Source organism: Lithobates pipiens, unplaced genomic scaffold (genome assembly GCF_037356315.1).
Source record: "Lithobates pipiens isolate NorthernLeopardFrog02 unplaced genomic scaffold, aLitPip1_a1.2 Scaffold_51, whole genome shotgun sequence".
Classification (NCBI taxonomy): domain Eukaryota; kingdom Metazoa; phylum Chordata; class Amphibia; order Anura; family Ranidae; genus Lithobates; species Lithobates pipiens.
Window position 1 is genome coordinate 1,558,234 of NW_027507874.1, and position 119,569 is coordinate 1,677,802.

The following is a 119,569-nucleotide window of genomic DNA, read 5'->3' on the forward strand; positions in this document are numbered from 1 at the left end:
TGTCCTAAGAGATGCTGCTAGCAGTGCTGCGGTGGAACTTTCAGGGTCGCTGCAGTCGACTAGGCCCTGCCACTCTGCCGCTGTGGGGGGGAGGGGGCAAGACACAGCATACCCCCCGCACCTCTGGCTTTCAGTTTGGGATGCAGTGGTGGGAGGTGGCGATCGGCAGCTCTATGGTGCTCACACCATCTCCCTGGGGCTTGTATTTCTCCATCAGAGTGTATAGAGTGGAGAGAGGAGGGGCCTCTGACCCGGGCAGCTGCAAGTTTCACTCTTCAGTGTACAAGTGAGTCGCTCTGCTTGTACGTTGTTGCCAACTGCTGCCCGGGTCAGAGGCCCCTCCCCTCTCCACTGTACAGAATCAGGAAGAGAACTACAAGCCCCAGGGAGATCCCGCGGTCCACAGGCACCATAGAGCTGCTGATCGCCATCTCCCACCTCCCCCTGTGCTGGGGGTTGGAGGTACACAGACAGCCAGGCACAGAGGAACCTCTGGGGGGGTTAAGTTTGGGAACCCTGATGTATGGGGGGGGCTCTCTGGGGGCCCTGATGTAAGGGGGGGCTCTCTGGGGTCCCTGATGTAAGGGGGGGCTCTCTGGGGACCCTGATGTAAGGGGGGCTCTCTGGGGACCCTGATGTATGGGGGGCTCTCTGGGGACCCTGATGTAGGGGGGCTCTCTGGGGACCCTGATGTATGGGGGGGCTCTCTGGGGACCCTGATGTATGGGGGGGTCTCTGGGGGCCCTGATGTATGGGTGGTTCTCTGTGGACCCTGATGTAAGGGGGGGCTCTCTGGGGACCCTGATGTAAGGGGGGCTCTCTGGGGACCCTGATGTAAGGGGGGCTCTCTGGGGACCCTGATGTATGGGGGGCTCTCTGGGGACCCTGATGTAGGGGGGCTCTCTGGGGACCCTGATGTAAGGGGGGCTCTCTGGGGACCCTGATGTATGGGGGGGCTCTCCGGGGACCCTGATGTAAGGGGGGCTCTCTGGGGACCCTGATGTATGGGGGGGCTCTCTGGGGACCCTGATGTATGGGGGGGCTCTCTGGGGACCCTGATGTATGGGGGGGCTCTCTGGGGGCCCTGATGTATGGGTGGTTCTCTGTGGACCCTGATGTAAGGGGGGGCTCTCTGGGGACCCTGATGTAAGGGGGGCTCTCTGGGGACCCTGATGTATGGGGGGGCTCTCTGGGGACCCTGATGTATGGGGGGGGGGGCTCTCTGGGGACCCTGATGTATGGGGGGGCTCTCTGGGGACCCTGATGTATGGGGGGCTCTCTGGGGACCCTGATGTATGGGGGGGGCTCTCTGGGGGCCCTGATGTATGGGGGGGGCTCTCTGGGGGCCCTGATGTATGGGTGGTTCTCTGTGGACCCTGATGTAAGGGGGGGCTCTCTGGGGACCCTGATGTAAGGGGGGCTCTCTGGGGACCCTGATGTAAGGGGGGCTCTCTGGGGACCCTGATGTAAGGGGGGCTCTCCGGGGACCCTGATGTAAGGGGGGGCTTTCTGGGGGCTTGTTTACATCACCATACCACCGTTCGGCCTCTGTTGGAAACGATCATCAGGGGCCCGGCGGACATCGGGGTCTGCTGGAGCAGCTGATTAGCTCTCGGTGTCTCTAATCACAGCAGCAGCGAGTCAAAACAGCGCTCAGATCCACAAGTGCAGAATCAAGTACCTGTACATCATTCTGCTCACAGGAGACGCAGCCCCACAGTTAATATACGTGGTTAATGTGAGTTTATTTTTCTTACCTCTTTAAACATTTATTTTGAACATACAGTTCCCACCTCTTTCTAGCCAAAGCCCCACCCCCTTCAATCCCATGTGTTTGTTAGTTTAGCAGGATGTGATCGCTCAGTCCCGCCCATTCTCCTGAACACACCAATCTGGTTTCAATATGTATCGGGTAGGCGGAGCAGGTACGCCTCTAGTTAAACCGGCCCTGCCCCTGTAGTCCTATCTCCTACCTTTTGCTGTATTGTGGGATGTCCTTTGCCTCATTAAAGATGTCCGCTCCTACCTCCTAATGCTTCCTGCCACCTATTCTGTACTTGTACATAGTAATCTGGGATCACGCTGTTACATTGGACGGAGCGCAGACACACTGAACCGCTCCTGTGGGCGGCTTGCTGCATACTAGTGATGTCCAGTTCATGAACGAATCGTTCTTTTGAACCGGTTCTTTTTAGTGAACTGGATGAATCGATTCTTTTCAGTGAACTGATTCGTTTGAAACAGTTCACTCTGCACTCAGTACATAGCAGAGCAGCAGAGCTGGCAGTGGTAATATGATCCTAGAGTGAGAGAGCTCGGCCCCTCCCTGCAACCAATCAGCTGACTCAAAGCACAGCGACACTCAGGAACTGGATACAAACTTAAAACAAGAGCCAGGAGTACACAGTACACCGAGTTAAAGAATCGTACAAGTTACCGAGTTAAAGAATCGTACAAGTTACCGAGTTAAAGAATCAGATCAGTTTTTAGAACCCAGTACACTGAAAGCACCACGAGTCACCACCAGTAAAACAATACACTAAACCAATGAAGTAGCAGCAGTGATCAGGTGGTACGGACAGCCTAAGGACCTTTCACACTCATGCGACTTGTCCTGCGACTTGAGACTGCAAAGTCACATGACAAGTCACACCCCATGATTTCCAACGAGTTCAGTTCATATCTGTGCGACTTCAAAGTAGTTTTTGTACTACTTTTGTCCGACTTTGATGCGACTTGTGGCAGAGACCTCCAGATTACACAAACATTGCTTCAAGTCGTGGCAAAAATCATGGCAAAAGCACTTGACTTTCAAGTCGCACAAGTGTGAAAATAGCCTTAACGATTGGATTTTACTACCAGGGGTACTTCGCCCATGGTAGTGGTAGTAAAATCTGATCATCATTCCTGCGCATGCGCTGTAAAGACTATGGGAAAATCTGATGGCTAGCAATGTGAAGTTGGCCCATCAGAATGCAGTTCACATGCACAAAAACCCGCTTTTAATTTAGGCTCCATTTCCACTTGTGCAACTTGTCCTGCGACTTTGTACTCTATGATTTCCAATGAGTATTATTCGTATCTGTGCGACTTCAAAGTAGTCCCTGCACTACTTTGGTCCCACTTTGATGCAACTTGAGATCCATAGACCTCCGGAATACACAGGCATTGCTTTAAAGTCGCATCAAAATTGAGGCAGAATTGTGCAACTTTCAGGCTGCGTTAGCCTGAAAAGCCAGAAAGTTGCACGATTATGCCGCGACTTGAAGCCATGCCTGTGTATTCTGGAGGTTTATGGACCTCAAGTCACATTACAATGGGACCAAAGTAGTGCAGGGACTACTTTGAAGTCGCTGTGACTTGAAGTCGCACAGATATGAATGGTACTCATTGGAAATCGGGTACTTCTTGTCATGCAACTTTGCAGTCCCAAGTCGCAGGACAAGTTGCACAAGTGGAAACAGAGCCTAAATGAAAAGCGGGGTTTGTGTGCATGTGAACTGCATTCTGGGGCAACTTCACAGGTAACATTGCTATCCATCAAATTTGCGGAAACCTAGGCTCAGGGCCGGTTCACACTGCAGCATAGTGCAAAATCGCATGCGATTTGCACTGCAGTGCAAATCACAGGCGATGTCCGTGCAATGCGATTTCAGCAATACAGATAGTATGGTTGAAATCGTATCGCATTCGGACTAAACTCGCACAGGACCCTTTTTTTGGTCCGCACCAGAATCAGATCGCATAGCACTCATGCGATCCGATTCATGTCCAAACTGACACTTCGCAGTGCGACATGCGAACTGAAATGGGGGTGCCATTAACATTGCATGACACTCCCCAGCAGTTCGCATATGTCGTTGTGAACTGTCGTGCGAGTTGGGTGCGATGCAGGAACCCGTCGTGGAATCGCAGGGTTCCCGCATTGCACAAGTGTGAACCCACCCTAACACAGCTGTTTGTGTATCACCAAAATGCATGACACTGCGCTAATCTGACAACAATGGAATAATTGTCAATTGACAACAATTGTGCTCTGCGCCGATGAACTAAATCAAAGTAAACATTACCAGGACCTGCCAACCTTCTGTGTGAATCAGTCTTCTGATTCTACTCATTTAAGAAGGTTGAATCAGAGCTTCAGTTCACTTGCTTGTCAGTAGACTCAGCAAGTGAACCGAAGAATCGATTCATTGAATCGGTTCATTTCAGTGAGCAGTTCGAAATGAACCGATTCATTTTAAAGATCCGAACTTCCCATCACTACTGCATACTAATCCCTCTCTGAGCTCAGCGCGTTTATAACGGCTCTGCCCCTCTGTGACGTCACTCGCTTACTACAGTCTCGCTCGAGGCCCCGCCCCTCTCCGGAGCTGGCTCCGCCCCCAATCCTATCCTCCGCCGTTGTGTGTAGAATATTTAACAGTTTCATGACTACGCCTATTTTTGACATTTGGTGTTTACAAGTTAAAACCCATATTTTTTGCTAGAAAATTACTTGGAACCCCCAAACATTATATATATAATTTTTTTAGCAGAGACTCTAGAGAATAAAACGGTGATTGTTGCAATATTTTATGTCACACAGTATTTGTGCAGCAGTGTTTTAAACACCACTTTTTGGGAAAAGGGACACTTTCATGAATTAAAAAAAAAAATGAAACAGTAAAATTAGCCCAAATGTTTTGCATAATGTGAAAGATAATGTTACGCCGAGTAAATAGATACCAAATATGTCACACTTTATAATTGCACGCACTCGTGGAATGACGACATAGGTGACGCTTTAATTTTTTTTTCCGATTACCAGGTTAGAGTTAGAGTTAGAGTTACAGAGGAGGTCTAGTGCTAGAATTTATTGCTCTCACTCTGACGAACGTGGCGATACTTCACATGTGTGATTTGAACACCGTTTACACATGCGGTTAATTTTTTTATTTTCTCTTATTCATTTTAATATTAATAAATTGTTTAAAAAAAAATAAAAAATGACGTCGCTTCCGTGTTTACAATTACGGCTTCATTCCAGTCCCTCCCTAGATGCCGGAGGCATCGGATGTGCGATCGGTGCTCCCGATTGATCGAGGGAGCCCCGGTAAGAACGGCGGGAGGCGGGACGTCCCCTCCCACTCCTCCGGCATAACAGCCGAGCGGCTTTTAGCCGTATTGGTTGTTATGGCTGGAAAGCCAATCGCCGGCTCTGAAAAACAGTACCGGGATGATGCCTGCAGGTGCGGGCATCATCCCGGTATAACCCCCGGAAGCCGACTACGCACATCTGCGTACGCTCGTTGGCAAAGGGTTAAACATAATTAACCTAAAGTGAAAGCACAGTGCTGTGCTCTTTGTCTCCCCCTACAGTGCAGTACCGGGCAGAAAGAGCCAAGGTAAAGGTCTGCCATTTTTTATCACTATCTATCTACTGTATGTGTGCATGTATGTATGCATGTACAGTATGTATGTGAGTGTGCATGTGTTTATCAGTGGCGGTGTGTTCATAAGAGCGCACAGGTGCCGCCCCCTCTCTCCAGCCACCCAATCTATGAACAATAGATAGATTCATGAATAGCATGGCCACCACTGCCACCCCCATATTTAGGCGTCTAAACCCTTTTCCGGCACCTGAATTACAGTGGCGGGGGGTGTTTTTTGAAGCACCTGATTAGGGCCATAGGCTCTAATAGGCTTCAAAATTGGTGAACTGTGAGTGCCGTGCTTGACGCACACAGCCCACCCAGGTGTGTTAGAAAATAAATGAATATTCACTTTCCTAGCACTAAAACCGCCTTCCCGCCAATTATGTGTGCGGGTCTTTTACCCGTCGCCTGATAGGCGACAAATAGCTGCGCCTATCGTTTCAGCCAATCAGGAGGAGAGAATGAGAGATGAGTTCGGCAGGAGACACATGGAGGACCCCGCTCATGGCCGTTACTCGCTGCCCCGCAGAGACAGGGTAAGTGCCGGGCAGTGCAAGGGGGACAAACGGAGGGGGATTTACAGTGGTGGCGTGGCGGCATTTGATGGGCACAGCGGTTGCAATGGATGGGTTTCTTTCAGTTTGTTTACGCTCCGCCTAAAAATTTTGAGCAGCAGCCGCCACTGGTTTAAATGTGCATGCATATGTGTGTGTACCATTTTATGTACCGTATTTATCGGTGTATAACACGCGCTGGCGTATAACACACACCCCAAGTTTAGGAGGGAATTTTAAGGAAAAAAACTTTTAGGAGGGAAATTTAAGGAAAAAAAAAACAACTTACATTTAAATGCCCATCAATGCAGCCTTATCAGTGTCCATCTGAAGCCTTGTCAGTGTCATTTGCAGCCTTGTCATGCAGCCTGTCCATCATTGCAGCCTTGTCATGCAGCCTGTCCGTCATTGCAGCCTTGTCATGCAGCCTGTCCGTCATTGCAGCCTTGTCATGCAGCCTGTCCGTCATTGCAGCCTTGTCATGCAGCCTGTCCATCATTGCAGCCTTGTCATGCAGCCTGTCCGTCATTGCAGCCTTGTCATGCAGCCTGTCCGTCATTGCAGCCTTGTCATGCAGCCTTGTCATGCAGCCTGTCCGTCATTGCAGCCTTGTCATGCAGCCTGTCCGTCATTGCAGCCTTGTCATGCAGCCTGTGTGTCATGCAGCCTTGTGCATCTTTGTCCCCTCAGTGATAATGTCAGCTTTTATTTTTAAAAATGGCGCCGCCAAGATGTCCTGTGTATCTTGGCGGCGCCCGGTAGTTCTCGGCCGCCTTTGGCCATACTCGGCCGTACTCGGCGGCTTTTGCCCACCTTCGGCCGTACTTGCCCGCTCTTGGCCCTCCTCGGCGGTTTTCGGCCGCCGAGAACGGCCGAAGGTGGCTGAAAGCCGGGAGAAGGGCCGAAAGCAGTTGAGAGCCCAAAAATCACGGAGAAATCACGGAGGATCTGCGTATAACACGCACCCACAATTTTTCCCTGATTTTAAGGGGAAAAAGGTGTGTGTTATACGCCTATAAATACGGTATGCGCTTTTAATCCTGAACCCCTATATGTGTGCAATCAGAACCTATATTTGTCGTTTTTTTTTTTATTTCTTGTTTGTTTTTTGCTTGTTCATAGTACCAGCAACTAAATGCTGTTCCTCCGAAAAGTGATCCATGCTTAGATTGCTTTTCAGAGGCATTTGACAGCCGGTAAAGAGGCAATATGTTGCCTACTGACCACCTGTTTTAACCCCTTAAATGCAGCATCACTATCAGGGTGGTTTCAGTGTAGCCCCCTTCACCTAGGGGTGTACTTCAGGGGTGCCCTGACTGAAAAAGGTTGAGAAACACAGACATAGAGGAACCCATCTCTCCATTTTCCTCCTGCAGCTGCCGAATGCCTGTGGGAGGGAGAGGAGAAGCAGTGGGGAAATGGAGTAATCGATTCCTTTATATGCAGCCACCCACTTGTGACCAGCACCGGGTTCGGAGAAAAGAGCCCTGTCCGGGGGTCAGGGGGGCCTTTCATGGTTTCTTGCATCGGGGTCCTGAAGGTTCTAGTTACGCCTCTGACATAAGGAATAATGTAATCACCGCCTGGTATAGTATAACACAATGATCTGGTTGTGGGATTAATTTGTAAGGCACTTTGGTTTCCCTTCATCCCTTATAATATATGGCCGACATGGCTTCAGAAGTGTAGCCTTTTCTCTGGGAATCCTTTAGTAGCCCGTCTCCGCCCGTCTCCTCCCTCGTCTCCACCCTCCTGGTGGTTACAGAGCACGTTGCTTTATAAGCATTAGTTTGGTGGGCGTGCTTTGCTTCCCAGGCTCCTCCCCCTACACTCTCCTCATGGCTGCGGCTGACGGGGACGGTTCTCTGTATCCCATCGCCGTCCTCATCGATGAGCTGCGGAATGAGGAGGTGCAGCTGAGGAGCCATGATACTACTACCACCCCCAGCTGAGGGGCCCTTACCCCGAGGGGGGGGTCCTTCACCTTCTATTCCTGAAGAGGAAGTGTAACATTGGAGGGGGGCCCTGAGGTAGAGGGGCCCCTCCTGGTATCAGTATGAAGGAGGAGGGGCCCTTACCATGTATTATGACAGTGTATTGGCCCCTGACCATAAAGGGGGCCCTCAGTCTGCAGGCATGAAGTGGAGGGGCCCTACAGTGGTTAATAAAAGGGGTCCCTCATGGAGTCAGTATGGGGGGTTCTTACCTTTTTAAGAATAAAAATATGATTGCCTCATCTGTATAGGGGGAGCCTGAGGTCATGGCCCCTCAATGTCAGTATGGAGGAGGGGGGCCCCTGTACCCTGAAAAGTGTATTGGCCCCTGACCATCAACGGGACCCTCAGTCTGCAGGCTTGAAGTGGAGGGACCCTACAGTGGTTAATTTGAGTGGACCTTACCCTGTTAGACAAAAGAGGGTGACTTTGACAATAAAAGGGGTCCTGAGGTGGAGGGGCCTCTCACAGTGTCGGTATGGGGGGGCCCTTACTTTGTAGGGTTTAAAAGCATGTTCCCCTAAACAGTATTGGGGTAGACCTGAAGTCACAAACTCACAGGTTCCTGACAGTGTCAGCATGGAGGTGGAGGGGCCCTCACAGTGGTTATTTTGAAGGGGCCTGTAGGACAAATTAGGAGGAGGGGTCCCTCGCAATTCTTAGGCCTTGTTCTGGAGCTTTAAGCAGTAAGGGCCCCTGACAGTGCACAGTAAAGGGAGCCTTTACCATGTATGCCTGAGGAGGGGCCCCTGAAAGAATGCTCTGAGCCCACCCCCTATGATGAATACCATCTGTATGGTATCTGAGATGATGTTGCCCTTTAAGCCTGAGAACGAGGGGCCCCTGAATGTATGCACTGAGCTCCCCCCAACATGATTAGAACTATCAGGGGCCTCTTTTTATTAGACATAAAACGTACGGGACTCAATGCTGAGTGCAATGTGGGAGGACGTTACCCTTTAAGCCTGAGAAGGAGGGGCCCCGATAGTAAGCAGGGTGGGGGGCCATTTTTTTTAGAATTGGGTAATGTTTTAGAAATGTCACTTCCTGTCCCAGATACACAACAGGAAGTGAGAGGAATCTCTCCTCCCATTAGTTGTCACCAGAACGTGTGTCCCCCATTGGAAGATTTCCTTTTGCCTCCTGCTGTAGTGACAACGCTACGATTTTGGATTTCTCCCCTTGTTGTCTTTCAGTGATCACCGGTACAAATAAAGGGGGGGGGGGGGGTTCCACAACGGAGGCCCATAGCAATAAAAGCCTGACAGAGGGTCTAATCCTTCGCCAGTCTATACAAAAATAAAAGATTTTGCCTTAGAGTTTTTTTCCTGGACTTTTTGTTTTTCATATCAGCCCTCTAGATACAGTCTGGGAGCACAGCAACTTAACCACTTAAGGGCCGGGCCTTTTCCTGAGATTTGTTGTTTACAAGTTAAAAACCCATTTATTTATTTTTGCTAGAAAATGGCGGTTGTTGCAATACTTTCTGTCACACCCTATTTGCGCAGCAGTCTTACGAGCGCACTTTATTTGGAAAAAAATACAGAATACAAAACAAGAAAACAAAAGTTAGCCCAATTTTTTTAATATTGTGAAAGATGATGTTACGCCGAGTAAATTGATACCCAACATGTCACGCTTCAAAATTCCGCTCGTGGAATAGCGACAAACTTTTACCCTTAAAAATCTCCATGTTAACATCCCTTGTAATAGGAAAAAAAAAAAAACATGGCAGTTCCTCTTAAATATGAGATCTGGGGCCAAGAAGACCTCGGATCTCACATTTACACTAAAATGCAATAAAAAAAAAAAAAATGTAATTTAAAATACATAAATAAATAAATGGCCATTTTAAGAGCTATGGGCGGAAGTGACGTTTTGACGTGGACTAGTCGGCCTCTATAGGCCTCACTTGGGGTTGGTTGTCCACATTGATGCTCATTTTCTTTTTAGGCTAGCACTCTATCAATGTACACTCTATTTGCCTTCAATCCAATACCAAGAAATACAAGATTGTGTGTGTGTGTGTGTATATATATATATATATATATATATATATATATATATAAAAACAACGACATCAATTAGCGGACCTCCAGCTGTTATGCAAAACTACAAGTCTTATCATGCCTCTGCCTCTGGGTGTCATGCTTGTGGCTGTCAAAGTCTTGCTAAGTCTTGCTATGCCTCATGGGACTTGTAGTTCTGCAACAGCTGGAGACTAATTGAATATCATATATGATAATAAATATAATTTTTTAAATTTTTTTTATATTTTTTTCTTAGAAATTACTTTAGATGTGCTTAGCCACACTACTCATCAAAGTTTTTTTACAAGCCACTGGTGTATGGACAGCCTTCCTCAGTATGTGGGGCCATTGGGGGTACCTGCCTGTATCGCGCACTGCCACAGCTCCCGGACAAGATATCCTTAGGGGAGCTTCCAGCTCTCAAGGCTGTACCTCCTTTTGCGGTTGTGAGTACTTTTTAGAGGAAATTTGATATTACAACTAGTTTGTCCCTTCATCCTTCAAAAAGGTAATTGATTTAGATACTTGTGTGTCTCTTTTCAGATAATAAGACATTGCTGCTTCTGAAGAGTGGATATAAATCCTCCATGAAACGCGTAGAGCCTTAGCATACGCAATGCTTTACCAATCATGTGACTCATTTTTATTCATATGGACATTTGCAACGCTATCAGTGATTTCAAACTTTTAGGAAGCTTCTCAGTCAATATAGTCTTATGCCTCTACACACTGTCATGTAACTCTTGTTCCTAATTATATATATATATATATATATATATATATATATATATATATATATATATGAATTTTACTGTTTTATTATGCATTTTCTGTATGAGTTTTCCATGATTTACATTAAATATGCTGTGTTTTTGCCATCTAGTAGTGACTGCGTGTCTCATTCAAAGTCCCACCTTGCTGGGTAGGGGGTGGAACTGCAGAGCAGTCCTTGGAGTTGGGTAGGGGGTGTAACCGCGGAGCGATCCTTGGAGGTGGGTAGGGGGTGGAACCGCGGAGTGGTCTTAGGGGGTGGAAACGCGGATCGGTCTTTGGAGGTGGGTAGGGGGTGGAAACGCGGAGTGGTCTTTGGAGGTGGGTAGAAATGTGGAGCGGTCTTTGGAGGTGGGTAGAGGGTGACAACGCGGAGTGGTCTTTGGAGGTGGGTAGAAATGTGGAGCGGTCTTTGGAGGTGGGTAGAGGGTGACAACGCGGAGCGGTCTTTGGAGGTGGGTAGGGGGTGGAAACGCGGAGCGGTCTTTGGAGGTGGGTAGGGGGTGGAACCGCAAAGCAGTCCTTGGAGGTGGGTAAGGGGTGGAACCGCGGAGCAGTCCTTGGAGGTGGGTAGGGGGTGGAACCGCGGATCGGTCCTTAGAGGTGGGTAGGGGGTGGAACCACAGAGCGGTCCTTGGAGGTGGGTAGGGGGTGGAAACAAGTGGTGAATTGAAATAGGGGCGTACCTGCACCTTTTCTCTGAGAAAAACAGCCCTGGTGCCCAGAAGTCACATTGGGGGTTCTGACGTTATTTCTTATTTGTCTGCAGCTCCGTCTGAACAATATTGAGAAGCTCTCCACGATTGCGTTGGCTTTTGGTGTAGAAAGGAACCGCAGGGAGCTTCTGCCATTCCTGACAGGTAAGTGTGTCTTATGGGAGAAAAGAACCGACTTTCTTTTGCTTATAACTGAAAATGGCGTTTACAGTTTACACCAATTCTGAAAGAGATGCCATCTCTTGCCCATGCAGGAAAATGGGTCATATGATTCTCCATACTCAAAAGTACCGGTTATTCTCTAAGGCTCCGTACAACTCCAAAGGAAAGAAAGAGAAAGAAAGGAAAAACAAGAAAACAGCCACCATGTCTAAAGACCAATAAGCTGCAAAATATTTTATTTCTGTATTTCAGCCTGCATATGCTTTAAAATGTATCCACTCCATGTGTGGCTGTATCTGTGTATTCAGGCAACTCTCAGCCATCCAATTTTGTTTACACTAGAAATACACAATATTACCAAAAGTATTGGCATCCCAGTGTTAGTCTATAGGGTTTAATACTGAGTTGGCCCACCCTTTGCAGCTATAACAGCTTCAACTCTTCTGGGAAGGCCGTCCACAAGGTTTAGGAATGTGTCTATGAGAAGCACAAGGTTTGGCTCTCAGTCTCCGCTGGACAAAAAAGGTCTTGCTCTCAGTCTCCACTTTAATTAATCTCAAAGGTGGTCTATCGGGTTGAGGTCAGGACTCTGTTCAAGCCAGTCAAGTTCCTACACCCCAAGCTCGCTCATCCCTGTCTTTATGGATCTTGCTTTGTGCACTGTTCCAATCATTTGGTGGAAGGGGGATTATGGCGTGGGGTTGTTTATCAGGGGTTGGGCTTGGCCTCTTAGTTCCAGTAAAGGGAACGCTTAAGGCATCAGCATACCAAGACATTTTGGATAATTTCATACTCCCATCTTTGTGGGAGCAGTTTGGGGATGGCCTCTTCCTGTTCCAACATGACTGCGCACCAGTGCACAAAGCAAGGCCCATAAAGACATGGATGAGTGAGTTTGGGGTTAAGGAACTTAACTGGCCTGCACAGAGCCCTGACCTCAACCCGATAGAACACCTTTGGAATGAATTTAAGTGGAGACTGCGAGACAGGCCTTCCAACTTCAGTGCCTGACCTCACAAATGCGAAAAGATAAAACATTCCCATAGAAACACTCCTAAACCAATTTCCACTGCCTGGCTTTTTTTCTGTTTTTTAGATATACAAAAACTGTAGAACACAATCTGGTGCAGCTGTGCATGGCAACCAATCAACTTCTAATTTCAGCTTGTTCAATTACACTTTGACAAAAGATAAACAATAAAAACTGGAATCTGATTGGTTTCTATGCAGAGCTGCACCAGATTTTGCACTCTCCGGTTCTAGTGAATGAACCCCTATTTGTTTGCCGTCTTCATCCTGCTGGGGAGATGTCCCTTCACTACCCGTCCCCCCAAGTGTGAGCAATTCCCACCTTTCCCTGCAGTGATTCTCCCTAGCTGGGACATCGATGGCACAAAAAATAATGATAATCTAGTATGCAACGCATGCTAGGATGTTATGACAGATTTCCCTGTACACAGGGCCCTCCAGTGCAGTGCTGTCACAGCTCCCCGGCGCTGCCATCTTCACCCGTTCTTCCTCTCGGCTGTATGAGTGGCCAGGGCTGCAATGACGTCACTCCCACGCACTTCCCACTCCAGCACGGAGCTCTGAAGGTCCGTCACCAGTATACGTTGTGTGAATATCTTCTAAACAGAGCAAGGTTAAGAGATATTCACTGTAAAAGTTCAAAAGTGGAGTTTAATTCCACTTGAATTTATCACCCCTCCTCCTGACTCTCACCTGACCCATGTTGTGGGATCCATATAAATAAATAAATGTTTTTTTTTTTTCTCCTTAATTGGAAGTATAGCCAAAGCTTGTATGGCTGTACTTCTCCTGAGGATCCCAGGAGTGCGATTCGTTTTGCACTCCTGTGAATGTTTTCAGCAGAGAGTTGGCTGAAGTGCGCTCTCTGCTGACATCAGTGCTGTCAGTCCAGGGGCCGCGTCATCATGGCTACAGGGTGAGGATCCACCTGCTGCCTGGACTGACTCCCGGCTCAGCCTCTCAGCGAGCTGCTGAGAGCCTGAGCCAGTCACCCCCGCCCCTCCACAGCCCAGAGCAGAGTAAGTAGTGTAAATGGTTCAGCACAGGGATTGCTGCTGTTAAAGAGGAAGTAAAGCCTGGGGGGGAAAAAAAATACACCCTGAAAGACAAAGTCATAATGAGCTAGTATACATAGCATACTAGCTCATTATGAATAACTTACCTGAAATCGAAGCCCCTGAAGCGACCCTCGTCCACGTCCTCCATCAATGCCATATTACCCGGAGTGACTTCTGGGTATCGCAGCTCCAGTGATCGTCACTCTGGTGCATGCGCACAGGAGCCGTCAGCGACGGCACATTCGCCTTCACTTGCGCGCTCAGTTCGCCTGCGCCATTATCTATGGCATGCATGCGCCGTAGACAGCAGTGCCCAGTTTTTGTAGAATATCTCCTTAACCGTGTAGGGTAAGGCCCCATTCACACATGCGGACAGTATTTCCGTATTTCATCCATCCGTTTGCGGATGAAATACGGACATACATGCATCCCTATGGGATAGCGGGTGTCTGCGGATGAACATCCGCAGACACCCGCTATTGTCCGCCTCCGCTATTGTCCAATTCTGCAGACGGAGGAAAATCCTATTTTTCTATCAGTCTGCAGAGCGGATCTGATAAACACAGACAGACGGTCCATGCTCATCCGATCCCCATAGAGGAGAGGGGAGAGCTGACAGGGCGGTCCCTGCACAGTGTGCGGAGACCGCCCTGTCCGCCGCCGGCTCAGCGGGGACAACGGAGCGATGACCTCAACACACCAGCATTTGCTGAATCTGTTAATGTGTAACAGATTCAGCAAATGCTGGTGTGTTGACGGTCACCACGTCCTGCCTACAAACGGCTGACGTCCGATAGAACCTGATCATTACTGATCCGCCCCGTGTGAAAGGGGCCTAAGGAGATATTTCTTGCACCTACAGGTAAGCCTAATTTTAGGTTTACCTGTAGGTTAAAGTGGTCCTAGAGGGTTTACAACCACTTTAAAGGTCTATTCAGATGCGTAATTTGGAGATATTTAAATTCCATTTCTGTATTTGTTCTGTAGGTTCAGGGGGGAAACCCTCTTCTCCCTCCTTCCTGAGTATAAGGGTCACCCCAACTTTCACACCATGATCAGCAAACTGCAGAGTCAGATCATGTCTATAGCACGCCCGCAGCTCTCACATACCATTCTCACAGAAAAGAACTGCTAAGTGAACCCTCGGATCTATTCACATGTCATGAGCTCAGATATGTTTGTGTATTGATTTGCATTTTATCAGAGGTGACCACTATAGAACAATGGAGCTCACTTCTACAAATGATACTATTTTTATTGTTTCTGTGTTTTTGATCATTTCACTTTTTTTATGCCTTTCCTTTTTTGTAGGTTTCAGTATGATGCTCGGATTTGGGACGGGGTGAAGAAGTCTTCGGCATTATCAGAATACAGCAGATTGTTGGGGTAGTGAGGATCACCTCTTGGCCCCCAGTGTTATGTTTTATAGGTGGTGGGCAGAGTCACATTTTAGTACTGTTTTGGATTTTTGTGGTTGGAACCCCCTGCCATAGTGCTTGGAGTTTTGGGTGCTCCTGTCTTCAGGTTTTCCCATCTCCAAATAAAAAAAGGTGAAAGCGGGAAACCTTCACAAGTGTCACATCGGGTATGACAATCTGGAAAGTGAAGCATCAGACAATCCGGACATGGTGTAAATAACTGTAAGTGGGATCGAAAGATGCAAAATGTGACACCGGAGGGGGGAGGAACTGGAAAAGCGGAAGTTACATTTTTGGGTAGCTTTAAGTACTCGCCAATAGCGAAACTGATACCTTTTGTGGTGCGATTTGAGCCCATACAAAATGAATGGGTTCAAATTGCACTGCAAAGAATCGCATGTTATTTTAACAATTGTCAATTGCAATTGTCAGAATTGCATGCAATTCCCCCCCTACCACTCCTGTGTGTGTGTGAACCAGGTATAGAAAGGGAAGCGCCACCTAGTGCAGCAATGGGCATTTTATTAAAAATGTTAGAACAATTCATTTTAAAAAGTACATATATCATGAAATCAAAATCTGCATAGTGTCTCCGTGCAGCCGATGATAGATAACTACAGCTGCTGGAAGTGTTCACAGGGCTGGAGGAGAAGTTTCAGGACCCTTGTGAGTATAGGGGGCGAAAGTGATGTTAGCTTGGGGTTGGACCCGTCTATACATCTTCTCCAGCCTTGTGAGCACCTCCAGCGGCCATGGTTTTCATTCTTAAGCGGGACGGAGACGCCATGCAGATTTGGATTTGATGAGATATGTACTTTTTAACAGGAGTAGTTATAACATTTTAAAATACTGCCCATTGCTGCACTAGATGGCTTTACCTGACATGCCCTTTGACCTAGGATGGAACGTCTTAAAAAATAAAATAAAAATAGGAATGTAAGGGAGTTGCAGCCCTGGACCAATCACTGTTAACTCTTGCACCCTTTGGTGGTTCTGTATCAGGTTTAGGAGTGAGCATAATTGGCTTTAAATATTTATTAATCAAAAGACCTGTTCCATTTATTTTTGTAGTTTCTTGACCTGCAACCTGAGGTTCAACCCACATTTGAAACCTAAGGCTGGGTTCACACCGCTGCGGGGGGGAGACCCGGATGTGATTCGCACCGCACTGCAGTGCAAATCACATCCGATCTCTGTGCGATGCGAGTTCAGCCATACAGATAGTATGGCTGAATTCGCATCGCACCCGGCCCAAATTCGCACAGGACCCTTTTTTTGGTCCGCAGCAGAATCGGATCGCATGGGTGTTCACACCATGCGATCCGATTCCTGTCCGAGTTTGAAGATCGCACTGCGATATGCGGACTGATCTGGGGGTGTCATTAAGATTTCATTGACACTTCCAGCAGTCCGCATAGGGCAGTGTGAACTGCCGGCGGGAGGCATGCGATGCAGGAAAACACAGCGGATTCGCGGCATTCCCGCATCGCTCCGGTGTGAACCTGGCCTTAACCTAAATCTAGTATAAAAACGACTATGAAAGCTAAGACCAAAAAAAAAAAGGCAAGCATAGTGCAGAGGGCTTGCCACCAGTATCACTTCAGGCTCCCTGCAGCTGATCTTTCCCCCATTACAGACGTACTCTGTCTTGTTATGTGTTGTGTCTCTGTGGTGGATGGCTGGTTTCTGTGGTAGTGAACTCTTGCAGAACACCAACCCGGGTTTCACCAGGGCACCTAATGGTTGGGACGGACTTGCAGCAAGCTAGAATTAGGTTGCTGCCCACAGGTATGCACAGCATACAATACAGAGACCACGCAGGTATGCAGACTACAGATACCAGAAGACAGAAGAGGATCCGGGAAACAAGCCAAGGTCGAGGCAGGCAGCAGACAGATACAAACAGAAGACAATACAGGGGAAGTCAGACACTGAATACACAAAACACTAGGCAAACAGGAGCTCAGAGAACTAGGAAGTTCCTCAGGCAACACGGCCTGCACTGAGCATGTGTTACATAGGGAAACAGGCCAAGAAGTGATAGAAGGTAAAGGAAACCTGCCCTGTATTGACATATAAGCAGGTAGGAGGTATTCTGTTTTTACAGTGTGTTGCAGTGTCAATCATTTTTAATGGCACCCTAAAGAACTGTAATGCCACGTACACACAATCGGACTATGGTCCGCCGGACAATTCGATCATGTGTGGGCTCCGGCAGACCTAGAAATAAGACTTGCTTCAAAATTGTCCGCCAGACTCAGCTTTTAGTGGACAATCCATTCGTCTCTGTGCTAGTCCGACGGACTAAAACTTACGCTAGGGCAGCTATTGGCTACTGGCTATGAACTTCCTTATTCTACATCATCACGTTCGAATCCGCCGGACTTTTGGAGTGATCGTGTGTAGCCAAGTCCATTCGCTTGAAAGTCCGGTGGACATCAGCTGCAAAGTCCGCCGGATAGTCCGATCGCGTGTACGCGGCATAAGGCTACCTTCACGCTGGCGATTAGGCCGGTGCAAATAGTAGCGGTAGAATTTGGATTCCTGCTGCAGCTCATAGCAGCTTGGCGCGTCAGCCTGCCCCATTCACCTGTCCCAATGACAGGTTGCCAGCGGTCAAAGCTATGCACTGCTGTCTGCACAGTCAGCGAATTTACCTGCGATGATCACTGCTAGAGCCAATTTGTGTGCATCCAGCAGAGATCACCGCTGGTAAGCCGAGGTCGGGGCAGGCAGCAGACAAACACAAATGGAAGACAGTACATGGGAAGTCAGACACTGAATACACAAAACACTAGGCAAACAGGAGCTCGATGAACTAGGAAGTCGCTCAGACAACACGGGCTGCACTGAGCATGTGTTACATAGGGTAGCACACTGGGAAGCAGGCCAGGAAGTTATGGAAAGTAGGGATGAGCTTCGAGAACTCATGTTCGACTCGAACATTGCCTGTTCGGCGAACAGTGAACAAATTTGGCTGTTCGCGGCAAATTCGAAAAGCCGGGAACACCCTGTAAAAGTCTATGGGAGAAATCTAAAGTGCTAATTTTAAAGGCTAATATAAAAGTTACTGTCCTAAAAAGTGTTTGGGGACCTGGCTCCTGCCCCAGGGGACATGGATCAATGCAAAAAAAAGTTTTAAAAACTGCCGTTTTTTCAGGAGCAGTGATTTTAATAATGATTAAAGTGAAACAATAAAAGTGTAATATTCTTTTAAATTTCGTACCTGGCAGTGTCTATAGTATGCCTGTGAAGGGGCGCATGTTTCCCGTGCTTAGAACAATGCATTCTATACATTGAAGTGAAGAACCTACTGTAATGCTGCAGCCCATTTGACTTTTTTGCACCCTGTCTATCTTGTGCTGGGGACGAGCACGCTAGCAAAAGCCGGTGTTTTGGGTCCTGATTTCAATGGATTGATAGCGGAGCAGCCATAGGCTCCCGCTGCTGTCAATCAAATTCAATGACGTGGAGGGCGGGGCCGAGTCCTGCTTTCTGTGTGAATAGAAGCAGAGGCAGGACTCGGGAGCTCACCCACACAGGTGTCCCGAAGGAGAGCTCTTCTCTGACGGGGCACTCAAAAAGAGAAAGAGCCACCAGCTCTGCTGAGGGACCCCAGAAGAGGAGGATCGGGGCACTCTGTGCAAAACCAACTACACAAAGAAAGTAAGTATGACATGTTTGTTATTTAAAAAAATATATAAACTGAAGCTTTATAACCCCTTTAATCAGCAAGTGGATCTTCACAGACAGGGCAATGCCTGCAGGCATGTCAAGGCTCTGGACAAGGAAAGCAACTAACTTTTACCAGTACACACATGGACAATGGAAAGCACCATAAGGCAGAGTTCAGTCTCTGAAAGTCACATTCTAGGCTATCCCTGCAGGTCCAGTCCAGCGGGGTCTGGATACAGTACTCCAAAGTCAGGGTTAGGAAAGAGTGATCTTGATAGGTGCTATGTAGACCAGTGAAAGCAGAAATGTAGTGATGAATCTTGACTGAAGTGAAGAAAAAAAAAAGGTTAGCAACACAAAATAAGAATATTGGACAATTGATCATCCATTTTTTTGGATGCTAGTCTCATATCGAAAACCAATAGGTTACTAAAGTTACAAAAACCCTGATACGTAATGTATTCTTTTACTTCCGAACATGCATGGTGGTCATGGTCGTCTGCTTTTTCATGGACAAATTCTGTACTGATTATACGAAAATCATACGTTCTGTTATGATACAAGAAAAACATTTTTGTGTTTGTCCCTTCAGATATTTCCGCATGAACTGTCATGATCGGCTTTCAAAAGCTGTGTACTAATGAGCAGATTATCGGACGATCACTCCGAAAGCAGTATATTTCATATAATTTTCTCATTGTGTGTACTAGGCATTAGACTTATCTCAATAGAGCTAAAAAAAAATAATTGTCCATCCTCCTAGAACTAGCAAAAAACTGAGGCAGGCTAAGAAGACGAGGAGTGTAGGCTGACCTAGTTTTATACTTCGCCAGTATCCAAATTCTCCTGTAGGTGGCAGTATAACTTGACAGTAACTGAATATCTGTGCCCCTCAACAGACAAGATAGAAAAAACTGTTTTAGGCTGGATTCACACCTGTGCAGTTTTAGTGCTTTTTGCATTTTGCAGATTTGCACTACAGTACATTTAACATGGTTTCATATGGAACATGTTCTGTAGTGCAAATCTGAAAAATGCAAAAAGCACTAAAAATGCATAAGGTGTGAATCTAGCCTAATTATTGTCTGTACCCTTGTTTAAGACCCCTTTCACACTGGGGCGTTTTTCAGGCGCTTTAGTTTTAAAAAAAAGCACCTGTAAAGTGCCTGAAAGAAGCCGCAACTGCAATCCCAATGTGAAAGCCAGAGTGCTTTCACACTTGAGGCGCTGCGCTGGCAGAGCGTCAAAAAAAGTCCTGCAAGCAGCTTCTTTGCAGCGCTTTTGAAGCAGTGAATACACCGCCCCTTCCCATTGAAAAGCGCTTTTGGCAGCAGTGCTTTGTGGGCACTTTTAACCCTTTATTTGGCCACTAGTAGGGGTTAAAAGCACCCCAATAACGCTCAAAAAACGCTGGTAAAGCTCTGCTAGTTTAAGCGGTGCTTTACGAGCGTTTTTCGGGCGCTGACATTGTGAGCACTTGGGCTTTCACATTGGGATTGCAGATGAGGCTTCTTTCAAGTGCTTTACAGGCGCTTTTTTTTAACTCTAAAGCGCCTGAAAAACGCCCCAGTGTGAAAGGGGTCTAAGAGTTTTGCTCACTTTCCATCTCAGTAACCACACAGGATGTAAGGGAAATCACCAAAGGCTACCCAAATAGCACCAGGCAAAGGTTCTAATACTTCCACATGCTACACAAAACATATAAAAAAAAAAAGAAAGTTTGGGGACTTAAATGAAAAAACCACAGACAACTCTATTTTTAATAATCAAATTTAAAAATGTCACAATGAGCTTTATAAAGAAAAATATTTACTGTAATAGAGTAAAATGTAAAAAAAATAATTCTAGGTCATCTTCCAAGACACATTAGAGATATAGGTTTCTCCCAATAGGAACAGGAAATGCATCACCTAAAACGCTTTAAAATGAAGTCCCTCTACAAAGCTGGTCAGGTAATTTGTTTCTGGTGGAAACAGGCTTAGCTCAGTATTCTCATCTGTAGTCCTCCTACCACCAACCTCATCCATCTTTGCACCCCGGTTCTTTCCTGTTTATGTGCAGAAAGAGGTCTCAGTCCATTCTCTATCAAAGTCTGGAAAAACCCTAGATGTTTTTTTTATATGATACATGCACAGAACAAGGCTTATGTGAGATCCATGTATAGTGATGTCATTTGTGAGCTGTCACTGTGTCTCTGTTTCTGTGGCAGAGCCTTATATATGTTTTGCTTTTGTGGGTCACAAAGGTGCAATTAGTTCTGCACTCCTGCGACCCATATTCACCGGACAAAGCTAAAGTGTGCTAAAGTCAGCGGTCAGCTGATATCACTTAGCTGGTCCAGACTATGGAGGGATCCCCACTTTAATGTCAGGATCCACCCAGATGCTTGACCAGCAGCTGGCTCTGCCTCTCAGTATGCTGCTGAGAGCCCACTTCGTCCACCGCCGACCATTGTTATGGCAACAACAAAATAATCCTTTCCCTGTGTAAATGGCGCACAAGTAAGAATGGGAGGTGCATGCTGGGTATCCAGCACAATCATATACAGGAAGAGAATGCTAGTGGGCTTCACATGCCCACACTAGAGATGGAAGCACTCTGCAGAGAAGAAATAAAAAGTAAGTACTATAAAAAATGGGAATTGAGTGGCGATTTCATTAATAGCATGGCTTAATAGTGTTTTAAATTGTTTAATAGAACGTATTACCTTTGAAAAAAAAATTCTGTGTGGAACTCCGCTTTGAGTCAGTGCTCCATCCCTCTGATCTTAAGATGGATAGGGCTCCTGCAACTCAGTGCTGCATCTCTCTAATAGACAGTTTTCCTTCGAGAGATGTGTTGGACTCTGGTTAGTGCTACATCCCTCCGATAGAAAGTGCTCCTTCAAGAGATGGGTTGGGCTCTGGTTAGTGTTATATCCCTCTGATAGAAAGTACTCCTTCAAGAGATGGGTTGGACTCTGGTTAGTGTTATATCCCTCTGATAGAAAGTACTCCTTCAAGAGTTGGGTTGGACTCTGGTTAGTGTTATATCCCTCTGATAGAAAGTACTCCTTCAAGAGTTGGGTTGGACTCTGGTCAGTGCTACATCCCTATGGTAGAAAGTGCTCCTTCAAGAGATGGGTTGGGCTCTGGTCAGTGCTACATCCCCATGATAGAAAGTGCTCCTTCAAGAGATGGGTTGGGCTCTGGTCAGTGCTATATCCCTCTGGTAGAAAGTACTCCTTCAAGAGATGGGTTGGGCTCTGGTCAGTGCTATATCCCTCTGGTAGAAAGTACTCCTTCAAGAGATGGGTTGGGCTCTGGTCAGTGCTACATCCCTATGGTAGAAAGTGCTCCTTCAAGAGATGGGTTGGGCTCTGGTCAGTGCTACATCCCTATGGTAGAAAGTGCTCCTTCAAGAGATGGGTTGGGCTCTGGTCAGTGCTACATCCCTATGGTAGAAAGTGTTCCTTCAAGAGATGGGTTGGGCTCTGGTCAGTGCTACATCCCTATGGTAGAAAGTGCTCCTTCAAGAGATGGGTTGGGCTCTGGTCAGTGCTATATCCCTCTGGTAGAAAGTACTCCTTCAAGAGATGGGTTGGGCTCTGGTCAGTGCTATATCCCTCTGGTAGAAAGTGCTCCTTCAAGAGATGTGCTAAGCTCTGGTCAGTGCTACATCCCTCGTGTACAAAGTGCTCTTTAAAGAGATGGGTTGTCCTTGATAAGTCAGAACTGCATCTCTCTAGCAGACAGAGATCCTACAGGAGAAGGATTGGACTAAGGTAAGTTTGTGGACATTTGTGTTGGCAGCGATGGTGATGTGGACTCCTTGACAGGGGAAGGAGCAGGAGTTTCCAATGTCGAGCTGGACGTAGACGGAACCTGTCCTCGCATGAGATCAATTTTTTCCTGCATAAGTTGCAGTTTTATCTTTTTCAGAGCATTGCTTTCCTCGAGCAGTTTTACCATCTTTTCCGATTGCGCTGTCTGTTGCTCTCTGTGCACTTTAAGTTCTTCTTTCAAGAGCAAAAGATCTGTATGGATGTTATTTAAAAGTCTGTGACTCCTGTTTATTTCTTTTCTGCTCTGCGCATTCAGGCGTTCAACTTTGGAAACCACATTAGTTAAAGTAGAAACGATGCTGTCCTCATAAGTACCAGGAGTTGTCATCTGATTGGTAGATGGAAGCTGTGGAGAAGCAGCTGTGTTCTGAGTTTCTCTGTGGTTAGTGGATGTTAGCTGGGTAGCGGTGCCCAGTGCGCTGTCCACGGGAAGCAAACTGATTGTCCTCATATCTTCTTTAGATCCATCTGTATTGAGGAAATACAAATACAAATATATATCTTTTTTTTATTAACTACTGCTATTCAGTGTTATATTTTTCAGATAAAGTGTTAGAAAAGCAATGAGAAGTAAAGGGAAAGCTGACTCAATTAGTCACCTTTTTTTCCCTTCTGTATATCTTTGCGGAACAATTAGCTATTTCCTTTGAAGAAAATGACTCGGACTAAAAAAAGTTTTTTTGAAAAAGCATTATGCTGTACGATGAGGAGATCTTTAGTTCAGGGGTCTCCTAACTTTATTAATACAGGGCCAGTTTACTGTCCTTCAGAGTTTAGAGAGGCCAGTGGAAATAGAAAATGCCCCAGCTTCAGTGGAAGTAATAGTGGGAATAATGGTGTCCCATTGTTGGTATCACTGGAAGGAATAGTGCCCCATTGCTGGTATCAGTGGCAATAATAGAATGCCATTGTTGATATCAGTGAGAGAAATAGCACCCTATCAATGGTATATTTGGTATTGATAGTGCCCCACCACTGGTGTCAATGGGAGGCAATGGTGCCTCATCATTAGTGTCAATTGTGGATTGAATAGGGCCCCTGGATAGAGACATGCAAAGAGCCACATCCTGCCCCAGGGCTGCACTTTGGAGACTACTGGATTAGCTCATGCTTCCCTCTGATTGTTCTTATTAATCAAAGCGGCTTTCACTACTTCGTTAATTAGGAGCAGCATCTGCTCCATTTTTATGTTCAGAAGAGCAAGCATGCTGCTTGCACCATTCTTTGTTATTATCCCCATAATATACAGGAACACACTTTCCGAGTCCCCGTTCTGCCGGGGTGAAGACCCACACTTTTCACGGTACCACTGAGTCCCCTGGCACGGAGGCTTTTAAAATGCATCTATACTAACAGACAAGTGCACAACCTCCCTTTCTTGAAAGTGGTTCCCAGGGGTAATAGGTTCTTTTTCCTGTATTTAGAGCCTGGCTTTCATGGCTATACCACACCTTGCTGCCCTCTCAAGACTGGGGACATCTGAACACACTGCAATCATACAATATTGAAATTGTGTATAGCAGCCTCCCCGCACCCCCTAATACTTATCTGAGCCCCCTCTGTCCAGCGATGCCCATGAGAATCTAAGCCATCCGGGACACTCCGGCTGATTGGCTGAGACACAGCAGCGCGGACATTGGTTCCCATGGCTGGCAATCAAAGCCAATCAGGGGAGAAAAGGGGTGGGGCCAGGCTGGGGCTCCATGTCTGAATAGATACACAAAGCTCTGACTTATCTCGGGTACCCCCATAGGGAGCTGCTGGCTGAGGGGGCACTCTATAGGAGGGAGGGGTCAGGAGCAGCAAAGAGGGACCTGAGAAGAGGAGGATCTTGGCTGCTCTGTGCTAAACCAATTGCATTAAGCATAACATGTAACATTAAAAAAAAAAAATAACCTTTACAATCACTTTAACCGGTTCCCGACTGGCTCCTGTAAATATACATCGGCAGAATGGCACGGCTGGGCAAAGTAACGTACCCATACATTACTTTGAATTGCCTGCCGTGCGCATGCCTGCCGAGAGCTCCGTGACCGTGGTTGCGGGTCCCGCGGACTCGATTGCCGCGGGGATACCCACAATCGTGTCACAGAGCTCAGGAACGGGGATGCCGATGTAAACAGCATCTCCCCGTTCTGCCTAGTGACAGGAAACTGATCGTCTGCTCCATGTCATCCGGAGCAGCGATCAGTATGGTGTCACACACAGCCACGCCCCCATACAGTTAGAAACACGCCCCTAGGAACACTTAACCCCTACACTGCCACCTAGTGGCTAACCCCTTCACTGCCAGTGACATTGTTACAGTAATCAATGCAATTTTATAGCATTGATCGCTGTATTAATGCCAATGGTCCCAAAAATGTGTCAAAAGTGTCCACCAAAATATCACAGTCACGATAAAAATCGCTGATCACCGCCATTACTAGTAAAAAAATAAAAATTATTAATAAAAATGCCATGAAACTATCCCCTATTTTGTAGATGCTATCATTTTTGTGCAAACCAATCAATACACGCTTATTGCGATTTTTTTTTTTTTTACCAAAAATATGTAGAAGAATACAAATCGGCCTAAACTGAGGGAAAAAAATGTTTTTTTTATATTTTTGGGGGGATATTTATTATAGCAAAAAGTAAAAATTAGTAGTAGTCCATTATATGTCACTTACCTGACACAGAAGCCAGCGATGTCGCCGCTGTCCCCTGTAGTCCGGAGCGTCCAACTTCTTCCGGGTATCGCTGCTCCGGCCACTCACAGCGCCGGAACAGTGATGACGTCACTCCCGCGCATGCGCACGGGAGACGCCACTAACGGCATATCGCTGTTAGCAGCTGCATGCTGCTAACGGCGATAGTGCGCCTGCACGTAGCTGTCTACGGTGCATGCGCCGTAGACAGCTGTGACTGTCTTTTAGTAAATATCTCCTAAACCTACACGGTTTAGGAGATATTTCTTGGACCTACAGGTAAGCCTTAATCTAGGCTTACCTGTAGGTTAAAGTGGTTTGTAAGGGTTTACAACCACTTTAATGCTTGTCTATAGGCTTCTAAGCACTCTTCTGTAACTTCTCCTCAGCAGCACAAACTCATCTTGCCTTTGTTCTCCCATTGCTATATTTAGCAGCTAGGAGTGAAAAAAAGTACCTGGTACTTCTGGGTACCATGGAGCACATGCCCTTCCTTTCATGGGACATTGCTGGTGCTCAGTGAGTGGCAGAGTGCTGTCCCATCAGGACTGGGAGTGAGTCTCCAGCCTTGTATAAGCTCCAACTAGAGCAAAGCGAAGCTTGCACATGGCTTCTTTTTTTCAATCCCAATCACTGTGCGGTGCAGCATAGAAACAAAGGGAAGATACAAATGTGTTGCTGGGAAGGGCAGCATTAAAGAGTACCCGTTGCTTAGATGTGCATGGGCAAAGCAAAAGTACACTTTAGGCTTACTGGTTAATTGGAAAAGACCAAACAAAACTGAAGAAGATGAGGAGGACCCCGAAATGAATAGGTAAAGACTATTGAAATGTTTGTAGAAACATGATTCCCAGTGAAGGGAACTCTTAAGGCGTCAACATACTAAAACATTTTGGACAATTTCATGCTCCCAACTTTGTAGGAACCGTTTGGGGATGGCCCCTTCCTGTTCCAACATGACTATGCACCAGTGCACAAAACAAGGTCAATAGAGACATGGATGTTCTATCGGGTTGAGGTCAGGACTCTGTGCAGGCCAGTCAAGTTCTTCCACCTCAAAACTTACTCATCCATGTCTTTATGGACCTTGCTTTGTGCACTGGTGGGCAGTCATGTTGGAACAGGAAGGGGCCATCTCCAAACTGTTCCCACAAAGTTGGGAACATGAAACTATCCAAAAAGTCTTGGTATGCTGACGCCTTAAGAGTTCCCTTAAACAAAGCTGAGATGAAGAATGGGGAGGAGGAAGCTAGGAAGACTGTGTTAGTGGCAGAACAGCAATATATTACCAATCCAATCCCATTCACACAGAAGGTATGGTTAGAAAAGCAGCAAGAGAATAAGACGACCATTAGGAGAAAGATAGATAATAGACGCATATTCCTGAGACAAGAGAACTTTGGGGAAGGAGAAAAAGTGGGCCGTTTACTGTCTTTACTGGTTAAAGTAAACACTGCCCCTTCAATGGTACTAGTGGTCAGGACTCTACAGGGAGAGATTACTTCTGAACCTACCATTATTAATAATATATTCCATCACTACTATAGTTCTCTATATAAATCTCATAAGGGGGGAGAGGGGGGGAACGACTGCCGTCTTTATGGAGAATATAAGCATACCAACTTTATCAGTAGAAGACTCTATGACTATGGAGGCTCCAATAACTATTGATGAACTTCGTAAAGCTGTGGCCGAGATGCCTAACCTAAAATCACCAGGACCTGACGGGATACCCATTGAGGTTTATAAAAGATATGGCGAGGTTCTGTTGCCAGAACTGCTGGAGACACTGAGTCAGGCTCTGGTGCTTGGGACGTTGCCTTCATCAATGTTGGAAGCCACCATAGTGGTTGTCCCCAAGGAGGGAAAAGACCCTATGGATCCTGCTTCGTATCGCCCGATTTCGCTTTTATGTACTGATGTAAAGATTTTAGCAAAAATACTGGCAACACGCTTAAAAAGGTGTATTCATAAGCTTATCCACTCTGACCAGTCGGGATTTATCCCGAACAGGTCTACCAGTACTAATATACGTAGAGCCCATCTGAATATCCAGATTCCGGTAGACAATGGAGGCTCCAGGGGAATATTCATAAGGGGTGAATATCACTCCCATTGTTGCCACAGATTTAGACAGCCTTAAAGTTCTCTCAAGGTTCCAGGAACAAGTAAGTAGACCAAAAGGTAAAGTAAAGGGGCAAACATGACTCCCATTGCTGCCACAGATTTAGAGATCCTTAGAGAAGGACCCAGGAACAGGTAAGTGGATCAGGTCATCTGATCATTCGTAAGGGATGAACATCACTCCCATTGTTGCCACAGATTTAGAGATCCTTAAAGAAGGTTCTGGAGACAGGTAAGTGGACCAGATTATCTGAACAGTCATAAGGGGTGAACATCACTTCTATTGCTGCCACAGATTTAGAGAGACTTAGAGAAGGTTCCAGGAACAGCTAAGTTGACAAGGTCATCCGATCAATGTTAAGGGCTTAGCGTCACCCCCATTGCTGCCACCAGATGTCAGGTATACCATTTCCTACAGCTGTACACAGAGATCTATGACAATGTGTGACCAATACCATCAGGAAGAGGGAATAATAGACTGAATTTCATTGGAAGGGACCAGTGGCCTTTCAGACACCAGATCATATCCTAACAAAAAAATAATAAAAAGCATTGCCACCAATTCATGGGTGCAAAATGTTAGAAGAAGCTGGTTTCTATTGTTGCCAGCGGTGGGGGTTAAGGGGGATTAGCAAACCAAAAAGCTAAACTGCCAACTTTAAAAAGGTCATACAATGAAGGGAAAAAAATTATCTGTTTTTACAGCAGCATAATAATTCTTACAGAATGTTGTGTATGCTCCAAATGCCAAAGTTAGATCCCATAGAATGGGATGCAGTTGTCTCTTGCTCATATATTTAATAAAAATTTGTTTCAGTGACTTGTATTGGCATGATCCAAATTTACTAAAGGCTGTAACAAAATGCATTAAACAAAGTACATTACATGAGGAATAACTGGGAGAAACGACCCATTATCTCTCCAGAGGGTGAATTGGAAGATGACGGCACATTTGATTCTTCAGAAGAGAACCCCATCACCCCGAATGTCCATCCAGTTTTCCAGAATGCTGAACTGTCGTCTGATCCCTCCACATCCGGGAGAAGTTTTCCAGATCACTCCCCTCCCGCTACCCACCATACCCCTCATAGGAGCCTGTTTAAAAGGAGAGCAGCGCTAATGGGGAAAAGCAGCACTCGTGCAGGAACAGGTGGCCGGAAGCGAGCTCTAGCTTCTGCCACTCTTAGCAGTGAGGATGATGAAGATGAGGCTGGTCCACCGAAAAAGTTAGGTGGTGGCTTGAGGAACATCAGATTCTCCCATGAGGAGAATTGTGTCCTTGTCCACACAGTGATGGATAACTGGACGAGTCTGTACGGGGCTCAGTCTCAGAAAATATCATTTGCGCAAAAAAAGTACCTGTGGCAGACCGTGGTTTCGGCAGTTAATGCAGTCAGCCATTACGGCAGGACGGTGCACCACTGCAAGAAACGCCTGTCAGATATCAAAAGGTAGGTTCTAATTTCAACCAATTTGTTCTTCGTTTTATAGCTGACTGTGCCCCCATTGGTTTACTGGGATTTGTTGGTTCCCATTGGTTTACAAGGTTTACCGTCACTTCCTGTCTTGTTACCAGGGTAGGAGTTGTGGAAAAATCTCCCCGATGGGCATATCGCTTTCGCATCTGTGTGCCCACTGGGGAGATTTAGAAGAGGTAGAACTCTTCTAAATTCTTTCCAAAGGTAAACAAAAACAGTTTGGTCCGCTTTTCACTTTAATATTGTGTTTTGTAATTCCAGGTATCTCAGGACTAAACTAGCCGCTCATAAAAAATACCCCCGTGGCACTGGGGGCAGTACCCCCATGGATCTTAAACTAACAGAATACGAGGAAGAGTTGCTTTTGGTCGTTGGCGAGGAGGTCATGACGGGGTTGGAGGGCGCCCACTTGAGCACTGACAGAATTGGTAAGCTCCAAAAAGAGCGCCATAGTCTTTTCTACACCAGGACTGCTATATGGAGGATCTGCACTGCCTCCGGCTGCCTGAGGACTATAAGCTAATGTTTGCCAGCATGGTGTTTACCATTGACAGCATTTTGTTATACCCATTCGTTAAATGTAGATAAATACCTGTTGATTCTGCTAGAAATCATTTAATTTCCTGTGCTCTCTGCCTGTGTTGCGCTCTTATCAGTTAGCAGCATTCCCAGTTCTCTCTGTGGACTACAGAACCCCAATGCCCTAATAGAAAGGAAGAGCAGAGGTGGTGTAATGTAGTCCTAACACACTTCCTGTCCTAGAGTAACAATGGTTCCCTTCCATACATACAGTGCTGACAATGTTGTCATCCTAGGACAGGAAGTGTGTTACTGGCAGGATCACCAGGTGAATATAAAAGGTAAAAAAAAGACTAAAATAAAACCAGTGCAGCCACCACATTCAAGGTTTGGCAAGCTGCAAAATATTACATTTTTGTTCTTGGCTTTATTTACACTTTGATAGATATACATCATTTTGTAGCTGATATCTGATGTAGTGTTAGTTGTAGACATGTGCGATTCGTTTCAAAATTTGTGTTATTCGCAGATTTGGAGGTATCCGAATCTTCGAATCACAATAGTAATGAATGTCAAAGAATCCAAAATAAATTATAATGAAAACAATCAATTGTATTTATTTGTTTTGTTTGGATGACACGATAGTTTGGGCCTTTTGAACATGTTTGAAACATCCAAAATAACGTAACCACATAACAAATGATCCCATTTGATTCAGATCCATCCATTTTTATTTCCAGTGGGCATAGCATAAATATTCTAATAAGATTCTTTTTGTTTTGTGGTTTAACTTGAGAGACCATTCGTTTAATTTGTATGTGCCCGTCCCAACCAACAAAATCAGTTGGGAATAAGAAAATGAATTCAATTTAGGCCCCGTTCACACTGGTCCAACATGTGCTCCGACTGTGAGAGTCGCATGACATCTCAAAAATAATGATTCCCTATGAGAGCCGTCCTAACTGGTCCGACTTGTGTCAGTCCGACTTTGAAAAAGGTTCATTCACTACAGGCGGTCCCTGAGTTACGAATAATTTAGGGACTGTAGGTTTGTTCTTATGTCAAATTTGTTTGTAAGTCAGAACAGTACATTTCTATGTGTAACTATTTATCAGAACGGAATATGGAAGCCCCCTTCAAGAAAGGGAGCCCCGGATCCTGCACCAGCCCCCCCCCCCCCCCCATGTGAATGAGTAGGGCTACATTATTTTCATTTTCCCGCTCTTTTCTGCAGAAGAGTCAGAATACTTTGGGTCACCTGAACAGCTATCTCCGGCCCCCAGCCTTCCAGAGGAAGAGGAATCCAGGAAGGATGACCTGTCTGAGACCCCAGCTGTGTATCCAGATGGTATATATTGGTCAATGTTTTAAAACGTTGGTCTTTTTTTTTTTTTTTTACCGTTTTCCTACCGGGCCAATTCTGACACTTCTCTCATGTATGTAAAAATCTGTATTTTTTGCTAGAAAATTGCTATGAACCCCCAAACATTATATAATATATTTTTAGCAGAGATCCTACAGAATAAAATGGTAATTGTCCACTCTTTGTATGTCACACGGTATATGTGCAGTTGATTTTCTGGTAAATATACACTTTAATTTTTTATTTAATTTTTTTAATCTAAAGCTTACCAGCTTAGTGTTACAGAGGGGATCCAGTGCTAGAATAATTGCTCCTGCTCTGCTGTTCGCGGCGATACCTCACATGTTTGGTTTGAACACAGCTTACATATGTGGGTGTCAGGGGCGGGTGTTTACTGCTCCCCCAAAATAAACAAAAAACACCAGCCGCCACTGGTGGTCGTGATACGTATACAGGCTTGGGGTGACCGGAGAGATTAAATTTTTTTTTTCCTTTTTACTATATCCTCTATTACATTTTATTTATTTTCACTCTGTCCCTTTAAATTTTAGCTATGACCACTTTTATTCCCATCACAGGAAATGTAAACATCCCTTGTGATAGAAATAAGCAGTGACAGGTCTTCTTTGTGGAGAGACGTGATGTCAATAAGACCCCACATCTATTCTGTATAATGTAAAGCATTTAATAAAAAAACAAACAAAAAAAAAAACATTGATCTAATGCTTTAAAAAAAAAAAAATGGCCTTGTTTACATTGGACCGGTACAGGAAGTGACGTCATGACATTGCACCAGACCTCCTAGGCCATCTTTCCTCTGATCGTCTTTATTACCAGTCGCCGCAACTGCTTGATCGATTCTCGGGGCAAGAACCACCGGTAAGGGAGGGGGGGGGGCTACACCACCGCTTCTAAAAGTGATCCAGGGGCAAATACACTTCTCAAACCACTTTTATCAGTTAGAGAATTGCCGGCTCAAACAAACAATACCAGGGTTATGACATATTGCTGCAGCCATAACCCCGGTATTCCACTTCCTCCCGAGGGAAGAAGAAGAAGAATTCTGTCAAAGAAGAATTCCGGACAATTTTTTCTTTTTTTTACCCTGCAGTGTATGGGTTAATGACTCATTTTTGTCTAAGGATTTGGAGAGCTGAGATATTATCACCTAATCCTCCCAGTGCAAGACCAGTCTCTTTGGCCCCTGCCCAACCCCCAATCCCCCCCGCAGTCAATCGGTTTTGTGCAGTGGACTGTTCCTGATGTCATTATGCCCATAGACCTGCTCTGGACGTGATGACGTCAGGAACAGTCCACCGCTGGACATGGGGGAGTGGCATTTTCTGGTGGATCAGGTGAGTAAACAAAAACAAACAGAAAACAAACAGCCCATAAAGTGCTTTAAACTCCAGTTTTGCCAATTAAAGACTATTCTCCCCCATACACTACTCTATATATACGACATGCGGATATTAGTATTATCTTTAACATGATCAGTCTTATTGCTACATTGGTAAGATGATGTGAATTACATCATAGCTTATAAAATTTAGTTTTTAGCAAAACTACCTTGGAAAATATTTTTTCTAACTCTTTAATCACTTTTATTTGTATGTCTGGGCTATTGGGCACTTTAAATCTTTGTCTAAGCTCCACCCTGGCTATATACACAAGTAGTAAAAATTAGAATCAAAATAATTTTTGAATAAGGAGCCAAGTTATCAACATGTGAATTTTAATTACAGAGGAAAATACAAGGGAGAGCCACCAGGTGAAAGGAGGTCAGATGCCATCGTCGCAGAGACAAAACGGTAGGCTCCTGTCCATGGAAAAAAATATATATTTATAGGCTTAGTTTGTCATTATTTAATATATTAAAAAAATAAATGAGAAATAGGAACACTATATTACCAAAAGTATTGGGACACCTGCCTTTACACGCACATGAACTTTAATGACATCCCCAGTCTTGGTCTGTAGGGTTCAATATTAAGTTGGCCCACCCTTTGCAGCTATAACAGCTTCAACTCTTCTGGGAAGGCTGTCTACAAGGTTTAGGAGTGTGTCTATGGGAATGTCTGACCATTCTTCCAGAAATGCATTTGTGAGGTCAAGCGCTGATTTTGGACGAGAAGGCCTGGCTTGCAGTCTCTGCTCTAAATCATCCCAAAGGTGTTCTATCAGGCTGAAGCCAGGACTCTGTGCAGACCAGTCAAGTTCCTCCACCCCAAACTAGCTCATCTATGTCTTTATGGACCTTGCTTTGTGCACTGGACCAAATAATTTGGTGGAGGGGAATTATGGTGTGGGGTTGTTTTTTAGGGGTTGAGCTTGAACCCCCCCTTTCCAGTGAAGGAAACTCTTCTTTTTTTTTTTTTTCCATATCAGTGATCTTATGCAGGAGACTTGATTCACCTTGCAGCTCATTTGTGTCTCATTCACGGTTCCACATCATCGTGGCGTATTTAATTACGTAGCTTTTTTTTTTTCCTTTCAAAGATTCCTTGTGATCACATAAAAAATTCATAACATTTAAAAATAAGTGACAATAAGATAAGCGGAAACCTCAACACCATTGGTGTTCTCGGGGTAGACACAATGACTATACATAGTACCCTAACGTCTAATACCTATATTTTATTTTCCTCCCCCCTCTCCCTACCCAATCCCCCCCCCCGACGTCTCCATAGGATCACATCATATACCTGATTTAAATCTAACTTTCCTCTCCCCCCTCCCCAGCTCTATGGCAATCTCACTCACTGATTACCGAAAGAATCGTGAAGAGGCCAACAGGAGAGCCATAGAAGGGGGGAGAACCAACGCAGCACAAAAGAGAAAAGCAATAATAAGAAGAAAAAGAAAAAAAAAGGAAAGGAAAGAAAAAGCCAGGCACCCATAGGAAGAATCTGTTTTTTGTGGCAGAAACTATTACAGCCTGTCTACTTAAGGTGGGATCCCCAACTTCCGCAAGCAAGGCCCCCATAGACTCATAAACTTCTTATTATTACCTTGTTTAATAAAAAAGACCCTCTCATTACCAATTGTCGTTTTTATGGTTGCTAGCCAAGTTTCAACTGACGGGCCCGAGTGTGAGTGCCATTGTTGAGCAATTAGCTTCCTTGCTTGAAAGAGACATCTAATGACTGGTATAATAAACTTGAGGGGTTCACAACTTTAGGCCTCTGATATTGATGGTTCAGCCGACACGTTCAGCTGGCTGATGCTGTTCACATTTATAATGTGCTGCTTTCCATTCTCAGCAGAATGGGGTTCCTCAGCAATTAAATAGTCCCTTTTCATTATGCTCGAGCATGCACCATCAAACGTGACCACTAGTTCCCAGATTTAAGCCTCTGACATTGATGGCTCAGCCGACACGTTCAGCTGGCTGATGCTGTTCACATTTATAATGATGTGCTGCTTTCCATTCTCCGCAGAATGGGGTTCCTCAGCATTTAAATAGGCCATCATCTTAATTCATGCTCGACCGTGCACCATCAAACGTGACCACTAGTTCTCCGCTTTGAGCCTCTGACATTGATGGCTCAGCCGACACGTTCAGCTGGCTGATGCTGTTCACATTTATAATGTGCTGCTTTCCATTCTCCGCAGAATGGGGTTCCTCAGCAATTAAATAGTCCCTTTTCATTATGCTCGAGCATGCACCAAACGTGACCACTAGTTCCCAGATTTAAGCCTCTGATATGGATGGCTCAGCCGACACGTTCAGCTGGCTGATGCTGTTCACATTTATAATGTGCTGCTTTCCATTCTCCGCAGAATGGGGTTCCTCAGCATTTAAATAGGCCGTCATCTTATTTCATGCTCAACCGTGCACCATCAAACGGGACCACTATTTCTCTGCTTTAAGCCTCTGACATTGATGGCTCAGCCGACACATTCAGCTGGCTGATGCCGTTCACATTTATAATGATGCGCTGCTTTCCATTCTCCGCAGAATGGGGTTCCTCGGCATTTAAATAGGCCGTCATCTTATTTCATGCTCGACCGTGCACCACCAAACGGGACCACTAGTTTACAACTTTAAGCCTCTGACATTGATAGCTCAGCCGACACGTTCAGCTGGCTGATGCTGTTCACATTTATAATGATATGCTGCTTTCCATTCTCCGCAGAATGGGTTTCCTCAGCATTTAAATAGGCCGTCATCTTATTTCATGCTCGACCGTGCACCATCAAACAGGACCACTATTTATACGCTTTAAGCCTCTGACATTGATGGCTCAGCCGACACGTTCAGCTGGCTGATGCTGTTCACATTTATAATGTGCTGCTTTCCATTCTCCGCAGAATGGGGTTCCTCAGCATTTAAATAGGCCGTCATCTTATTTCATGCTCAACCGTGCACCATCAAACGGGACCACTAGTTCACAACTTTAAGCCTCTGACATTGATGGTTCAGCCGACACGTTCAGCTGGCTAATGCCGTTCACATTTATAATGATGTGCTGCTTTCCATTCTCCGCAGAATGGGGTTCCTCAGCATTTAAATAAGCCGTCATCTTATTTCATGCTCGACCGTGCACCATCAAACGGGACCACTATTTCTCTGCTTTAAGCCTCTGACATTGATGGTTCAGCTGACACGTTCAGCTGGCTGATGCTGTTCACATTTATAATGTGCTGCTTTCCATTCTCCGCAGAATGGGGTTCCTCAGCATTTAAATAGGCCGTCATATTATTTCATGCTCAACCGTGCACCATCAAACGGGACCACTAATTCTCTGCTTTAAGCCTCTGACATTGATGGCTCAGCCGACACGTTCAGCTGGCTGATGCCGTTCACATTTATAATGATGCGCTGCTTTCCATTCTCCGCAGAATAGGGTTCCTCAGCATTTAAATAGGCCGTCATCTTATTTCATGCTCGACCGTGCACCACCAAACGGGACCACTAGTTTACAACTTTAAGCCTCTGACATTGATAGCTCAGCCGACACGTTCAGCTGGCTGATACCGTTCACATTTATAATGATGTGCTGCTTTCCATTCTCCGCAGAATGGGGTTCCTCAGCATTTAAATAGGCCGTCATCTTAATTCATGCTCGACCGTGCACCATCAAACGTGACCACTAGTTCTCCGCTTTGAGCCTCTGACATTGATGGCTCAGCCGACACGTTCAGCTGGCTGATACCGTTCACATTTCTAATGATGCGCTGCTTTCCATTCTCCGCAGAATGGGGTTCCTCAGCATTTAAATAGGCCGTCATCTTATTTCATGCTCGACCGTGCACCATCAAAAGGGACCACTAGTTCACAACTTTAAGCCTCTGACATTGATGGTTCAGCCGACACGTTCAGCTGGCTGATGCTGTTCACATTTATAATGTGCTGCTTTCCATTCTCCGCAGAATGGGGTTCCTCAGCATTTAAATAGGCCGTCATCTTATTTCATGCTCAACCGTGCACCATCAAACAGGACCACTATTTATACGCTTTAAGCCTCTGACATTGATGGCTCAGCCGACACGTTCAGCTGGCTGATGCTGTTCACATTTATAATGTGCTGCTTTCCATTCTCCGCAGAATGGGGTTCCTCAGCATTTAAATAGGCCGTCATCTTATTTCATGCTCAACCGTGCACCATCAAACGGGACCACTAGTTCACAACTTTAAGCCTCTGACATTGATGGTTCAGCCGACACGTTCAGCTGGCTAATGCCGTTCACATTTATAATGATGTGCTGCTTTCCATTCTCCGCAGAATGGGGTTCCTCAGCATTTAAATAAGCCGTCATCTTATTTCATGCTCGACCGTGCACCATCAAACGGGACCACTATTTCTCTGCTTTAAGCCTCTGACATTGATGGTTCAGCTGACACGTTCAGCTGGCTGATGCTGTTCACATTTATAATGTGCTGCTTTCCATTCTCCGCAGAATGGGGTTCCTCAGCATTTAAATAGGCCGTCATATTATTTCATGCTCAACCGTGCACCATCAAACGGGACCACTAATTCTCTGCTTTAAGCCTCTGACATTGATGGCTCAGCCGACACGTTCAGCTGGCTGATGCCGTTCACATTTATAATGATGCGCTGCTTTCCATTCTCCGCAGAATAGGGTTCCTCAGCATTTAAATAGGCCGTCATCTTATTTCATGCTCGACCGTGCACCACCAAACGGGACCACTAGTTTACAACTTTAAGCCTCTGACATTGATAGCTCAGCCGACACGTTCAGCTGGCTGATACCGTTCACATTTATAATGATGTGCTGCTTTCCATTCTCCGCAGAATGGGGTTCCTCAGCATTTAAATAGGCCGTCATCTTAATTCATGCTCGACCGTGCACCATCAAACGTGACCACTAGTTCTCCGCTTTGAGCCTCTGACATTGATGGCTCAGCCGACACGTTCAGCTGGCTGATACCGTTCACATTTCTAATGATGCGCTGCTTTCCATTCTCCGCAGAATGGGGTTCCTCAGCATTTAAATAGGCCGTCATCTTATTTCATGCTCGACCGTGCACCATCAAAAGGGACCACTAGTTCACAACTTTAAGCCTCTGACATTGATGGTTCAGCCGACACGTTCAGCTGGCTGATGCTGTTCACATTTATAATGTGCTGCTTTCCATTCTCCGCAGAATGGGGTTCCTCAGCATTTAAATAGGCCGTCATCTTATTTCATGCTCAACCGTGCACCATCAAACAGGACCACTATTTATACGCTTTAAGCCTCTGACATTGATGGCTCAGCCGACACGTTCAGCTGGCTGATGCTGTTCACATTTATAATGTGCTGCTTTCCATTCTCCGCAGAATGGGGTTCCTCAGCATTTAAATAGGCCGTCATCTTATTTCATGCTCAACCGTGCACCATCAAACGGGACCACTAGTTCACAACTTTAAGCCTCTGACATTGATGGTTCAGCTGACACGTTCAGCTGGCTGATGCTGTTCACATTTATAATGTGCTGCTTTCCATTCTCCGCAGAATGGGGTTCCTCAGCAATTAAATAGTCCCTTTTCATTATGCTCGAGCATGCACCATCAAACGTGACCACTAGTTCCCAGATTTAAGCCTCTGATATGGATGGCTCAGCCGACACGTTCAGCTGGCTGATGCCGTTCACATTTATAATGATGCTCTGCTTTCCATTCTCCGCAGAATGGGGTTCCTCAGCATTTAAATAGGCCGTCATCTTATTTCATGCTCGACCGTGCACCATCAAACGGGACCACTAGTTCCCAGATTTAAGCCTCTGACATTGATGGCTCAGCCGACACGTTCAGCTGGCTGATGCTGTTCACATTTATAATGATGTGCTGCTTTCCATTCTCCGCAGAATGGGGTTCCTCAGCATTTAAATAGGCCATCATCTTAATTCATGCTCGACCGTGCACCATCAAACGTGACCACTAGTTCTCCGCTTTGAGCCTCTGACATTGATGGCTCAGCCGACACGTTCAGCTGGCTGATGCCGTTCACATTTATAATGATGCGCTGCTTTCCATTCTCCGCAGAATGGGGTTCCTCGGCATTTAAATAGGCCGTCATCTTATTTCATGCTCGACCGTGCACCACCAAACGGGACCACTAGTTTACAACTTTAAGCCTCTGACATTGATAGCTCAGCCGACACGTTCAGCTGGCTGATGCTGTTCACATTTATAATGATGTGTTGCTTTCCATTCTCCGCAGAATGGGTTTCCTCAGCATTTAAATAGGCCGTCATCTTATTTCATGCTCGACCGTGCACCATCAAACAGGACCACTATTTATACGCTTTAAGCCTCTGACATTGATGGCTCAGCCGACACGTTCAGCTGGCTGATGCTGTTCACATTTATAATGTGCTGCTTTCCATTCTCCGCAGAATGGGGTTCCTCAGCATTTAAATAGGCCGTCATCTTATTTCATGCTCAACCGTGCACCATCAAACGGGACCACTAGTTCACAACTTTAAGCCTCTGACATTGATGGTTCAGCCGACACGTTCAGCTGGCTAATGCCGTTCACATTTATAATGATGTGCTGCTTTCCATTCTCCGCAGAATGGGGTTCCTCAGCAATTAAATAGTCCCTTTTCATTATGCTCGAGCATGCACCATCAAACGTGACCACTAGTTCCCAGATTTAAGCCTCTGATATGGATGGCTCAGCCGACACGTTCAGCTGGCTGATGCTGTTCACATTTATAATGTGCTGCTTTCCATTCTCCGCAGAATGGGGTTCCTCAGCATTTAAATAGGCCGTCATCTTATTTCATGCTCAACCGTGCACCATCAAACGGGACCACTATTTCTCTGCTTTAAGCCTCTGACATTGATGGCTCAGCCGACACGTTCAGCTGGCTGATGCCGTTCACATTTATAATGATGCGCTGCTTTCCATTCTCCGCAGAATGGGGTTCCTCAGCATTTAAATAGGCCGTCATCTTATTTCATGCTCGAACGTGCACCACCAAACGGGACCACTAGTTTACAACTTTAAGCCTCTGACATTGATAGCTCAGCCGACACGTTCAGCTGGCTGATACCGTTCACATTTATAATGATGTGCTGCTTTCCATTCTCCGCAGAATGGGGTTCCTCAGCATTTAAATAGGCCGTCATCTTAATTCATGCTCGACCGTGCACCATCAAACGTGACCATTAGTTCTCCGCTTTGAGCCTCTGACATTGATGGCTCAGCCGACACGTTCAGCTGGCTGATACCGTTCACATTTATAATGTGCTGCTTTCCATTCTCCGCAGAATGGGGTTCTTCAGCATTTAAATAGGCCGTCATCTTATTTCATGCTCAACCGTGCACCATCAAACAGGACCACTATTTATACGCTTTAAGCCTCTGACATTGATGGCTCAGCCGACACGTTCAGCTGGCTGATGCTGTTCACATTTATAATGTGCTGCTTTCCATTCTCCGCAGAATGGGGTTCCTCAGCATTTAAATAGGCCATCATCTTGTTTCATGCTCAACCGTGCACCATCAAACGGGACCACTAGTTCACAACTTTAAGCCTCTGACATTGATGGTTCAGCCGACACGTTCAGCTGGCTAATGCCGTTCACATTTATAATGATGTGCTGCTTTCCATCCTCCGCAGAATGGGGTTCCTCAGCAATTAAATAGTCCCTTTTCATTATGCTCGAGCATGCACCATCAAACGTGACCACTAGTTCCCAGATTTAAGCCTCTGATATGGATGGCTCAGCCGACACGTTCAGCTGGCTGATGCTTTTCACATTTATAATGATGCGCTGCTTTCCATTCTCCGCAGAATGGGGTTCCTCAGCATTTAAATAGGCCGTCATCTTATTTCATGCTCGACCGTGCACCACCAAACGGGACCACTATTTCTCTGCTTTAAGCCTCTGACATTGATGGCTCAGCCGACACGTTCAGCTGGCTGATACCGTTCACATTTATAATGATGCGCTGCTTTCCATTCTCCGCAGAATGGGGTTCCTCAGCATTTAAATAGGCCGTCATCTTATTTCATGCTCGACCGTGCAGCACCAAACGGGACCACTAGTTTACAACTTTAAGCCTCTGACATTGATGGTTCAGCCGACACGTTCAGCTGGCTGATGCTGTTCACATTTATAATGTGCTGCTTTCCATTCTCCGCAGAATGGGGTTCCTCAGCATTTAAATAGGCCGTCATCTTATTTCATGCTCAACCGTGCACCATCAAACGGGACCACTAGTTCACAACTTTAAGCCTCTGACATTGATGGTTCAGCCGACACGTTCAGCTGGCTAATGCCGTTCACATTTATAATGATGTGCTGCTTTCCATTCTCCGCAGAATGGGGTTCCTCAGCATTTAAATAAGCCGTCATCATATTTCATGCTCGACCGTGCACCATCAAACGGGACCACTATTTCTCTGCTTTAAGCCTCTGACATTGATGGTTCAGCTGACACGTTCAGCTGGCTGATGCTGTTCACATTTATAATGTGCTGCTTTCCATTCTCCGCAGAATGGGGTTCCTCAGCAATTAAATAGTCCCTTTTCATTATGCTCGAGCATGCACCATCAAACGTGACCACTAGTTCCCAGATTTAAGCCTCTGATATGGATGGCTCAGCCGACACGTTCAGCTGGCTGATGCCGTTCACATTTATAATGATGTGCTGCTTTCCATTCTCCGCAGAATGGGGTTCCTCAGCATTTAAATAGGCCGTCATCTTATTTCATGCTCGACCGTGCACCATCAAACGGGACCACTAGTTCACAACTTTAAGCCTCTGATATTGATGGTTCAGCCGACACGTTCAGCTGGCTGATGCTGTTCACATTTATAATGTGCTGCTTTCCATTCTCCGCAGAATGGGGTTCCTCAGCAATTAAATAGTCCCTTTTCATTATGCTCGAGCATGCACCATCAAACGTGACCACTAGTTCCCAGATTTAAGCCTCTGATATGGATGGCTCAGCCGACACGTTCAGCTGGCTGATGCTGTTCACATTTATAATGTGCTGCTTTCCATTCTCCGCAGAATGGAGTTCCTCAGCATTTAAATAGGCCGTCATCTTATTTCATGCTCAACCGTGCACCATCAAACAGGACCACTATTTATACAATTTAAGCCTCTGACATTGATGGCTCAGCCGACACGTTCAGCTGGCTGATGCTTTTCACATTTATAATGATGCGCTGCTTTCCATTCTCCGCAGAATGGGGTTCCTCAGCATTTAAATAGGCCGTCATCTTATTTCATGCTTGACAGTGCACCATCAAACGGGACCACTATTTATACGCTTTAAGCCTCTGGCATTGATGGCTCAGCCGACACGTTCAGCTGGCTGATACCGTTCACATTTATAATGATGTGCTGCTTTCCATTCTCCGCAGAATGGGGTTCCTCAGCATTTAAATAGGCCATCATCTTATATCATGCTCGACCGTGCCCCATCAAACTGGACCACTAGTTCACAACTTTAAGCCTCTGATATTGATGGTTCAGCCGACACGTTCAGCTGGCTGATGCTGTTCACATTTATAATGTGCTGCTTTCCATTCTCCGCAGAATGGGGTTCCTCAGCATTAAAATAGGCCGTCATCTTATTTCATGCTCAACCGTGCACCATCAAACAGGACCACTATTTATACGCTTTAAGCCTCTGACTTTGTTGGCTCAGCCGACACGTTCAGCTGGCTGATGCTGTTCACATTTATAATGTGCTGCTTTCCATTCTTCGCAGAATGGGGTTCCTCAGCATTTAAATAGGCCGTCATCTTATTTCATGCTCAACCGTGCACCATAAAACGGGACCACTATTTCACAACTATAAGCCTCTGACATTGATGGTTCAGCCGACACGTTCAGCTGGCTAATGCTGTTCACATTTATAATGATGTGCTGCTTTCCATTCTCCGCAGAATGGGGTTCCTCAGCATTTAAATAAGCCGTCATCTTATTTCATGCTCGAAGGTGCACCATCAAACGGGACCACTATTTCTCTGCTTTAAGCCTCTGACATTGATGGCTCAGCCGACACGTTCAGCTGGCTGATGCCGTTCACATTTATAATGATGCGCTGCTTTCCATTCTCCGCAGAATGGGGTTCCTCAGCATTTAAATAGGCCGTCATCTTATTTCATGCTCGACCGTGCACCACCAAACGGGACCACTAGTTTACAACTTTAAGCCTCTGACATTGATAGCTCAGCCGACACGTTCAGCTGGCTGATACCGTTCACATTTATAATGATGTGCTGCTTTCCATTCTCCGCAGAATGGGGTTCCTCAGCATTTAAATAGGCCGTCATGTTATATCATGCTCGACCGTGCCCCATCAAACGGGACCACTAGTTCACAACTTTAAGCCTCTGATATTGATGGTTCAGCAGACACGTTCAGCTGGCTGATGCTGTTCACATTTATAATGTGCTGCTTTCCATTCTCCGCAGAATGGGGTTCCTCAGCATTTAAATAGGCCGTCATCTTATTTCATGCTCAACCGTGCAACATCAAACAGGACCACTATTTATACGCTTTAAGCCTCTGACATTGATGGCTCAGCCGACACGTTCAGCTGGCTGATGCTGTTCACATTTATAATGTCCTGCTTTCCATTCTCCGCAGAATGGGGTTCCTCAGCATTTAAATAGGCCGTCATCTTATTTCATGCTCAACAGTGCACCATCAAACGGGACCACTAGTTCACAACTTTAAGCCTCTGACATTGATGGTTCAGCCGACACGTTCAGCTGGCTAATGCCGTTCACATTTATAATGATGTGCTGCTTTCCATTCTCCGCAGAATGGGGTTCCTCAGCAATTAAATAGTCCCTTTTCATTATGCTCGACCGTGCACCATCAAACGGGACCACTAGTTCACAACTTTAAGCCTCTGATATTGATGGTTCAGCCGACACGTTCAGCTGGCTGATGCTATTCACATTTATAATGTGCTGCTTTCCATTCTCCGCAGAATGGGGTTCCTCAGCATTTAAATAGGCCGTCATCTTATTTCATGCTCAACCGTGCACCATCAAACAGGACCACTATTTATACGCTTTAAGCCTCTGACATTGATGGCTCAGCCGACACGTTCAGCTGGCTGATGCTGTTCACATTTATAATGTGCTGCTTTCAATTCTCCGCAGCATGGGGTTCCTCAGCATTTAAATAGGCCGTCATCTTATTTCATGCTCAACCGTGCACCATCAAACAGGACCACTATTTATACGCTTTAAGCCTCTGACATTGATGGCTCAGCCGACACGTTCAGCTGGCTAATGCCGTTCACATTTATAATGATGTGCTGCTTTCCATTCTCCGCAGAATGGGGTTCCTCAGCAATTAAATAGTCCCTTTTCATTATGCTCGAGCATGCACCATCAAACGTGACCACTAGTTCCCAGATTTAAGCCTCTGATATGGATGGCTCAGCCGACACGTTCAGCTGGCTGATGCTTTTCACATTTATAATGATGCGCTGCTTTCCATTCTCCGCAGAATGGGGTTCCTCAGCATTTAAATAGGCCGTCATCTTATTTCATGCTCGACCGTGCACCACCAAACGGGACCACTATTTCTCCGCTTTGAGCCTCTGACATTGATGGCTCAGCCGACACGTTCAGCTGGCTGATGCCGTTCACATTTATAATGATGCGCTGCTTTCCATTCTCCGCAGAATGGGGTTCCTCAGCATTTAAATAGGCCGTCATCTTATTTCATGCTCGACCGTGCACCATCAAAAGGGACCACTAGTTCACAACTTTAAGCCTCTGATATTGATGGTTCAGCCGACACATTCAGCTGGCTGATGCTGTTCACATTTATAATGATGTGCTGCTTTCCATTCTCCGCAGAATGGGGTTCCTCAGCATTTAAATAGGCCGTCATCTTATTTCATGCTCGACCGTGCACCATCAAACGGGACCACTATTTCTCTGCTTTAAGCCTCTGACATTGATGGTTCAGCTGACACGTTCAGCTGGCTGATGCTGTTCACATTTATAATGTGCTGCTTTCCATTCTCCGCAGAATGGGGTTCCTCAGCAATTAAATAGTCCCTTTTCATTATGCTCGAGCATGCACCATCAAACGTGACCACTAGTTCCCAGATTTAAGCCTCTGATATGGATGGCTCAGCCGACACGTTCAGCTGGCTGATGCCGTTCACATTTATAATGATGTGCTGCTTTCCATTCTCCGCAGAATGGGGTTCCTCAGCATTTAAATAGGCCGTCATCTTATTTCATGCTCGACCATGCACCACCAAACGGGACCACTAGTTTACAACTTTAAGCCTCTGACATTGATAGCTCAGCCGACACGTTCAGCTGGCTGATGCTGTTCACATTTATAATGATGTGCTGCTTTCCATTCTCCGCAGAATGGGTTTCCTCAGCATTTAAATAGGCCGTCATCTTATTTCATGCTCGACCGTGCACCATCAAACGGGACCACTAGTTCACAACTTTAAGCCTCTGATATTGATGGTTCAGCCGACACGTTCAGCTGGTTGATGCTGTTCACATTTATAATGTGCTGCTTTCAATTCTCCGCAGAATGGGGTTCCTCAGCATTTAAATAGGCCGTCATCTTATTTCATGCTCAACCGTGCACCATCAAACAGGACCACTATTTATACGCTTTAAGCCTCTGACATTGATGGCTCAGGCGACACGTTCAGCTGGCTGATGCTGTTCACATTTATAATGATGCGCTGCTTTCCATTCTCCGCAGAATGGGGTTCCTCAGCATTTAAATAGGCCGTCATCTTATTTCATGCTCGACCGTGCACCATCAAAAGGGACCACTAGTTCACAACTTTAAGCCTCTGATATTGATGGTTCAGCCGACACATTCAGCTGGCTAATGCCGTTCACATTTATAATGATGTGCTGCTTTCCATTCTCCGCAGAATGGGGTTCCTCAGCATTTAAATAAGCCGTCATCTTATTTCATGCTCGACCGTGCACCATCAAACGGGACCACTATTTCTCTGCTTTAAGCCTCTGACATTGATGGTTCAGCTGACACGTTCAGCTGGCTGATGCTGTTCACATTTATAATGTGCTGCTTTCCATTCTCCGCAGAATGGGGTTCCTCAGCAATTAAATAGTCCCTTTTCATTATGCTCGAGCATGCACCATCAAACGTGACCACTAGTTCCCAGATTTAAGCCTCTGATATGGATGGCTCAGCCGACACGTTCAGCTGGATGATGCCGTTCACATTCATAATGATGCACTGCTTTCCATTCTCCGCAGAATGGGGTTCCTCAGCATTTAAATAGGCCGTCATCTTATTTCATGCTCGACCGTGCACCATCAAACGGGACCACTAGTTCACAACTTTAAGCCTCTGATATTGATGGTTCAGCCGACACGTTCAGCTGGCTGATGCTGTTCACATTTATAATGTGCTGCTTTCCATTCTCCGCAGAATGGGGTTCCTCAGCATTTAAATAGGCCGTCATCTTATTTCATGCTCAACCGTGCACCATCAAACAGGACCACTATTTATACACTTTAAGCCACTGACATTGATGGCTCAGCCGACACGTTCAGCTGGCTGATGCTGTTCACATTTATAATGTGCTGCTTTCCATTCTCCGCAGAATGGGGTTCCTCAGCATTTAAATAGGCCATCATGTTGTTTCATGCTCAACCGTGCACCATCAAACGGGACCACTAGTTCACAACTTTAAGCCTCTGACATTGATGGTTCAGCCGACACGTTCAGCTGGCTAATGCCGTTCACATTTATAATGATGTGCTGCTTTCCATTCTCCGTAGAATGGGGTTCCTCAGCAATTAAATAGTCCCTTTTCATTATGCTCGAGCATGCACCATCAAACGTGACCACTAGTTCCCAGATTTAAGCCTCTGATATGGATGGCTCAGCCGACACGTTCAGCTGGCTGATGCTTTTCACATTTATAATGATGCGCTGCTTTCCATTCTCCGCAGAATGGGGTTCCTCAGCATTTAAATAGGCCGTCATCTTATTTCATGCTCGACCGTGCACCATCAAACGGGACCACTATTTCTCTGCTTTAAGCCTCTGACATTGATGGCTCAGCCGACACGTTCAGCTGGCTGATGCCGTTCACATTTATAATGATGCGCTGCTTTCCATTCTCCGCAGAATGGGGTTCCTCAACATTTAAATAGTCCGTCATCTTATTTCATGCTCGACCGTGCACCACCAAACGGGACCACTAGTTTACAACTTTAAGCCTCTGACATTGATAGCTCAGCCGACACGTTCAGCTGGCTGATACCGTTCACATTTATAATGATGTGCTGCTTTCCATTCTCTGCAGAATGGGGTTCCTCAGCATTTAAATAGGCCGTCATCTTATTTCATGCTCGACCGTGCACCATCAAACGTGACCACTAGTTCTCCGCTTTGAGCCTCTGACATTGATGGCTCAGCCGACACGTTCAGCTGGCTGATGCCGTTCACATTTATAATGATGCGCTGCTTTCCATTCTCCGCAGAATGGGGTTCCTCAGCATTTAAATAGGCCGTCATCTTATTTCATGATCGACCGTGCACCATCAAAAGGGACCACTAGTTCACAACTTTAAGCCTCTGACATTGATGGTTCAGCCGACACGTTCAGCTGGCTGATGCTGTTCACATTTATAATGATGTGCTGCTTTCCATTCTCCGCAGAATGGGTTTCCTCAGCATTTAAATAGGCCGTCATCTTATTTTATGCTCGACCGTGCACCATCAAACGGGACCACTAGTTTACAACTTTAAGCCTCTGACATTGATAGCTCAGCCGACACGTTCAGCTGGCTGATAACGTTCACATTTATAATGATGTGCTGCTTTCCATTCTCCGCAGAATGGGGTTCCTCAGCAATTAAATAGTCCCTTTTCATTATGCTCGAGCATGCACCATCAAACGTGACCACTAGTTCCCAGATTTAAGCCTCTGATATGGATGGCTCAGCCGACACGTTCAGCTGGCTGATAACGTTCACATTTATAATGATGTGCTGCTTTCCATTCTCCACAGAATGGGGTTCCTCAGCATTTAAATAGGCCATCATCTTATTTCATGCTCGACCGTGCACCATCAAACGGGACCACTAGTTCACAACTTTAAGCCTCTGATATTGATGGCTCAGCCGACACGTTCAGCTGGCTGATGCTGTTCACATTTATAATGTGCTGCTTTCCATTCTCCGCAGAATGGGGTTCCTCAGCATTTAAATAGGCAGTCATCTTATTTCATGCTCGACCGTGCCCCATCAAACGGGACCTCTATTTCTCTGCTTTAAGCCTCTGACATTGATAGCTCAGCCGACACGTTCAGCTGGCTGATGCCGTTCACATTTATAATGATGCGCTGCTTTCCATTCTCCGCAGAATGGGGTTCCTCAGCATTTAAATAGGCCATCATCTTATTTCATGCTCGACCTTGCACCATCAAACGTGACCACTAGTTCTCCGCTTTGAGCCTCTGACAATGATGGCTCAGCCGACACGTTCAGCTGGCTGATACCGTTCACATTTATAATGATGTGCTGCTTTCCATTCTCCGCAGAATGGGGTTCCTCAGCATTTAAATAGGCCGTCATCTTATTTCATGCTCGACCGTGCACCATCAAACGGGACCACTAGTTCACAACTTTAAGCCTCTGATATTGATGGCTCAGCAGACACGTTCAGCTGGCTGATGCTGTTCACATTTATAATGATGTGCTGCTTTCCATTCTCCGCAGAATGGGGTTCCTCAGCATTTAAATAGGCCGTCATCTTAATTCATGCTCGACCGTGCACCATCAAACGTGACCACTAGTTCTCCGCTTTGAGCCTCTGACAATGATGGTTCAGCCGACACGTTCAGCTGGCTGATGCTGTTCACATTTATAATGTGCTGCTTTCCATTCTCCGCAGAATGGGGTTCCTCAGCAATTAAATAGTCCCTTTTCATTATGCTCGAGCATGCACCATCAAACGTGACCACTAGTTCCCAGATTTAAGCCTCTGATATGGATGGCTCAGCCGACACGTTCAGCTGGCTGATGCCATTCACATTTATAATGATGCGCTGCTTTCCATTCTCTGCAGAATGGGGTTCCTCAGCATTTAAATAGGCCGTCATCTTATTTCATGCTCAACCGTGCAACATCAAACAAGACCACTATTTCTGCGCTTTAAGCCTCTGACATTGATGGTTCAGCCGACACGTTCAGCTGGCTGATGCTGTTCACATTTATAATGTGCTGCTTTCCATTCTCCGCAGAATGGGGTTCCTCAGCATTTAAATAGGCCGTCATCTTATTTCATGCTCATCCGTGCACCATCAAACAGGACCACTATTTATACGCTTTAAGCCTCTGACATTGATGGCTCAGCCGACACGTTCAGCTGGCTGATGCTGTTCACATTTATAATGTGCTGCTTTCCATTCTCCGCAGAATGGGGTTCCTCAGCATTTAAATAGGCCGTCATCTTATTTCATGCTTGACCGTGCACCATCAAACGGGACCACTAGTTTACAACTTTAAGCCTCTGACATTGATAGCTCAGCCGACACGTTCAGCTGGCTGATAACGTTCACATTTATAATGATGTGCTGCTTTCCATTCTCCGCAGAATGGGGTTCCTCAGCAATTAAATAGTCCCTTTTCATTATGCTCGAGCATGCACCATCAAACGTGACCACTAGTTCCCAGATTTAAGCCTCTGATATGGATGGCTCAGCCGACACGTTCAGCTGGCTGATGCTGTTCACATTTATAATGTGCTGCTTTCCATTCTCCGCAGTATGGAGTTCCTCAGCATTTAAATAGGCCGTCATCTTATTTCATGCTCAACCGTGCACCATCAAACAGGACCACTATTTATACAATTTAAGCCTCTGACATTGATGGCTCAGCCGACACGTTCAGCTGGCTGATGCTTTTCACATTTATAATGATGCGCTGCTTTCCATTCTCCGCAGAATGGGGTTCCTCAGCATTTAAATAGGCCGTCATCTTATTTCATGCTTGACAGTGCACCATCAAACGGGACCACTATTTATACGCTTTAAGCCTCTGGCATTGATGGCTCAGCCGACACGTTCAGCTGGCTGATACCGTTCACATTTATAATGATGTGCTGCTTTCCATTCTCCGCAGAATGGGGTTCCTCAGCATTTAAATAGGCCGTCATCTTTACCAATATGGCTATTCTGACCCAGAAAATTCAGGAGACTGCCACCTCACTCCTCTCAATTAAAGCCTCCTGGGCAGGAAGAATTGCATTGGCTAAAATGTTTTTGTTACCTCACATTCTTTATATGTTTAGAACTTTGCCTTTACCTATTTGGAAACCTGATATAGCTGGACTACAAAGAATTGTTAACAAGTTTATATGGGCGGCCCACAAATCACGTATTAGGTCCTCGTTGTTGTGCATCCCGACTAAATATGCTGGGATGGGAGTTCCGGACCTCAAGGCTTACTACAAAGCCACTGTTTTAGACCAAACCAGGAAACTTTGGGATCCAACCTCCTCTCTGCCATGGACTTCAATTGAAACCGCTGATATGGTGTCGCCTCCATCACACCTACTCGCAGCCATCTGGATGGGTTTACACCCCACCCACTCTCTATTACCAACAGTCAAAGCCCTCACAAACAACTGGAAAGCAATTGTACAATCTGCGGGCGGACTACATATACAAGCTTTATATCGGCTACCACTCGCCTCCATTTCACTTATGTCTCAGGACTTATCGCTTTTTAGCTGGGCCTCAAAAGGCATTAAAACCCTCGGAGACTTATTTCAAAATGGTCATCTTAAGTCCTTCGCTCAACTTTCTAAAACCTTTAACATTCCTAGTAAAGACTTCTACATCTACCTTCGGATCCGTCATGCTCTTTCCTCTGTAAATATGTCGAGCTGCTCTTTGACTAAAGACATAATACAAGCATTTACCTCAACGATTAACAACTTTAGGGGTATTTCATACTTCTATGGTCTTTTGACAAAGCCTAACCCGGAACGAGCCACTCCAGCGATTGTCTCATGGGAGCGAATTCTACACATACAAGTCTCCCCAGCGACCTGGTACCGGGCAATCCGTTTTCCAGCTATAGTATCCAGAAATGTGTCACACTGGGAGACTGTGATGAAAATCCTTTACAAGTGGTATTACACTCCGTCTAAATTAGTAAGGTTTTTTCCGTCCATGTCTGGAAAGTGTTGGCGAGAGTGTAATCAAAACGGACATATTTACCATATTTGGTGGGAATGCCCGCTCATAACTACCTTCTGGGCCGGAATTTCCTCCTTCATCCAGAGCATAACGAATGTCACTTGCAGACTGACACCGCAGACGGCTCTCTTTGGTCTTGATCTTGCATCCTGGCCTTCAAAATTTCATACCATAATCACTCACATCCTAATAGCGGCTAGACTCGCTATTTCCCGTCGTTGGAAACAATCTTGCTCGCCCTCTGTCCCAGATGTAATCATAATATTAAACAACCATCTGTTGATGGAATTCATGTTTGCGAAAGCACATATGAAATTGAGTAAATTCTATGCATCTTGGCAGCACTGGATACAAGATCCCAGAGCTCAATTGCACCATTGATTGTAACAGTCTTTCGTGTGCCCATATGCCACTGTCCTCAGACGGATAGATGGGGGGATAGTCCATCTGACCCCCATAGGTCCTGGACCCGAGCCCCCTGCGGTGTGCCTGCCTACAGTATTTAAGTATTTCTCGTCTTCTACCCTCTTTAACGCCATAATCACCCTTTTCTCAGCTAATCCTCCACCTTTCTCGAACTTTCTTTAGATGCTCTGAGGGGGAGAGATATGAGGCAGTCTCTCCTCGCCAGTTATTCCCTTCTTGCTAAGGTATCATGATCCTACGCCTGTCACCTCTCTGCCCCACGCTTCTCGCTTCTCTCTCCACAATTTGCTGTGTAGCATTACCCTTTTGTCATGTTAAGTGTATTGGCTTTGATATGGCATTATTTACCTTGATTTTTTTTATGTTATCTGTGCTGTACCTGCAGTTTTTGGTTCAATAAAATTTTTGAAACCTTAAAAAAAAAAAAATAAATAAAAAAAAATAAATAAATAGGCCGTCATCTTATTTCATGCTCGACCGTGCCCCATCAAACTGGACCACTAGTTCACAACTTTAAGCCTCTGATATTGATGGTTCAGCCGACACGTTCAGCTGGCTGATGCTGTTCACATTTATAATGTGCTGCTTTCCATTCTCCGCAGAATGGGGTTCCTCAGCATTAAAATAGGCCGTCATCTTATTTCATGCTCAACCGTGCACCATCAAACAGGACCACTATTTATACGCTTTAAGCCTCTGACTTTGTTGGCTCAGCCGACACGTTCAGCTGGCTGATGCTGTTCACATTTATAATGTGCTGCTTTGCATTCTTCGCAGAATGGGGTTCCTCAGCATTTAAATAGGCCGTCATCTTATTTCATGCTCAACCGTGCACCATGAAACGGGACCACTATTTCACAACGATAAGCCTCTGACATTGATGGTTCAGCCGACACGTTCAGCTGGCTAATGCTGTTCACATTTATAATGATGTGCTGCTTTCCATTCTCCGCAGAATGGGGTTCCTCAGCATTTAAATAAGCCGTCATCTTATTTCATGCTCGAAGGTGCACCATCAAACGGGACCACTATTTCTCTGCTTTAAGCCTCTGACATTGATGGCTTAGCCGACACGTTCAGCTGGCTGATGCCGTTCACATTTATAATGATGCGCTGCTTTCCATTCTCCGCAGAATGGGGTTCCTCAGCATTTAAATAGGCCGTCATCTTATTTCATGCTCGACCGTGCACCACCAAACGGGACCACTAGTTTACAACTTTAAGCCTCTGACATTGATAGCTCAGCCGACACGTTCAGCTGGCTGATACCGTTCACATTTATAATGATGTGCTGCTTTCCATTCTCCGCAGAATGGGGTTCCTCAGCATTTAAATAGGCCGTCATCTTATATCATGCTCGACCGTGCCCCATCAAACGGGACCACTAGTTCACAACTTTAAGCCTCTGATATTGATGGTTCAGCCGACACGTTCAGCTGGCTAATGCCGTTCACATTTATAATGATGTGCTGCTTTCCATTCTCCGCAGAATGGGGTTCCTCAGCAATTAAATAGTCCCTTTTCATTATGCTCGACCGTGCACCATCAAACGGGACCACTATTTATACGCTTTAAGCCTCTGACATTGATGGCTCAGCCGACACGTTCAGCTGGCTGATGCTGTTCACATTTATAATGTGCTGCTTTCCATTCTCCGCAGAATGGGGTTCCTCAGCAATTAAATAGTCCCTTTTCATTATGCTCGAGCATGCACCATCAAACGTGACCACTAGTTCCCAGATTTAAGCCTCTGATATGGATGGCTCAGCCGACACGTTCAGCTGGCTGATGCCATTCACATTTATAATGATGCGCTGCTTTCCATTCTCTGCAGAATGGGGTTCCTCAGCATTTAAATAGGCCGTCATCTTATTTCATGCTCAACCGTGCAACATCAAACAAGACCACTATTTCTGCGCTTTAAGCCTCTGACATTGATGGTTCAGCCGACACGTTCAGCTGGCTGATGCTGTTCACATTTATAATGTGCTGCTTTCCATTCTCCGCAGAATGGGGTTCCTCAGCATTTAAATAGGCCGTCATCTTATTTCATGCTCATCCGTGCACCATCAAACAGGACCACTATTTATACGCTTTAAGCCTCTGACATTGATGGCTCAGCCGACACGTTCAGCTGGCTGATGCTGTTCACATTTATAATGTGCTGCTTTCCATTCTCCGCAGAATGGGGTTCCTCAGCATTTAAATAGGCCGTCATCTTATTTCATGCTTGACCGTGCACCATCAAACGGGACCACTAGTTTACAACTTTAAGCCTCTGACATTGATAGCTCAGCCGACACGTTCAGCTGGCTGATAACGTTCACATTTATAATGATGTGCTGCTTTCCATTCTCCGCAGAATGGGGTTCCTCAGCAATTAAATAGTCCCTTTTCATTATGCTCGAGCATGCACCATCAAACGTGACCACTAGTTCCCAGATTTAAGCCTCTGATATGGATGGCTCAGCCGACACGTTCAGCTGGCTGATGCTGTTCACATTTATAATGTGCTGCTTTCCATTCTCCGCAGTATGGAGTTCCTCAGCATTTAAATAGGCCGTCATCTTATTTCATGCTCAACCGTGCACCATCAAACAGGACCACTATTTATACAATTTAAGCCTCTGACATTGATGGCTCAGCCGACACGTTCAGCTGGCTGATGCTTTTCACATTTATAATGATGCGCTGCTTTCCATTCTCCGCAGAATGGGGTTCCTCAGCATTTAAATAGGCCGTCATCTTATTTCATGCTTGACAGTGCACCATCAAACGGGACCACTATTTATACGCTTTAAGCCTCTGGCATTGATGGCTCAGCCGACACGTTCAGCTGGCTGATACCGTTCACATTTATAATGATGTGCTGCTTTCCATTCTCCGCAGAATGGGGTTCCTCAGCATTTAAATAGGCCGTCATCTTTACCAATATGGCTATTCTGACCCAGAAAATTCAGGAGACTGCCACCTCACTCCTCTCAATTAAAGCCTCCTGGGCAGGAAGAATTGCATTGGCTAAAATGTTTTTGTTACCTCACATTCTTTATATGTTTAGAACTTTGCCTTTACCTATTTGGAAACCTGATATAGCTGGACTACAAAGAATTGTTAACAAGTTTATATGGGCGGCCCACAAATCACGTATTAGGTCCTCGTTGTTGTGCATCCCGACTAAATATGCTGGGATGGGAGTTCCGGACCTCAAGGCTTACTACAAAGCCACTGTTTTAGACCAAACCAGGAAACTTTGGGATCCAACCTCCTCTCTGCCATGGACTTCAATTGAAACCGCTGATATGGTGTCGCCTCCATCACACCTACTCGCAGCCATCTGGATGGGTTTACACCCCACCCACTCTCTATTACCAACAGTCAAAGCCCTCACAAACAACTGGAAAGCAATTGTACAATCTGCGGGCGGACTACATATACAAGCTTTATATCGGCTACCACTCGCCTCCATTTCACTTATGTCTCAGGACTTATCGCTTTTTAGCTGGGCCTCAAAAGGCATTAAAACCCTCGGAGACTTATTTCAAAATGGTCATCTTAAGTCCTTCGCTCAACTTTCTAAAACCTTTAACATTCCTAGTAAAGACTTCTACATCTACCTTCGGATCCGTCATGCTCTTTCCTCTGTAAATATGTCGAGCTGCTCTTTGACTAAAGACATAATACAAGCATTTACCTCAACGATTAACAACTTTAGGGGTATTTCATACTTCTATGGTCTTTTGACAAAGCCTAACCCGGAACGAGCCACTCCAGCGATTGTCTCATGGGAGCGAATTCTACACATACAAGTCTCCCCAGCGACCTGGTACCGGGCAATCCGTTTTCCAGCTATAGTATCCAGAAATGTGTCACACTGGGAGACTGTGATGAAAATCCTTTACAAGTGGTATTACACTCCGTCTAAATTAGTAAGGTTTTTTCCGTCCATGTCTGGAAAGTGTTGGCGAGAGTGTAATCAAAACGGACATATTTACCATATTTGGTGGGAATGCCCGCTCATAACTACCTTCTGGGCCGGAATTTCCTCCTTCATCCAGAGCATAACGAATGTCACTTGCAGACTGACACCGCAGACGGCTCTCTTTGGTCTTGATCTTGCATCCTGGCCTTCAAAATTTCATACCATAATCACTCACATCCTAATAGCGGCTAGACTCGCTATTTCCCGTCGTTGGAAACAATCTTGCTCGCCCTCTGTCCCAGATGTAATCATAATATTAAACAACCATCTGTTGATGGAATTCATGTTTGCGAAAGCACATATGAAATTGAGTAAATTCTATGCATCTTGGCAGCACTGGATACAAGATCCCAGAGCTCAATTGCACCATTGATTGTAACAGTCTTTCGTGTGCCCATATGCCACTGTCCTCAGACGGATAGATGGGGGGATAGTCCATCTGACCCCCATAGGTCCTGGACCCGAGCCCCCTGCGGTGTGCCTGCCTACAGTATTTAAGTATTTCTCGTCTTCTACCCTCTTTAACGCCATAATCACCCTTTTCTCAGCTAATCCTCCACCTTTCTCGAACTTTCTTTAGATGCTCTGAGGGGGAGAGATATGAGGCAGTCTCTCCTCGCCAGTTATTCCCTTCTTGCTAAGGTATCATGATCCTACGCCTGTCACCTCTCTGCCCCACGCTTCTCGCTTCTCTCTCCACAATTTGCTGTGTAGCATTACCCTTTTGTCATGTTAAGTGTATTGGCTTTGATATGGCATTATTTACCTTGATTTTTTTTATGTTATCTGTGCTGTACCTGCAGTTTTTGGTTCAATAAAATTTTTGAAACCTTAAAAAAAAAAAAATAAATAAAAAAAAATAAATAAATAGGCCGTCATCTTATTTCATGCTCGACCGTGCCCCATCAAACTGGACCACTAGTTCACAACTTTAAGCCTCTGATATTGATGGTTCAGCCGACACGTTCAGCTGGCTGATGCTGTTCACATTTATAATGTGCTGCTTTCCATTCTCCGCAGAATGGGGTTCCTCAGCATTAAAATAGGCCGTCATCTTATTTCATGCTCAACCGTGCACCATCAAACAGGACCACTATTTATACGCTTTAAGCCTCTGACTTTGTTGGCTCAGCCGACACGTTCAGCTGGCTGATGCTGTTCACATTTATAATGTGCTGCTTTGCATTCTTCGCAGAATGGGGTTCCTCAGCATTTAAATAGGCCGTCATCTTATTTCATGCTCAACCGTGCACCATGAAACGGGACCACTATTTCACAACGATAAGCCTCTGACATTGATGGTTCAGCCGACACGTTCAGCTGGCTAATGCTGTTCACATTTATAATGATGTGCTGCTTTCCATTCTCCGCAGAATGGGGTTCCTCAGCATTTAAATAAGCCGTCATCTTATTTCATGCTCGAAGGTGCACCATCAAACGGGACCACTATTTCTCTGCTTTAAGCCTCTGACATTGATGGCTTAGCCGACACGTTCAGCTGGCTGATGCCGTTCACATTTATAATGATGCGCTGCTTTCCATTCTCCGCAGAATGGGGTTCCTCAGCATTTAAATAGGCCGTCATCTTATTTCATGCTCGACCGTGCACCACCAAACGGGACCACTAGTTTACAACTTTAAGCCTCTGACATTGATAGCTCAGCCGACACGTTCAGCTGGCTGATACCGTTCACATTTATAATGATGTGCTGCTTTCCATTCTCCGCAGAATGGGGTTCCTCAGCATTTAAATAGGCCGTCATCTTATATCATGCTCGACCGTGCCCCATCAAACGGGACCACTAGTTCACAACTTTAAGCCTCTGATATTGATGGTTCAGCCGACACGTTCAGCTGGCTAATGCCGTTCACATTTATAATGATGTGCTGCTTTCCATTCTCCGCAGAATGGGGTTCCTCAGCAATTAAATAGTCCCTTTTCATTATGCTCGACCGTGCACCATCAAACGGGACCACTATTTATACGCTTTAAGCCTCTGACATTGATGGCTCAGCCGACACGTTCAGCTGGCTGATGCTGTTCACATTTATAATGTGCTGCTTTCCATTCTCCGCAGCATGGGGTTCCTCAGCATTTAAATAGGCCGTCATCTTATTTCATGCTCAACCGTGCACCATCAAACAGGACCACTATTTATACGCTTTAAGCCTCTGACATTGATGGCTCAGCCGACACGTTCAGCTGGCTGATGCTGTTCACATTTATAATGTGCTGCTTTCCATTCTCCGCAGAATGGGGTTCCTCAGCATTTAAATAGGCCGTCATCTTATTTCATGCTCAACAGTGCACCATCAAACGGGACCACTAGTTCACAACTTTAAGCCTCTGACATTGATGGTTCAGACGACACGTTCAGCTGGCTAATGCCGTTCACATTTATAATGATGTGCTGCTTTCCATTCTCCGCAGAATGGGGTTCCTCAGCAATTAAATAGTCCCTTTTCATTATGCTCGAGCATGCACCATCAAACATGACCACTAGTTCCCAGATTTAAGCCTCTGATATGGATGGCTCAGCCGACACGTTCAGCTGGCTGATGCCGTTCACATTTATAATGATGCGCTGCTTTCCATTCTCCGCAGAATGGGGTTCCTCAGCATTTAAATAGGCCGTCATCTTATTTCATGCTCGACCGTACACCACCAAACGGGACCACTATTTCTCTGCTTTAAGCCTCTGACATTGATGGCTCAGCCGACACGTTCAGCTGGCTGATGCCGTTCACATTTATAATGATGTGCTGCTTTCCATTCTCCGCAGAATGGGGTTCCTCAGCATTTAAATAGGCCGTCATCTTATTTCATGCTCGACCGTGCACCATCAAACGTGACCACTAGTTCTCCGCTTTGAGCCTCTGACATTGATGGCTCAGCCGACACGTTCAGCTGGCTGATGCCGTTCACATTTATAATGATGCGCTGCTTTCCATTCTCCGCAGAATGGGGTTCCTCAGCATTTAAATAGGCCGTCATCTTATTTCATGCTCGACCGTGCACCATCAAACAGGACCACTATTTCTCTGCTTTAAGCCTCTGACATTGATGGTTCAGCTGACACGTTCAGCTGGCTGATGCCGTTCACATTTATAATGTGCTGCTTTCCATTCTCCGCAGAATGGGGTTCCTCAGCAATTAAATAGTCCCTTTTCATTATGCTCGAGCATGCACCATCAAACGTGACCACTAGTTCCCAGATTTAAGCCTCTGATATGGATGGCTCAGCCGACACGTTCAGCTGGCTGATGCCGTTCACATTTATAATGATGTGCTGCTTTCCATTCTCCGCAGAATGGGGTTCCTCAGCATTTAAATAGGCCGTCATCTTATTTCATGCTCGACCGTGCACCATCAAACGGGACCACTAGTTCACAACTTTAAGCCTCTGATATTGATGGTTCAGCCGACACGTTCAGCTGGCTGATGCTGTTCACATTTATAATGTGCTGCTTTCAATTCTCCGCAGAATGGGGTTCCTCAGCATTTAAATAGGCCGTCATCTTATTTCATGCTCAACCGTGCACCATCAAACAGGACCACTATTTATACGCTTTAAGCCTCTGACATTGATGGCTCAGGCGACACGTTCAGCTGGCTGATGCTGTTCACATTTATAATGTGCTGCTTTCCATTCTCCGCAGAATGGGGTTCCTCAGCATTTAAATAGGCCGTCATCTCATTTCATGCTCAACCATGCACCATCAAACGGGACCACTAGTTCACAACTTTAAGCCTCTGACATTGATGGTTCAGCCGACACGTTCAGCTGGCTAATGCCGTTCACATTTATAATGATGTGCTGCTTTCCATTCTCCGCAGAATGGGGTTCCTCAGCATTTAAATAAGCCGTCATCTTATTTCATGCTCGACCGTGCACCATCAAACGGGACCACTATTTCTCTGCTTTAAGCCTCTGACATTGATGGTTCAGCTGACACGTTCAGCTGGCTGATGCTGTTCACATTTATAATGTGCTGCTTTCCATTCTCCGCAGAATGGGGTTCCTCAGCAATAAAATAGTCCCTTTTCATTATGCTCGAGCATGCACCATCAAACGTGACCACTAGTTCCCAGATTTAAGCCTCTGATATGGATGGCTCAGCCGACACGTTCAGCTGGCTGATGCCGTTCACATTCATAATGATGCGCTGCTTTCCATTCTCCGCAGAATGGGGTTCCTCAGCATTTAAATAGGCCGTCATCTTATTTCATGCTCGACCGTGCACCATCAAACGGGACCACTAGTTCACAACTTAAAGCCTCTGATATTGATGGTTCAGCCGACACGTTCAGCTGGCTGATGCTGTTCACATTTATAATGTGCTGCTTTCCATTCTCCGCAGAATGGGGTTCCTCAGCATTTAAATAGGCCGTCATCTTATTTCATGCTCAACCGTGCACCATCAAACGGGACCACTATTTCTCTGCTTTAAGCCTCTGACATTGATGGCTCAGCCGACACGTTCAGCTGGCTGATGCCGTTCACATTTATAATGATGCGCTGCTTTCCATTCTCCGCAGAATGGGGTTCCTCAGCATTTAAATAGGCCGTAATCTTATTTCATGCTCGACCGTGCACCACCAAAAGGGACCACAAGTTTACAACTTTAAGCCTCTGACATTGATAGCTCAGCCGACACGTTCAGCTGGCTGATACCGTTCACATTTATAATGATGTGCTGGCTGCTTTCCATTCTCCGCAGAATGGGGTTCCTCAGCATTTAAATAGGCCGTCATCTTAATTCATGCTCGACCGTGCACCATCAAACGTGACCATTAGTTCTCCGCTTTGAGCCTCTGACATTGATGGCTCAGCCGACACGTTCAGCTGGCTGATACCGTTCACATTTATAATGATGCACTGCTTTCCATTCTCCGCAGAATGGGTTTCCTCAGCATTTAAATAGGCCGTCATCTTATTTCATGCTCGACCGTGCACCATCAAACGGGACCACTAGTTCACAACTTTAAGCCTCTGATATTGATGGTTCAGCCGACACGTTCAGCTGGCTGATGCTGTTCACATTTATAATGTGCTGCTTTCCATTCTCCGCAGAATGGGGTTCCTCAGCATTTAAATAGGCCGTCATCTTATTTCATGCTCAACCGTGCACCATCAAACAGGACCACTATTTATACGCTTTAAGCCTCTGACATTGATGGCTCAGCCGACACGTTCAGCTGGCTGATGCTGTTCACATTTATAATGTGCTGCTTTCCATTCTCCGCAGAATGGGGTTCCTCAGCATTTAAATAGGCCATCATCTTGTTTCATGCTCAACCGTGCACCATCAAACGGGACCACTAGTTCACAACTTTAAGCCTCTGACATTGATGGTTCAGCCGACACGTTCAGCTGGCTAATGCCGTTCACATTTATAATGATGTGCTGCTTTCCATTCTCCGCAGAATGGGGTTCCTCAGCAATTAAATAGTCCCTTTTCATTATGCTCGAGCATGCACCATCAAACGTGACCACTAGTTGCCAGATTTAAGCCTCTGATATGGATGGCTCAGCCGACACGTTCAGCTGGCTGATGCTGTTCACATTTATAATGATGTGCTGCTTTCCATTCTCCGCAGAATGGGGTTCCTCAGCATTTAAATAGGCCATCATCTTATTTCATGCTCGACCGTGCACCATCAAACGGGACCACTAGTTCACAACTTTAAGCCTCTGATATTGATGGTTCAGCCGACACGTTCAGCTGGCTGATGCTGTTCACATTTATAATGTGCTGCTTTCCATTCTCCGCAGAATGGGGATCCTCAGCATTTAAATAGGCCGTCATCTTATTTCATGCTCAACCGTGCACCATCAAACGGGACCACTAGTTCACAACTTTAAGCCTCTGACATTGATGGTTCAGCCGACAAGTTCAGCTGGCTAATGCCGTTCACATTTATAATGATGTGCTGCTTTCCATTCTCCGCAGAATGGGGTTCCTCAGCATTTAAATAAGCCGTCATCATATTTCATGCTCGACCGTGCACCATCAAACGGGACCACTATTTCTCTGCTTTAAGCCTCTGACATTGATGGTTCAGCTGACACGTTCAGCTGGCTGATGCTGTTCACATTTATAATGTGCTGCTTTCCATTCTCCGCAGAATGGGGTTCCTCAGCAATTAAATAGTCCCTTTTCATTATGCTCGAGCATGCACCATCAAACGTGACCACTAGTTCCCAGATTTAAGCCTCTGATATGGATGGCTCAGCCGACACGTTCAGCTGGCTGATGCCGTTCACATTTATAATGATGTGCTGCTTTCCATTCTCCGCAGAATGGGGTTCCTCAGCATTTAAATAGGCCGTCATCTTATTTCATGCTCGACCGTGCACCATCAAACGGGACCACTAGTTCACAACTTTAAGCCTCTGATATTGATGGTTCAGCCGACACGTTCAGCTGGCTGATGCTGTTCACATTTATAATGTGCTGCTTTCCATTCTCCGCAGAATGGGGTTCCTCAGCATTTAAATAAGCCGTCATCTTATTTCATGCTCGACCGTACACCACCAAACGGGACCACTATTTCTCTGCTTTAAGCCTCTGACATTGATGGCTCAGCCGACACGTTCAGCTGGCTGATGCCGTTCACATTTATAATGATGTGCTGCTTTCCATTCTCCGCAGAATGGGGTTCCTCAGCATTTAAATAGGCCGTCATCTTATTTCATGCTCGACCGTGCACCATCAAACGTGACCACTAGTTCTCCGCTTTGAGCCTCTGACATTGATGGCTCAGCCGACACGTTCAGCTGGCTGATGCCGTTCACATTTATAATGATGCGCTGCTTTCCATTCTCCGCAGAATGGGGTTCCTCAGCATTTAAATAGGCCGTCATCTTATTTCATGCTCGACCGTGCACCATCAAACAGGACCACTATTTCTCTGCTTTAAGCCTCTGACATTGATGGTTCAGCTGACACGTTCAGCTGGCTGATGCCGTTCACATTTATAATGTGCTGCTTTCCATTCTCCGCAGAATGGGGTTCCTCAGCAATTAAATAGTCCCTTTTCATTATGCTCGAGCATGCACCATCAAACGTGACCACTAGTTCCCAGATTTAAGCCTCTGATATGGATGGCTCAGCCGACACGTTCAGCTGGCTGATGCCGTTCACATTTATAATGATGTGCTGCTTTCCATTCTCCGCAGAATGGGGTTCCTCAGCATTTAAATAGGCCGTCATCTTATTTCATGCTCGACCGTGCACCATCAAACGGGACCACTAGTTCACAACTTTAAGCCTCTGATATTGATGGTTCAGCCGACACGTTCAGCTGGCTGATGCTGTTCACATTTATAATGTGCTGCTTTCAATTCTCCGCAGAATGGGGTTCCTCAGCATTTAAATAGGCCGTCATCTTATTTCATGCTCAACCGTGCACCATCAAACAGGACCACTATTTATACGCTTTAAGCCTCTGACATTGATGGCTCAGGCGACACGTTCAGCTGGCTGATGCTGTTCACATTTATAATGTGCTGCTTTCCATTCTCCGCAGAATGGGGTTCCTCAGCATTTAAATAGGCCGTCATCTCATTTCATGCTCAACCATGCACCATCAAACGGGACCACTAGTTCACAACTTTAAGCCTCTGACATTGATGGTTCAGCCGACACGTTCAGCTGGCTAATGCCGTTCACATTTATAATGATGTGCTGCTTTCCATTCTCCGCAGAATGGGGTTCCTCAGCATTTAAATAAGCCGTCATCTTATTTCATGCTCGACCGTGCACCATCAAACGGGACCACTATTTCTCTGCTTTAAGCCTCTGACATTGATGGTTCAGCTGACACGTTCAGCTGGCTGATGCTGTTCACATTTATAATGTGCTGCTTTCCATTCTCCGCAGAATGGGGTTCCTCAGCAATAAAATAGTCCCTTTTCATTATGCTCGAGCATGCACCATCAAACGTGACCACTAGTTCCCAGATTTAAGCCTCTGATATGGATGGCTCAGCCGACACGTTCAGCTGGCTGATGCCGTTCACATTCATAATGATGCGCTGCTTTCCATTCTCCGCAGAATGGGGTTCCTCAGCATTTAAATAGGCCGTCATCTTATTTCATGCTCGACCGTGCACCATCAAACGGGACCACTAGTTCACAACTTAAAGCCTCTGATATTGATGGTTCAGCCGACACGTTCAGCTGGCTGATGCTGTTCACATTTATAATGTGCTGCTTTCCATTCTCCGCAGAATGGGGTTCCTCAGCATTTAAATAGGCCGTCATCTTATTTCATGCTCAACCGTGCACCATCAAACGGGACCACTATTTCTCTGCTTTAAGCCTCTGACATTGATGGCTCAGCCGACACGTTCAGCTGGCTGATGCCGTTCACATTTATAATGATGCGCTGCTTTCCATTCTCCGCAGAATGGGGTTCCTCAGCATTTAAATAGGCCGTAATCTTATTTCATGCTCGACCGTGCACCACCAAAAGGGACCACTAGTTTACAACTTTAAGCCTCTGACATTGATAGCTCAGCCGACACGTTCAGCTGGCTGATACCGTTCACATTTATAATGATGTGCTGCTTTCCATTCTCCGCAGAATGGGGTTCCTCAGCATTTAAATAGGCCGTCATCTTAATTCATGCTCGACCGTGCACCATCAAACGTGACCATTAGTTCTCCGCTTTGAGCCTCTGACATTGATGGCTCAGCCGACACGTTCAGCTGGCTGATACCGTTCACATTTATAATGATGCACTGCTTTCCATTCTCCGCAGAATGGGTTTCCTCAGCATTTAAATAGGCCGTCATCTTATTTCATGCTCGACCGTGCACCATCAAACGGGACCACTAGTTCACAACTTTAAGCCTCTGATATTGATGGTTCAGCCGACACGTTCAGCTGGCTGATGCTGTTCACATTTATAATGTGCTGCTTTCCATTCTCCGCAGAATGGGGTTCCTCAGCATTTAAATAGGCCGTCATCTTATTTCATGCTCAACCGTGCACCATCAAACAGGACCACTATTTATACGCTTTAAGCCTCTGACATTGATGGCTCAGCCGACACGTTCAGCTGGCTGATGCTGTTCACATTTATAATGTGCTGCTTTCCATTCTCCGCAGAATGGGGTTCCTCAGCATTTAAATAGGCCATCATCTTGTTTCATGCTCAACCGTGCACCATCAAACGGGACCACTAGTTCACAACTTTAAGCCTCTGACATTGATGGTTCAGCCGACACGTTCAGCTGGCTAATGCCGTTCACATTTATAATGATGTGCTGCTTTCCATTCTCCGCAGAATGGGGTTCCTCAGCAATTAAATAGTCCCTTTTCATTATGCTCGAGCATGCACCATCAAACGTGACCACTAGTTGCCAGATTTAAGCCTCTGATATGGATGGCTCAGCCGACACGTTCAGCTGGCTGATGCTGTTCACATTTATAATGATGTGCTGCTTTCCATTCTCCGCAGAATGGGGTTCCTCAGCATTTAAATAGGCCATCATCTTATTTCATGCTCGACCGTGCACCATCAAACGGGACCACTAGTTCACAACTTTAAGCCTCTGATATTGATGGTTCAGCCGACACGTTCAGCTGGCTGATGCTGTTCACATTTATAATGTGCTGCTTTCCATTCTCCGCAGAATGGGGATCCTCAGCATTTAAATAGGCCGTCATCTTATTTCATGCTCAACCGTGCACCATCAAACGGGACCACTAGTTCACAACTTTAAGCCTCTGACATTGATGGTTCAGCCGACAAGTTCAGCTGGCTAATGCCGTTCACATTTATAATGATGTGCTGCTTTCCATTCTCCGCAGAATGGGGTTCCTCAGCATTTAAATAAGCCGTCATCATATTTCATGCTCGACCGTGCACCATCAAACGGGACCACTATTTCTCTGCTTTAAGCCTCTGACATTGATGGTTCAGCTGACACGTTCAGCTGGCTGATGCTGTTCACATTTATAATGTGCTGCTTTCCATTCTCCGCAGAATGGGGTTCCTCAGCAATTAAATAGTCCCTTTTCATTATGCTCGAGCATGCACCATCAAACGTGACCACTAGTTCCCAGATTTAAGCCTCTGATATGGATGGCTCAGCCGACACGTTCAGCTGGCTGATGCCGTTCACATTTATAATGATGTGCTGCTTTCCATTCTCCGCAGAATGGGGTTCCTCAGCATTTAAATAGGCCGTCATCTTATTTCATGCTCGACCGTGCACCATCAAACGGGACCACTAGTTCACAACTTTAAGCCTCTGATATTGATGGTTCAGCCGACACGTTCAGCTGGCTGATGCTGTTCACATTTATAATGTGCTGCTTTCCATTCTCCGCAGAATGGGGTTCCTCAGCATTTAAATAAGCCGTCATCTTATTTCATGCTCGAAGGTGCACCATCAAACGGGACCACTATTTCTCTGCTTTAAGCCTCTGACATTGATGGGTCAGCCGACACGTTCAGCTGGCTGATGCCGTTCACATTTATAATGATGCGCTGCTTTCCATTCTCCGCAGAATGGGGTTCCTCAGCATTTAAATAGGCCGTCATCTTATTTCATGCTCGACCGTGCACCACCAAACGGGACCACTAGTTTACAACTTTAAGCCTCTGACATTGATAGCTCAGCCGACACGTTCAGCTGGCTGATACCGTTCACATTTATAATGATGTGCTGCTTTCCATTCTCCGCAGAATGGGGTTCCTCAGCATTTAAATAGGCCGTCATCTTATTTCATGCTCAACCGTGCACCATCAAACGGGACCACTAGTTCACAACTTTAAGCCTCTGATATTGATGGTTCAGCCGACACGTTCAGCTGGCTGATGCTGTTCACATTTATAATGTGCTGCTTTCCATTCTCCGCAGAATGGGGTTCCTCAGCATTTAAATAGGCCGTCATCTTATTTCATGCTCAACCGTGCACCATCAAACGGGACCACTATTTCACAACTTTAAGCCTCTGACATTGATGGTTCAGCCGACACGTTCAGCTGGCTAATGCTGTTCACATTTATAATGATGTGCTGCTTTACATTCTCCGCAGAATGGGGTTCCTCAGCATTTAAATAAGCCGTCATCTTATTTCATGCTCGACCGTGCACCACCAAACGGGACCACTATTTTTCTGCTTTAAGCCTCTGACATTGATGGCTCAGCCGACACGTTCAGCTGGCTGATGCCGTTCACATTTATAATGATGCGCTGCTTTCCATTCTCCGCAGAATGGGGTTCCTCAGCATTTAAATAGGCCGTCATCTTATTTCATGCTCGACCGTGCACCACCAAACGGGACCACTAGTTTACAACTTTAAGCCTCTGACATTGATAGCTCAGCCGACACGTTAAGCTGGCTGATACCGTTCACATTTATAATGATGTGCTGCTTTCCATTCTCCGCAGAATGGGGTTCCTCAGCATTTAAATAGGCCGTCATCTTATTTCATGCTCAACCGTGCACCATCAAACGGGACCACTAGTTCACAACATTAAGCCTCTGACATTGATGGCTCAGCCGACACGTTCAGCTGGCTGATACCGTTCACATTTATAATGATGTGTTGCTTTCCATTCTCCGCAGAATGGGGTTCCTCAGCATTTAAATAGGCCATCATCTTATATCATGCTCGACCGTGCCCCATCAAACTGGACCACTATTTATACGCTTTAAGCCTCTGACATTGATGGTTCAGCCGACACGTTCAGCTGGCTGATGCTGTTCACATTTATAATGATGTGCTGCTTTCCATTCTCCGAAGAATGGGGTTCCTCAGCATTTAAATAGGCCGTCATCTTATTTCATGCTCAACCGTGCACCAAACGGGACCACTATTTCACAACTTTAAGCCTCTGACATTGATGGTTCAGCTGACACGTTCAGCTGGCTGATGCTGTTCACATTTATAATGATGTGCTGCTTTCCATTCTCCACAGAATGGGGTTCCTCAGCATTTAAATAGGCCGTCATCTTATTTCATGCTCAACCGTGCACCATCAAACGGGACCACTATTTCACAACTTTAAGCCTCTGACATTGATGGTTCAGCCGACACGTTCAGCTGGCTAAAGCTGTTCACATTTATAATGATGTGCTGCTTTCCATTCTCCGCAGAATGGGGTTCCTCAGCATTTAAATAAGCCGTCATCTTATTTCATGCTCGACCGTGCACCATCAAACGGGACCACTATTTCTCTGCTTTAAGCCTCTGACATTGATGGCTCAGCCGACACGTTCAGCTGGCTGATGCCGTTCACATTTATAATGATGCGCTGCTTTCCATTCTCCGCAGAATGGGGTTCCTCAGCATTTAAATAGGCCGTCATCTTATTTCATGCTCGACCGTGCACCACCAAACGGGACCACTAGTTTACAACTTTAAGCCTCTGACATTGATAGCTCAGCCGACACGTTCAGCTGGCTGATACCATTCACATTTATAATGATGTGCTGCTTTCCATTCTCCGCAGAATGAGGTTCCTCAGCATTTAAATAGGCCGTCATCTTATTTCATGCTCAACCGTGCACCATCAAACGGGACCACTAGTTCACAACATTAAGCCTTTGACATTGATGGCTCAGCCGACACGTTCAGCTGGCTGATACCGTTCACATTTATAATGATGTGTTGCTTTCCATTCTCCGCAGAATGGGGTTCCTCAGCATTTAAATAGGCCATCATCTTATATCATGCTCGACCGTGCCCCATCAAACTGGACCACTATTTATACGCTTTAAGCCTCTGACATTGATGGTTCAGCCGACACGTTCAGCTGGCTAATGCCGTTCACATTTATAATGATGTGCTGCTTTCCATTCTCCGCAGAATGGGGTTCCTCAGCATTTAAATAGGCCGTCATCTTATTTCATGCTCGACCGTGCACCATCAAACGGGACCACTAGTTCACAACTTTAAGCCTCTGATATTGATGGTTCAGCAGACACGTTCAGCTGGCTGATGCTGTTCACATTTATAATGTGCTGCTTTCCATTCTCCGCAGAATGGGGTTCCTCAGCATTTAAATAGGCCGTCATCTTATTTCATGCTCAACCGTGCACCATCAAACAGGACCACTATTTATACGCTTTAAGCCTCTGACATTGATGGCTCAGCCGACACGTTCAGCTGGCTGATGCTGTTCACATTTATAATGTGCTGCTTTCCATTCTCCGCAGAATGGGGTTCCTCAGCATTTAAATAGGCCATCATCTTGTTTCATGCTCAACCGTGCACCATCAAACGGGACCACTAGTTCACAACTTTAAGCCTCTAACATTGATGGCTCAGCCGACACGTTCAGCTGGCTGATGCCGTTCACATTTATAATGATGCGCTGCATTCCATTCTCCGCAGAATGGGGTTCCTCAGCATTTAAATAGGCCGTCATCTTATTTCATGCTCGACCGTGCACCACCAAACGGGACCACTAGTTTACAACTTTAAGCCTCTGACATTGATAGCTCAGCCGACACGTTCAGCTGGCTGATACCGTTCACATTTATAATGATGCGCTGCTTTCCATTCTTTGCAGAATGGGGTTCCTCAGCATTTAAATAGGCCGTCATCTTATTTCATGCTCAACCGTGCACCATGAAACGGGACCACTATTTCACAACTTTAAGCCTCTGACATTGATGGTTCAGCCGACACGTTCAGCTGGCTGATGCTGTTCACATTTATAATGTGCTGCTTTCCATTCTCCACAGAATGGGGTTCCTCAGCATTTAAATAGGCCGTCATCTTATTTCATGCTCAACCGTGCACCATCAAACGGGACCACTAGTTCACAACATTAAGCCTCTGACATTGATGGTTCAGCCGACACGTTCAGCTGGCTGATACCGTTCACATTTATAATGATGTGCTGCTTTCCATTCTCCGCAGAATGGGGTTCCTCAGCATTTAAATAGGCCGTCATCTTATTTCATGCTCAACCGTGCACCATCAAACGGGACCACTAGTTCACAACTTTAAGCCTCTGACATTGATGGTTCAGCCGACACGTTCAGCTGGCTAATGCCGTTCACATTTATAATGATGTGCTGCTTTCCATTCTCCGCAGAATGGGGTTCCTCAGCAATTAAATAGTCCCTTTTCATTATGCTCGAGCATGCACCATCAAACGTGACCACTAGTTCCCAGATTTAAGCCTCTGATATGGATGGCTCAGCCGACACGTTCAGCTGGCTGATGCTGTTCACATTTATAATGTGCTGCTTTCCATTCTCCGCAGAATGGGGTTCCTCAGCATTTAAATAGGCCGTCATCTTATTTCATGCTCAACCGTGCACCATCAAACAGGACCACTATTTATACGCTTTAAGCCTCTGACATTGATGGTTCAGCCGACACGTTCAGCTGGCTAATGCCGTTCACATTTATAATGATGTGCTGCTTTCCATTCTCCGCAGAATGGGGTTCCTCAGCATTTAAATAAGCCGTCATCTTATTTCATGCTCGACCGTGCACCATCAAACGGGACCACTATTTCTCTGCTTTAAGCCTCTGACATTGATGGTTCAGCTGACACGTTCAGCTGGCTGATGCTGTTCACATTTATAATGTGCTGCTTTCCATTCTCCGCAGAATGGGGTTCCTCAGCATTTAAATAGGCCGTCATCTTATTTCATGCTCAACCGTGCACCATCAAACGGGACCACTAATTCTCTGCTTTAAGCCTCTGACATTGATGGCTCAGCCGACACGTTCAGCTGGCTGATGCCGTTCACATTTATAATGATGCGCTGCTTTCCATTCTCCGCAGAATGGGGTTCCTCAGCATTTAAATAGGCCGTCATCTTATTTCATGCTCGACCGTGCACCACCAAACGGGATCACTAGTTTACAACTTTAAGCCTCTGACATTGATAGCTCAGCCGACACGTTCAGCTGGCTGATACCGTTCACATTTATAATGATGTGCTGCTTTCCATTCTCCGCAGAATGGGGTTCCTCAGCATTTAAATAGGCCGTCATCTTATTTCATGCTCGACCGTGCACCATCAAACGGGACCACTAGTTCACAACTTTAAGCCTCTGATATTGATGGTTCAGCCGACACGTTCAGCTGGCTGATGCTGTTCACATTTATAATGTGCTGCTTTCCATTCTCCGCAGAATGGGGTTCCTCAGCATTTAAATAGGCCGTCATCTTATTTCATGCTCAACCGTGCACCATCAAACAGGACCACTATTTATACGCTTTAAGCCTCTGACATTGATGGCTCAGCCGACACGTTCAGCTGGCTGATGCTGTTCACATTTATAATGTGCTGCTTTCCATTCTCCGCAGAATGGGGTTCCTCAGCATTTAAATAGGCCGTCATCTTATTTCATGCTCAACCGTGCACCATCAAACGGGACCACTAGTTCACAACTTTAAGCCTCTGACATTGATGGTTCAGCCGACACGTTCAGCTGGCTAATGCCGTTCACATTTATAATGATGTGCTGCTTTCCATTCTCCGCAGAATGGGGTTCCTCAGCATTTAAATAAGCCGTCATCTTATTTCATGCTCGACCGTGCACCATCAAACGGGACTACTATTTCTCTGCTTTAAGCCTCTGACATTGATGGTTCAGCTGACACGTTCAGCTGGCTGATGCCGTTCACATTTATAATGATGCGCTGCTTTCCATTCTCCGCAGAATGGGGTTCCTCAGCATTTAAATAGGCCGTCATCTTATTTCATGCTCGACCGTGCACCACCAAACGGGACCACTAGTTTACAACTTTAAGCCTCTGACATTGATAGCTCAGCCGACACATTCAGCTGGCTGATACCGTTCACATTTATAATGATGTGCTGCTTTCCGTTCTCCGCAGAATGGGGTTCCTCAGCATTTAAAGAGGCCATCATCTTATTTCATGCTCAACCGTGCACCATCAAACAGGACCACTATTTATACAATTTAAGCCTCTGACATTGATGGCTCAGCCGACACGTTCAGCTGGCTGATGCTTTTCACATTTATAATGATGCGCTGCTTTCCATTCTCCGCAGAATGGGGTTCCACAGCATTTAAATAGGCCGTCATCTTATTTCATGCTCAACCGTGCACCATCAAACAGGACCACTATTTATACGCTTTAAGCCTCTGACATTGATGGCTCAGCCGACACGTTCAGCTGGCTGATGCTGTTCACATTTATAATGTGCTGTTTTCCATTCTCCGCAGAATGGGGTTCCTCAGCATTTAAATAGGCCGTCATCTTATTTCATGCTCAACCGTGCACCATCAAACGGGACCACTATTTCACAACTTTAAGCCTCTGACATTGATGGTTCAGCCGACACGTTCAGCTGGCTGATGCTGTTCACATTTATAATGTGCTGCTTTCCATTCTCCACAGAATGGGGTTCCTCAGCATTTAAATAGGCCGTCATCTTATTTCATGCTCAACCGTGCACCATCAAACGGGACCACTAGTTCACAACATTAAGCCTCTGACATTGATGGCTCAGCCGACACGTTCAGCTGGCTGATACCGTTCACATTTATAATGATGTGCTGCTTTCCATTCTCCGCAGAATGGGGTTCCTCAGCATTTAAATAGGCCATCATCTTATTTCATGCTCGACCGTGCACCATCAAACGTGACCACTAGTTCTCCGCTTTGAGCCTCTGACAATGATGGCTCAGCCAACATGTTCAGCTGGCTGATGCCGTTCACATTTATAATGATGCGCTGCTTTCCATTCTCCGCAGAATGGGGTTCCTCAGCATTTAAATAGGCCGTCATCTTATTTCATGCTCGACCGTGCACCATCAAACGGGACCACTAGTTCACAACTTTAAGCCTCTGATATTGATGGTTCAGCAGACACGTTCAGCTGGCTGATGCTGTTCACATTTATAATGTGCTGCTTTCCATTCTCCGCAGAATGGGGTTCCTCAGCATTTAAATAGGCCGTCATCTTATTTCATGCTCAACCGTGCACCATCAAACAGGACCACTATTTATACGCTTTAAGCCTCTGACATTGATGGCTCAGCCGACACGTTCAGCTGGCTGATGCTGTTCACATTTATAATGTGCTGCTTTCCATTCTCCGCAGAATGGGGTTCCTCAGCATTTAAATAGGCCGTCATCTTATTTCATGCTCAACCGTGCACCATCAAACGGGACCACTAGTTCACAACTTTAAGCCTCTGACATTGATGGTTCAGCCGACACGTTCAGCTGGCTAATGCCGTTCACATTTATAATGATGTGCTGCTTTCCATTCTCCGCAGAATGGGGTTCCTCAGCATTTATATAGGCCGTCATCTTAATTCATGCTCGACCGTGCACCATCAAACGTGACCACTAGTTCTCCGCTTTGAGCCTCTGACAATGATGGTTCAGCCGACACGTTCAGCTGGCTGATGCTGTTCACATTTATAATGTGCTGCTTTCCATTCTCCGCAGAATGGGGTTCCTCAGCAATTAAATAGTCCCTTTTCATTATGCTCGAGCATGCACCATCAAACGTGACCACTAGTTCCCAGATTTAAGCCTCTGATATGGATGGCTCAGCCGACACGTTCAGCTGGCTGATGCCATTCACATTTATAATGATGCGCTGCTTTCCATTCTCCGCAGAATGGGGTTCCTCAGCATTTAAATAGGCCGTCATCTTATTTCATGCTCAACCGTGCACCATCAAACGGGACCACTAGTTCACAACTTTAAGCCTCTGACATTGATGGTTCAGCCGACACGTTCAGCTGGCTAATGCCGTTCACATTTATAATGATGTGCTGCTTTCCATTCTCCGCAGAATGGGGTTCCTCAGCAATTAAATAGTCCCTTTTCATTATGCTCGAGCATGCACCATCAGACGTGACCACTAGTTCCCAGATTTAAGCCTCTGATATGGATGGCTCAGCCGACACGTTCAGCTGGCTGATGCTTTTCACATTTATAATGATGCGCTGCTTTCCATTCTCCGCAGAATGGGGTTCCTCAGCATTTAAATAGGCCGTCATCTTATTTCATGCTCAACCGTGCACCATCAAACGGGACCACTAGTTCACAACATTAAGCCTCTGACATTGATGGCTCAGCCGACACGTTCAGCTGGCTGATACCGTTCACATTTATAATGATGTGTTGCTTTCCATTCTCCGCAGAATGGGGTTCCTTAGCATTTAAATAGGCCATCATCTTATATCATGCTCGACCGTGCCCCATCAAACTGGACCACTATTTATACGCTTTAAGCCTCTGACATTGATGGTTCAGCCGACACGTTCAGCTGGCTGATGCTGTTCACATTTATAATGATGTGCTGCTTTCCATTCTCCGAAGAATGGGGTTCCTCAGCATTTAAATAGGCCGTCATCTTATTTCATGCTCAACCGTGCACCAAACGGGACCACTATTTCACAACTTTAAGCCTCTGACATTGATGGTTCAGCTGACACGTTCAGCTGGCTGATACCGTTCACATTTATAATGTGCTGCTTTCCATTCTCCGCAGAATGGGGTTCCTCAGCATTTAAATAGGCCGTCATCTTATTTCATGCTCAACCGTGCACCATCAAACGGGACCACTATTTCACAACTTTAAGCCTCTGACATTGATGGTTCAGCCGACACGTTCAGCTGGCTAAAGCTGTTCACATTTATAATGATGTGCTGCTTTCCATTCTCCGCAGAATGGGGTTCCTCAGCATTTAAATAAGCCGTCATCTTATTTCATGCTCGACCGTGCACCATCAAACGGGACCACTATTTCTCTGCTTTAAGCCTCTGACATTGATGGCTCAGCCGACACGTTCAGCTGGCTGATGCCGTTCACATTTATAATGATGCGCTGCTTTCCATTCTCCGCAGAATGGGGTTCCTCAGCATTTAAATAGGCCGTCATCTTATTTCATGCTCAACCGTGCACCATCAAACGGGACCACTAGTTCACAACATTAAGCCTTTGACATTGATGGCTCAGCCGACACGTTCAGCTGGCTGATACCGTTCACATTTATAATGATGTGTTGCTTTCCATTCTCCGCAGAATGGGGTTCCTCAGCATTTAAATAGGCCATCATCTTATATCATGCTCGACCGTGCCCCATCAAACTGGACCACTATTTATACGCTTTAAGCCTCTGACATTGATGGTTCAGCCGACACGTTCAGCTGGCTAATGCCGTTCACATTTATAATGATGTGCTGCTTTCCATTCTCCGCAGAATGGGGTTCCTCAGCATTTAAATAGGCCGTCATCTTATTTCATGCTCGACCGTGCACCATCAAACGGGACCACTAGTTCACAACTTTAAGCCTCTGATATTGATGGTTCAGCAGACACGTTCAGCTGGCTGATGCTGTTCACATTTATAATGTGCTGCTTTCCATTCTCCGCAGAATGGGGTTCCTCAGCATTTAAATAGGCCGTCATCTTATTTCATGCTCAACCGTGCAGCATCAAACAGGACCACTATTTATACGCTTTAAGCCTCTGACATTGATGGCTCAGCCGACACGTTCAGCTGGCTGATGCTGTTCACATTTATAATGTGCTGCTTTCCATTCTCCGCAGAATGGGGTTCCTCAGCATTTAAATAGGCCGTCATCTTATTTCATGCTCAACCGTGCACCATCAAACGGGACCACTACTTCACAACTTTAAGCCTCTGACATTGATGGTTCAGCCGACACGTTCAGCTGGCTAATGCCGTTCACATTTATAATGATGCGCTGCTTTCCATTCTCCGCAGAATGGGGTTCCTCAGCATTTAAATAGGCCGTCATCTTATTTCATGCTCGACCGTGCACCACCAAACGGGACCACTAGTTTACAACTTTAAGCCTCTGACATTGATAGCTCAGCCGACACGTTCAGCTGGCTGATACCGTTCACATTTATAATGATGTGCTGCTTTCCATTCTCCGCAGAATGGGGTTCCTCAGCATTTAAATAGGCCGTCATCTTAATTCATGCTCGACCGTGCACCATCAAACGTGACCACTAGTTCTCCGCTTTGAGCCTCTGACATTGATGGCTCAGCCGACACGTTCAGCTGGCTGATACCGTTCACATTTATAATGATGCGCTGCTTTCCATTCTCCGCAGAATGGGGTTCCTCAGCATTTAAATAGGCCGTCATCTTATTTCATGCTCGACCGTGCACCATCAAAAGGGACCACTAGTTCACAACTTTAAGCCTCTGACATTGATGGTTCAGCCGACACGTTCAGCTGGCTGATGCTGTTCACATTTATAATGTGCTGCTTTCCATTCTCCGCAGAATGGGGTTCCTCAGCATTTAAATAGGCCGTCATCTTATTTCATGCTCAACCGTGCACCATCAAACAGGACCACTATTTATACGCTTTAAGCCTCTGACATTGATGGCTCAGCCGACACGTTCAGCTGGCTGATGCTGTTCACATTTATAATGTGCTGCTTTCCATTCTCCGCAGAATGGGGTTCCTCAGCATTTAAATAGGCCGTCATCTTATTTCATGCTCAACCGTGCACCATCAAACGGGACCACTAGTTCACAACTTTAAGCCTCTGACATTGATGGTTCAGCCGACACGTTCAGCTGGCTAATGCCGTTCACATTTATAATGATGTGCTGCTTTCCATTCTCCGCAGAATGGGGTTCCTCAGCATTTAAATAAGCCGTCATCTTATTTCATGGTCGACCGTGCACCATCAAACGGGACTACTATTTCTCTGCTTTAAGCCTCTGACATTGATGGTTCAGCTGACACGTTCAGCTGGCTGATGCTGTTCACATTTATAATGTGCTGCTTTCCATTCTCCGCAGAATGGGGTTCCTCAGCAATTAAATAGTCCCTTTTCATTATGCTCGAGCATGCACCATCAAACGTGACCACTAGTTCCCAGATTTAAGCCTCTGATATGGATGGCTCAGCTGACACGTTCAGCTGGCTGATGCCGTTCACATTTATAATGATGCGCTGCTTTCCATTCTCCGCAGAATGGGGTTCCTCAGCATTTAAATAGGCCGTCATCTTATTTCATGCTCGACCGTGCACCATCAAACGGGACCACTAGTTCACAACTTTAAGCCTCTGACATTGATGGTTCAGCCGACACGTTCAGCTGGCTAATGCCGTTCACATTTATAATGATGTGCTGCTTTCCATTCTCCGCAGAATGGGGTTCCTCAGCATTTAAATAAGCCGTCATCTTATTTCATGCTCGACCGTGCACCATCAAACGGGACTACTATTTCTCTGCTTTAAGCCTCTGACATTGATGGTTCAGCTGACACGTTCAGCTGGCTGATGCTGTTCACATTTATAATGTGCTGCTTTCCATTCTCCGCAGAATGGGGTTCCTCAGCAATTAAATAGTCCCTTTTCATTATGCTCGAGCATGCACCATCAAACGTGACCACTAGTTCCCAGATTTAAGCCTCTGATATGGATGGCTCAGCTGACACGTTCAGCTGGCTGATGCCGTTCACATTTATAATGATGCGCTGCTTTCCATTCTCCGCAGAATGGGGTTCCTCAGCATTTAAATAGGCCGTCATCTTATTTCATGCTCGACCGTGCACCATCAAACGGGACCACTAGTTCACAACTTTAAGCCTCTGATATTGATGGTTCAGCCGACACGTTCAACTGGCTGATGCTGTTCACATTTATAATGTGCTGCTTTCCATTCTCCGCAGAATGGGGTTCCTCAGCATTTAAATAGGCCGTCATCTTAATTCATGCTCGACCGTGCACCATCAAACGTGACCACTAGTTCTCCGCTTTGAGCCTCTGACATTGATGGTTCAGGCGACACGTTCTACTGGCTGATGCTGTTCACATTTATAATGTGCTGCTTTCCATTCTCCGCAGAATGGGGTTCCTCAGCAATTAAATAGTCCCTTTTCATTATGCTCGAGCATGCACCATCAAACGTGACCACTAGTTCCCAGATTTAAGCCTCTGATATGGATGGCTCAGCCGACACGTTCAGCAGGCTGATACCGTTCACATTTATAATGATGTGCTGCTTTCCATTCTCCGCAGAATGGGGTTCCTCAGCATTTAAATAGGCCGTCATCTTATTTCATGCTCAACCGTGCACCATCAAACAGGACCACTATTTATACGCTTTAAGCCTCTGACATTGATGGCTCAGCCGACACGTTCAGCTGGCTGATGCTGTTCACATTTATAATGTGCTGCTTTCCATTCTCCGCAGAATGGGGTTCCTCAGCATTTAAATAGGCCATCATCTTATTTCATGCTCGACCGTGCACCATCAAACGTGACCACTAGTTCTCCGCTTTGAGCCTCTGACAATGATGGCTCAGCCGACATGTTCAGCTGGCTGATGCCGTTCACATTTATAATGATGCGCTGCTTTCCATTCTCCGCAGAATGGGGTTCCTCAGCATTTAAATAGGCCGTCATCTTATTTCATGCTCAACCGTGCACCATCAAACAGGACCACTATTTATACGCTTTAAGCCTCTGACATTGATGGCTCAGCCGACACGTTCAGCTGGCTGATGCTGTTCACATTTATAATGTGCTGCTTTCCATTCTCCGCAGAATGGGGTTCCTCAGCATTTAAATAGGCCGTCATCTTATTTCATGCTCAACCGTGCACCATCAAACGGGACCACTAGTTCACAACTTTAAGCCTCTGATATTGATGGTTCAGCCGACACGTTCAGCTGGCTGATGCTGTTCACATTTATAATGTGCTGCTTTCCATTCTCCGCAGAATGGGGTTCCTCAGCAATTAAATAGTCCCTTTTCATTATGCTCGAGCATGCACCATCAAACGTGACCACTAGTTCCCAGATTTAAGCCTCTGATATGGATGGCTCAGCCGACACGTTCAGCAGGCTGATACCGTTCACATTTATAATGATGTGCTGCTTTCCATTCTCCGCAGAATGGGGTTCCTCAGCATTTAAATAGGCCGTCATCTTATTTCATGCTCAACCGTGCACCATCAAACAGGACCACTATTTATACGCTTTAAGCCTCTGACATTGATGGCTCAGCCGACACGTTCAGCTGGCTGATGCCGTTCACATTTATAATGATGCGCTGCTTTCCATTCTCCGCAGAATGGGGTTCCTCAGCATTTAAATAGGCCGTCATCTTATTTCATGCTCGACCGTGCACCATCAAAAGGGACCACTAGTTCACAACTTTAAGCCTCTGACATTGATGGTTCAGCCGACACGTTCAGCTGGCTGATGCTGTTCACATTTATAATGTGCTGCTTTCCATTCTCCGCAGAATGGGGTTCCTCAGCATTTAAATAGGCCGTCATCTTATTTCATGCTCAACCGTGCACCATCAAACAGGACCACTATTTATACGCTTTAAGCCTCTGACATTGATGGCTCAGCCGACACGTTCAGCTGGCTGATGCTGTTCACATTTATAATGTGCTGCTTTCCATTCTCCGCAGAATGGGGTTCCTCAGCATTTAAATAGGCCGTCATCTTATTTCATGCTCAACCGTGCACCATCAAACGGGACCACTAGTTCACAACTTTAAGCCTCTGACATTGATGGTTCAGCCGACACGTTCAGCTGGCTAATGCCGTTCACATTTATAATGATGTGCTGCTTTCCATTCTCCGCAGAATGGGGTTCCTCAGCATTTAAATAAGCCGTCATCTTATTTCATGCTCGACCGTGCACCATCAAACGGGACTACTATTTCTCTGCTTTAAGCCTCTGACATTGATGGTTCAGCTGACACGTTCAGCTGGCTGATGCTGTTCACATTTATAATGTGCTGCTTTCCATTCTCCGCAGAATGGGGTTCCTCAGCAATTAAATAGTCCCTTTTCATTATGCTCGAGCATGCACCATCAAACGTGACCACTAGTTCCCAGATTTAAGCCTCTGATATGGATGGCTCAGCTGACACGTTCAGCTGGCTGATGCCGTTCACATTTATAATGATGCGCTGCTTTCCATTCTCCGCAGAATGGGGTTCCTCAGCATTTAAATAGGCCGTCATCTTATTTCATGCTCGACCGTGCACCATCAAACGGGACCACTAGTTCACAACTTTAAGCCTCTGATATTGATGGTTCAGCCGACACGTTCAGCTGGCTGATGCTGTTCACATTTATAATGTGCTGCTTTCCATTCTCCGCAGAATGGGGTTCCTCAGCATTTAAATAGGCCGTCATCTTAATTCATGCTCGACCGTGCACCATCAAACGTGACCACTAGTTCTCCGCTTTGAGCCTCTGACATTGATGGTTCAGGCGACACGTTCAGCTGGCTGATGCTGTTCACATTTATAATGTGCTGCTTTCCATTCTCCGCAGAATGGGGTTCCTCAGCAATTAAATAGTCCCTTTTCATTATGCTCGAGCATGCACCATCAAACGTGACCACTAGTTCCCAGATTTAAGCCTCTGATATGGATGGCTCAGCCGACACGTTCAGCAGGCTGATACCGTTCACATTTATAATGATGTGCTGCTTTCCATTCTCCGCAGAATGGGGTTCCTCAGCATTTAAATAGGCCGTCATCTTATTTCATGCTCAACCGTGCACCATCAAACAGGACCACTATTTATACGCTTTAAGCCTCTGACATTGATGGCTCAGCCGACACGTTCAGCTGGCTGATGCTGTTCACATTTATAATGTGCTGCTTTCCATTCTCCGCAGAATGGGGTTCCTCAGCATTTAAATAGGCCATCATCTTATTTCATGCTCGACCGTGCACCATCAAACGTGACCACTAGTTCTCCGCTTTGAGCCTCTGACAATGATGGCTCAGCCGACATGTTCAGCTGGCTGATGCCGTTCACATTTATAATGATGCGCTGCTTTCCATTCTCCGCAGAATGGGGTTCCTCAGCATTTAAATAGGCCGTCATCTTATTTCATGCTCAACCGTGCACCATCAAACAGGACCACTATTTATACGCTTTAAGCCTCTGACATTGATGGCTCAGCCGACACGTTCAGCTGGCTGATGCTGTTCACATTTATAATGTGCTGCTTTCCATTCTCCGCAGAATGGGGTTCCTCAGCATTTAAATAGGCCGTCATCTTATTTCATGCTCAACCGTGCACCATCAAACGGGACCACTAGTTCACAACTTTAAGCCTCTGACATTGATGGTTCAGCCGACACGTTCAGCTGGCTGATGCTTTTCACATTTATAATGATGTGCTGCTTTCCATTCTCCGCAGAATGGGGTTCCTCAGCATTTAAATAGGCCGTCATCTTATTTCATGCTTGACTGTGCACCATCAAACGGGACCACTAGTTCACAACTTTAAGCCTCTGATATTGATGGTTCAGCCGACACGTTCAGCTGGCTGATGCTGTTCACATTTATAATGTGCTGCTTTCCATTCTCTGCAGAATGGGGTTCCCTTTAGCATTTAAATAGGCCGTCATCTTATTTCATGCTCAACCGTGCACCATCAAACGGGACCACTATTTCTCTGCTTTAAGCCTCTGACATTGATGGCTCAGCCGACACGTTCAGCTGGCTGATGCTGTTCACATTTATAATGATGCGCTGCTTTCCATTCTCCGCAGAATGGGGTTCCTCAGCATTTAAATAGGCCGTCATCTTATTTCATGCTCGACCGTGCACCAAACGGGACCACTAGTTTACAACTTTAAGCCTCTGACATTGATAGCTCAGCCGACACGTTCAGCTGGCTGATACCGTTCACATTTATAATGATGCGCTGCTTTCCATTCTCCGCAGAATGGGGTTCCTCAGCATTTAAATAGGCCGTCATCTTATTTCATGCTCAACCGTGCACCATCAAACAGGACCACTATTTCACAACTTTAAGCCTCTGACATTGATGGTTCAGCCGACACGTTCAGCTGGCTAATGCTGTTCACATTTATAATGATGTGCTGCTTTCCATTCTCCGCAGAATGGGGTTCCTCAGCATTTAAATAAGCCGTCATCTTATTTCATGCTCGACCGTGCACCATCAAACGGGACCACTATTTCTCTGCTTTAAGCCTCTGACATTGATGGCTCAGCCGACACGTTCAGCTGGCTGATGCCGTTCACATTTATAATGATGCGCTGCTTTCCATTCTCCGCAGAATGGGGTTCCTCAGCATTTAAATAGGCCGTCATCTTATTTCATGCTCGACCGTGCACCACCAAACGGGACCACTAGTTTACAACTTTAAGCCTCTGACATTGATAGCTCAGCCGACACATTCAGCTGGCTGATACCGTTCACATTTATAATGATGTGCTGCTTTCCATTCTCCGCAGAATGGGGTTCCTCAGCATTTAAAGAGGCCATCATCTTATTTCATGCTCAACCGTGCACCATCAAACAGGACCACTATTTATACAATTTAAGCCTCTGACATTGATGGCTCAGCCGACACGTTCAGCTGGCTGATGCTTTTCACATTTATAATGATGCGCTGCTTTCCATTCTCCGCAGAATGGGGTTCCACAGCATTTAAATAGGCCGTCATCTTATTTCATGCTCAACCGTGCACCATCAAACAGGACCACTATTTATACGCTTTAAGCCTCTGACATTGATGGCTCAGCCGACACGTTCAGCTGGCTGATGCTGTTCACATTTATAATGTGCTGCTTTCCATTCTCCGCAGAATGGGGTTCCTCAGCATTTAAATAGGCCGTCATCTTATTTCATGCTCAACCGTGCACCATCAAACGGGACCACTATTTCACAACTTTAAGCCTCTGACATTGATGGTTCAGCCGACACGTTCAGCTGGCTGATGCTGTTCACATTTATAATGTGCTGCTTTCCATTCTCCACAGAATGGGGTTCCTCAGCATTTAAATAGGCCGTCATCTTATTTCATGCTCAACCGTGCACCATCAAACGGGACCACTAGTTCACAACATTAAGCCTCTGACATTGATGGCTCAGCCGACACGTTCAGCTGGCTGATACCGTTCACATTTATAATGATGTGCTGCTTTCCATTCTCCGCAGAATGGGGTTCCTCAGCATTTAAATAGGCCGTCATCTTATTTCATGCTCGACCGTGCACCATCAAACGTGACCACTAGTTCTCCGCTTTGAGCCTCTGACAATGATGGCTCAGCCAACATGTTCAGCTGGCTGATGCCGTTCACATTTATAATGATGCGCTGCTTTCCATTCTCCGCGGAATGGGGTTCCTCAGCATTTAAATAGGCCGTCATCTTATTTCATGCTCGACCGTGCACCATCAAACGGGACCACTAGTTCACAACTTTAAGCCTCTGATATTGATGGTTCAGCAGACACGTTCAGCTGGCTGATGCTGTTCACATTTATAATGTGCTGCTTTCCATTCTCCGCAGAATGGGGTTCCTCAGCATTTATATAGGCCGTCATCTTAATTCATGCTCGACCGTGCACCATCAAACGTGACCACTAGTTCTCCGCTTTGAGCCTCTGACAATGATGGTTCAGCCGACACGTTCAGCTGGCTGATGCTGTTCACATTTATAATGTGCTGCTTTCCATTCTCCGCAGAATGGGGTTCCTCAGCAATTAAATAGTCCCTTTTCATTATGCTCGAGCATGCACCATCAAACGTGACCACTAGTTCCCAGATTTAAGCCTCTGATATGGATGGCTCAGCCGACACGTTCAGCTGGCTGATGCCATTCACATTTATAATGATGCGCTGCTTTCCATTCTCCGCAGAATGGGGTTCCTCAGCATTTAAATAGGCCGTCATCTTATTTCATGCTCAACCGTGCACCATCAAACAAGACCACTATTTATACGCTTTAAGCCTCTGACATTGATGGCTCAGCCGACACGTTCAGCTGGCTGATGCTGTTCACATTTATAATGTGCTGCTTTCCATTCTCCGCAGAATGGGGTTCCTCAGCATTTAAATAGGCCGTCATCTTATTTCATGCTCAACCGTGCACCATCAAACGGGACCACTATTTCACAACATTAAGCCTCTGACATTGATGGCTCAGCCGACACGTTCAGCTGGCTGATACCGTTCACATTTATAATGATGTGTTGCTTTCCATTCTCCGCAGAATGGGGTTCCTCAGCATTTAAATAGGCCATCATCTTATATCATGCTCGACCGTGCATCATCAAACTGGACCACTATTTATACGCTTTAAGCCTCTGACATTGATGGTTCAGCCGACACGTTCAGCTGGCTAATGCCGTTCACATTTATAATGATGTGCTGCTTTCCATTCTCCGCAGAATGGGGTTCCTCAGCATTTAAATAGATCATCATCTTATTTCATGCTCGACCGTGCACCATCAAACGTGACCACTAGTTCTCCGCTTTGAGCCTCTGACAATGATGGCTCAGCCGACATGTTCAGCTGGCTGATGCCGTTCACATTTATAATGATGCGCTGCTTTCCATTCTCCGCAGAATGGGGTTCCTCAGCAATTAAATAGTCCCTTTTCATTATGCTCGAGCATGCACCATCAAACGTGACCACTAGTTCCCAGATTTAAGCCTCTGATATGGATGGCTCAGCCGACACGTTCAGCAGGCTGATACCGTTCACATTTATAATGATGTGCTGCTTTCCATTCTCCGCAGAATGGGGTTCCTCAGCATTTAAATAGGCCGTCATCTTATTTCATGCTCAACCGTGCACCATCAAAAAGGACCACTAGTTCACAACTTTAAGCCTCTGATATTGATGGTTCAGCCGACACGTTCAGCTGGCTGATGCTGTTCACATTTATAATGATGTGCTGCTTTCCATTCTCCGCAGAATGGGGTTCCTCAGCATTTAAATAGGCCGTCATCTTATTTCATGCTCGACCGTGCACCATCAAACGGGACCACTAGTTCACAACTTTAAGCCTCTGATATTGATGGTTCAGCCGACACGTTCAGCTGTCTGATGCTGTTCACATTTATAATGTTGTGCTGCTTTCCATTCTCCGCAGAATGGGGTTCCTCAGCATTTAAATAGGCCATCATCTTATTTCATGCTCGACCGTGCACCATCAAACGGGACCACTAGTTCACAACTTTAAGCCTCTGATATTGATCGTTCAGCCGACACGTTCAGCTGTCTGATGCTGTTCACATTTATAATGATGTGCTGCTTTCCATTCTCCGCAAAATGGGGTTCCTCAGCATTTAAATAGGCCATCATCTTATTTCATGCTCAACCGTGCACCATCAAACAGGACCACTATTTATACGCTTTAAGCCTCTGACTTTGTTGGCTCAGCCGACACGTTCAGCTGGCTGATGCCGTTCACATTTATAATGTGCTGCTTTCCATTCTCCGCAGAATGAGGTTCCTCAGCATTTAAATAGGCCGTCATCTTATTTCATGCTTGACCATGCACCATCAAACGGGACCACTAGTTTACAACTTTAAGCCTCTGACATTGATAGCTCAGCCGACACGTTCAGCTGGCTGATACCGTTCACATTTATAATGATGTGCTGCTTTCCATTCTCCGCAGAATGGGGTTCCTCAGCAATTAAATAGTCCCTTTTCATTATGCTCGAGCATGCACCATCAAACGTGACCACTAGTTCCCAGATTTAAGCCTCTGATATGGATGGCTCAGCCGACACGTTCAGCTGGCTGATGCTGTTCACATTTATAATGTGCTGCTTTCCATTCTCCGCAGAATGGGGTTCCTCAGCATTTAAATAGGCCGTCATCTTATTTCATGCTCGACTGTGCACCATCAATCAGGACCACTGTTTCTCCGCTTTAAGCCTCTGACATTGGTGTCTCAGCCGACACGTTCAGCTGGCTGATGCTGTTCACATTTATAATGTGCTGCTTTCCATTCTCTGCAGAATGGGATTCCTCAGCATTTAAATAGGCCGTCATCTTATTTCATGCTCGACCGTGCACCACCAAACGGGACCACTAGTTTACAACTTTAAGCCTCTGACATTGATAGCTCAGCCGACACGTTCAGCTGGCTGATACCGTTCACATTTATAATGATGCGCTGCTTTCCATTCTCCGCAGAATGGGGTTCCTCAGCATTTAAATAGGCCGTCATCTTATTTCATGCTCAACCGTGCACCATCAAACGGGACCACTAGTTCACAACTTTAAGCCTCTGACATTGATGGTTCAGCCGACACGTTCAGCTGGCTAATGCCGTTCACATTTATAATGATGTGCTGCTTTCCATTCTCCGCAGAATGGGGTTCCTCAGCATTTAAATAAGCCGTCATCTTATTTCATGCTCGACCGTGCACCATCAAACGGGACCACTATTTCTCTGCTTTAAGCCTCTGACATTGATGGTTCAGCCGACACGTTCAGCTGGCTGCTGCTGTTCACATTTATAATGTGCTGCTTTCCATTCTCCGCAGAATGGGGTTCCTCAGCAATTAAATAGTCCCTTTTCATTATGCTCGAGCATGCACCATCAAACGTGACCACTAGTTCCCAGATTTAAGCCTCTGATATGGATGGCTCAGCCGACACGTTCAGCTGGCTGATGCCGTTCACATTTATAATGATGCGCTGCTTTCCATTCTCCGCAGAATGGGGTTCCTCAGCATTTAAATAGGCCGTCATCTTATTTCATGCTCGACCGTGCACCATCAAACGGGACCACTAGTTCACAACTTTAAGCCTCTGATATTGATGGTTCAGCCGACACGTTCAGCTGGCTGATGCTGTTCACATTTATAATGTGCTGCTTTCCATTCTCCGCAGAATGGGGTTCCTCAGCATTTAAATAGGCCGTCATCTTAATTCATGCTCGACCGTGCACCATCAAACGTGACCACTAGTTCTCCGCTTTGAGCCTCTGACATTGATGGTTCAGGCGACACGTTCAGCAGGCTGATACCGTTCACATTTATAATGATGTGCTGCTTTCCATTCTCCGCAGAATGGGGTTCCTCAGCATTTAAATAGGCCCTCATCTTATTTCATGCTCAACCGTGCACCATCAAACAGGACCACTATTTATACGCTTTAAGCCTCTGACATTGATGGCTCAGCCGACACGTTCAGCTGGCTGATGCTGTTCACATTTATAATGTGCTGCTTTCCATTCTCCGCAGAATGGGGTTCCTCAGCATTTAAATAGGCCATCATCTTATTTCATGCTCGACCGTGCACCATCAAACGTGACCACTAGTTCTCCGCTTTGAGCCTCTGACAATGATGGCTCAGCCGACATGTTCAGCTGGCTGATGCCGTTCACATTTATAATGATGCGCTGCTTTCCATTCTCCGCAGAATGGGGTTCCTCAGCATTTAAATAGGCCGTCATCTTATTTCATGCTCAACCGTGCACCATCAAACGGGACCACTAGTTCACAACTTTAAGCCTCTGACATTGATGGTTCAGCCGACACGTTCAGCTGGCTAATGCCGTTCACATTTATAATGATGTGCTGCTTTCCATTCTCCGCAGAATGGGGTTCCTCAGCAATTAAATAGTCCCTTTTCATTATGCTCGAGCATGCACCATCAGACGTGACCACTAGTTCCCAGATTTAAGCCTCTGATATTGATGGTTCAGCCGACACGTTCAGCTGGCTGATGCTGTTCACATTTATAATGTGCTGCTTTCCATTCTCTGCAGAATGGGGTTCCCTTTAGCATTTAAATAGGCCGTCATCTTATTTCATGCTCAACCGTGCACCATCAAACGGGACCACTATTTCTCTGCTTTAAGCCTCTGACATTGATGGCTCAGCCGACACGTTCAGCTGGCTGATGCCGTTCACATTTATAATGATGCGCTGCTTTCCATTCTCCGCAGAATGGGGTTCCTCAGCATTTAAATAGGCCGTCATCTTATTTCATGCTCGACCGTGCACCACCAAACGGGACCACTAGTTTACAACTTTAAGCCTCTGACATTGATAGCTCAGCCGACACGTTCAGCTGGCTGATACCGTTCACATTTATAATGATGCGCTGCTTTCCATTCTCCGCAGAATGGGGTTCCTCAGCAATTAAATAGGCCGTCATCTTATTTCATGCTCAACCGTGCACCATCAAACAGGACCACTATTTATACGCTTTAAGCCTCTGACATTGATGGTTCAGCCGACACGTTCAGCTGGCTGATACCGTTCACATTTATAATGATGTGCTGCTTTCCATTCTCCGCAGAATGGGGTTCCTCAGCATTAAAATAGGCCGTCATCTTATTTCATGCTCAACCGTGCACCATCAAACAGGAACACTATTTATACGCTTTAAGCCTCTGACTTTGTTGGCTCAGCCGACACGTTCAGCTGGCTGATGCTGTTCACATTTATAATGTGCTGCTTTCCATTCCCCGCAGAATGGGGTTCCTCAGCATTTAAATAGGCCGTCATTTTATTTCATGCTCAACCGTGCACCATCAAACGGGACCACTATTTCACAACTATAAGCCTCTGACATTGATGGTTCAGCCGACACGTTCAGCTGGCTAATGCTGTTCACATTTATAATGATGTGCTGCTTTCCATTCTCCGCAGAATGGGGTTCCTCAGCATTTAAATAAGCCGTCATCTTATTTCATGCTCGAAGGTGCACCATCAAACGGGACCACTATTTCTCTGCTTTAAGCCTCTGACATTGATGGCTCAGCCGACACGTTCAGCTGGCTGATGCCGTTCACATTTATAATGATGCGCTGCTTTCCATTCTCCGCAGAATGGGGTTCCTCAGCAATTAAATAGTCCCTTTTCATTATGCTCGAGCATGCACCATCAAACGTGACCACTAGTTCCCAGATTTAAGCCTCTGATATGGATGGCTCAGCCGACACGTTCAGCAGGCTGATACCGTTCACATTTATAATGATGTGCTGCTTTCCATTCTCCGCAGAATGGGGTTCCTCAGCATTTAAATAGGCCGTCATCTTATTTCATGCTCAACCGTGCACCATCAAAAAGGACCACTAGTTCACAACTTTAAGCCTCTGATATTGATGGTTCAGCCGACACGTTCAGCTGGCTGATGCTGTTCACATTTATAATGATGTGCTGCTTTCCATTCTCCGCAGAATGGGGTTCCTCAGCATTTAAATAGGCCGTCATCTTATTTCATGCTCGACCGTGCACCATTAAACGGGACCACTAGTTCACAACTTTAAGCCTCTGATATTGATGGTTCAGCCGACACGTTCAGCTGTCTGATGCTGTTCACATTTATAATGTTGTGCTGCTTTCCATTCTCCGCAGAATGGGGTTCCTCAGCATTTAAATAGGCCATCATCTTATTTCATGCTCGACCGTGCACCATCAAACGGGACCACTAGTTCACAACTTTAAGCCTCTGATATTGATCGTTCAGCCGACACGTTCAGCTGTCTGATGCTGTTCACATTTATAATGATGTGCTGCTTTCCATTCTCCGCAGAATGGGGTTCCTCAGCATTTAAATAGGCCATCATCTTATTTCATGCTCAACCGTGCACCATCAAACAGGACCACTATTTATACGCTTTAAGCCTCTGACTTTGTTGGCTCAGCCGACACGTTCAGCTGGCTGATGCCGTTCACATTTATAATGTGCTGCTTTCCATTCTCCGCAGAATGAGGTTCCTCAGCATTTAAATAGGCCGTCATCTTATTTCATGCTTGACCATGCACCATCAAACGGGACCACTAGTTTACAACTTTAAGCCTCTGACATTGATAGCTCAGCCGACACGTTCAGCTGGCTGATACCGTTCACATTTATAATGATGTGCTGCTTTCCATTCTCCGCAGAATGGGGTTCCTCAGCAATTAAATAGTCCCTTTTCATTATGCTCGAGCATGCACCATCAAACGTGACCACTAGTTCCCAGATTTAAGCCTCTGATATGGATGGCTCAGCCGACACGTTCAGCTGGCTGATGCTGTTCACATTTATAATGTGCTGCTTTCCATTCTCCGCAGAATGGGGTTCCTCAGCATTTAAATAGGCCGTCATCTTATTTCATGCTCGACTGTGCACCATCAATCAGGACCACTGTTTCTCCGCTTTAAGCCTCTGACATTGGTGTCTCAGCCGACACGTTCAGCTGGCTGATGCTGTTCACATTTATAATGTGCTGCTTTCCATTCTCTGCAGAATGGGATTCCTCAGCATTTAAATAGGCCGTCATCTTATTTCATGCTCGACCGTGCACCACCAAACGGGACCACTAGTTTACAACTTTAAGCCTCTGACATTGATAGCTCAGCCGACACGTTCAGCTGGCTGATACCGTTCACATTTATAATGATGTGCTGCTTTCCATTCTCCGCAGAATGGGGTTCCTCAGCATTTAAATAGGCCGTCATCTTAATTCATGCTCGACCGTGCACCATCAAACGTGACCACTAGTTCTCCGCTTTGAGCCTCTGACATTGATGGCTCAGCCGACACGTTCAGCTGGCTGATACCGTTCACATTTATAATGATGCGCTGCTTTCCATTCTCCGCAGAATGGGGTTCCTCAGCATTTAAATAGGCCGTCATCTTATTTCATGCTCGACCGTGCACCATCAAAAGGGACCACTAGCTCACAACTTTAAGCCTCTGACATTGATGGTTCAGCCGACACGTTCAGCTGGCTGATGCTGTTCACATTTATAATGATGTGCTGCTTTCGATTCTCCGCAGAATGGGTTTCCTCAGCATTTAAATAGGCCGTCATCTTATTTCATGCTCGACCGTGCACCATCAAACGGGACCACTAGTTCACAACTTTAAGCCTCTGATATTGATGGTTCAGCCGACACGTTCAGCTGGCTGATGCTGTTCACATTTATAATGTGCTGCTTTCCATTCTCCGCAGAATGGGGTTCCTCAGCATTTAAATAGGCCGTCATCTTATTTCATGCTCAACCGTGCACCATCAAACAGGACCACTATTTATACGCTTTAAGCCTCTGACATTGATGGCTCAGCCGACACGTTCAGCTGGCTGATGCTGTTCACATTTATAATGTGCTGCTTTCCATTCTCCGCAGAATGGGGTTCCTCAGCATTTAAATAGGCCGTCATCTTATTTCATGCTCAACCGTGCACCATCAAACGGGACCACTAGTTCACAACTTTAAGCCTCTGAAATTGATGGTTCAGCCGACACGTTCAGCTGGCTAATGCCGTTCACATTTATAATGATGTGCTGCTTTCCATTCTCCGCAGAATGGGGTTCCTCAGCATTTAAATAAGCCGTCATCTTATTTCATGCTCGACCGTGCACCATCAAACGGGACCACTATTTCTCTGCTTTAAGCCTCTGACATTGATGGTTCAGCTGACACGTTCAGCTGGCTGCTGCTGTTCACATTTATAATGTGCTGCTTTCCATTCTCCGCAGAATGGGGTTCCTCAGCAATTAAATAGTCCCTTTTCATTATGCTCGAGCATGCACCATCAAACGTGACCACTAGTTCCCAGATTTAAGCCTCTGATATGGATGGCTCAGCCGACACGTTCAGCTGGCTGATGCCGTTCACATTTATAATGATGCGCTGCTTTCCATTCTCCGCAGAATGGGGTTCCTCAGCATTTAAATAGGCCGTCATCTTATTTCATGCTCGACCGTGCACCATCAAACGGGACCACTAGTTCACAACTTTAAGCCTCTGATATTGATGGTTCAGCCGACACGTTCAGCTGGCTGATGCTGTTCACATTTATAATGTGCTGCTTTCCATTCTCCGCAGAATGGGGTTCCTCAGCATTTAAATAGGCCGTCATCTTAATTCATGCTCGACCGTGCACCATCAAACGTGACCACTAGTTCTCCGCTTTGAGCCTCTGACATTGATGGTTCAGGCGACACGTTCAGCAGGCTGATACCGTTCACATTTATAATGATGTGCTGCTTTCCATTCTCCGCAGAATGGGGTTCCTCAGCATTTAAATAGGCCGTCATCTTATTTCATGCTCAACCGTGCACCATCAAACAGGACCACTATTTATACGCTTTAAGCCTCTGACATTGATGGCTCAGCCGACACGTTCAGCTGGCTGATGCTGTTCACATTTATAATGTGCTGCTTTCCATTCTCCGCAGAATGGGGTTCCTCAGCATTTAAATAGGCCATCATCTTATTTCATGCTCGACCGTGCACCATCAAACGTGACCACTAGTTCTCCGCTTTGAGCCTCTGACAATGATGGCTCAGCCGACATGTTCAGCTGGCTGATGCCGTTCACATTTATAATGATGCGCTGCTTTCCATTCTCCGCAGAATGGGGTTCCTCAGCATTTAAATAGGCCGTCATCTTATTTCATGCTCAACCGTGCACCATCAAACGGGACCACTAGTTCACAACTTTAAGCCTCTGACATTGATGGTTCAGCCGACACGTTCAGCTGGCTAATGCCGTTCACATTTATAATGATGTGCTGCTTTCCATTCTCCGCAGAATGGGGTTCCTCAGCAATTAAATAGTCCCTTTTCATTATGCTCGAGCATGCACCATCAGACGTGACCACTAGTTCCCAGATTTAAGCCTCTGATATGGATGGCTCAGCCGACACGTTCAGCTGGCTGATGCTTTTCACATTTATAATGATGCGCTGCTTTCCATTCTCCGCAGAATGGGGTTCCTCAGCATTTAAATAGGCCGTCATCTTATTTCATGCTTGACCGTGCACCATCAAACGGGACCACTAGTTCACAACTTTAAGCCTCTGATATTGATGGTTCAGCCGACACGTTCAGCTGGCTGATGCTGTTCACATTTATAATGTGCTGCTTTCCATTCTCTGCAGAATGGGGTTCCCTTTAGCATTTAAATAGGCCGTCATCTTATTTCATGCTCAACCGTGCACCATCAAACGGGACCACTATTTCTCTGCTTTAAGCCTCTGACATTGATGGCTCAGCCGACACGTTCAGCTGGCTGATGCCGTTCACATTTATAATGATGCGCTGCTTTCCATTCTCCGCAGAATGGGGTTCCTCAGCATTTAAATAGGCCGTCATCTTATTTCATGCTCGACCGTGCACCACCAAACGGGACCACTAGTTTACAACTTTAAGCCTCTGACATTGATAGCTCAGCCGACACGTTCAGCTGGCTGATACCGTTCACATTTATAATGATGCGCTGCTTTCCATTCTCCGCAGAATGGGGTTCCTCAGCAATTAAATAGGCCGTCATCTTATTTCATGCTCAACCGTGCACCATCAAACAGGACCACTATTTATACGCTTTAAGCCTCTGACATTGATGGTTCAGCCGACACGTTCAGCTGGCTGATACCGTTCACATTTATAATGATGTGCTGCTTTCCATTCTCCGCAGAATGGGGTTCCTCAGCATTAAAATAGGCCGTCATCTTATTTCATGCTCAACCGTGCACCATCAAACAGGAACACTATTTATACGCTTTAAGCCTCTGACTTTGTTGGCTCAGCCGACACGTTCAGCTGGCTGATGCTGTTCACATTTATAATGTGCTGCTTTCCATTCCCCGCAGAATGGGGTTCCTCAGCATTTAAATAGGCCGTCATCTTATTTCATGCTCAACCGTGCACCATCAAACGGGACCACTATTTCACAACTATAAGCCTCTGACATTGATGGTTCAGCCGACACGTTCAGCTGGCTAATGCTGTTCACATTTATAATGATGTGCTGCTTTCCATTCTCCGCAGAATGGGGTTCCTCAGCATTTAAATAAGCCGTCATCTTATTTCATGCTCGAAGGTGCACCATCAAACGGGACCACTATTTCTCTGCTTTAAGCCTCTGACATTGATGGCTCAGCCGACACGTTCAGCTGGCTGATGCCGTTCACATTTATAATGATGCGCTGCTTTCCATTCTCCGCAGAATGGGGTTCCTCAGCATTTAAATAGGCCGTCATCTTATATCATGCTCGACCGTGCCCCATCAAACTGGACCACTAGTTCACAACTTTAAGCCTCTGATATTGATGGTTCAGCCGACACGTTCAGCTGGCTGATGCTGTTCACATTTATAATGTGCTGCTTTCCATTCTCCGCAGAATGGGGTTCCTCGGCATTTAAATAGGCCGTCATCTTATTTCATGCTCAACCGTGCACCATCAAACGGGACCACTATTTCACAACTTTAAGCCTCTGACATTGATGGCTCAGCCGACACATCAGCTGGCTGATGCTGTTCACATTTATAATGTTCTGCTTTCCATTCTCCGCAGAATGGGGTTCCTCAGCATTTAAATAGGCCGTCATCTTATTTCATGCTTGACCGTGCACCATCAAACGGGACCACTAGTTTACAACTTTAAGCCTCTGACATTGATAGCTCAGCCGACACGTTCAGCTGGCTGATAACGTTCATATTTATAATGATGTGCTGCTTTCCATTCTCCGCAGAATGGGGTTCCTCAGCAATTAAATAGTCCCTTTTCATTATGCTCGAGCATGCACCATCAAACGTGACCACTAGTTCCCAGATTTAAGCCTCTGATATGGATGGCTCAGCCGACACGTTCAGCTGGCTGATGCTGTTCACATTTATAATGTGCTGCTTTCCATTCTCCGCAGAATGGAGTTCCTCAGCATTTAAATAGGCCGTCATCTTATTTCATGCTCAACCGTGCACCATCAAACGGGACCACTAGTTTACAACTTTAAGCCTCTGACATTGATAGCTCAGCCGACACGTTCAGCTGGCTGATACCGTTCACATTTATAATGATGTGCTGCTTTCCATTCTCCACAGAATGGGGTTCCTCAGCATTTAAATAGGCCGTCATCTTATTTCATGCTCGACCGTGCCCCATCAAACGGGACCTCTATTTCTCTGCTTTAAGCCTCTGACATTGATAGCTCAGCCGACACGTTCAGCTGGCTGATGCCGTTCACATTTATAATGATGCGCTGCTTTCCATTCTCCGCAGAATGGGGTTCCTCAGCATTTAAATAGGCCATCATCTTATTTCATGCTCGACCTTGCACCATCAAACGTGACCACTAGTTCTCCGCTTTGAGCCTCTGACAATGATGGCTCAGCCGACACGTTCAGCTGGCTGATACCGTTCACATTTATAATGATGTGCTGCTTTCCATTCTCCGCAGAATGGGGTTCCTCAGCATTTAAATAGGCCGTCATCTTATTTCATGCTCGACCGTGCACCATCAAACGGGACCACTAGTTCTCCGCTTTGAGCCTCTGACAATGATGGTTCAGCCGACACGTTCAGCTGGCTGATGCTGTTCACATTTATAATGATGTGCTGCTTTCCATTCTCCGCAGAATGGGGTTCCTCAGCATTTAAATAGGCCGTCATCTTATTTCATGCTCGACCGTGCACCATCAAACGGGACCACTAGTTCACAACTTTAAGCCTCTGATATTGATGGCTCAGCCGACACGTTCAGCTGGCTGATGCTGTTCACATTTATAATGATGTGCTGCTTTCCATTCTCCGCAGAATGGGGTTCCTCAGCATTTAAATAGGCCGTCATCTTAATTCATGCTCGACCGTGCACCATCAAACGTGACCACTAGTTCTCCGCTTTGAGCCTCTGACAATGATGGTTCAGCCGACACGTTCAGCTGGCTGATGCTGTTCACATTTATAATGTGCTGCTTTCCATTCTCCGCAGAATGGGGTTCCTCAGCAATTAAATAGTCCCTTTTCATTATGCTCGAGCATGCACCATCAAACGTGACCACTAGTTCCCAGATTTAAGCCTCTGATATGGATGGCTCAGCCGACACGTTCAGCTGGCTGATGCCATTCACATTTATAATGATGCGCTGCTTTCCATTCTCCGCAGAATGGGGTTCCTCAGCATTTAAATAGGCCGTCATCTTATTTCATGCTCAACCGTGCACCATCAAACGGGACCACTATTTCACAACTTTAAGCCTCTGACATTGATGGTTCAGCCGACACGTTCAGCTGGCTGATGCTGTTCACATTTATAATGTGCTGCTTTCCATTCTCCATAGAATGGGGTTCCTCAGCATTTAAATAGGCCGTCATCTTATTTCATGCTCAACCGTGCACCATCAAACGGGACCACTAGTTCACAACATTAAGCCTCTGACATTGATGGCTCAGCCGACACGTTCAGCTGGCTGATACCGTTCACATTTATAATGATGTGTTGCTTTCCATTCTCCGCAGAATGGGGTTCCTCAGCATTTAAATAGGCCATCATCTTATATCATGCTCGACCGTGCACCATCAAACTGGACCACTATTTATACGCTTTAAGCCTCTGACATTGATGGTTCAGCCGACACGTTCAGCTGGCTAATGGCGTTCACATTTATAATGATGTGCTGCTTTCCATTCTCCGCAGAATGGGGTTCCTCAGCATTTAAATAGATCATCATCTTATTTCATGCTCGACCGTGCACCATCAAACGTGACCACTAGTTCTCCGCTTTGAGCCTCTGACAATGATGGCTCAGCCGACATGTTCAGCTGGCTGATGCCGTTCACATTTATAATGATGCGCTGCTTTCCATTCTCCGCAGAATGGGGTTCCTCAGCAATTAAATAGTCCCTTTTCATTATGCTCGAGCATGCACCATCAAACGTGACCACTAGTTCCCAGATTTAAGCCTCTGATATGGATGGCTCAGCCGACACGTTCAGCAGGCTGATACCGTTCACATTTATAATGATGTGCTGCTTTCCATTCTCCGCAGAATGGGGTTCCTCAGCATTTAAATAGGCCGTCATCTTATTTCATGCTCGACCGTGCACCATCAAACGGGACCACTAGTTCACAACTTTAAGCCTCTGATATTGATGGTTCAGCCGACACGTTCAGCTGTCTGATGCTGTTCACATTTATAATGTTGTCCTGCTTTCCATTCTCCGCAGAATGGGGTTCCTCAGCATTTAAATAGGCCATCATCTTATTTCATGCTCGACCGTGCACCATCAAATGGGACCACTAGTTCACAACTTTAAGCCTCTGATATTGATGGTTCAGCCGACACGTTCAGCTGGCTGATGCCGTTCACATTTATAATGATGTGCTGCTTTCCATTCTCCGCAGAATGGGGTTCCTCAGCATTTAAATAGGCCATCATCTTATTTCATGCTCGACCGTGCACCATCAAACGGGACCACTAGTTCACAACTTTAAGCCTCTGACATTGATGGTTCAGACGACACGTTCAGCTGGCTGATGCTGTTCACATTTATAATGTGCTGCTTTCCATTCTCCGCAGAATGGGGTTCCTCGGCATTTAAATAGGCCGTCATCTTATTTCATGCTCAACCGTGCACCATCAAACGGGACCACTATTTCACAACTTTAAGCCTCTGACATTGATGGCTCAGCCGACACATCAGCTGGCTGATGCTGTTCACATTTATAATGTTCTGCTTTCCATTCTCCGCAGAATGGGGTTCCTCAGCATTTAAATAGGCCGTCATCTTATTTCATGCTTGACCGTGCACCATCAAACGGGACCACTAGTTTACAACTTTAAGCCTCTGACATTGATAGCTCAGCCGACACGTTCAGCTGGCTGATAACGTTCATATTTATAATGATGTGCTGCTTTCCATTCTCCGCAGAATGGGGTTCCTCAGCAATTAAATAGTCCCTTTTCATTATGCTCGAGCATGCACCATCAAACGTGACCACTAGTTCCCAGATTTAAGCCTCTGATATGGATGGCTCAGCCGACACGTTCAGCTGGCTGATGCTGTTCACATTTATAATGTGCTGCTTTCCATTCTCCGCAGAATGGAGTTCCTCAGCATTTAAATAGGCCGTCATCTTATTTCATGCTCAACCGTGCACCATCAAACGGGACCACTAGTTTACAACTTTAAGCCTCTGACATTGATAGCTCAGCCGACACGTTCAGCTGGCTGATACCGTTCACATTTATAATGATGTGCTGCTTTCCATTCTCCACAGAATGGGGTTCCTCAGCATTTAAATAGGCCGTCATCTTATTTCATGCTCGACCGTGCCCCATCAAACGGGACCTCTATTTCTCTGCTTTAAGCCTCTGACATTGATAGCTCAGCCGACACGTTCAGCTGGCTGATGCCGTTCACATTTATAATGATGCGCTGCTTTCCATTCTCCGCAGAATGGGGTTCCTCAGCATTTAAATAGGCCATCATCTTATTTCATGCTCGACCTTGCACCATCAAACGTGACCACTAGTTCTCCGCTTTGAGCCTCTGACAATGATGGCTCAGCCGACACGTTCAGCTGGCTGATACCGTTCACATTTATAATGATGTGCTGCTTTCCATTCTCCGCAGAATGGGGTTCCTCAGCATTTAAATAGGCCGTCATCTTATTTCATGCTCGACCGTGCACCATCAAACGGGACCACTAGTTCTCCGCTTTGAGCCTCTGACAATGATGGTTCAGCCGACACGTTCAGCTGGCTGATGCTGTTCACATTTATAATGATGTGCTGCTTTCCATTCTCCGCAGAATGGGGTTCCTCAGCATTTAAATAGGCCGTCATCTTATTTCATGCTCGACCGTGCACCATCAAACGGGACCACTAGTTCACAACTTTAAGCCTCTGATATTGATGGCTCAGCCGACACGTTCAGCTGGCTGATGCTGTTCACATTTATAATGATGTGCTGCTTTCCATTCTCCGCAGAATGGGGTTCCTCAGCATTTAAATAGGCCGTCATCTTAATTCATGCTCGACCGTGCACCATCAAACGTGACCACTAGTTCTCCGCTTTGAGCCTCTGACAATGATGGTTCAGCCGACACGTTCAGCTGGCTGATGCTGTTCACATTTATAATGATGTGCTGCTTTCCATTCTCCGCAGAATGGGGTTCCTCAGCATTTAAATAGGCCGTCATCTTATTTCATGCTCAACCATGCACCATCAAACAGGACCACTATTTATACGCTTTAAGCCTCTGACATTGATGGCTCAGCCGACACATCAGCTGGCTGATGCCGTTCACATTTATAATGTGCTGCTTTCCATTCTCCGCAGAATGGGGTTCCTCAGCATTTAAATAGGCCGTCATCTTATTTCATGCTTGACCGTGCACCATCAAACGGGACCACTAGTTTACAACTTTAAGCCTCTGACATTGATAGCTCAGCCGACACGTTCAGCTGGCTGATACCGTTCACATTTATAATGATGTGCTGCTTTCCATTCTCCGCAGAATGGGGTTCCTCAGCAATTAAATAGTCCCTTTTCATTATGCTCGAGCATGCACCATCAAACGTGACCACTAGTTCCCAGATTTAAGCCTCTGATATGGATGGCTCAGCCGACACGTTCAGCTGGCTAATGCTGTTCACATTTATAATGTGTTGCTTTCCATTCTCCACAGAATGGAGTTCCTCAGCATTTAAATAGGCCGTCATCTTATTTCATGCTCAACCGTGCACCATCAAACGGGACCACTAGTTTACAACTTTAAGCCTCTGACATTGATAGCTCAGCCGACACGTTCAGCTGGCTGATACCGTTCACATTTATAATGATGTGCTGCTTTCCATTCTCCACAGAATGGGGTTCCTCAGCATTTAAATAGGCCGTCATCTTATTTCATGCTCGACCGTGCACCATCAAACGGGACCACTAGTTCACAACTTTAAGCCTCTGATATTGATGCCTCAGCCGACACGTTCAGCTGGCTGATGCTGTTCACATTTATAATGTGCTGCTTTCCATTCTCCGCAGAATGGGGTTCCTCAGCATTTAAATAGGCCGTCATCTTATTTCATGCTCGACCGTGCCCCATCAAACGGGACCACTATTTCTCTGCTTTAAGCCTCTGACATTGATAGCTCAGCCGACACGTTCAGCTGGCTGATGCCGTTCACATTTATAATGATGCGCTGCTTTCCATTCTCCGCAGAATGGGGTTCCTCAGCATTTAAATAGGCCGTCATCTTATTTCATGCTCGACCATGCACCATCAAACGGGACCACTAGTTCTCCGCTTTGAGCCTCTGACAATGATGGCTCAGCCGACACGTTCAGCTGGCTGATACCATTCACATTTATAATGATGCGCTGCTTTCCATTCTCCGCAGAATGGGGTTCCTCAGCATTTAAATAGGCCGTCATCTTATTTCATGCTCGACCGTGCACCATCAAACGGGACCACTAGTTCACAACTTTAAGCCTCTGATATTGATGCCTCAGCCGACACGTTCAGCTGGCTGATGCTGTTCACATTTATAATGTGCTGCTTTCCATTCTCCGCAGAATGGGGTTCCTCAGCATTTAAATAGGCCGTCATCTTATTTCATGCTCGACCGTGCCCCATCAAACGGGACCACTATTTCTCTGCTTTAAGCCTCTGACATTGATAGCTCAGCCGACACGTTCAGCTGGCTGATGCCGTTCACATTTATAATGATGCGCTGCTTTCCATTCTCCGCAGAATGGGGTTCCTCAGCATTTAAATAGGCCGTCATCTTATTTCATGCTCGACCATGCACCATCAAACGGGACCACTAGTTCTCCGCTTTGAGCCTCTGACAATGATGGCTCAGCCGACACGTTCAGCTGGCTGATACCATTCACATTTATAATGATGCGCTGCTTTCCATTCTCCGCAGAATGGGGTTCCTCAGCATTTAAATAGGCCGTCATCTTATTTCATGCTCGACCGTGCACCATCAAACGGGACCACTAGTTCACAACTTTAAGCCTCTGATATTGATGCCTCAGCCGACACGTTCAGCTGGCTGATGCTGTTCACATTTATAATGTGCTGCTTTCCATTCTCCGCAGAATGGGGTTCCTCAGCATTTAAATAGGCCGTCATCTTATTTCATGCTCGACCGTGCCCCATCAAACGGGACCACTATTTCTCTGCTTTAAGCCTCTGACATTGATAGCTCAGCCGACACGTTCAGCTGGCTGATGCCGTTCACATTTATAATGATGCGCTGCTTTCCATTCTCCGCAGAATGGGGTTCCTCAGCATTTAAATAGGCCGTCATCTTATTTCATGCTCGACCATGCACCATCAAACGGGACCACTAGTTCTCCGCTTTGAGCCTCTGACAATGATGGCTCAGCCGACACGTTCAGCTGGCTGATACCATTCACATTTATAATGATGCGCTGCTTTCCATTCTCCGCAGAATGGGGTTCCTCAGCATTTAAATAGGCCGTCATCTTATTTCATGCTCGACCGTGCACCATCAAACGGGACCACTAGTTCACAACTTTAAGCCTCTGATATTGATGCCTCAGCCGACACGTTCAGCTGGCTGATGCTGTTCACATTTATAATGTGCTGCTTTCCATTCTCCGCAGAATGGGGTTCCTCAGCATTTAAATAGGCCGTCATCTTATTTCATGCTCGACCGTGCCCCATCAAACGGGACCACTATTTCTCTGCTTTAAGCCTCTGACATTGATAGCTCAGCCGACACGTTCAGCTGGCTGATGCCGTTCACATTTATAATGATGCGCTGCTTTCCATTCTCCGCAGAATGGGGTTCCTCAGCATTTAAATAGGCCGTCATCTTATTTCATGCTCGACTGTGCACCATCAATCAGGACCACTGTTTCTCCGCTTTAAGCCTCTGACATTGGTGTCTCAGCCGACACGTTCAGCTGGCTGATGCTGTTCACATTTATAATGTGCTGCTTTCCATTCTCTGCAGAATGGGATTCCTCAGCATTTAAATAGGCCGTCATCTTATTTCATGCTCGACCGTGCACCATCAAACGTGACCACTAGTTCTCAACTTTAATCCTCTGACATTGGTGGCTCGGCCGACACATTCAGCTAGCTGATGTTGCTACAAGGCTGTATTTATGACCCAGTCCTCAACCCTCCTCCTTTCTCAGCATGGACTTGGGACCGGCCACGGTGGAGTTAACAAAAGCACTGTACACTGAAAATATGATCCCCTCTCCATATTCTTTGCCATCTTTGTCCATCTCATCCCACAGCACTCTACTTGTCCATTTTCTTTTATGCTCAAGTGTGCACCATCACATGGGACGATTAGTTCTCAACTTTAAGCCTCTGACATCGATGGCTCAGCTGACACCTTCAGCTGGCTGATGCTCTTCACAATTATAATCATGTGATAATAAATTGGTGATATTTCCACGGTATCAGTGAATAAATAATTTATAGAAGCAAATTAGTCACTGTAATTACATATAGTGTATAGAAATGTGGAAGTGAAGTGACGCTGCATTGCTAATACTGATAGAAATATATACAGATAGTGAGGTTTTTATATACATATAAAAGCATAATTAAATTCAGTGATAATTTACCAATTCAATATAAGTCAATTACAAGAAACCCAATTCTTTAAGTAAATGAATATACATATATATATATATATATATATATATACACACACACAATAATACATTCATAATCCTCCAAGTATTAAAGAAATGTTCCATAATTCTTCAAAATTACAAATAAACATAATATCAACAGAGGCGGTCTGACCATTCAGTCATTAGGACGCCGACCGAGGGCCCGCGGCCAGTAGGGGGCCCGTGAGAAGCTCCTGTCTGAACCAGTGTGCCGAGGGATCAGGGCTGTTAGATGAGCCCAATCCCCTGCCGAACTGTACATCAGCACTGTGAGAAGCTTGTCAGCCTCAAAAGTGGACGTAAAGGGCAGGGGAGTGTGCTGTGCTCTCTGCTTCCCCCTACAGTGCAGTACCCGGCTGAATGAAGAAGCTGGAAAGGAACAGTACGGTGCTAAAAGCTAGATTCGTTTTAAAAGGGCTTTATTCATGTGTCTTTGCATGTGTGTCTGTATGTGTGTGTGCGTGTGTCTGTATGTATGCATGTATGTGTATGCATGTGTCTGTGTGTGCGTGTGTATGTGTCTTTATGTGTGTATGTGCATATGTATGTATGCCTGTATGCATGTATGTGTAGGCATGTGTGTGTGTCTATGTGTCTGTATGAGTGTGTGTGTGCATGTGTCTGTATGTGTGTGCATGTGTCTATATGTGTCTGTATGCATGCATGTGTCTGTATGTATGTGTATGCATGTGTCTGGATGTGTGTGTATGTGTGTGTGTATGTGTCTGTATGTGTGTGTGCATGTGTCTGTTTTTGTGTGCATGTATATCTGTATGTATGTGTATGCATGTGTATACACGTGTCTGTATGTATGTATGTGTGTGCATGTGTCTGTATGTATGTGTATGCATGTGTGTACACGTGTCTATATGTATGTGTGTGCATGTGTCTGTATGTATGTGTATGCATTTGTTTTGTATGTGTGTGCCTGTGCATGTGTCTGTATGTGTGTGCGTGTGTCTGTTAGAGTTGGGCGATTAAAAAAAAAAAAATCTGCAATTTAAAAAAAAAAAAAAAATTCAAAACGAGTTTTTTTTTTTTTTTGATGGACAACGCGACGGTCCCGAGGAGCTGCGGGCAGGAGTTTTTAGGCAAGGCCGTAGCTTCGGCCTAGTCTGCGGCGTCCAGCCTCGCGGACTAGGCCAAAGCCGCGGCCGCGCCTAAAAACTCCTGCCCGCAGCTTCTCAGGACCGGCACAGTGTCAGCGCCAGTCCTGGTGAAATTAAAAAAAAAATAAAATAAAAAAAAAAAATTGAAAAAATAGATTTGCCGAAATTTTGAATCGATTTGGCCTCTCCACCCGATTCAAGATTTAAATTGATTTTTTCCCCAGCCCTAGTGTCTGTCTGTATGTATATATGTGTGTGCATGTTTCTGTACGTGTCTGTATGCATGTGTCTGTATGTGTGTGTGTGCATGTGTGTATGTGCCTGCATGTGTGTGCATGTGTCTGTGTGTATGTTACATTTAATCCTGCCCCCCCCCCCCCCTATTCTTGTACCATCAGAACTGCTTTTGTAGAGCTTGTGTGTGAAAGCAGCCAGGACTGCTGCTCCTCTGAAAAGCAGGTCATGCACATATCGCTTTTTAGAGGCATTTGAAAGGCAGTAAAGAGGCATTATGTTGCCTCCTCAACACCTGTTTTAAGCCCGTAAATTCAGCATCACTATACCGCAACTGTGCAACCCCGACAGTTGCGGGGTAATTGCAGTGCAGGCCCATTCACCCTGGGTATACCTCCAGCTGCAGCCACAGCATGTGTACACCCCCAGCTGCTCCCTCTGCAGCTAAAGGGGGAGAAGTTGGGAGTTGTAAAAACAGCTTAACCATGTGGTTTTACTGCCCCCTTCAACCTGACATATGAACAAGCCATTGGTTCACATCTGTGTTGCTGTGTGTAGGGCAGCCTATTCATTTCAATGGGCTTCCCTACCCACAAAAATGCTTTTTTTTTTTAATTGCACTGCACCAAAAGAACCTCACATTTTCCAATGTGTGGGGTACCATTAAGAATTAACGGTACCCCTAAAGAGCAGAGCATTCGTCTGTGTGTCGGGAACGAGAGCAACAAAGGCAAGAGAATTTTTGTTGGGCCGTGTATTAGTGCTCGGACAGACACACTCAGACCGAATTTTAATGGTTCAAAGAATGTCAGGAAAAACGAGCGGCCCTCGCGCATGTTCACTTCGTCAAATCTGGCCCTCTTTGAAAAAAGTTTGGACACCCCTGTCCTAAGAGATGCTGCTAGCAGTGCTGCGGTGGAACTTTCAGGGTCGCTGCAGTCGACTAGGCCCTGCCATTCTGCCGCTGTGGGGGGGAGGGGGCAAGACACAGCATACCCCCCCGCACCTCTGGCTTTCAGTTTGGGATGCAGTGGTGGGAGGTGGCGATCGGCAGCTCTATGGTGCTCACACCATCTCCCTGGGGCTTGTATTTCTCCATCAGAGTGTATAGAGTGGAGAGAGGAGGGGCCTCTGACCCGGGCAGCTGCAAGTTTCACTCTTCAGTGTACAAGTGAGTCGCTCTGCTTGTACGTTGTTGCCAACTGCTGCCCGGGTCAGAGGCCCCTCCCCTCTCCACTGTACAGAATCAGGAAGAGAACTACAAGCCCCAGGGAGATCCCGTGGTCCACAGGCACCATAGAGCTGCTGATCGCCATCTCCCACCTCCCCCTATGCTGGGGGTTGGAGGTACACAGACAGCCAGGCACAGAGGAACCTCTGGGGGGGGGTTAAGTTTGGGAACCCTGATGTATGGGGGGGCTCTCTGGGGGCCCTGATGTAAGGGGGGGCTCTCTGGGGTCCCTGATGTAAGGGGGGGCTCTCTGGGGACCCTGATGTAAGGGGGGCTCTCTGGGGACCCTGATGTATGGGGGGCTCTCTGGGGACCCTGATGTAGGGGGGCTCTCTGGGGACCCTGATGTATGGGGGGCTCTCCGGGGACCCTGATGTAAGGGGGGCTCTCCGGGGACCCTGATGTAAGGGGGGCTCTCTGGGGACCCTGATGTATGGGGGGGCTCTCTGGGGACCCTGATGTATGGGGGGGCTCTCTGGGGGCCCTGATGTATGGGTGGTTCTCTGTGGACCCTGATGTAAGGGGGGGCTCTCTGGGGACCCTGATGTAGGGGGGCTCTCTGGGGACCCTGATGTAAGGGGGGCTCTCTGGGGACCCTGATGTAAGGGGGGCTCTCTGGGGACCCTGATGTATGGGGGGGCTCTCCGGGGACCCTGATGTAAGGGGGGCTCTCTGGGGACCCTGATGTATGGGGGGGCTCTCTGGGGACCCTGATGTATGGGGGGGCTCTCTGGGGACCCTGATGTATGGGGGGGCTCTCTGGGGGCCCTGATGTACGGGTGGTTCTCTGTGGACCCTGATGTAAGGGGGGGCTCTCTGGGGACCCTGATGTAAGGGGGGCTCTCTGGGGACCCTGATGTAAGGGGGGCTCTCCGGGGACCCTGATGTATGGGGGGGCTCTCTGGGGACCCTGATGTATGGGGGGCTCTCTGGGGACCCTGATGTAAGGGGGCTCTCTGGGGACCCTGAAATAAGGAGGGGGTCAGGGTCTCTCTGGGGACCCTGATGTATGGGGGGCTCTCTGGGGACCCTGATGTAAGGGGGGCTCTCTGGGGATCCTGACTTAAGGGGGGGCTCTCCGGGGACCCTGACTTAAGGGGGGGCTCTCTGGGGGCTTGTTTACATCGCCATACCACTGTTCGGCCTCTGTTGGAAACAAACAATCATCAGGGGCCCGGTGGACATCGGGGTCCGCTGAAGCAGCTGATTAGCTCTCGGTGTCTCTAATCACAGCAGCAGCGAGTCAAAACAGCGCTCAGATCCACAAGTGCAGAATCAAGTACCTGTACATCATTCTGCTCACAGGAGACGCAGCCCCACAGTTAATATACGTGGTTAATGTGAGTTTATTTTTCTTACCTCTTTAAACATTTATTTTGAACATACAGTTCCCACCTCTTTCTAGCCAAAGCCCCACCCCCTTCAATCCCATGTGTTTGTTAGTTTAGCAGGATGTGATCGCTCAGTCCCGCCCATTCTCCTGAACACACCAATCTGGTTTCAATATGTACCGGGTAGGCGGAGCAGTTACGCCTCTAGTTTAAACCGGCCCCGCCCCTGTCGTCCTATCTCCTACCTTTTGCTGTATTGTGGGATGTCCTTTGCCTCATTAAAGATGTCCGCTCCTACCTCCTAATGCTTCCTGCCACCTATTCTGTACTTGTACATAGTAATCTGGGATCACGCTGTTACATTGGACGGAGCGCAGACACACTGAACCGCTCCTGTGGGCGGCTTGCTGCATACTAATTCCTCTCTGAGCTCAGCGCGTTTATAACGGCTCTGCCCCTCTGTGACGTCACTCGCTTACTACAGTCTCGCTCGAGGCCCCGCCCCTCTCCGGAGCTGGCTCCGCCCCCAATCCTATCCTCCGCCGTTGTGTGTAGAATATTTAACCGTTTCATGACTACGCCTATTTTTGACATTTGGTGTTTACAAGTTAAAACCCATATTTTTTGCTAGAAAATTACTTGGAACCCCCAAACATTATATATATAATTTTTTTAGCAGAGACTCTAGAGAATAAAACGGTGATTGTTGCAATATTTTATGTCACACAGTATTTGTGCAGCAGTGTTTTAAACACCACTTTTTGGGAAAAGGGACACTTTCATGAATTAAAAAAAAAAATGAAACAGTAAAATTAGCCCAAATTTTTTGCATAATGTGAAAGATAATGTTACGCCGAGTAAATAGATACCAAATATGTCACACTTTATAATTGCACGCACTCGTGGAATGACGACATAGGTGACGCTTAAATTTTTTTTCCGATTACCAGGTTAGAGTTAGAGTTACAGAGGAGGTCTAGTGCTAGAATTATTGCTCTCACTCTGACGAACGTGGCGATACTTCACATGTGTGATTTGAACACCGTTTACACATGCGGTTAATTTTTTATTTTCTCTTATTTATTTTAATATTAATAAATTGTTTAAAAAAAAAATAAAAATGATGTCGCTTCCGTGTTTACAATTACGGCTTCATTCCAGTCCCTCCCTAGATGCCGGAGGCATCGGATGTGCGATCGGTGCTCCCCGATTGAACGGGAGCCCCGGTAAGAGCGGCGGGAGGCGGGACGTCCCCTCCCACTCCTCCGGCATAACAGCCGAGCGGCTTTTAGCCGTATTGGTTGTTATGGCTGGAAAGCCAATCGCCGGCTCTGAAAAACAGTACCGGGATGATGCCTGCAGGTGCGGGCATCATCCCGGTATAACCCCCGGAAGCCGACTACGCACATCTGCGTACGCTCGTTGGCAAAGGGTTAAACATAATTAACCTAAAGTGAAAGCACAGTGCTGTGCTCTTTGTCTCCCCCTACAGTGCAGTACCGGGCAGAAAAAGCCAAGGTAAAGGTCTGCCATTTTTTATCACTATCTATCTACTGTATGTGTGCATGTATGTATGCATGTACAGTATGTATGTGAGTGTGCATGTGTTTATCAGTGGCGGTGTGTTCATAAGAGCGCACAGGTGCCGCCCCCTCTCTCCAGCCACCCAATCTATGAACAATAGATAGATTCATGAATAGCATGGCCACCACTGCCACCCCCATATTTAGGCGTCTAAACCCTTTTCCGGCACCTGAATTACAGTGGCGGGGGTGTTTTTTGAAGCACCTGATTAGGGCCATAGGCTCTAATAAGCTTCAAAATTGGTGAACTGTGAGTGCCGTGCTTGACGCACACAGCCCACCCAGGTGTGTTAGAAAATAAATTAATATTCACTTTCCTAGCACTAAAACCGCCTTCCCGCCAATTATGTGTGCGGGTCTTTTACCCGTCGCCTGATAGGCGACAAATAGCTGCGCCTATCGTTTCAGCCAATCAGGAGGAGAGAATGAGAGATGAGTTCGGCAGGAGACACATGGAGGACCCCGCTCATGGCCGTTACTCGCTGCCCCGCAGAGACAGGGTAAGTGCCGGGCAGTGCAAGGGGGACAAACGGAGGGGGATTTACAGTGGTGGCATTTAATGGGCACAGTGGCGGCATTTGATGGGCACAGCGGTTGCAATGGATGGGTTTCTTTCAGTTTGTTTACGCTCCGCCTAAAAATTTTGAGCAGCAGCCACCACTGGTTTAAATGTGCATGCATATGTGTGTGTACCATTTTATGTACCGTATTTATCGGTGTATAACACGCGCTGGCGTATAACACACACCCCAAGTTTAGGAGGGAATTTTAAGGAAAAAAACTTTTAGGAGGGAAATTTAAGGAAAAAAAAAACAACTTACATTTAAATGCCCATCAATGCAGCCTTATCAGTGTCCATCTGAAGCCTTGTCAGTGTCATTTGCAGCCTTGTCATGCAGCCTGTCCGTCATTGCAGCCTTGTCATGCAGCCTGTCCGTCATTGCAGCCTTGTCATGCAGCCTGTCCGTCATTGCAGCCTTGTCATGCAGCCTGTGTGTCATGCAGCCTTGTGCATCTTTGTCCCCTCAGTGATAATGTCAGCTTTTATTTTTAAAAATGGCGCCGCCAAGATGTCCTGTGTATCTTGGCGGCGCCCGGTAGTTCTCGGCCGCCTTTGGCCATACTCGGCCGTACTCGGCGGCTTTTGCCCACCTTCGGCCGTACTTGCCCGCTCTTGGCCCTCCTCGGCGGTTTTCGGCCGCCGAGAACGGCCGAAGGTGGCTGAAAGCCGGGAGAAGGGCCGAAAGCAGTTGAGAGCCCAAAAATCACGGAGAAATCACAGAGGATCTGCGTATAACACGCACCCACAATTTTTCCCTGATTTTAAGGGGAAAAAGGTGTGTGTTATACGCCTATAAATACGGTATGCGCTTTTAATCCTGAACCCCTATATATGTGCAATTAGAACCTATATTTGTCGTTTTTTTTTTTATTTCTTGTTTGTTTTTTGCTTGTTCATAGTACCAGCAACTAAATGCTGTTCCTCCGAAAAGTGATCCATGCTCAGATTGCTTTTCAGAGGCATTTGACAGCCGGTAAAGAGGCAATATGTTGCCTACTGACCACCTGTTTTAACCCCTTAAATGCAGCATCACTATCAGGGTGGTTTCAGTGTAGCCCCCTTCACCTAGGGGTGTACTTCAGGGGTGCCCTGACTGAAAAAGGTTGAGAAACACAGACATAGAGGAACCCATCTCTCCATTTTCCTCCTGCAGCTGCCGAATGCCTGTGGGAGGGAGAGGAGAAGCAGTGGGGAAATGGAGTAATCGATTCCTTTATATGCAGCCACCCACTTGTGACCAGCACCGGGTTCGGAGAAAAGAGCCCTGTCCGGGGGTCAGGGGGGCCTTTCATGGTTTCTTGCATCGGGGTCCTGAAGGTTCTAGTTACGCCTCTGACATAAGGAATAATGTAATCACCGCCTGGTATAGTATAACACAATGATCTGGTTGTGGGATTAATTTGTAAGGCACTTTGGTTTCCCTTCATCCCTTATAATATATGGCCGACATGGCTTCAGAAGTGTAGCCTTTTCTCTGGGAATCCTTTAGTAGCCCGTCTCCGCCCGTCTCCTCCCTCGTCTCCACCCTCCTGGTGGTTACAGAGCACGTTGCTTTATAAGCATTAGTTTGGTGGGAGCGTGCTTTGCTTCCCAGGCTCCTCCCCCTACACTCTCCTCATGGCTGCGGCTGACGGGGACGGTTCTCTGTATCCCATCGCCGTCCTCATCGATGAGCTGCGGAATGAGGAGGTGCAGCTGAGGAGCCATGATACTACTACCACCCCCAGCTGAGGGCAGTGCAGGCCCTCACAGTGTCTGTATAGGGGCCCTTACCCCGAGGGGGGGTCCTTCACCTTCTATTCCTGAAGAGGAAGTGTAACATTGGAGGGGGGGCCCTGAGGTAGAGGGGCCCCTCCTGGTATCAGTATGGAGGAGGAGGGGCCCTTACCATGTATTATGACAGTGTATTGGCCCCTGACCATAAAGGGGGCCCTCAGTCTGCAGGCATGAAGTGGAGGGGCCCTACAGTGGTTAATAAAAGGGGTCCCTCATGGAGTCAGTATGGGGGGTTCTTACCTTTTTAAGAATAAAAATATGATTGCCTCATCTGTATAGGGGGAGCCTGAGGTCATGGCCCCTCAATGTCAGTATGGAGGAGGGGGGCCCCTGTACCCTGAAAAGTGTATTGGCCCCTGACCATCAACGGGACCCTCAGTCTGCAGGCTTGAAGTGGAGGGACCCTACAGTGGTTAATTTGAGTGGACCTTACCCTGTTAGACAAAAGAGGGTGACTTTGACAATAAAAGGGGTCCTGAGGTGGAGGGGCCCCTCACAGTGTCGGTATGGGGGGGCCCTTACTTTGTAGGGTTTAAAAGCATGTTCCCCTAAACAGTATTGGGGTAGACCTGAAGTCACAAACTCACAGGTTCCTGACAGTGTCAGCATGGAGGTGGAGGGGCCCTCACAGTGGTTATTTTGAAGGGGCCTGTAGGACAAATTAGGAGGAGGGGTCCCTCGCAATTCTTAGGCCTTGTTCTGGAGCTTTAAGCACTAAGGGCCCCTGACAGTGCACAGTAAAGGGAGCCTTTACCATGTATGCCTGAGGAGGGGCCCCTGAAAGAATGCTCTGAGCCCACCCCCTATGATGAATACCATCTGGGGCCCCTTTATATCAGGATTAAAGTGTATGGTATCTGAGATGATGTTGCCCTTTAAGCCTGAGAACGAGGGGCCCCTGAATGTATGCACTGAGCTCCCCCCAACATGATTAGAACTATCAGGGGCCTCTTTTTATTAGACATAAAACGTACGGGACTCAATGCTGAGTGCAATGTGGGAGGACGTTACCCTTTAAGCCTGAGAAGGAGGGGCCCCGATAGTAGGCAGGGTGGGGGGCCATTTTTTTTAGAATTGGGTAATGTTTTAGAAATGTCACTTCCTGTCCCAGATACACAACAGGAAGTGAGAGGAATCTCTCCTCCCATTAGTTGTCACCAGAACGTGTGTCCCCCATTGGAAGATTTCCTTTTGCCTACTGCTGTAGTGACAACGCTACGATTTTGGATTTCTCCCCTTGTTGTCTTTCAGTGATCACCGGTACAAATAAAGGGGGGGGGGGGGGTTCCACAACGGAGGCCCATAGCAATAAAAGCCTGACAGAGGGTCTAATCCTTCGCCAGTCTATACAAAAATAAAAGATTTTGCCTTAGAGTTTTTTTCCTGGACTTTTTGTTTTTCATATCAGCCCTCTAGATACAGTCTGGGAGCACAGCAACTTAACCACTTAAGGGCCGGGCCTTTTCCTGAGATTTGTTGTTTACAAGTTAAAAACCCATTTATTTATTTTTGCTAGAAAATGGCGGTTGTTGCAATACTTTCTGTCACACCGTATTTGCGCAGCAATCTTACGAGCGCACTTTATTTGGAAAAAAATACAGAATACAAAACAAGAAAACAAAAGTTAGCCCAATTTTTTTAATATTGTGAAAGATGATGTTACGCCGAGTAAATTGATACCCAACATGTCACGCTTCAAAATTCCGCTCGTGGAATAGCGACAAACTTTTACCCTTAAAAATCTCCATGTTAACATCCCTTGTAATAGGAAAAAAAAAAAAACATGGCAGTTCCTCTTAAATATGAGATCTGGGGCCAAGAAGACCTCGGATCTCACATTTACACTAAAATGCAATAAAAAAAAAAAAAAAAAAAATGTAATTTAAAATAAATAAATAAATAAATAAATGGCCATTTTAAGAGCTATGGGCGGAAGTGACGTTTTGACGTGGACTAGTCGGCCTCTATAGGCCTCACTTGGGGTTGGTTGTCCACATTGATGCTCATTTTCTTTTTAGGCTAGCACTCTATCAATGTACACTCTATTTGCCTTCAATCCAATACCAAGAAATACAAGATTGTGTGTGTGTGTATATATATATATATATATATATATATATATATATATATATATATATAAAAACAACGATGCGGATTGCTGCACAAAATTCTTTTATTTCCAAAAAAGGATGACATCAATTAGCGGACCTCCAGCTGTTATGCAAAACTACAAGTCTTATCATGCCTCTGCCTCTGGGTGTCATGCTTGTGGCTGTCAAAGTCTTGCTAAGCCTCATGGGACTTGTAGTTCTGCAACAGCTGGAGACTAATTGAATATCATATATGATAATAAATATAATTTTTTAAATTTTTTTTATATTTTTTTCTTAGAAATTACTTTAGATGTGCTTAGCCACACTACTCATCAAAGTTTTTTTACAAGCCACTGGTGTATGGACAGCCTTCCTCAGTATGTGGGGCCATTGGGGGTACCTGCCTGTATCGCGCACTGCCACAGCTCCCGGACAAGATATCCTTAGGGGAGCTTCCAGCTCTCAAGGCTGTACCTCCTTTTGCGGTTGTGAGTACTTTTTAGAGGAAATTTGATATTACAACTAGTTTGTCCCTTCATCCTTCAAAAAGGTAATTGATTTAGATACTTGTGTGTCTCTTTTCAGATAATAAGACATTGCTGCTTCTGAAGAGTGGATATAAATCCTCCATGAAACGCGTAGAGCCTTAGCATACGCAATGCTTTACCAATCGTGTGACTCATTTTTATTCATATGGACATTTGCAACGCTATCAGTGATTTCAAACTTTTAGGAAGCTTCTCAGTCAATATAGTCTTATGCCTCTACACACTGTCATGTAACTCTTGTTCCTAATTATATATATATGAATTTTACTGTTTTATTATGCATTTTCTGTATGAGTTTTCCATGATTTACATTAAATATGCTGTGTTTTTGCCATCTAGTGGTGACTGCGTGTCTCATTCAAAGTCCCACCTTGCTGGGTAGGGGGTGGAACTGCAGAGCAGTCCTTGGAGTTGGGTAGGGGGTGTAACCGCGGAGCGATCCTTGGAGGTGGGTAGGGGGTGGAACCGCGGAGTGGTCTTAGGGGGTGGAAACGCGGATCGGTCTTTGGAGGTGGGTAGGGGGTGGAAACGCGGAGTGGTCTTTGGAGGTGGGTAGAAATGTGGAGCGGTCTTTGGAGGTGGGTAGAGGGTGACAACGCGGAGTGGTCTTTGGAGGTGGGTAGAAATGTGGAGCGGTCTTTGGAGGTGGGTAGAGGGTGACAACGCGGAGCGGTCTTTGGAGGTGGGTAGGGGGTGGAAACGCGGAGCGGTCTTTGGAGGTGGGTAGGGGGTGGAACCGCGAAGCAGTCCTTGGAGGTGGGTAAGGGGTGGAACCGCGGAGCAGTCCTTGGAGGTGGGTAGGGGGTGGAACCGCGGATCGGTCCTTAGAGGTGGGTAGGGGGTGGAACCACAGAGCGGTCCTTGGAGGTGGGTAGGGGGTGGAAACAAGTGGTGAATTGAAATAGGGGCGTACCTGCACCTTTTCTCTGAGAAAAACAGCCCTGGTGCCCAGAAGTCACATTGGGGGTTCTGACGTTATTTCTTATTTGTCTGCAGCTCCGTCTGAACAATATTGAGAAGCTCTCCACGATTGCGTTGGCTTTTGGTGTAGAAAGGAACCGCAGGGAGCTTCTGCCATTCCTGACAGGTAAGTGTGTCTTATGGGAGAAAAGAACCGACTTTCTTTTGCTTATAACTGAAAATGGCGTTTACTGTTTACACCAATTCTGAAAGAGATGCCATCTCTTGCCCATGCAGGAAAAGGGGTCATATGATTCTCCATACTCAAAAGTACCGGTTATTCTCTAAGGCTCCGTACAACTCCAAAGGAAAGAAAGAGAAAGAAAGGAAAAACAAGAAAACAGCCACCATGTCTAAAGACCAATAAGCTGCAAAATATTTTATTTCTGTATTTCAGCCTGCATATGCTTTAAAATGTATCCACTCCATGTGTGGCTGTATCTGTGTATTCAGGCAACTCTCAGCCATCCAATTTTGTTTACACTAGAAATACACAATATTACCAAAAGTATTGGCATCCCAGTGTTAGTCTATAGGGTTTAATACTGAGTTGGCCCACCCTTTGCAGCTATAACAGCTTCAACTCTTCTGGGAAGGCCGTCCACAAGGTTTAGGAATGTGTCTATGAGAAGCACAAGGTTTGGCTCTCAGTCTCCGCTGGACAAAAAAGGTCTTGCTCTCAGTCTCCACTTTAATTAATCTCAAAGGTGGTCTATCGGGTTGAGGTCAGGACTCTGTTCAAGCCAGTCAAGTTCCTACACCCCAAGCTCGCTCATCCCTGTCTTTATGGATCTTGCTTTGTGCACTGTTCCAATCATTTGGTGGAGGGGGGATTATGGCGTGGGGTTGTTTATCAGGGGTTGGGCTTGGCCTCTTAGTTCCAGTAAAGGGAACGCTTAAGGCATCAGCATACCAAGACATTTTGGATAATTTCATACTCCCATCTTTGTGGGAGCAGTTTGGGGATGGCCTCTTCCTGTTCCAACATGACTGCGCACCAGTGCACAAAGCAAGGCCCATAAAGACATGGATGAGTGAGTTTGGGGTTAAGGAACTTAACTGGCCTGCACAGAGCCCTGACCTCAACCCGATAGAACACCTTTGGAATGAATTTAAGTGGAGACTGCGAGACAGGCCTTCCAACTTCAGTGCCTGACCTCACAAATGCGAAAAGATAAAACATTCCCATAGAAACACTCCTAAACCAATTTCCACTGCCTGGCTTTTTTTCTGTTTTTTAGATATACAAAAACTGTAGAACAAAATCTGGTGCAGCTGTGCATGGCAACCAATCAACTTCTAATTTCAGCTTGTTCAATTACACTTTGACAAAAGATAAACAATAAAAACTGGAATCTGATTGGTTTCTATGCAGAGCTGCACCAGATTTTGCACTCTCCGGTTCTAGTGAATGAACCCCTATTTGTTTGCTGTCTTCATCCTGCTGGGGAGATGTCCCTTCACTACCCGTCCCCCCAAGTGTGAGCAATTCCCACCTTTCCCTGCAGTGATTCTCCCTAGCTGGGACATCGATGGCACAAAAAATAATGATAATCTAGTATGCAACGCATGCTAGGATGTTATGACAGATTTCCCTGTACACAGGGCCCTCCAGTGCAGTGCTGTCACAGCTCCCCGGCGCTGCCATCTTCACCCGTTCTTCCTCTCGGCTGTATGAGTGGCCAGGGCTGCAATGACGTCACTCCCACGCACTTCCCACTCCAGCACGGAGCTCTGAAGGTCCGTCACCAGTATACGTTGTGTGAATATCTTCTAAACAGAGCAAGGTTAAGAGATATTCACTGTAAAAGTTCAAAAGTGGAGTTTAATTCCACTTGAATTTATCACCCCTCCTCCTGACTCTCACCTGACCCATGTTGTGGGATCCATATAAATAAATAAATGTTTTTTTTTTTTCTCCTTAATTGGAAGTATAGCCAAAGCTTGTATGGCTGTACTTCTCCTGAGGATCCCAGGAGTGCGATTCGTTTTGCACTCCTGTGAATGTTTTCAGCAGAGAGTTGGCTGAAGTGCGCTCTCTGCTGACATCAGTGCTGTCAGTCCAGGGGCCGCGTCATCATGGCTACAGGGTGAGGATCCACCTGCTGCCTGGACTGACTCCCGGCTCAGCCTCTCAGCGAGCTGCTGAGAGCCTGAGCCAGTCACCCCCGCCCCTCCACAGCCCAGAGCAGAGTAAGTAGTGTAAATGGTTCAGCACAGGGATTGCTGCATTGTGTTAAAGAGGAAGTAAAGCCTGGGGGGGAAAAAAAATACACCCTGAAAGACAAAGTCATAATGAGCTAGTATACATAGCATACTAGCTCATTATGAATAACTTACCTGAAATCGAAGCCCCTGAAGCGACCCTCGTCCACGTCCTCCATCAATGCCATATTACCCGGAGTGACTTCTGGGTATCGCAGCTCCAGTGATCGTCACTCTGGTGCATGCGCACAGGAGCCGTCAGCGACGGCACATTCGCCTTCACTTGCGCGCTCAGTTCGCCTGCGCCATTATCTATGGCATGCATGCGCCGTAGACAGCAGTGCCCAGTTTTTGTAGAATATCTCCTTAACCGTGTAGGGTAAGGCCCCATTCACACATGCGGACAGTATTTCCGTATTTCATCCATCCGTTTGCGGATGAAATACGGACATACATGCATCCCTATGGGATAGCGGGTGTCTGCGGATGAACATCCGCAGACACCCGCTATTGTCCGCCTCCGCTATTGTCCAATTCTGCAGACGGAGGAAAATCCTATTTTTCTATCAGTCTGCAGAGCGGATCTGATGAACACAGACAGACGGTCCATGCTCATCCGATCCCCATAGAGGAGAGGGGAGAGCTGACAGGGCGGTCCCTGCACAGTGTGCGGAGACCGCCCTGTCCGCCGCCGGCTCAGCGGGGACAACGGAGCGATGACCTCAACACACCAGCATTTGCTGAATCTGTTAATGTGTAACAGATTCAGCAAATGCTGGTGTGTTGACGGTCACCACGTCCTGCCTACAAACGGCTGACGTCCGATAGAACCTGATCATTACTGATCCGCCCCGTGTGAAAGGGGCCTAAGGAGATATTTCTTGCACCTACAGGTAAGCCTAATTTTAGGTTTACCTGTAGGTTAAAGTGGTCCTAGAGGGTTTACAACCACTTTAAAGGTCTATTCAGATGCGTAATTTGGAGATATTTAAATTCCATTTCTGTATTTGTTCTGTAGGTTCAGGGGGGAAACCCTCTTCTCCCTCCTTCCTGAGTATAAGGGTCACCCCAACTTTCACACCATGATCAGCAAACTGCAGAGTCAGATCATGTCTATAGCACGCCCGCAGCTCTCACATACCATTCTCACAGAAAAGAACTGCTAAGTGAACCCTCGGATCTATTCACGTCATGAGCTCAGATATGTTTGTGTATTGATTTGCATTTTATCAGAGGTGACCACTATAGAACAATGGAGCTCACTTCTACAAATGATACTATTTTTATTGTTTCTGTGTTTTTGATCATTTCACTTTTTTTATGCCTTTCCTTTTTTGTAGGTTTCAGTATGATGCTCGGATTTGGGACGGGGTGAAGAAGTCTTCGGCATTATCAGAATACAGCAGATTGTTGGGGTAGTGAGGATCACCTCTTGGCCCCCAGTGTTATGTTTTATAGGTGGTGGGCAGAGTCACATTTTAGTACTGTTTTGGATTTTTGTGGTTGGAACCCCCTGCCATAGTGCTTGGAGTTTTGGGTGCTCCTGTCTTCAGGTTTTCCCATCTCCAAATAAAAAAAGGTGAAAGCGGGAAACCTTCACAAGTGTCACATCGGGTATGACAATCTGGAAAGTGAAGCATCAGACAATCCGGACATGGTGTAAATAACTGTAAGTGGGATCGAAAGATGCAAAATGTGACACCGGAGGGGGGAGGAACTGGAAAAGCGGAAGTTACATTTTTGGGTAGCTTTAAGTACTCGCCAATAGCGAAACTGATACCTTTTGTGGTGCGATTTGAGCCCATACAAAATGAATGGGTTCAAATTGCACTGCAAAGAATCGCATGTTATTTTAACAATTGTCAATTGCAATTGTCAGAATTGCATGCGATTCCCCCCCTACCACTCCTGTGTGTGTGTGAACCAGGTATAGAAAGGGAAGCGCCACCTAGTGCAGCAATGGGCATTTTATTAAAAATGTTAGAACAATTCATTTTAAAAAGTACATATATCATGAAATCAAAATCTGCATAGTGTCTCCGTGCAGCCGATGATAGATAACTACAGCTGCTGGAAGTGTTCACAGGGCTGGAGGAGAAGTTTCAGGACCCTTGTGAGTATAGGGGGCGAAAGTGATGTTAGCTTGGGGTTGGACCCGCCTATACATCTTCTCCAGCCTTGTGAGCACCTCCAGCGGCCATGGTTTTCATTCTTAAGCGGGACGGAGACGCCATGCAGATTTGGATTTGATGAGATATGTACTTTTTAACAGGAGTAGTTATAACATTTTAAAATACTGCCCATTGCTGCACTAGATGGCTTTACCTGACATGCCCTTTGACCTAGGATGGAACGTCTTAAAAAATAAAATAAAAATAGGAATGTAAGGGAGTTGCAGCCCTGGACCAATCACTGTTAACTCTTGCACCCTTTGGTGGTTCTGTATCAGGTTTAGGAGTGAGCATAATTGGCTTTAAATATTTATTAATCAAAAGACCTGTTCCATTTATTTTTGTAGTTTCTTGACCTGCAACCTGAGGTTCAACCCACATTTGAAACCTAAGGCTGGGTTCACACCGCTGCGGGGGGGAGACCCGGATGTGATTCGCACCGCACTGCAGTGCAAATCACATCCGATCTCTGTGCGATGCGAGTTCAGCCATACAGATAGTATGGCTGAATTCGCATCGCACCCGGCCCAAATTCGCACAGGACCCTTTTTTTGGTCCGCAGCAGAATCGGATCACATGGGTGTTCACACCATGCGATCCGATTCCTGTCCGAGTTTGCAGATCGCACTGCGATATGCGGACTGATCTGGGGGTGTCATTAAGATTTCATTGACACTTCCAGCAGTCCGCATAGGGCAGTGTGAACTGCCGGCGGGAGGCATGTGATGCAGGAAAACACAGCGGATTTGCGGCATTCCCGCATCGCTCCGGTGTGAACCTGGCCTTAACCTAAATCTAGTATAAAAACGACTATGAAAGCTAAGACCAAAAAAAAAAAGGCAAGCATAGTGCAGAGGGCTTGCCACCAGTATCACTTCAGGCTCCCTGCAGCTGATCTTTCCCCCCATTACAGACGTACTCTGTCTTGTTATGTGTTGTGTCTCTGTGGTGGATGGCTGGTTTCTGTGGTAGTGAACTCTTGCAGAACACCAACCCGGGTTTCACCAGGGCACCTAATGGTTGGGACGGACTTGCAGCAAGCTAGAATTAGGTTGCTGCCCACAGGTATGCACAGCATACAATACAGAGATCACGCAGGTATGCAGACTACAGATACCAGAAGACAGAAGAGGATCTGGGAAACAAGCCAAGGTCGAGGCAGGCAGCAGACAGATACAAACAGAAGACAATACAGGGGAAGTCAGACACTGAATACACAAAACACTAGGCAAACAGGAGCTCAGAGAACTAGGAAGTTCCTCAGGCAACACGGCCTGCACTGAGCATGTGTTACATAGGGAAACAGGCCAAGAAGTGATAGAAGGTAAAGGAAACCTGCCCTGTATTGACATATAAGCAGGTAGGAGGTATTCTGTTTTTACAGTGTGTTGCAGTGTCAATCATTTTTAATGGCACCCTAAAGAACTGTAATGCCACGTACACACAATCGGACTATGGTCTGCCGGACAATTCGATCATGTGTGGGCTCCGGCAGACCTAGAAATAAGACTTGCTTCAAAATTGTCCGCCAGACTCAGCTTTTAGTGGACAATCCATTCGTCTCTGTGCTAGTCCGACGGACTAAAACTTACGCTAGGGCAGCTATTGGCTACTGGCTATGAACTTCCTTATTCTACATCATCACGTTCGAATCCGCCGGACTTTTGGAGTGATCGTGTGTAGCCAAGTCCATTCGCTTGAAAGTCCGGTGGACCTCAGCTGCAAAGTCCGCCGGATAGTCCGATCGCGTGTACGCGGCATAAGGCTACCTTCACGCTGGCGATTAGGCCGGTGCAAATAGTAGCGGTAGAATTTGGATTCCTGCTGCAGCTCATAGCAGCTTGGCGCGTCAGCCTGCCCCATTCACCTGTCCCAATGACAGGTTGCCAGCGGTCAAAGCTATGCACTGCTGTCTGCACAGTCAGCGAATTTACCTGCGATGATCACTGCTAGAGCCAATTTGTGTGCATCCAGCAGAGATCACCGCTGGTAAGCCGAGGTCGGGGCAGGCAGCAGACAAACACAAATGGAAGACAGTACATGGGAAGTCAGACACTGAATACACAAAACACTAGGCAAACAGGAGCTCGATGAACTAGGAAGTCGCTCAGACAACACGGGCTGCACTGAGCATGTGTTACATAGGGTAGCACACTGGGAAGCAGGCCAGGAAGTTATGGAAAGTAGGGATGAGCTTCGAGAACTCATGTTCGACTCGAACATTGCCTGTTCGGCGAACAGTGAACAAATTTGGCTGTTCGCGGCAAATTCGAAAAGCCGGAACACCCTGTAAAAGTCTATGGGAGAAATCTAAAGTGCTAATTTTAAAGGCTAATATAAAAGTTACTGTCCTAAAAAGTGTTTGGGGACCTGGCTCCTGCCCCAGGGGACATGGATCAATGCAAAAAAAAGTTTTAAAAACTGCCGTTTTTTCAGGAGCAGTGATTTTAATAATGATTAAAGTGAAACAATAAAAGTGTAATATTCTTTTAAATTTCGTACCTGGCGGTGTCTATAGTATGCCTGTGAAGGGGCGCATGTTTCCCGTGCTTAGAACAATGCATTCTATACATTGAAGTGAAGAACCTACTGTAATGCTGCAGCCCATTTGACTTTTTTGCACCCTGTCTATCTTGTGCTGGGGACGAGCACGCTAGCAAAAGCCGGTGTTTTGGGTCCTGATCCTGATTTCAATGGATTGATAGCGGAGCAGCCATAGGCTCCCGCTGCTG

At 46.2% G+C, this 119,569-nt stretch overlaps 1 long non-coding RNA gene across 1 annotated transcript; it reads right to left on the reverse strand.

The window, feature by feature from the left end:
• Positions 1-18,855: 18,855 nt before the first annotated feature.
• Positions 18,856-105,338, reverse strand: LOC143957088 (uncharacterized). Its single transcript, XR_013270053.1, has 3 exons — positions 105,185-105,338; positions 21,532-23,115; positions 18,856-19,148 (listed from the first exon to the last, which is right to left on the reverse strand). It is a non-coding gene; the product is annotated as an uncharacterized LOC143957088 (long non-coding RNA).
• Positions 105,339-119,569: the final 14,231 nt, after the last annotated feature.